Raw genomic sequence first — 136,800 nt, forward strand, 5'->3', positions numbered from 1 at the left:
ATGAGATACTATATGTGCACTATATGTGCACTATATGTGCATGGGAGTGCCATTCAAAATTTAAGGTAGTCAAGTACAAAATACATGTGAATGAAATAATTTTGAAACCCAACATTTCATATTCCTGATATGTGCCTGCTGAACCAGGTACTTGTATGAAAAAAAACTGGAACGGAGAATCAAAGCACAAGTGTTCACTACTCACTGATGCTGGTCAAAGACTGTATGAAGTGAAGTGTATTAGCCCAAGAGCACAGCGCTGTAAAGATGTAGTAAAACAATATCCACCTCCCAAGGAGGTATATCTTTATTGATCCAAAATGAGCCTTAAATAGGATAACGAGTGATGCAGTCTATGCCAGGATTGTGCGGTGGACCGTCCGCTCCTTAGTGTTCCTGAGCCAGGAAGGAAGGCTGTACTGCGGTGTATGACTGAGCCGACCAGGGATCGCGGCGCTCCGGATGTGACTTCACCGCGACCTGGATGAGTTTGACATGACAAAGCACATGTGCGTGAAACGCGTTGTCACGGTTACCAGCCCAGCTTGCGTCTCAAGCCTAGGATTTAGCTTCTGCCCTCATCCAGGTCACGATGACATCACATCCGGAGCACCGCGATCCCCGGCCGACTCAGTCATACACTGCAGTACAGCCTTCCTTCCTGGCACAGGAACACTAAGGAATGGATGGTCCACCACACAGACTGCATCACTCGTTATCCTATTTAAAGCTCATTTTGGATCAATAAAGATATACCTCCTTGGGAGTTGGATATTGTTTTACTACATTTTCACAGCGCTGTTCTCTTGGACTTGTATGAAAAAGTATCCTGTTATCTTTGTATCAATTCCCATGTGTGAAATCCCTGGCATTTCTGCCAGTCCCTTTGCTTTCCTATTTTTTTTTATTAAAAAAAAACTGACCACTGGGCATAAGAGCACAGCATGGTCAGTGTTTTGGCTGTGCTGGGAACTCAGCCTACTCTCCTCCAATGATCAGACTTCTGCTAACATTTCCCCACCATAACAGCCATTCACTGGGAAGATAAGTGTATGCTGTTTCTCCTCCCTGATCTCCTTGTGCAGCTGAGAACAGAGGGAATTTGATCACTTAAAAAAAAAAAGGAAAGAAAAGGGTTTTTATAATTCTTTTTACCTCTATACACACGTGTTTTGCCTTTCATTTCTATTTTAAATTAAATGGGTTGTTTTACAAGGTGAGGGTTTACATATACTTTAATGCTTGCAATCCACAGTAAAATGCACATTACTGCAAAGCATACAGTAGATGTGAATTTTCCCTAAAACAAGCCCATGTGTCACGGATCCACACCGCACATGCACGCCGACGGGCGACTAGCTAACCAAGGCGTGCACGTCCGGCCGTGACTTGGGGGAAAAGAGGGAACGAGGGGGACTTACTTTGAGCATATAAGACTGGCCGTGATGACTTTCACAGCCCGCACTACCTCTGGCCACCACTGGAGGGAGACTCCACTCCAATCCAGCTGGCTGACGACACACAGGCAGATATGAATCTTATATACAATCTGGTGCACTCTAAGGGTTGGGGAGCAGTCTAGCAATTGGCACATCCTTCCAGGATTCCTCCAGCTATCCTACAAGCGAGAACCCCGGTGTTAATCACTCTTCCACTGTCCACACCCCCCCACACCAGACACACAACAAGCGGTAGCTTGCCAGCACCCAACAGTTTGTCCGCAGAACGGTCTGTTGGGCCACCACACACACATAGATCTCCGTCTGGCAGATCTGCTACTTTACAATCTGCATGCAATCTGCCAACACGCAGTGCAATTGCATACAGATTGGCAATGAACTTGACTGAGCATATATAGACACTGCAATACAACACAATCTCTCCGGAGATATGAGTCCGAGCTTAAGTACCCAGAAGTCACTTATTCATTTTATGATTTAATATCCCGAAAGTGGGCAGTGCATAAAATATCTACAAAGAAAAAAGATTTGCAGATAATACAGAAAATACAAAAAGAAACACAATTGGCTATTCACTATAAAATAAAATGCAATAAAAACAGAAATAAAACTTTTACCAAGAGTTATCCTGTGACTGGAGCAAGTCAGAGAAAGTCCGCGATTTGCCAGTCAACTAGAACTGGCTCTGTACGAATCACCCCGTGCATATTTCAGGGTCCTCAATTTATTGAAATATGGACGTAGGCTGGACATTAGCCCTTGGCCAATCAACCCTGGGGGTTGTTCCTGTACCTGCCCACACGACGTTCTAGGTTCTGAAGTGCCCCAAGTCGATTGGACGAGGAACGATTTGAATCACCAAGTCAGGGACAGAATTTCCGACACCAGCGCATCAGTCTGATCGCGACAGTATCAATCGCTGTTCAGCTGTCGCAATTAGGTGCCTGTTATGATCCGCCAGGTGTTGCCTCAGGCTGCCAACTGACAGACCTACCCAGAGCGTGGGGTCTAAGCCCGGGCTGTGCTTTCACCAGGGCCCCTGATGGTGGGGATGGACTTGAAACAGTCACGGGCCAGGTCACGAGCTCTGAGCAGGCCCACCAGTGGCTGAGGAGACCTCCGGGGATGTGTGCAGGTACCGGAGAGCCAGATGTGAAGCGGATGGCGGCCCCAGCAGGGTAGTAACGGATCGTGGTCCCGTGGGGGTAAGCGGGGTACATAATCGGCGGGCAAAGAGTAGTCGGGTCACACGCAGGGTCAGCAGGGTAAGTCAGTCCGTAGAATGGTCAGGGCAATCCGGGTCAATCACAGGAGCAGGCAGCGTAGTCAGGGCAATCCGGGTCAATCTCAGGGGCAGGCAGCGTAGTCAGGGTCAAACAGGGTCACTAGACGGGTGCAGGAACTCGGAATCACAGATAGACCTTGCGGCAATTACTGACAGTGCAGGACATCTTTAAATAGTGCGCCCTGCACTGTCATTGGCTGCCCAGGACGTGCCCCCGGGCTGTCATTGGCCGCCCGAGGCGCGCCCGCGGCTTCCACTGCGCATGCGCGGCGTCCTGTCATCCACGGCTCGCCGGGACCTGGTGCCTGTGTCCCGGCGTGAGCCGTCGCCAGCGCGCATGCGCCGGCTGACAGGACGCCGCGATCCCTGACATTGCCCCCCCCCTATGGGCACCCTCCGGAACCCCACTGATCTCTCCTCCGCGGGTGGCCACAAAAAAATTCCCGGATGAGCCTGGGGGCGTGAACATTCTGGATGGGTTCCCAAGAGTTCTCCTCAGGGCCATAACCCTTCCATTTTATCAGGAACTGCGTCTGGCCCCCCCTCTTTCGGCAACTGAGGATAGTCTCCACTTCATATTCCTCCTGGTCACCTATGGCAACTGCCTCGGGAGGTCTGGATTCACGGTCCGGGAAGGGATCCGGTCTGGATGGCTTCAGGAAAGACACATGGAACACAGGATGTATCTTGAAGGTTCGCGGAAGTTCGAGTTCGTAGGCCACCTTGTTAACTACTCGTTTTACTGGAAATGGGCCGATGTACTTGGGTCCCAGCTTCCTTGAAGGACACAGCATCTTCAAGTTGGTCGTTGCCAGCCAGACCTGATCCCCTGGTTGAAGCAATAACTCTCCTCTTCTTTTCCTGTCGAACGCCCTTTTACTGTCCTCTTGGGCTTTAGCGATGGCTTCCTGAATCGTTTTGTTATTGACAGAAAAGAAGTTCAAGATGTCTTGAGACGCCGGTACCGGATTTTCAGGCATCAGGTCAGGGAGGAATGTGGGATGATACCCGTAATTGGAAAAGAACGGGGATTGACCCGTAGCTGAGTGATTCGAGTTGTTGTACGAGAATTCTGCGGAAGGCAACAACGTCAGTCAGTCATCCTGAAGGTAGGATGTGTAGCATCGTAAGTACTGTTCCAGCGTTTGGTTGGTCCTCTCGGTTTGGCCGTTGGTCTGTGGATGGTAGGCGGAGGAAAGCGACAGCTTGATTCCCAGCGCTTTACACAAGGCATTCCAGAACCTGGAGGTGAATTGGACTCCCCGATCCGACACTATATCTTCGGGAACCCCATGAAGCCTCACTACTTCCTTAATGAAGATCCGTGCCATTTCTGGTGCTGATGGGGTCTTCTCCAGGGGTACAAAATGTGCCATCTTTGAGAAGCGGTCGACGATCACCATTATTGCTGTGTAGCCTTGGGATGGTGGGAGTTCGACCACAAAATCCATGGCTATCATCTGCCAGGCCCGTTTGGGTATAGGTAAAGGACGTAACAATCCCCATGCCCTGTTCCTGGAGGGCTTGTTCCTTTGACAGGTGGGACAGGTCTGGATGTAACGCTCGCAATCCTTGATCATATCCGGCCACCAGAACGAGCGCCGTAGTAGTTCCAGAGTTTTCGTAACCCCGAAGTGACCCGCCATTGGATGGTCGTGGCAGTGCCCTAGGACCAAGGTTCGCACTTCTTCTGGGACCATGATCCGGTCTTCCTTCCAAAACAGCCCACCATGGTTCTGGAGGGGCGACCCAGACGGAACTGGTAGTCCTACAGAAGCGTCGAGAAGTCGGGAGCGAAGCTCCGTTTGTAGAGCGAGGAAGCTTCCGGAAGGTAAGATGGTGTCAGGTACCACTGCGTCATCGGGGTCCTCAAACATGCGGGACAGAGCGTCTGGTTTTGTATTCTTAGTACCGGGTCAGTGCGTTATATGGAATGTAAATCGAGAAAAGAAAAGAGCCCATCTTGCCTGGCGAGGTCTCAGTCGTTTTGCCGTTCTTAAATATTCAAGGTTTTTGTGATCTGTGAATATTAGGATTGGGTGTGTGGCTCCTTCCAGTAAATACCTCCATTCTTCTAGAGCGGATTTAATGGCCAGGAGCTCCCGATCTCCAATGTCATAGTTACGTTCCGCCGGTGTCAACTTCCTGGAGAAGAACGCCACAGGGTGCAGTACTTCCTTGGTACCATTCCTTTGGGACAGCACCGCTCCTACCGCGTTTTCGGAGGTGTCCACTTCCAAAACATATGGGAGAGAAGAATCCGGATGGCAGAGAATGGGAGCAGAGGTGAACAATTTCTGAGCTTTTCGAATGCCGTTTGAGCTTCGGGAGTCCACCTAAAGCGGACCCCTTGTTTCGGCAGTTGCGTGATGGGGGAGACCAGACCAGAGAAGTTCCTAACAAACTTTCTATAAAAGTTAGAAAAGCCGATGAAACGCTGTACCCCCTTTTTGTCGGCGGGAATTGGCCAATCTAAGATCGCCGTGACTTTCTGGAGATCCATCGCGACCCCCTCGGAAGAGAGAACCAGTCCCAAGAACGTGATTTTGCGCTGTTCGAAACAGCACTTTTCTGCCTTAGCGTATAGCCCGTGTTGACGCAGCCGTTCTAATACCCGTGACACATGACCTCGATGAACCTCCAGTGAGGGGGAAAAAATTAGGATGTCATCCAAATAAACCACCACGAAAACATCGAGGAAATCACGAAAAACATCGTTGATAAAGTGCTGGAAGGTTGCCTGTGCGTTACAGAGCCCAAATGGCATCACCAAATACTCATAGTGGCCGAATCTCGTACGGAAAGCTGTCTTCCACTCATCCCCCTCCCTGATACGAACAAGGTTATAGGCCCCCCGCAGGTCTAATTTAGTAAATATCATTGCTGATCTCAATCTCTGGAGGAGCTCGGGGACTAGGGGTAAGGGATAACGATTCTTTACCGTTATTTTGTTCAGATCACGGTAATCTATGCAGGGCCGTAATGATTTGTCCTTCTTCTCTACGAAGAACAGCCCGGCCCCGGCTGGGGATGTGGATGGACGAATAAATCCCTTCCGAAGGTTTTCGTCAATATATTCCCTCAGTACTCCCGACTCCGTTTCAGACAAAGGAAAGATACGGTCGAACGAGATTTCAGACCCGGGTAGGAGGTCTATGGGGCAATCGTAGGAACGGTGCGGAGGAAGAATGTCAGCTCCTCGCTTACTGAAAATGTCTAAGAAGTCATGGTAGGCCGAAAGGAATAACCTGGGATAGATTGGTGTCGCCATCCAAGCACAGGAGGAACCGGGGAACCACGGATCCTGTGACGTGGCAGTGACTCAAACAGTAAGGTGACCGAAATTGAAAAGTTCCCTTTTCCCAGTCAATCTGGGGGTTATGGGCCCGCAGCCAAGGGAGCCCCAGAATGACTGGAAAAAGGGGAGATGCAATGGCATCCAAACGGAGGAACTCCTGGTGATGGTCTGCCATTGTGGTGAAAATGGGTGGTGTCTCCTGGTCCACCACCCCGGATTTTATACTGGACCCATCTGCCAAGAAGATGTTGAACCCCCTTTCTTTGGTCTGGAGAGGGATTTTTTGCCGGTGGGCAAAAGTCAGATCGATAAAACAACTACAGGCTCCAGAGTCAACGATTGCGGTCACCGACAATGTTCCTCCGGGGAGCTGTAAAGACACAGGTATGGCCAGGTAACTTGACTGATCATCCCTTCCTGCAGGTAAAGTAAAAGAAAAGGATGTGGACTTACTCATTTTTGCAGGACAGGAGCGCACCTGGTGACCAGCTTCCCCGCAGTACAGACATAGGTTCAGTGATCGTCTCCTCTGACGTTCCTCGACCGATAAGTGGGAACGGGCCAGTCCCAGTTGCATGGGTTCCGGGTTGTCCCGTTTCCGTGCTTCGCGGATGGTTCCCTGGGGCTGGAGCTGTGTCTCTCGATGGAATCCATGCCACCCTTTGACCCTGGCTGCTCCTTTCCAGCCGACGTTCCCTTAGTCTACGGTCAATTTGAATGGCCAACTCAATCAGTTTTTCCAGGGAGTCAGGTAGGCCTACTCGTGCTAGTTCGTCTTTGAGAGACTCAGATAGCCCGATGCGGAACTGGTGACATAAGGCCGCATCGTTCCATCTGGTGTCTCCCATGCAACGCCTAAAATCGGACGCGTATTCTTCGGCTGTCCGGCGGCCTTGCCGTAGAGAGTATAGGGTAGCCTCTGCGGAAGCAGCCCGCTGAGGGTCGTCATACAAAACAGCCATGGCCTGAAAGAACTCGGTCACGGAGTCAAGATGGGGGTCGTGCTTCTCCATCAGGCGGTGAGCCCAATCCTGGGGCTCATCCTGAAGGAGAGAGACTATAAACCCCACCTTGATGGTCTCGGTGGTGAACGTGCGGGGCTGCAAGTCGAAATACAGGGTGCAAGCATTCCGGAAGGCTCGGAAGCGGCTCCGGTCACCACGGAATCGCTCCGGCAGGGGAACACGGGGTTCAGGAGCTAGGGATGTGGCAACCGCTCCGCATGCCGGGGCAGCGGGAGGTTCTGCAGATGGAGGACTCTGAGCAGGGGGAGTCAGGGGGGCTAACGACTCCATGCGGTCCTCCAGTCGGGTGCAGCGACTGTGGAAATTCTGGAAAGCCTGGGTCAAAGTTGCCAGGTGCTGGCAAATATCCTCTAGGGACACCGGTCCACTTCCTGGCTCTGTCATGGCCGCAAGGTACTGTTATGATCCGCCAGGTGGTGCCTCAGGCTGCCAACTGACAGACCTACCCAGAGCGTGGGGTCTAAGCCCGGGCTGTGCTTTCACCAGGGCCCCTGATGGTGGGGATGGACTTGAAACAGTCCCGGGCCAGGTCACGAACTCTGAGCAGGCCCACCAGTGGCTGAGGAGACCTCCGGGGACGTATGCAGGTACCGGAGAGCCAGATGTGAAGCGGATGGCGGCCCCAGCAGGGTAGTAACGGATCGTGGTCCCGTGGGGGTAAGCGGGGTACATAATCGGCGGGCAAAGAGTAGTCGGGTCACACGCAGGGTCAGCAGGGTAAGTCAGTCCGTAGAATGGTCAGGGCAATCCGGGTCAATCACAGGAGCAGGCAGAGTAGTCAGGGCAATCCGGGTCAATCACAGGAGCAGGCAGCGTAGTCAGGGCAATCCGGGTCAATCACAGGGGCAGACAGCGTAGTCAGGGTCAAACAGGGTCACTAGACGGGTGCAGGAACTCGGAATCACAGATAGACCTTGCGGCAATTACTGACAGTGCAGGGCATCTTTAAATAGTGCGCCCTGCACTGTCATTGGCCGCCCAGGACGCGCCCCCGGGCTGTCATTGGCCGCTCGAGGCGCGCCCGCGGCTTCCACTGCGCATGCGCGGCGTCCTGTCATCCGCGGCTCGCCGGGACCTGGTGCCTGTGTCCCGGCGTGAGCCGTCGCCAGCGCGCATGCGCTGGCCGACAGGACGCCGCGATCCCTGACAGCGCCATATAACCGTTTTCTGCGTTTCTCTGGGATCCCACAGGGGCTACAAATACAGTTTTACATGCAGATGTAGCCTACAGTGTGTCCAATCAGAAGGAAGTATTTTCATCTCTCTGCAACTAATATTTTAGCTTTTATGAGAGATTAAATATTTTCCTTTGATCTGTGGGTATACGTCAGAGCTGGCAGACAGATCGGAGCCCTCTCCTGGTCTCCTGCTGCTTCCCGAAGCCGAAATGGCTGGAGCTCTTCTTTTAGACTTCAAGAAGGTGGAAAAGTCTGGCTTCATAGGTGACTTCATTATTGACATCTAGGTGTCACCTCCGGCCTGGAAGCTGCTCTGTCCTTTCAGATGCTAATTGAGGAACATATGTCTCTGACTGAATACTGAACACTTATCTTATTATATTGTAAAGTGCTGTGCAAACTGTTGGTGCTATATAAATCCTGTATAATAATCATAAAAATATTTAAAAATGCGGCGGCACAGTGGCTAAATGGTTAGCACTTCTGCCTGGCAGTACAAGGGTCGCTGGTTCGAATCCCAGCCACGACTCTACCTGCCTGGAGTTTGCATGTTCTCCCTGTGCCTGCGTGGGTTTCCTCCAAAGACATGCCGGTAGGTTCATTGGATCCTGTCTAAATTGCCCCTAGTATGTGTATGTATGAATGTAAGTTAGGGACCTTAGATTTTACGCCCCTTGAGGGTTAGGGACTGATGTTAATGTACAATATATATGTAAAGCGCTGTGTAAATTGACGGCGCTATATAAGTCCCTGCAAAAAAAAAAACAATATTTGTAATAACATGAGACAACCTCTACAATTACATATTTCTACAGATCACATCACAGTTATCCGAATCCTACATTTATGTTACACCATGCCATGTCAGTGTAGCTCTGAAGGTCTTACAAAATACTCGAAGACAGCCTTTCTCAACCTTTTCAACACAGAAGAACCCTTGTGATAACTTTCTGGTTTCAGGGAACCTCTGCTAAAAATGACTATATCTACAACTCATGATCCATTAGTGTGAAGGTCAGCTGGAAGAATACTCCTTACTCTGGAGGTCCGTGGGAAGAATTACCCTTACAGATAGCTAAAAAGAACAATGGTGTTCAGTGGGAACTTAGCGTAGAGTTAGAAGATGCTTACTGATCAAGATACCCTTTGCAACCTCTGTAAGAACCCTGGGGGTCCATGCAGCCCTGATTGAGGAACCCTGCTCTAGGAAGAAGATCATATTTTCCTGTGATTCTAAATATTCTTTTCATCCTGGATTACATACTGTACAGTATATACTTATATGTTAGCAACATGCCCACCTGTAGGCGGTACCCAGGCTGCCTTGCACATGGCCATCATGAGCAGCTGGGTAATTGCTTTACAAACAGGTTGCATGGAACGTCCAAAGTGGTTCAGCCCAAACTTACCCCTGGTTCACATATCTGCATTTCTGAGGGCCACGTTTTGCGCGGACACAAGAGCCCATTCGTTTGAATGGACTCCTGTGCCCCGGGACACGCAGGGAAGAAGTCCCTGCACTTCTTCTGAAAATGCAGCCCACTTGGTAACTTCGGTTCCCAGTATGGTTGTGATTTCCAGTGTGGGCGGCGTGCCATTAGAATTAATGGCACCCGCCTGTGGGTCCACATTCTTCTGTGTGGGTGGTGCGGCTGCATGAATGTTTGTGCGGATCCGCAGCGGCATCACCCGCACATATGTGAACCTAGCCTTAGATACTGTTCTGTGCACGGATGGTGGCCTGAAGCCAAAGCTTCCCATTATCCTAACCTCTGTACCATTAACCCCCTTTTACCTGGGAGTACTCAAACACGTGGTCTAATGCCTGGTACACACTATGGGCTTGTGATGTTAGTACAGTGGTCAGTGTACCCGGCCATTGGCTGCGAGCGCTGATTGGATGCCGATTGATTAACTGGCTACAGGAGGCACCAGGAGGAGGGAGAAGCTAGCAATGCCAGTGAGGGACTGCCAGAAGAGGAGGAAAATGAGTGGTAAAAGTAGCCTTTAACTACTTGCCAACCACCCACAGCACTTTTACTGCAGGCGGCCAGCATGTACAGGCAAAGCAACGTCAACAAAGCTCTTATGAATAAATGTGATTGATAACAGCTTTGTTTCTAGTACTAGTGAGCTGTGATTGGCCCACAGCTATCACATAGTACCTGGGCCAATCACAGCACCCTGTACCATGTGATTAGCTGTAGACAATCACAGATCACTAGTATTCTGAACTGTCATGAACGTAACTCATTCATGACAGTTCAAAGTATTGCTAGTGCAATGATCATCATTGTCCCAGCAATAAAAGTGTTAAGAAAAATCCCTGATCATCTCCCAGAATAGTACAATGTTACTATGGCAACATTGAACTACTCTAATGGAAGCATTTAAAAAAAAAAGTTAAACAATTAAAAATAATGTTATAAAAATGTTTAAATATTGAATAAAAATTTATTTTTAAAGTTGTTTTTCTTTAACATGCTGTCACCAATCAGTGTCCCTGATCACCACCACACCAGTAATATCATGAAGCTGTACTGTGCTGGTGACGGTATGTAAAAAAAAGAGTGAAAAGTAAACCATTTTTATTTAATTTCTTCATTTTCCAAAAAATTATGATAAAAAATATTACAACTTCAAAAAACATGCCATGTCTTTTACTAAATACCTCCGACTGTCTACTGTTTACCAAAAAGGGGTAATTTGGGGGATATTTGTACTGTCCTGGCATTTTAACCACTTGCCCATCGCAGATAGACAAATTACGGCTTCACTTCGGCCAGAACACGCCCTCCCGTGCGCCCCTGGGGGACGTGCACCTGGGAATCTCCGTGATCGCTGTGTCCGATGGACACAGCTGATCACGTGATGTGGTAAAAGGTCAATCACAGTGGACTTTTACCACGTGATCAGCCGTGTCCAATGACACAGCTGATCACCAGTAAATGCAGTTGCTGGTTATCAGCTGCACTTTCCTCACGCTATCACAGCATGAGGAAAGTACTGCCGATAAATGGCAATTGTCAGAGGATCGGCACCAATTATCAGGACACTAATGATCAGTGCCCTGATCATCAGTGCTCTGATGATCATTGCCCAAGAGTGCCACCCACCAGTGCCACCCATCTGTGCCGCCCACAAGTACCCAGCAGTGCCACCCACCTGTGCCAAGCAGTGCCGCCAGTGTCCAGCAGTGCCGCCAGTGCCACCCATCAGTGCCCATCATTGTTGCATATCAGTGCTGCCTATCAGTACCCATCAGTGCCGCCTATCAGTGCCCATTATTATTGCATATCAGTGCCAGCTCATCAGTGCCACCTATCAATGCCTGTCAGTGCTGCCTATCAGTGCCCATCAGTGCTGCCTATCGGTGCAGCTTCATCAACACACATCAATGAAGGACAAAAATTACCTGTTTGCATCATTTTATAATAGAAACAAAGAAAACTTTTTTTTTTTCAGAAATGTTGCTCTTTTTTTGTTTATAGTGCAAAAAACACTGGGTAAAGTGTTGCATGACCACGCAATTGTCACTCAAAGTGCGACAGTGCTGAAAGCTAAAAATTGGCCTGGGCAGGAAGGGGGTATAAATGCCTGGTAGGCAAGCGGTTAAGGGCCTCAAGAAATGAGACCAGTCATCAGTGCATCAGGATTGATCGATTTTCAAAAACATATATCCCATAATTTGTGGACACTAACTTTCTAACAGACTAAATAATATACATTCATTGTTTTTTTTTTTCTACCAAAGACCTGTACCAGAATATATTTTAGCCTAAATTTGGATGAAGTAAATTTTCAGTCTTTTTTTCAGTTATATAAGAAGAAATACAAACCACAGTGGTGATTAAATACCACCAAAGAAAGCTCTATTAGTATGAAAAAAATGATATAAATGTCATTTGTATACAGCGTTGCATGACTGTGCAATTGCCAGTTAAAGTAATGCAGTGCCAAATAGTAAAAAGTGGCCTGGTCAGGAAGGGGGGTACAATCTTCTGGAGCTGAAGTGGTTAATATCACTTTATGGGCTTATTTATGTGAGTTTTGGCATTTGACGTTCAGTGAAGAGGCATTGTGTCACCTCCTCACCACCTGCTTTAACCCCTTCATCACTGCACTAGCGTGCTGCAACCATGCCCATGTCACCTGGTTGCGGCACACCTGCAGTGGTCCAGGGGCGGACTGACCATTCGGGTACTCAGGCACTGCCCTGGGCCCGGGATCAGTAGGGGGCCCCATGAGATGTCCCTGGTACCTTTTATAGGCTTTTTGGGTGTGGTTTGAGTTTGGGCAAGGACACAGGGGCCCCATGATCCCCTATTGCCCGGGGGCCCCATGAGTTGTCAGTCCGCCCCTGCAGTGGTCCCATTCATTTGAACAGGTTTCATTCATGAAACAATGGGTATAATCTCAAGAAGTAAAGCATTGCAGCTTTTGCATGTGTACACTTCCAGCTTCTGCAGCCAAAGGGGGTAGAAGTTGGGGAGAGGGGTAAAAGTGCAGCTCAACCGCAAGGTTTTACTTCCCGCCGCAACTGCTCGTGTGAACGAACCTTAACACACAAATAATGATTTTACTTTAGTTATGTGATTGTTATTTGTAAATGTGTGTGCAGGGGACTGACAACTCATGGGGCCCCCGGGCAATAGGGGATCATTGGGCCCCCGGGCAATAGGGGATCATGGGGCCCCTGTGTCCTTGGCCAAACTCAAAAAAGCCTATGAAAAAGGTACCAATGGCATCTCATGGGGCCCCCTACTGACCCCGGGCCCTCGGGCAGTGCCCGAATTTCCAAATGGTCAGTCCGCCCCTGTGTGTGTGTAAGTCTCCTCCTCCTGGAGTTGTGAACTGTGTATGGGGGGAGTGGAGTGTCGGAGGACCCCCAGACACACACAGGCGGTAGAAGCGTGTCATCTGTAAATGGTCCGGTAGATGGCGCCCTCCTCCCGGAGAGGAGCAGTACTCATGGCGCCCCCGGAGTTAATGTGTGAGGAGAGGCAGTGGCGGGGCGTGGCTCAGTGAAGACTTTCTCCAGTCCCGGGCTCGGCTGTCTATCACTGTCCGGGATCCTGACCTCCTACACCGGCTGACATATAACCTGTTCCCCGGTCTGCAGGATCTGGAGCGGCCCTGTCCGGAGGTGAGCGGGCTGTGTGTGGGGCGGGGGAGGTGGGGTCTCTCTTCCATTGTGTGCTCCGACCAGGAAGTGGGAAGGTGGAGGAGTGAGGGGACAGGCAGGGTCACTGCTCCGGCTGGCCTCCTCGGCCCATATTACTACATGCTGGGGCTTACTATACCTGCACAGGAGGTCAATGTGTGTGTGACTGAATCTGCCCATACACCACACAATCTCATTGTACAGTCTCCTATTGGTTCACATCTGCACAAACGCACAGCAGTCCATGTAACATGATTTCCTATGGGACACGTTCTCATCTATGCGTTTTTTGGAAAGGCTCAGGGACTTTTTTAAACCCCCCAGTCACATCAAACCTGACTTAGAATTCGTGTGACTTACAGTGAAGTCACATGATTTCGAAGTTGGGTGACTTGCCGATTTCAGGTGCGATTTGCAAGACGCCTGACACATATGTCTGTGCAATCCCATGAAAAGTAGTGCCTGTACTACTGCAGAAATCGGTGTGTCTGGGACCACGTCAGAACCGCACCGATATGACCGCTGCAATTGCGGACAATGGGATGCGACTTGGCGTACGATCTGCAAGTCACAGGGCATGCCATATCACCCCTGATGTGATCACGTTGTGGTTTGGCTCAATAGACTTCAAGGGATCCACTGCAGAAAAGCATGTAGTGTGTTTTTAATGAGTTGATGCGTTTTGCCCAGCAACAAGTGGGGGGAAAAACGCAAAACATGACAAACGCATGTGCAGAAAGGGATCAAATGCAAAGTGCATAGGTGTGAACCAAGCCTTGGGCCTGATTTCCATCTGTGCAGTTTTTCTGTGTTGTGCTTAAGCCCAGGTTCACGCTTCTGCGGTGCAGCACATCACATGTGATTCACTCAGGGACCCCCTGCATTCCTGTGCAGATCACATGCGATTTGTGTGTGGTGCAATTTGAACCATACATTTTGTATGTCCTTGAATCACACCGCATCCACACCATAAAAGTGCAGGACCCTTTTTTATTCCGCACCAGAATCAGATCACATGGGTGTTCACACCCCATGCAGTCTGATTCTGCAAATCGCACTGCAGTTTGCGAATTGATTTCGGGGGTGTCTTTAACTTGAAATACACACAAGCAGTAGTTCGTATAAACGGGGTGCGATTAGAAGTGAAACCAGTGAAAATTCCGCATCAGTGTGAACCAGAGCTTCTGTGTTTTTCAGGGCTGCCATTAAACTCTATTAAGCTAGGTTCACACCTATGCAGTATGCGTTTGATCCATTTCTGCAGTGCGTTTTGCGTTTTTGCACATGCATTTTTTATAAGGTTTGCATTAGTTTTTCTTGTTTTTTTTTTTTTTTGCCAACTTGTTGCTGGGCAGATTAAAACTTTTAAGATTAAAACGCATCAAAAAGGCACTCCATGCATTTCTGTGTCTCCATGAAGTCTACTGAACAAAAATGCAATGTTTTGTGTTTAAAAATAGTCCCTGACCCTTTCCAAAAAACGCACCGGGTGAAAACGCATATGTGAACCTGTCCCATAGGAAATCATGTTAAATGGACTGCACTGCGTTTCTGCAACATGCACCACAAAACTCTTAGGTGTGAACCTAGACTTACCCCTGGTTCACATATGCTCATTTTATGCGGGTACAAGAGCCCATTAATTTGAATGGATTCCCATGCCCCAGGACACGCAGGGAAGAAGTCCCTGCACTTCTTCTGAAACCGCAGCCCGCGTGGGAACCTCGGTTCCAAGTACGGTTGCGATTTCCAGGGCGTGTGGCGTGCCATTTGAATTAATGGCTCCCACCCGCGGGTCCGCATTCCTCTGTGTGGGTGGTGCGGCTGCACGAATTTTTGTGCAGATCCACAGCGGCACCACCCATACAGATCTGAACCTAGCCTTAGACTGTGTGTTTTTGTGAAAGTGATGTGCTTTAAAAAATTTGCATTCTAGTAGTGGTTAATGGAAGCGCACAAAACTACACTCACACCTTTGCAACATAGTTTTTTTTTTTTTTTGGTGTGGGGACTCCACCCCACCCCCCACAGATAAACATTGTAGGATGGGATGGTGTGAACAAGGCCTTCAGCTAGGTTCACACCTCTGCAGTTTGTGTTACATCCATTTCTGCAGTGCTTTTTGCTGTGCATGTTACGTTTTTGCATGTGTTTTTGACGCGTTTTGAGTTTGTTTTTTTTTCCCAACTTGTTGCCGGACAGATTAAAATGCATCAAACACGCACTACATGTAGTTCTGCAGCTTCTCCATTGAAGTCTATTGAACCAAAAACGTAACCTTTTCTGTTTAAAAAAAGTCCCTGACCCTTTCCTAAAAACACACCAGGCGAAAACGCGGAGATGTGAATGTGTACTATAGGAAATCATGTTAAATGGACCTGCAAAACGCTTAGGTGTGAACCTAGACTTAAAGTGGTATGACCAGGCAAAATAAAACCTGTGCAGTACATCTCTGCCATACATACACATTCCACATGTTGTATTCCTATAGGAGCCATACATGCTGATCTGCCGGAAATGCATTTAAAGGTGTTCACCTTTTCCAAACGTCATAAATGCACCACCAGTAATAAAAAAAAAAAAAAGATGCATGTGTTACATGTGTGCATTGAGGCCTGCAAAGCACTTCAGCTGCAATCAGTACATTGTGAGCACAGTGTACAGGCTCTTGCATTGCCTCTGCCTGGCCCCAGGTCTGTATGGAGGTATAGAGCTTATGTTATGGGCCTGGAAGAAGTAATGAATGGACTACAAGTGTGGTGACATCACCTCCCTCATGCTGGCTTGTTCTTCAGATGGAATCTAGTATCTTCATTAAATGGATCCTCCTGCATGGATGATGGGTGTTCAAACGCTGTGAAAACTGGCTGTTTTATGTTATTATTTTTTCTGCCACTAAATGCCCCTCAGGGGTAGCCTATGTGTCCATGCACACACAGGCATTTAAAGTAAGTAAAAATCCTTGCTGCCAGGGCATTCGGAAACAGCAGTGAGTTTTCAGATATAACACGTGATGTGTCTAAACGTGTGTAAAGCATCTAAATGTTTAGTGCTTGAGTGTTCATTTCAGTGGCCAGAATAAATTATTATTCTGGCCAATGAAAAGAATTGGTGCCCAAGCGCTTGATGCGCCTAAACATGTTTCAATAAAGAGACTTTAGGCGTGTTTTTTTGACGCTACTTTTTTTGTAAGGGAAAAATATTCAGGAGAGCTGGGCAAACACCCAGTGTGCTTGAGGCCCAATCTTAACAGCAGAATGCGGCACTATAGAAGCACCCCACCATTCAGCTAAAAGGGGAGGGGGGGTTAGATTTGGGGGATGTTGTATTCACCCATGTTTTCTGTATACCCTGAGTATGGCTATAACCTGAAACATGGAGTAAACCTAAAACATGGAGTAAACCTTTAACCCATACGTCCTGTTGGCACGGCATTTTTGCGAACTGAGTGGTGTCAGCCCTCCCAGTTGTCTTTTGCTCAATCCCTTTCACTCTCGGATCTCTACATAACGGCTTATCATTCTGTAATCTAAGGTAAGTACTAGGGGAGCGGTTTGAGAGAACACAGGAAGTGATCATAGGACACGGCTTCCTGAAGGGTTCATCAGTTGTTTAGTACTTATTGAACAGATATAAGTAAATGCCTCCAGTGGTATAGATAACAAATCAAAAGGAGCAAACAAGTAAAGTTCATTGTTGACGTTTACATACCCTTTAATACTTCTACCACCTTATTAAAACCTTCCTGGCATCCCTTTACTGGGGTCTGTAGGCCCATGAGCCAGGAAGGATCATCAATTGTGTGACTTCCATAGTTGGCTGTCACAGTGGTCATGTGACTAGGAGCCGTTTCCCAATTGTTAGCGGGTACCAAGAGCTGTCATTGACAGCGAAGCCTCTGTGCTGGGAGCGTGCTCATGGCACAGAAACCTCAGCTGCCTATTGATGCATATGTGTGGCATGTGGGCTCAAAAGCCCACCCTTTTGTCACCGCACATGTATTAAATGGGAAGCAAGAGTTTCAGGTAGTACTGCAGGTTTGAATTGCTGGTCATGTTCAAATGTGTACACTTCCAGTCCTATCTGGTTGAGGGAATGGAGCCACAGCCCATTGTCTGCTGCCATGATGTTCCGGGAAGGTGATGCACCGCAGAGGGCATGGACTGCCACACGTGTAAGCGAGCCTAATGGATTTGTGGGATGGCTGTAATAGAGAATGTGCTAAATGTGATCTGTATTTGCTCAGAGCGTAGGATATGGTCAATATGGGGACGGGCATGCCAGGAATGTCATGACTGGGGACTGTCACTAGGATGCCTTCCCTTAGGGAGCTCTTCTACAACAGGGCAGGTATACCAGCAAAATGTGCAGCCCGAGGTCAAGGAAATGTGACACCACAATGGTATGCTGAAGGTTCCAGGCTGCTGTCACCCAGAAGACAGACTGGTTGTGTGTGTTGTGATATACATGGTTTTGTCTTATTTCTTGTATTGAAGTGTGCAGGGAAGCAGGTCTAGGTTCTCCACTAGATCCAGAAGTATCGGGTTGTTAATTGGGTGTTCTGGTATCATGGCAGTTCTATAGCCCGCTGCAACCAGCATTATCCTTCATCTTTTGTGACCTGACAAAGTGTATGAGTGGCTGCAGTGGTCAACATGAAGGCTGAAAGGAATGGGGGGCTCCTTCTAATGACCGTGTAGGGCCATACACCATCTAGATCAGCATATTTCTGAGGTGGGAGCAGCCAGGTTTGTGATCAGCTGCTGACTAAAGCTTGTACTAATCAATGACAGGCTGACACTGCATAGCTGGGCAGTTGTAATCGCACAAGGATCGAATACATTCTGCTAGGGACGGATGAGATTTGTGTCCAGAGGCGATCATCTGCTCCTAACCATAGGTGATCACTTGTGTGATTTCATGTGACCTTGTGTAGCCTGTCTGAGCCATACAAAGCAAGCATGCTGGAGCTGACGGGAGAGATCTGTGTTTACATACAATAAAACAATCAGTAAGTGTAGCGCTCTGTGACAACAAACTAAAATTCTCAACACAGGGTACTAATGTGACAAATGGTGAAACAAACCGTGAAAACTTCTCAATAAAGGTAAATAATAAATATATATAGTTTGGCCCAGTATCAGTCTCTTCCAGGAGGGTGAACAAGTGTTGTGTTTTCATGGGCCCCTCCTCTATGAAGCAAAGGGAGCTGATAATACTGATTAAGAGCCATTTAAGGAAAAGGGGAATCGAGCTTGTCCTTGGTCTGGAAGACTTATGCTGTTTCTGCTAAATTTTCTGGAGGATACGCTTTAACCCAGGAGGATCCGGGCGTGATCCAAAAGGCCCTTAGGCCCTTTTAGGGGTCACAGTAAGGCAGTGAGGAGCCAATCTAGCTGTGTGTGGAGTCATCACCAGAGCCTACAACGCACAAGGTTCACCTGCATGTTTATAATTTATTGCTGTGGACACTGGTGGCACGTATTGATATATATATATTTTATTTCTGAGTGAGGTATTCATTCATTGAATTCACTTTTTATTGAACTTATTATGGTTTTAGTGGTTCATATATTGGTATTGATTTGAGCGTGTTGACACGGGGCACCACTTTGTCACTGTTTATGTAGGTTATATCTCCCAGTATTGGGGGCTCAATTTCATTTTTCAGTGTGTGTATGTATGTATATGTGTGCGTGTATGTGTATATGTATATATATATGTGTGTGTGTGTATATATATATATATATATATATATATATATATATATATATATATATATATATATATATATATATATATAGTTTTATTGTACTGCTGAGAGAGATTTATTATTTACCTTTTATTGAGACTTTTCACTGTTTGTTTCACCATTTGTCACATTAGTACCCTGTGTTGAGAATTTTTGTTTGTTGTCACAGAGCGCTACACTTACTGACTGTTTTATTTTATGCTTTTCCACTTTAGGTAATAAGGTGCAGGTGTAGCAGCCTATTTTAGTTTATTAGACTTGAGCGCAGGAGGCTTTTCCCTTTGTGTTTTTACATACAGACCTCACGCCCGTCGGTGATACTTGGCCGGGACCCAGTGATTGACAGCTGAAGCCACCAATGGCAGCACGGGTAGGGCATGCCCACGCCCTCTACCCTAAAATGCAAAATTGTGTGTATGTATATGTGTGTGTGTGTATGTATGTGTGTGTGATTTGTAGGCAGGCGTTTGGGGGGCGTTAACGCTCAAATGTTTATGAAAATTCTACACAGTGCTGTTTATACTGAAGCGTTAGCATCACGGCAAAATTGACGCCTCATGTTGAGTCAGGAGGAGTTGAAGTCTTTCAACGCCTCCCATTCAAGTCTATGGTGAGGCTCCTCAAACACCTGGCAGGCGTTTGCAGGGTGTTAATACCATTAACTTCATTATAGGCATTTGTGGTGCAGTTTTAACGTTTGGAAAACGCCTCAAAAACGTGCAGAGTGTATTTGGGGGGAGGCGTTAGACAGGCGGTTGGGCAGAGTTTTTAATGCTCCTCAAATGCCTGTCAAACTGTATAGGGGCGTTTGGGAAGAGTTAGAAATGAGTCAAGTGTGAACGAGCCCTTATTCAGTGAAGGCCTGCTGCAGTGCTGGCGTCACTTCAATGGGTTGCTTTTGGCATCAGTCTCATCTGCGAGACACAATGGGGTTGATTTCCTTAAACTGCCAATCAGCTTCAAACTTCAGCTTGTTCAATTAAGTGTTGACAAAAAAAAAAAATCTGGGCGCTGATTGGTTTCTATGGAGAGCTGCACCAGATTTTGCACTCTGCTGTTTTAGTAAATCAACTCCAAAGTATAAATTTGAAAGCTCTGCAACTGTAGCAGTGTGTACTAACGTGGCCAATGGTCATATACACATGCACCTGGCGGGTGGTGAAAACATACAACCACCTATTTCACTGCCCCTATGTTGCCTGTGTGAACAACACCTAAATGTCATTCCGTTTTATATTTACATCTGTTAAGTCACGTGTACAAGAACTGTAGACTAACTTGTGTTGGGCTGTGAAAAGTAATGACTTTTTTTTTCCTTCTGCCTTTTGAGTATGCGTCCTGGGTTTACACTACTGTGACCTGAAAGTCGCATGACTTACAGTGCGACTTTGTCAGGCAACTTGAGAGACTCTGAAGCGACTTTCAGGGAATGCCTGGGTAATCTTCCTGTAATGTTGGATCCAAATCAAAGCAATATAGATGAGGATCCGACTTGGAGGCAACTTCCATTAAAGTTAGGATTTGGTCATGTCTTTGCCAGATTGCACAATGTAGAATGAAAGTCTGGAAGCTGACACATTTAAGGTGTGTTCACACCAGAGGCCACTAGTGTGCGCTGTGAAGAAAGCAGTGCCAATGTGTATTAAAGCTGAGTTCCAGCTGGAAGAAAAAAAAAAGCAGCTTCAAAAACTGTAGCTGCTGACTTTTAAAATGCAGCCACTTACCTGTCCCTCAGTCCACGATGTCCTCACCATGGCTGGTTTCACCGGCCGTCTTCTCTCCCTGGCACCGGCATCTTTAGTGTGGGCACCCGGCTGTGACAGCTTGCGGCTTCACAGCCAGGTGCCCACTGCGCATGCGCTGTGATTTGTGAATGGCCCCGTAGTCTTCTGGGACCTGTCACGTGTCCCTGAAGACTACGAAGGGGGGAGGACAACTTCCGCTTGTACTCGCCTAGGTGATCGCAGTGAAAGTGGGAGCGGGTACCTGTCAAATTCGGGTACCCGCTCCCCAAAGGTGCCAATCCTTAATGGGGAGCGGGGGACAAAGCATTAAAGCAGAACTTCCCCTTTTGGGTGGAACTCCGCTTCAATGATTCATAGCACTGTTTACGTTTTTAACTTTATTGAAACATCTGTGACATCATTCATCTTTATCCACCACAGCACTTTGCTGTCGCAGTAGAGTATGTCCCTTTTTTTTTTTTTTTTTCTCTCTTTTGAGTGTGTTGTATGAACTGAAGACCTAGATCTCAAGGCAGATTGCCTTGTCTGTGTGGTTCGTGGCCCATCACCGCTGCGATCTGGATACAGGGGAATGTGTTCCGCTGCAGCAGACTGTACAAGTTTGTGTCTCTGTGTGTGTGTCTCTCTCATCCTGGCGATTGTACAAGGAAGAGGGAGAGGCCCTCTGCTAGCCACCCCTGGATTAATGGCCATGTTCTTCCCTTCCTTTCTTTTGGGAAAGTTTGGGTTCCTGGAGAGGTGCATGTGTGTGCTGCGGCTATAGTGTTCGACACACGGCCTAACTTGGCAGCCATCCAGGAAGGAAATGGGTGAAATTGGCCTTTATCCTCCTCTTGTGACCTTGCAGATGGAGTAGCGAGCCCTGTGGCAAAAGGCAGAAGACAAACATGACAGGAAGGTCCTGCAGGCAGTGGTCCCACCCTAAGGTAGGCCTGTGAATACTTGATTATCCTCAGGTGTGCCATCCTGGAAGGTGAGAGGAGAAATACAACTGTCATTTATCCATAACAGTATATCTATGAACCTTCCAGGGTGGCAGGCCTACTTCCCACCCTATTAAGGGGGGGAGAAAACTCCTAAAAGTAGTATCTGGTGAGTACCTATGTAGAATTATTCCCCTTGTGGACCAGTTTCGGGACTTGCTTTATTACAAACTGGGTCAAGGGGACAGGTGGGGACTTTTAACAGTTGTCAATTGACTGTGTTTCCTGTAGGGGGGAGCTTCTCATCCCTCACATGTGCCGTCCTGGAAGGTTCAGAGAAATAGTTATCGATAAGTAACGCTTGTATTTACATCCTCCGCTCAGAAATTCCTGTAGCTTTAGCCCTGAAGACAGTTTTTGTTGGCGGAATAGAGACAAGCGTGTGATTGTTCATTGTGGATGGTGCACCTGCATGGAGTGTATGTAAATAAGGCTTGCCGGCCAAATATCTCCACACACAGCAGTTTACCAACATGAAGCTGACACCAGCACATCATCCAGCTGCCCCGTGGCAGTGTCTCATAGCCCACAACACTGGAGCTTTGTTGATTTTAGTTGTCCTCATCGCTGGCACTCTACATCCTGAGTTGTACATGACTTCAGAGCAAAGTCCAGGCACAGTCTAGTGTTTCCTCTATGGAGGGTGTGGCTGGTATAAAGCAGCAAATTATGCAGGAAAGGCATTTCCAAGTTTCATACATTAACGTCACACTAGACTCTGTTTCTATACAAGTGTGCATTCTTAATGCAAACAAGACCTCTCATTGCTGTTAGCCTCTTTCAGCCTCTTCCAAATACACTTTTTTTTTTTTTTTTTTTTTTTAGCTGTTTTGATCTGACATTTTGTTACAGAAGCCTTTCTAAATTAACCTTCAGCCCCAGTTCACATCGGGTGCGGCTTTGAAGTCACACTACTTAAGTGTGATTTCAATGCCAGTGATCAGTGCGTTTTTATACACATGTCAATGGGAGTTGTACATGAAATCACACAAAAATAGTGCAGGAACCTTGTTCAAAGTCAGTGCGATTTGTCATGTGACTTTAATCTGTCAGATTGCATGACAAGTCACACCCAGTGTGAACAGGGGCTCAGTTCTCAGGGAAACCCCTACTAAAACCAAATCACCATGGATCAGTAGGAAACATGGCATGCTCATTGGTGGTCAGTGGGAAGAATTTATTTGGTGTCATGTCACTGGTTCTGCCAAGAGCCATGGACATAAGAACTATGCAGGCAACATCAGATGGGAGGCTATCGGCGACAACTCAAGGAACCATAGGGTTCCATGATACCCTTGTTGAGATGGCTGTGTTAGACAATTGCTATGTTTCTTCTCCTTGGTTCCACTGTATATAGGAATGTAGCCCTGTCTTACTCCCAAGATAGACTATGGCCTGTGGGATTTGTATTGTACATGACTACATCTTACGTGTACTGCTCATTCCAAACTAATGAAAGTGAGAGGGGAAAGGAGAGGTTCTGGAGTTGATGTTCTTGGTCTGATGTAGTATATTTATTATTGACAATTAGGCCAGTAAATTATTACTCTTGTGTTTACAGTAATTCTATTAATATTGGTACTTTGATTCAGCATACTAACCACCATCTCCAGAGTTATATAAATAACAAGTTCTGCTTTATCATTATTAAGATAAGCAATACCACAATATAATGGTGACTGTGGTGGTGTTAGTGTGGGCAACGAAAAAATGGCCACCATGATATTAATTACATCTCCTATAGGCTATATTGCTATGGCGGTGCTTGGTGTAAGTGTCTATATATAAATTGAAACCTCGTTTCTCCTTAATAAATACACCAATTGTTAGCTATTTCCAACCCCAATTTAGCCTAGTAGTTTGCCCAGCTGCCAAATTGTTATATTAGGTAAGCTGTAGGCTGTTGTCACAGCAGTGATGCGGTTGATCCGCCGGACTCCGGTAAAATGGCACCCGCGCATGCGCGGAGATCTATATATAGCGGTGGACTTCGGAGGCGAGCTATCCCTTTTGACAATGTGCTGGTGCACGAAACGCGTCAAGGAATGAGCTCGCTGCGCTGACGTCACACGCTGCCAGGTCCATGTGCTAGGCTGGCAGCCATATTTGAATTACATTGAAATCTTTCGGAAGTACTTTCAGATATATTTTTCAGCATGAATGCCTGATCGTTTTAGCATCTATACACACTCATGCTTATGCTGGCTTTCACTTGCATGCTGGATTGAGCCTGTTCTATGTTTTGACAACTATTGAACTATATGCTGCTTCCATTTGCTATAATAATGTTATGTGGTTTTGACAGCTATTGAACCATATGCTGTTTTCAATTGGCTATAACAATAATAATAAAAAATACTACACCATATTAGCCCTTTTTTTTTTTTTTTTGGTGGCTTATTCCTGGAGCTGCTTTAAGGTGGAGATCCAGCGTTAAGTTGCTGTGGAGTTTACACCAAGGAGCTGTCCTTTTTGCTGTGATGGTCCCACGGAGAGGTCTGAAGTCCTGTTAAGGGTGTAGTGAGTACTTGAGAAGTACCATATCCCCATCGGTTCCTAGATGACCACTAGTGCCCTACAGATAGACCTTTATATGCACAACTTGGTTGTGTGTCCGGTGAGTGCAAGCACACCTCTTTTTCCTTACAAGGAGTCACGAGCACCGTATTTATCTGAATTTGTGAAGGAGCTACTAATTATCCGCACACACTGGATGATACAAGCACATATCTAAGGAAGAACCTATGTGGACTATTATACGTTTATATTGTGCGTTTGTCACTGGTTTTCGTCCATATAGGACGACGCACTATTTAAACTTTGTTGCGCTCCTTGGTAGTTTTGTCTCACTTTATATTGCTATTTGATATTATTTTAGCGCTGCAATTGTGATATAGTTACTTTTAAGGATTTAGGTTTTTTCTTTTTGCAAGCTGCTTTACTATATTGGTTTATTCATTTATACATTTTAAATAGCGCTTGCTTAAATATTACTATATATACACATACAGCATATGTATATAGGAGCTGGACTTGGTATGCATAAATCAGTCATTTAGGTGATTGACACTATCAGCCAAGCCATTGATTTATCCATTCTCCTGATTTTGACCTCATCTATCAAGGACTGAAATATTTGATTCCCCTGATCTGTCCTAGGAGAACTCATAAGTTTGCTAAATTTTATTTGGATATATACTACTTTGAGCAGCACAGTGGCTAAACGGTTAGCACTTCTACCTGGCAGCACTAGGGTCGTTGATTTAAATCCCAACCATGGCACCACCTGTCTGGAGTTTGCATGTTCTCAGTGTGGCTTTTTTTTTTTTAATACTCTAAATTAAAATATTTGTGCTCCTGTTTTTTACATGTGTTTATCATACAGCACAAATATACTGTATTGGCTTATAAAAGCAATAGCGATGAAGGGTGCTAGGCTGCAGAAACCTCCTGTGTCCTAGCAATGGAGGAAGCTAGGAGGCTGAGGCCCCCCGCGTCCTAGCAATGGAGGAAGCTAGGCGGCTGAGGCCCCCCGCGTCCTAGCAATGGAGGAAGCTAGGCGGCTGAGGCCCCCCGCGTCCTAGCAATGGAGGAAGCTAGGCGGCTGAGGCCCCCCGCGTCCTAGCAATGGAGGAAGCTAGGCGGCTGAGGCCCCCCGCGTCCTAGCAATGGAGGAAGCTAGGCGGCTGAGGCCCCCCGCGTCCTAGCAATGGAGGAAGCTAGGCGGCTGAGGCCCCCCGCGTCCTAGCAATGGAGGAAGCTAGGCGGCTGAGGCCCCCCGCGTCCTAGCAATGGAGGAAGCTAGGCGGCTGAGGCCCCCCCCCGCGTCCTAGCAATGGAGGAAGCTAGGCGGCTGAGGCCCCCCCCCGCATCCTAGCAATGGAAGAAGCTAGGCGGCTGAGGCCCCCCCCCCCCCGCATCCTAGCAATGGAGGAAGCCAGGCGGCTGAGGCCCCCCCTGCGTCCTAGCAATGGAAGACACTAGGCAGCAGGAACAGAAGATTCCTACCTCCTAGCAACGGAAGACACTAGGCAGCAGGAACAGAAGATTCCTACCTCCTAGCAACAGAGGATGCTAGGTTGCTTCTTGGGGAAGAAATGTATCATGCTAGGTAGCAGTGGCCACCTGTGTCCTTGTAATGGAGGATGCTAGGAGGTTTCCTGGAGAAGCTGACTGCAGTGGAGCTATTTATGCTGTAACACTGTATGCATATAAACCATGCTCAAACTTTTAGCAGGATCTTGGTGTCAGCTTCTGCCAGACAAGATCCTGTATATTAGTTGTGCTGTATTTTCATATGGCAGTGTGCATATCCCCCTATGATGAGTGGTGGGCACAGACCCCAAATAACGCTGAGGATTAGCTGGTTTTTAGATAATTATGTTATACTTGAAGATCGTAATTGCTTTACTTCTAGAAACCCTGTGAGGGTTTTGTGTTTATAACCTAATACCTTTTTAATATTCTTGAACCAGAAAATGTAACATCTGCATGACAGGGAGACTATTTGGGAGACACACGAAAATAAATGCTGTTCTATTTTTAAAAATGTCTAAGTGTATAACAAAACACAATATTCCAGCACTCGGGAAGCTATCATATTTAATCTACTACTATGGACGGGTCATTTAAAGCCATTTACTGATTGCGCTTACCCAGAATCCTCTTGGCATTTCTTTGCAGTGCATTTTTATGTGAGCGCTTACTGCAGCTAGAATTCCTAGACCTAATTAATTGCTGAGGACAGGACTGGAATAAATGCTGTCTATACAGCTGTAACCCTTTGAAGGCCTAGAGTTAGCATATAACAGGAGAGCTGTTGGTTGAAGCATAGTGCTGGGATAGAACACAGTTTACAGGAACCTGCAGTATATTTACACATGCTACTGTGACAATGATTTATTGTTTAAAAGGTGTATTTACAGTCAGGTCCATAAATATTGGGACATCGACACAATTCTAACATTTTTGGCTCTATACACCACCACAATGGATTTGAAATGAAAGGAACAAGATGTGCTTTAACTGCAGACTGTCAGCTTTAATTTGAGGGTATTTACATCCAAATCAGGTGAACGATGTAGGAATTACAACAGTTTGCATATGTGCATCCCACTTGTTAAGGGGCCAAAAGTAATGGGACAGAATAATATTCATAAATCAAACTTTCACTTTTTAATACTTGGTTGCAATTCCTTTGCAGTCAATTACAGCCTGAAGTGTGGAACGCATAGACATCACCAGACGCTGGGTTTCACCCCTGGTGATGCTCTGCCAGGCCTCTACTGCAACTGTCTTCAGTTCCTGCTTGTTCTTGGGGCATTTTCCCTTCAGTTATGTCTTCAGCAAGTGAAATGCATGCTCAATCGGATTCAGGTCAGGTGATTGACTTGGCCATTGCATAACATTCCACTTCTTTCCCATAAAAACCTCTTTGGTTGCTTTTGCAGTATGCTTTGGGTCATTGTCCATCTGCATTGTGAAGCGGCTTCCAATGAGTTGTGAAGCATTTGGCTGAATATGAGCAAATAATATTCCCGAAACACTTCAGAATTCATCCTGCTGCTTTTGTCAGCAGTCACATCATCAATAAATACAAGAGAAGCAGTTCCATTGGCAGCCATACATGCCCACGCCATGACACTACCACCACCATGCTTCACTGATGAGGTGGTATGCTTAGGATCATGAGCAGTTCCTTTCCTTCTCCATACTCTTCTCTTCCCATCACTCTGGTACAAGTTGATCTTGGTCTCATCTGTCCATAGGATGTTGTTCCAGAACTGTGAAGGCTTTTTTAGATGTCGGTTGGCAAACTCTAATCTGGCCTTCCTGTTTTTGAGGCTCACCAATGGTTTCCATCTTGTGGTGAACCCTCTGTATTCACTCTGGTGAAGTCTTCTCTTGATTGGTGACTTTGACACACATACACCTACCTCCTGGAGAGTGTTCTTGATCTGGCCAACTGTTGTGAAGGGTGTTTGCTTCACCAGGGAAAGAATTAGTCGGTCATCCACCACAGTTTTTTTCCGTGGTCTTCCGGATCTTTTGGTGTTCCTGAGCTCACCGGTGAGTTCCTTCTTTTTAAGGATGTTCCAAACAGTTGTTTTGGCCACGCCTAATGTTTTTGCTATCTCTCTGATGGGTTTGTTTTGTTTTTTCAGCCTAATGATGGCTTGCTTCACTGATAGTGACAGCTCTTTGGATCTCATCTTGAGAGTTGACGGCAACAGATTCCAAATGCAAATAGCACTCTTGAAATGAACTCTGGACCTTTTATCTGCTCATTGTAATTGGGATAATGAGGGAATGACTCACACCTGGCCATGGAACAGCTGAGAAGCCAAGTGTCCCATTACTTTTGGTCCCTTAACAAGTGGGAGGCACATATGCAAACTGTTGTAATTCCTACACCGTTCACCTGATTTGGATGTAAATACCCTCAAATTAAAGCTGACAGTCTGCAGTTAAAGCACATCTTGTTTGTTTCATTTCAAATCCATTGTGGTGGTGTATAGAGCCAAAAATGTTAGAATTGTGTCGACGTCCCATTATTTATGAGCCTGACTGTATATATTTTTAAAAAAAATAGCATGACTGTTTTATCCTTTAAAATTGCATGGAAATTAATTATGTGCAAATGGGGCAAATCGAATGTTTGCAGGCTGTAATATCTGCAGATCAAATATTATTCATTGAAAAATAAACAGAGAATGAAGAAACTACTGCATTATGGTCAGTAGAAGGTGCAGAGTATCATGGGAAATAAGTGTGCTCAGCTCCATCTAGTGGTGTAAGGTGATATTTTCCCCATTGACACTTTTTTCAATAAATAACATTTGGTCTGCAGAGAATATAGCCTGAGACTTTGATTTGACCCCATTCACACACAATGAATTTACATGCAGTTTCGATGAATTTTTTTAATATAAGCACCTTCTTAGCGGTTTTAGTTTTTTATTTTTGTTTTGTTTTTTAATGCCTTTGAATGTGTAGATTTTTTTACTTTGATCTCTAAAAATATACATAAAAATATATATTTGACCTATCGGTATCCTAAGCCAAGGCTCTTCCAGGAACAAATTATTGGAACCTAGGACCATCTGAGGGCAATGCTGTTATATGCATTAATTTCAAAATGAGTTGCAGTACTAGCTGGTTGCAGGGTTGTGTTTTTTTATTTTTTTTGCTCTAAGCATATCCATGGTAGATGTCTGGATCATGTAAGAAGCTCATATTGATGTTTGTAATGTTACTGGGGTAACTGATGATTGGGTATGTTAGAAAGTGTCACTATTTCTCCACCCATAAGAGTGCTCTTTATTTCTTCCCGCTATATTTATTGTAGCTTGTCCATTTTTGTGATGCGCAGAAATCTCATGTTTATGGTGGCAAGTGGTCAGCTTTACTTCTGTATTGGCTATTGAGGGGGCTGTCTATGCATGTTTATGGAGCCCTCTCCAGCTCTTGGGGCACGATTTGTCTGGCTGCCCTCCAATGTCCATGGCGACCATTGAGTTCCTGGGCAAGAATCTTTCTAGGTAGAAGAAAGGACATCTGATTCTGTTGAATGATGTTGGAGGTGCTCTGGGCAATACCCTTGTATGTTTTTATTATTTTACTTAAAAAAAAAAAACAAAAAAAACCCTTACGACCACTTGAAATCATCTCCTGGTGGTGGTCAATATACAATAGGCCAGGAGTGTGATTTGTCCATCCACGCTGTTTAGCATTGGTTTTCTTTGATCCTAGATTGTAAGCTTGAAAGAGCAGGACCCTCGATCCCCTCATGTTTTGCATTGTATTGGTATTGTTCTGTCACATGTTCTGTCCCCCTTTGTAATATACAGTGCTGAGCGAACTATTGGCGCTTTATAAATACTGTATAATAATAATGATTTAAACTGCAGACTGATAGTGTATGGTCGGCATTAGACAATTATGACATTTGGCCTGGGTTGACAGTTGAATGTTATTTTTCAGTAAACATCATCCCGCTGACACAGAATCTCACAGGAAATGGTTGGAGAATGGGAGTGAATCACCAACATGTGTGAATCATTGGCGTCAGCAAGATAATAGCTTTTTTTTTTTTTTTTTTTTTTCCTCCATGTTTATAATACTGTAGAGGCTACAAGGAGTTACAAAATATATTGCCAATTAGATGAAATCCAGACCATAATCAAAGAACTACTCCACCCACAAGTGATGGATTGGGATCACTTTATAACAATCTATACAGACAGGGCACATTTCTAAAAAAAAAAAAAAAATGCTGTGTGCACCTAATGGGCCTGTGTGGCAGATGAGATGAAAAATATGTAAAATAACAAAAATGTGTCCAAAAATTGGTTTACACAACTACTCGACCTTATGTCTCCAAATACATTACAAGTGTGTGCAGAAAAATAAGGGTCATTTTAGCTGGGAAGGAAGCGGGCCGCAAGGTTTGGCAACTCTGCAAATAAGTCAACACATTTACAGTAACTGATCCATGATCCAATATTATGTTACGATTAACAGAATGTGTTAGGAATAACCCCCGAGAAAGCAAGATGTGATATGACAGCAGCACAATTATCATTTCTTAATTTCATAATCTGTTTGGCTTTGCTTGTTTAATTTGACTGGAACGATGAACACACATCATATTGGTTTAACACAGAAAATACATTGCTGAATTCAATAGTAACATAAGCTCCTTTCATCTCTATTTTGGCAGTTATCTGTTAAACATTGTCCAAAACCGATTATGGTTTTAGATGGATGCCAGCAATTGAAACATCCACTGGGTGACTTAAACTGTTACTAAACCCACAATAGTAAAATCACTGTATATGCAGTAAAGTATGCTGTTATACTCTGTGGAACCTAAGGGGTTAATCCTCTGCATTTTGTAAAAAGGCTGTTTGGTCCTGTCTTCTCTGATCCTCTCCTTCCAGTGTCCCCCCTCTTATATCCTGATAAGACAGTGTTAAGTCACTCTGCATATGCTCAGTTTGGTGTGTATTGCTAAAGAAGGGGTTTTTTTTTTTTTTTGAGTGCATGTGATCAGCACAGGGCCAATCAGCACTGTCCAGACAGAGGTCAGGGGTTCTGCATCCTCCTAGAGCAGAATGAAAACTCCTCCAAGCTTTAACCAGTGCTCTGCTGAACATTGATAGAAGTAACAAGACTGCCCAAACTGCTGATGAGAAAAGGTATTTAGCAGTTTATATTTACTAAAATAATTGCACTTCCATGTTGTGTACTGTGGGAGACCAGATATAATGAATGCAGGGTCCTGGGTTTAGCAATACTTTAATTTCTTATAAGAGATCTTCCTCGTGGAGGTTTCTTATCTTCCTTTTGAATCCAAACTGATATTTAAATTTCGGTAGCTCATAGATGTCAGTGTTTTTTTTTTGTTTTTTAATTTAAAAAAAAAAAAATTTCAACCAATGGTTTGAGTCAGGAATGTTGATTTCTTAGCACCCGGAACATGCAGCAGGTTTTAGAGCCACCCTCATGTTGCTTTCCGCGGGCTGTCCCCATCAACTAGCTGGAACCTCCGGCAGCTGACCATAGAGGCGGCAGTGGCAGAAACCACTGCAGAGCATGCCAGGGACAGATCGCCAGCTCGCTGCTCCCCCAGCAGAGATCAGGCGGCTCCCCAACGTCCTACTCATCCCTGACCCCGGTGGAGCCTGCTGCTGGGCTCATAGTGATTGGGCAGGACTCAAGGGGGGTGTGGCTGGTCTCAGAGGTGATCACTCCTTGTTGCTGGAAGCACATGCTAATACTTTAATTGCTAGAAGATGGTGAGTGGACATGGTTAACCCTTTTATTGCTGGTAGATGAGATCCCAGTTGGAAGTGCATGATTAATCCTTTTGGATCTGTTGGAATTGTATGATTAACCATTTCATTGCTAGCATATCCCTGGTGGAAATATGCATTTCCATTTGGGATCGGCTAGTAGTGAAAGGGTTAATCATGTACTTCCAGCTGGGGTCTCTGCCAGCAATAAAAGGGTTAATCATTAAACTTTCATTGCTGGAAGATTCCTGGTGACTGTACACCCTTTTAATAAAGAAATTGTCAGTGCACAAATGTATGTTGTAACCAGTCCGTAAGTCCCAATAAAGTCTGTTGTGGGTAACCGCTATTTAGGTGGCAGCTGTCTGAGTAAGCCAGCTCTGTATGCATAACAAGGGAGGAGAGGTGCCTTCTCTAAGTACAGTATAAAAATATTTTAATAAGCCACAAATTGGTAAAACCCACAAAGGAAGTGTTAAAAAAAAAAAAAAAAAAGCCCAGCAGTGTGGCCGTGATCCTAGCCCTGCAGGAATCCGTCCGGTGGAGTTCTAGCCGCTGTGGATGGTTTATGGGATCCCACGCTGCTTTGGATGGTTAGAAGTACCAGGCACCATCGTCCAACCAGAACCAGAAGTACCTGTAACCAGCGTGAACCGCTAGCTGGGCGGATGTGACGTCACACAAGAAGAAAATCAAGAAGAGATATTTTAAGACATTTTCTAGAAAAGAATAAAAAACAAAAGTTTTTGGTTACCATAAAGCCTCCTCCGGTTTTAAAAGCACCTCTGCTTAATAAACAGCAACCCTTCATATTTTCCATCCTGAAAAAAAAAGTGTTATCAGGACAAGTAGATTGGGACCCGATTTGGTCCTTGGACAAGTAGTTTTTTAAAAAAAAATTCACACCCCTGGTTGAGTGAAAAATACAGACTAGATTCCTCATCCACACATTCAATATGGATAGCAGATGCTTTTTTTTGGCGAAACATACGTTGGAGCGTCATTACGTCACTTTTGTGTCCAGGAATAGCTAAGTGAAAGCAGGGCTTGAAGTGCAATGCGGCCATCTTAAAAACATATATACCTGAAACACTGGTGCTGGTTTACAAGCACCTGTACAAGTGAGTGGAATATTTTTGTCTGATTTTGATTCCTATTACAGTACTACAATTAGATAAGCTATTTACTTGTCTGATTCATTCATTGGCCGGCTGCATTCCTGTGGGAGGAATATCTAAAACCAACCTAAAGTATATTACTGGAAAACCTAATGGAATCCCTTATATCTGGCTATAATCCATGGAGATTTAGAGGGAGAAAAATGGAGAATCCAACAAGAAAGGGTGGTTCCCTATATAACCAAAGGCGCATTTGACCACCATAACTGAGGTCAAAGGATCTGGTGAGTGAGTCATCTACACTTCACGGTTATGAACACGTGGTGAAGATCAGTCACATTTTGTTTTTTATATATATTTTTTTTTTTTTTACCCCCTTTGGAATTTTCAAATACTCTATTTTGGGACAGTTACAAGAGTTATATTTGTTTTCGTATTATTTACTTTACATGTTCATTATTGGTTGAATTGCTATACGGAGGGGTTACAATATCTTTTTCGTGTAAGCACATTTAGCCTCCAACAGCCATATCACCCTAAATGCACCCGATCTTGTCTGATCTCGGATGCTAAGCAGGGTCAGACCTGGTTAGTACCTGAATGGGAGACCGCCTGGGAATACCAGGTGCTGTAGGCTAAAAGTTTTTTGCATGGCCCAAAATTGAGACCACCCTCAGGTGGTACTAATCTTTTATCAGTGTATTGTGTAGTAAGAGGTTCCTGTGTGAACTGGCCAATAGTGGCAATATTCTGTGATCTACTAACTGTAATTTTAGGCAGATTGAAGTTGTCGTCATAACTTTGTAATGTGGTATAGAATAATGATCTGTGTGATGGACCTGTCATGTGATGTCAGCATGGCTGGGTCAAAGCTGGACCTCTGTTGAAAGAAAAACTAAATTTCCACAAAGTGTTTTATCCTTACTGCAATGGCCCCTTTAAGGTGTGGGGCCCAGGCAGCCAGAGCATCAACATCACCACAGCTTGCCTCTCTTCCCCTGTCACTTGATTGACATCTCAATAAGGAGAGAGAAGAGTAACTTGAAACCAGGAACTTAAACCCCACCCACCAGACACAGGCGGGAGCAGAGCGGCAGAGGGGAGGACTGTGTATTCTGTGAGGGGAGGCATCAGGGTACCCACACAGCCACCAGGGAGATTAGGGCGATGGACAGCCTTCTACACCCAGGAAGATAGAGACTCACATCCAGGATGGCCAGCACAGGCTCCTCTATGCAGATGGACGCACCTGGCTAAGTGTACTGTGAGAGAAATGGCTGCAAGACTAGTGCACCCAGCGAGCTGCTGTAATCTGCAAGGGGCACTGTCTGTAGGTGACCACTTGAGAAGCCAAACTGTTCCACAAAGATGGTGCAGCCCATCTTTCATCTGTATCCATCCACCTGGATGAACCACCATTAGTGGATGGACTGCATCGTTGAGGACATCTGCCAGGCATTGAAGTGTTGAGTGGCCTTTTACCCACGTGTTTGAATTTTGCCTACAGTTGCTGGGACTTCATTTTTGCTGGCATAGGTGTTTTTTTTTTTGTCTTTTTTTTGTTTTTGAAGGAACACGCCATCTTTTCACAGCCTGTTAGGACACTTTGAGAATATACTTGGCTCTGTGGGTTACATATACCTTCACTTGAAGGTTTAGCAATCCGCTTTTACATTTGAACAGCCCCATCACCAGCAGACTTTGATAGCTTTGGCCAGTGGTTAAAAATGGTAAGGTCCTTTTGTAGTTAGCTTCATCCTCTTTACTCCATTTCCGGGATAGTGTTTGCACTGTTATTTAGAATTGCCTGCAGTGTCGCTGTCCACTCTGTGTGTTTTAGGCAAAGCCTTTCACTGGCAGTAAGAAGAGTGAACACCAGCCTTATTCCACGATTGTGTTTAGGTCAGGGGTCTCCAAACTGTGGTCCATGGACCGGATGTGGCACTTTGCTTGCTTTTATCTGTCCCTTGGGTCACTATTCCTTCCACTGATAAAAGGCACTATTCCTTTCAATGACACCAACAATGGGGTACTATTCCCCTCACTGACAACAGAGATAAAAAAATGAATTCTCCCACTGACTCCAATGATGGGGCGCTATTCCTCCCACGGACACCAATAATGTAGTTTTTTACTCCTACTGACCAATTATTCCCACCAATGCCAAGGCATTTTCTACTCCCACTGGCCATAGTTCAGCCCACCTTAATTGTGAAGGGCAGTAAACTGGTCCTTTGATTCAAACGTTTGCAGATTCCTGATTTAGGTGAATCAACCAAGATACCATGTTTTATATGTTCTTGTCCTTAACCGCTTGCCCTCCAGAGGATTTACCTCCCTTCTTGACCAGGGCATTTTTGCGATACAGCACTGCGTTACTTTAACTGACAACTGCATGGTCATGCAACTCTGCACCCAAATGAAATTTACATTCCATTTTTGTTCCCCACAAATAGAGCTTTCTTTCGGTGGTATTTGATCTCCTCAGCAGTTTTTTATTTTTTTTATTTTTTTTATTTTTTTTGCGCTATAAATAATAAAAGACCGATTTTGAGAAAAAAAACAATATTTTTTACTTTTTGCTATTAAACATGTCCAGTAAAAAAAAATATTTAAAATCAAATGTCGTCATTAATTTAGGCCAAAATGTATTCTGCTACATGTCTTTGCTAAAAAAAAAAAAAATCCCAATACGTGCAAATGAATTGGTTTACATGAAAGTTATAGCGTTTACAAATGGCGGTATATATACTGGAATTTTTTTCTCTCTCTCTCACTAGTAATGGTGGCGATCAGCGAATTATAGTGGGACTGTCAGGCATTCTGACACTGGGGGGAACTGACTTGGTGTCACTGACACCAATACAGTGAACAGTGCTAATAAAAAGCTCTGCCACTGTACTAATGGCACTGGGCATGAAGGGGTTAACATCTGGGGTGATCAAAGGGTTAACTGTGCTTTTTCCCTACTTGGGCTGTGTCTGTGTTTCACTGTAAGCAGACAGCCATGCAAAGCAGCGTGCAGGAGCTAACATGTGAGACATCTGTATTGTTTACATACAGGTCTTCCCACCCTCACCCCTCCCCTTTAGAGATACTCTATGATCACCAGGTTCCAGCGAGTAATTACCGGCCGAGACCTGATGATTGACAGCCGAGGCCGCGAATGGCAAAATCACGTGTGTGTGTGTATATATGTGTGTGTATCCATGTGTATATATGTATATAATGATGCGTACCTGTGCTGCCCTGTAGCAGTATTTCTGCTATAGGGCGGTGCGGAACTGGTTAAAGTGATTCTAAGGTTTAATTAAAAAAATAACAAACATATACTTACCTGCTCTGTGTATTGGTTTTGCACATAGCAGCCTGGATCCTCCTCTTCTCAGGCCCCCCACCGGTACCTCTGGCCCCTCCGTTCTGTTTTGTGCCCCCATAGCAAGCAGCTTGCCATGGGGTCACCTGAGCATGCTCACTCCTCAGCTGCTGCTCCATGTGGCCGTTTACACAATGAGCTGCAGCTCAGCCCTGCCCCCTCTCTCCTCATTGGCTACTGGCTGTGATTGACAGCAGTGAGAGCCAATGGCTCCTGCTGCTGTCTCAGCCAATGAGGATAGGGAGTCCTGGGATAGCAAAGACTCCAGTGCACATTGCTTGATCGAGAGTGGGCTTAGGTGAGTATTAGGTGGGGATGCTGCACAGAGAAGCTTGAGCCTTTACAATCACTATAAGTTCCACGTGTAAACTATGTATGTATGTATGTAGCTTGACTTTTTTGAGCAACTTATACATGAAGAAGAGCACTGCATTTATAAAACCATAGAGTTTATACATTGAAAGAAAACACCGGCATTAAATGCCTATATTGGGGTTTTCCACAGTTTTTGTTGTTAATATTTTTTCTATTTTTTAACCTGGAAAAATTAAAACAAATGTTACAAAATATTTGATTTATAAGTAAGTGTCTTCCCCATCCTTTGCTGAGGAAAGCTGAATTATATTACAACAAATTTATGCTCTGTGAATGTTTCTGCTCAGATGAAGAACAGCGAGGCATAGACAGGCCCATACCTGCACCTACTTTTTCTGTCATGGTGGGTATGTCAGCACAGTACAAAGACATTATTGTGTGTGGTTGTTTTTTTTTTTTTTCTTTCTTTTTTATAGCCTTCCACAATTTCTCATCTTCATCTTTTCCCATTTTTGGTTTCCAGCCAGCAGTGTCTTACACAACGTTTCCAGCTGCCCTCTACCTTCATTCTGGAAATCTGTGAGCTTTTTCTTTCTTTCCTTGCTTTCTTTATTTCTTTGTGGTAGGTTTGTTTTTTTTCTTTAATTCTCTTGTTCTTTCATGTTGGTGAACGCACCATTGTGTCTGTGTAAACCGGACTGTGTCATCTGAAGTTTATGCAGTTAAGCAGGTCATATGAGAACAAAGTCCTATCTTCATAAATAAGAAAGCACTTTTATGTGGAAGATTTGGTAATTTGGTATGGTTTCCCACACCTACCAATTTACCTTTGTCCCCCCCCCCCCCCCCCCCCAAATTTTCCTCCTTACCCCCACTTGCCTTGCCTGCTGGGTTGAGAACAAATAACGTACTCCTTCCACCCAGCAAATCTAGCATTTTGATCCATGAGCCATGATCCTGCAATGCACGTTGGGTACTATTCGGCTATCTTCCCCTGGAAAGGGAGGGGGGCAAAAATGAAAGGGGTTTTTTTTGTTTTTTTTCCCCCTCAGTCAGTCTTTGATGTCAACCTTTTTCAGTGTGGTTTACAACCATGTTGGCATTTTCATTAAGCTAATTGATATGGTAGACAAGACCAAATAGAATTTAATACAGTTCTGTACATTCTGTATTGCTGCTGCAGTATTCAAAGTATTTCCACCAAATAAACATATACTAATAACACCTCATAGCCACATGGTTTTTATAGAAACTGCAGCCAATCCACTATAGATTACTGATAATTAATATACTTATTTGTAGATACAGTATATGGCAAATGTTCAAGATAAGAATCAACAGGATAATAACATTGTAGAGAAACTGGTTGGATGGCAGATGTTGCAATGGATCGAGAGCAACATCAGCTTCTGGGCATGAATATATCCCTTAAAATGGTTAACGAAGAATTCTAGGTGTATATATACATTGATCCAACTTGGACCAGTGTAACTATGCATATTCCATACCTGGTTGATGTCCCTGGAAGCTGGAAAGCACAGTAGACACCTCTACTCTAGTGATCTCCACTTGCTTCCAGACTCATACTGAGCAATTGGCCTGGACACAGGAGGTTGGCCGCTTGGCACTGGCACCATTTAGAAAATGCTTTGCATTTTCAAAATGAATGTAGATTGTTCTGTGATTGGATGAGGTGGAGCACTGCCCCTCCTCAAGCTGTAACTGTGTATAAAATATCCATACCTGGAAATTTCCTTTAAAGAGAGAGTTCACCTTTACCAAAAAGCTGCCTATGCAGGTAAGGTGTGTCTAGATAAAAACAAACTGTGCAACTCTGCCTATAGTTGAAAAATGCTCTTACTATGGGTGTTGGCCATTTACATACCTCCTGAAGCCTGATTGGAAACCTCCCAAGGCGATGCCTACTCATTACTGCTCACCACCATCACAGGAGTGAGCTCTCAGATGCTGAGCTCAGAGCTACTACATCAAGGGGTAGAGAGAGCATGTGAGGGGCTTTGATTCAGAGAAAAAGCTTACTTCTGTGATGATGGAGGTGAGCAGTAAGGACTAGGCCTCCCTTAGCAACGTCTTGGGAGCATTGTAATATACCTATACCTACCCACAGACACTCTTTATTTGCATAGGCAGGCTTCTGGTAAAGGTGAACTAACACTTTAATAAACTTAACAGACCAAAAAGGAGCTTATGGTCTAGGAGTGTTGCGATGCCATTCATTGTGAATAGCACCCCGAAGCATTGTACAGTGTATAGCAAAGCACATGCACTATGCATTGTTTAAAAAAAAAAAAAACGAAAAAAAAAATTTCACATTTATTTATTCTTTGTGATACATTGCCAGCCCATTCATAATGAACAGGCTGCCTTAAAGCAACACGTTATGGCGTGCCAAAAGGCATGTTAGAATGTGTGCTAATGTTTACCAATCACTTCTGTACAACTGCCATGTTGGATTTTTACTGCTCAGTCAGTGCTGCCAGCTATACATGAGAGCTCTGATCAGTGTATTCTGATGGAGAAGTCTTACCTGCTGTCAGAATACAGTAGCTCAGCAGGCAGCATTTCCCCCATCCATATTTGGTGTGGTGCGTGTTGTGGGTTTTTCTTTTTTTTTTTTCTCTTTTTTCAACCAGCAGGTTGAACAAAAGACTCCTCTATGGGATGCTTAAAGTCAAACAATACTTCCCTGTGATCCCACTATGCACTGTCCTGGAGCTCCCCACCTGGCCGCTGACATTTTCAGATGGACTGATTCCGGGTCCCGATGCCAACCACTGTCACTGACAGGTGGGCATGAAGTCTATTGCCAAATTTATACAGTGAGCTGCACATACAGTATGTGGCTCACTGTACAGGTGAGGACAGGCAGGTAGGTAGCATTATTGCATAAGAGACAAAGCATGTCTCTTCTGCATTAAAAATCCTACCTGTCTGCCCATTTTTAATTTTTTTTACGTTAAGTTCTACTTTAAGATGTGTAAAAGAAGGTCGAATTGCAATAAAGAGAAGTTTTAATCTTATTATTCTTTGATATGGGAGAACTGTATTTTTTACAGAGACTTTTCTTGTATAGTAATCATTTCTTGTGTCTGTCAAGTAAAATACAGAGAGTATCTTTTTTTCGTACATTAGTCTACCACTGGGAGGGTCTGGTGCGGGAAGAGCTGATCCCTTTAAAATGTGAGCCAGAGGAATGTACAAATGTTTGTGTACAAATGAAGGTCAGCTCTAAAAATCTCTATCCAACATAGACCTGAAAATGCTCTCCATGTGACATGCAGCTGGGCTAACATCAAACAAGCCCACTCAGTTTTTCTATAATCTGAGATTAATATAATCCAATAGCAGTCAAATTTGGCAAGTTTGTCACAATGTTTGAGGGGGAAACTGCACAGATTAGAGGTTCCAGTCCTACTAACTATCTCCAGTATGGTTCCAATGGGCTAAAGAGAAAAAAATGCTTGGTGAACATAATGGACAGATTGTTGTGTTTTTGTTTTTTTTTTTCTCTCAGAAAGAAATGCTGACCACATAGGGTCACTTGCTTTGTACTGGCGTCATTCACAGATCTATGTATTGTTTTCAGTGAACTTAAGGCATTCTCTGATTGGAACGAGGTGGAGAGTGGTGACATCACTGACCCTCCTCTCCATCTCGTAATTTTTGTTTTTCAGGTTTAGATATGTGTTAAGATCGATGATCGGTGTATATGGTCATAAAGCTACGATGTGCTAAAGTACTATAGGGCCAGGTGCACCATATCCATCCATATGTTTCTATATTTTACAATAATTGGTTTTATGGAACACAGGATAAAAAGATTCCAACAAAAATTGTTGCATCAGTAAAAACACAAAATAAGGAACATGCACAACCCTAACCCACAAAAACAATTGAAACTTTACCCCAATATTTTTACATGTTACATAGGGGGAGGATATGCCCTCCAGGTCCTACTGCCAATGCTCACTGCTTGGCACACTCATTCCATTAAATGAAGGATGAACCCTGGATTTTCTGCAAATGCTGTACTTTGCCAGACAAGAACACATGAACATTGGTCTTACTATAGGTATTTTGGTAGACGACTGCCACTCAGGATGGGGGGAAACTTTTATTAAGGGCCCATTGGCAATATTGCATTGCAGTAATGCACACTACACTCATTGCAGATCCATTCACTTTAAAAGACATAATCGGCGCAAATACATTGCAACACATGGTAACGCTACTATGCTTGTCCTAGACAATTAGAAAAAAAAGGTACTTCGGTTTTTTAAGCGTTCTGGTTTCATTGGTAGCCCATTCAAATCAGTGGACTGCCTTAACAAAATGCATGCAAACACTACACACCAATATGTGAAGATGTGAAATTGTCCTTTAAGTTCTGCATATGTATTACATGGGTAAGACACATGGGGATATGATGGAAAGCGAATGTTTGTTTTTCTTTTTGTTGTCTAGTAAAGTTTGTAGTTTTTGTAAACTAAAAATGAACACTTAAAATGCTATGTGATAGTTTTGGGTGCAAGTGGAATTCTTTTAAATGCAAGGTTCCAGCATTTATTTAAAGATGAGGACACTGATGCATATTTCCAGTCACGTACTTTTCATTCTAAAAACAAGCCTGGCGTCTACTGCAGTAATATTTCTGTGCCTTGTCATGGCGTGTTGGGTGTCAGAATGTCGGGAGAGCAGACAGATGTAGTCAGGATTTTTCTGCAGGGCTGTCACACTTTTATTATAACCTGCTTTCAGGAAACTTTTTTTTTTTTTTTTTGTAACGTATCATCAAAGGAAGTAGGTGTGGACTGAAAAAAAAGGTATGTAGAAAGGTCTGGAGATATATAGCCCCGAGAGTCCGTCTAGAGTGTACTGTATATAACACTACAACTAGCTACACAGTCTGACCTCTTTTTTTAGATGAGCAAAATATACCACCAGAAATATGGAGCGAAGGCCTGCCTAAACACTGGATTTAACTCTGGTCAGGAAGGTTTTGTAGAGTTGGTGAGTTTTGCTTAGCCAACACCTAAGGGGTAAGTAAACTCGTGGTTAATCTTTAAGCCTTAGCCGGCTGCCACACACAGCTTAACCTCCTTGGCGGTATGATTCTTTCCGATTATTTTTTTTTTTGTGCTGAAAACGGTACCATTTTTTTGCATGGAAATATGTAGGTTTTTATTGTAGGCGGTAATTTTTAGGAATAACTCACTGAAATCTGTACGAACAAGAGTCTATTAAACATCCCGGGTAGGATAAAATTTGAAACACAAAATCATAAATTATAATTTAATAATCAAAAATAATATAAATTTAATTCAATAATATATAATCAAACCAAAAACACTTAAATTTGAAATACAGAGGCAAATTCGCACATCGCTGAGCAAAGTCGCAAAATCGTTTTCAGTGCCTGAAGACGAATTTCTCCACGAATCATCACTCAATTCTGCAAGTGGTTCTGATTTACGATCGCTGTTCTCTAGCTGTTCTAAAACCACTTTTGACGTAAAGGGACGCTTTTTGGACGCCATGGACTTTTCTAAGTTTCCAGGCAGAAAGAACATTCAAAATGCAGGCAGGGCACAGGACAAAGCAGTAGGGACAAAATATATGTGAAATGCATTGAAACAGCAATGACAGCAAAAATGAAATTTTTTAAAAATTTCAAATTTCCCGCCGGTTCCGGCGCCCGTACGTCCCGACGTCATAGGGACCGGAACACAGAAGCCAGATGCCGGCATCGGCCGGAGGAGATGGCCGGGGACGCTGCAGGGGACAGATCGCGGGAGCGAAGGACAAGGTAAGTGCTGCAGGGACGCCCTGAGCAACGCCGCATGGTAAGCCCGAGTGTAGCTCGGGGTTACCGTTCTTGGTATAGAAATTTTACCCCGAGCTACACTCGGGAATACCGCTAAGGAGGTTAAAGGAGCCGTAACTAGCTGCTAAAACCACCATTCCCATGTAAAATTGTAAGTGCGAATCTAGCATCGTAAAATGTATAGGACATGATCACAGAGGTATTGATTCAGTTCGCTGGAGATTTTGATCTCTCTTGCTCTCTCTCGTTCTCTCTTGCTCTCTCTCGTTCTCTCTTGCTCTCTCTCGTTCTCTCTCTTGCTCTCTCTCGTTCTCTCTTGCTCTCTCTTTTCTATGTGTGTCCCCATAGCAAATTGCTTGCTATGGGGGATCATGTGCATGCTCGCTCCCAAGCTGTGTGTCTATGGAGCTATGCTTCAGCGAAGAGGAAAAATCACTGACAACTGCTGTAAAGCCTGGCCGATGTCACTCCTAGGCTTAATAGGAGGCATCCTTTGTCTGCTGAGCCTCCTCTCCCCTGTAGCTGGTGCTGGTAACAGATCATGTGATCGAACCGGTACGCCCACAGAACAGTTAAGTATAGACATCTTTACTTTACAGAGTAGTTAGAACATGCTTAGATAGGGGGTGGGAGCATGTTTGGGTATAGTTAGTATTTGACTGGAATTCTACTTTAAGTTCTTATAGGTGCCAATATATTTTTATAAGCTTACTGAAGACATCATTCTGTTTGAAAGTATTCCGAATGGTATGTTCAGAACTAGTCTGATCATTGGGGGGAAAATAGGCTGATTTCCCAGCACAGCTAGAGAACTGACCATGATGTGCTGTCATGCTTAGTGTGGTCAGTGTTTAATAGAAAAGCAGAGGGACTGGCAGAAACACCAGGGATTTCACTCAAAGGAAGCAGTACAAAGAGAACAGGATACTTTTTCATACAAGTACATGGTACCACAGGCACATATCACAAAAATGAGGTGTTGAGGTCTCCATACTCCTTAAGGTTTGATATCATACTACCCTGTCATTGCTATATGGTTCTTTGTATTGGTCACTGTCTGCGCTGTGCCGTTTTTCAGGTTGAAAGCTTTAAAATGGACCATCTGTTAAGATTCAACCAGGTCCTCCTTTATTGTCTTTTGTCTTTTACTATAACCTGTTCCCTGTTTGCTTTTTGTGCCAGCATACTAGAACAAGCACAGCCAGTGTTGCTCTTTCAGGAATGTTCACACCCACTAGAAGCTCACAATGTTTCTTGGTTGCATTTAAATGTCAGGAATGGAAGGGAGGGGGACATAGATTGTGTGACAATATTTACCCTTTTAGTCAACTTCCCTCACTCACACAAAATGAAAGACTCTCTCTATCCGAGAGCATAAAAATATGCCCACTCGAGTCATACTCCCTCACTTCAGGTTATTTTAGTATTCTACAGTCTATACTGAAATCAGAAATAAAAGATGGCTGGCTTGTTAACATATGTTGGGCGCATTTTTACTTGGAAGGCATATAGTGCTAGTAACATAAGCAGTATAGTATGTAATGGTTTTGAATTTGTACTCTTATAAATATATTTCCAGTATCCTGGTAAGTGATTATTGAAAGGTATGCAGTCAACACCTGCTTGTTAGAAGTGACAAATTGTATGTCGCCCTGTGATGTGCTCTCTTATCTTCTCCAAAATTTACCAATAAGGTCTCATACACCCTGGGCATCTTTACAGCTGCTGTTTTGGGCGTCAGGCACTTTTTTTTTTTTTTTTTAAACAGCCAATAAACTCCCCAGCATGTTCTCCTACAGTGAATATAAAAAGTCTGCACTATGTCAGGTTTCTGTGATGTAAAAAAACGAGGCAAAGATCATTTCAGAACTGTTTCCACCTTTTTAATGTGACCTATAAACTGTACAACTTAATTGAAAAACAAATGGAAGTCTTTTGGGGGGGGGAGTAAACAAAAAACTAAAATGTGGTTGCATAAGTGTGCACACCCTCTTATAACTGGGGATGTAGCTGTGTTCAGAAATAAGCAATCACATTCAAAATCATGTTAAATAGGAGTCAATACACACCTACCATTATTTAAAGTGCCATGGTCCGCAGAGAGCTTCCAAAGCATCAGAGGGATCTCATTGTTAAGATAGCCAGCAGAAGGGTACAAAAGAATTTCCAAGGCATTAGATATACCATGGAACACAGTGAAGACAGTCATCAAGAAAATATGGCACAGCAGTGACATTACCAAGAACAGGACATCCATCCAAAATTGATGAAAAGACGGGAAGAAAACTGGTCTGGGAGTCTGCCAAGAGGCCTACAGCAACATGAAAGGAACTGCAGGAATATCTGTCGGGTGCTGGCTGTGTGGTACATGTGACAACAATCTCCCGTATACTTCATATGTCTGAGCTAAAGGGTAGTGTGGCAAGACAAAAAACATCCAAGCCCTGCTAAATTTTGCAAAAAACACATCTGATGTCTCCCAAAAGCATGTGGAAAAATGTGTTCTGGTCTGATGAAACCAAGGCTTCACTTTTTGGCCATAATTCCAAAAGCTATGTTTGGTGCAAAAACAACACTGCACATCACCAAAAGAACACCATACCCACAGTGAATTATGGTGGTGGCAGCATCATGCTCTGGGGCTTTTTCTCTTTAGCTGAAACTGGGGCCTTAGTCAAGGTAGAGGGAATTATGAACAGTTCCAAATACCAGTCAATATTGGCACATCCAAATCAACAAAGGAATGGCTTCACCAGAAGATTAAAGTTTTGGAAAAGCCTAGCCAGAGCTCAGACCTGAATCCTATCGAAAATCTGTGGGGTTATCTGAAGAGCTGTGCACAGGAGATGCCCTCGCAATCTGACGGATTTGGAGTGTTTTTGCAAGGAAGAGTGGGCAAAGATGTGCCATGCTGATACTCGTACCCAAAAAGACCGAGTGCTGTAATAAAATCAAAAAGTGCTTCAACAAAATATTAGTTTAAGGGTGTGCACACTTATGCAACCAGATTATTTTAGTTTTTTATTTTTACTTCCCTCCACCTAAAAGATTTCAGTTTGCTGATCAACTGAGTTGTACAGTTTATAGGTCACATTAAAGGTAGAAAAAGTTCTGAAATTATTTTTTTTCTCATTTTCTTACATCACAGAAACCTGACATTTTAACAGGGGTGTGTAGACTTTTTATATCCACTGTATGTGTCCATGCACACACAGGCTTTTATCAGAGGCGTTTTCAGGCTGGGATAAAAAACCGCATAACTACTGCGCTTTGAAGGGTTTTTCAGCTGTAAAAATGCTCTAATGCTGACGAACACTGCAGACCGTGACCACCTGGCATTTATGAGCGTTTTGAGCCTCAAGCTTTTGTGTGAGTATAGTTTTTGCTAAAAACGCTAATTCAAAAATGTGACAACTTGCGTTTTTAAAGCGACATTCTACAGCTAACTTTACTGGAATTTTTATACTATCCATGAGGCCACAAATGTGGTTTTGTAAGGTAGGTGAACATTAAAGTTGATGTTTGTCCATGGGGGCCCTTGTAACAGACATATGCATTGCAGTGTATTTTAGAAAATATTCTGTGTGCTGCTGTTTTGATTAGTTCTCACAGCATCTCCCATTCAGTTGAATGGAGAAACCTTGAAAACCGATGTGCATAAAATGCAAGATCACATTGCATGTAATACAAGTTCGATCACATCTAGTGTGGATAAGGTGCACAAAAGTTTGGATCTAGAGATCTATGGCTTTGAGGGGGTTCATACCAGTGGCATGAATATTTTTGCCTATGAAGTTGTACAGTCAATTAAATCCTAATTCCAGGTTTTAGTGAACTTTAAATAGCTGGTTTGGACCAAGCTGGAAAATGAGGGAGCCTTGAATGAATTCACAAAATACAAAGCCTCCTGTGAAAGGCTTTGCAGAAGAGGGAATGGGATGTCCCCATCCTGCTGCTGGAATGCAGCGCACTATACTATACGCAGCTGATGGTATATACGGTTTATACAGTGCACTGTTTTTGTTCTGAGAGCAGCTGATCAATGGAAATTTTCCCAACATGTCAAATCAATTGACTTCTGTTGAGCAGGGTAGCCCACACATTGATCGAAAAAGAGGTAAACAATTAATTTTGAACGTTGTTTGGCCAGCTTAACTGATGCAGTATTTAGCTTGCCTAAGCACAGTGCCTCATAATCCGTTGTCATTTTTAACTCTCATTTACCCTTCCTTTCATCCTTTTTGTTGGATGTAAATGCAGCTAATGTCCTTCAGTCTCTTTGAAGTCGCCCTCTGTCTAGATGTATGATCTTTAGTGATGACTGCATGACATTTCTCAAGGTGGACATCCCTGCATAATATATTTTGAAATGGCCACTTGTAGCCTTTGTTGGAAGCCCCTGTGACAAGTTGATAATGCAGGAGCACAATTGAGAGATAGGGGTAGTGTGTTGTCACCATATAACAGGAAGTGCTTTAGCAAGGACCATTATGGCAGGATCACCAGATGGTATTTCATTGAAAGCGGCAGATTTGGATATTTATGAAGACGACTGAAATTACTTTAACATGTAATTTTAAAGGGTTACTCCACTTTTGTTGAGAATAAAACCTTTCCCTCTGTGTGCTCATTGTACATTGCAGTACAAACCTTGTTGCAGAGTCCTACCTGTTTCTGCTGTGAAGGAAAAGCTCTGTTTGTCTTGTGCAGCACTTATTCAGAATGGGAGTGACTACAAGCAGCTGGTGCACTCATGGTTCTGATGAGAAGTTGCAGTGTCTGCATCTCTGTAGAAGGGATTAACCCTTGGGGATTATTTCACTAAAATGAACATTGTTGTAATAGATGCTAAACACCCTTAGTGTGGAGTTCTTCACCCAAGCAAAAAATGACTTTTCTGGGGGAGTTGTGTAGAACAGCTGTGTAAAGAAGCCCTCCAGGTTGTCATATCTCATTGATTTTACAATGCTGCAGATTGGAAAGAGTAATTTTTTAATGACCTTAACTTACAATATGGTATCAATGATATATACTTTATTATTACTATTATACTTTAATTGCTATATTTGTTTTCAAAAGTGGAATTACTCTTTTAATGCTTTTAGTGATTGTACATGTACTTTAATGGGCCAATGGGCCCAGTCAAATTGTGTATTTATGTATGAAAAGGTAATCGTTTTATGTTGTGAGAACCTTATCCCAGTCAGTCTATTTATCTCCCTCCCACACACCATCCTCCCTCTTTCCTGTTCTCAAGTATATCTTTTGTTTGTTTGTTGCTGTTAGTTGTAGGAAATATGATCAGCTTTTGATATCACTTGTGGGTGTGCTCCCACCAACTGGACATTTTGTTATCTATTTCCTCATGGGTTTTTTAGTTTATAACACAACCAATTGCAATACAAACCTGTAGAGCATATGTTAAATCGGCATCTGAAAGTTCTTGAAAAACGGAGGGTTTCAAATTGCTTTAATCGCTTACCGAGTATGCAGTTTCTTCACCTTTTAATCCTTGTCTATGTTCTAGTTAAGCTGGTGACATGATTGCTGCCCCAGGTTTCCTTTGTTCCTTTTTCTCTTTCAGCATCCTCTGGAGCCGTACAGGTTCTAGAGTTGTCTGTCCCTACATTGTGTGTATCAAGTAGAAGCACACATCCCCATAACTTAGGATGGCAAGGCGCTTCCCTGCTCCTCTCTGCTTCCTTATTTAAGCTAACAAACTGGCAGTCTTGGGACTTTACTGTCCACTGTTAACCCTTTCCTGTAAAGACTGGAAGTTCAAGGAAGCCGCACTGAGAGCAAGATCCAGCAACATTCAAAGTTACAAACTGCAAGTGCTGGCATCAGATTTTTTAACAAAAAGTTTACTGGAGAATGTTTGTTTAATTGCACTCTGTATTAAACTAAAGAAAACAGAAGGTTTAATACTACTTTAAGGATTGCCTTTAATCCCAGTTAAGGCTTTTTTTTCTATGCATAATGACAAGGAATATTGTCTTACAGCATTCAGTGATAAAATTCTTTTGGTAGCTTTGATGTTACTATTGTTCCTATTTGGTATCATCTGGCCACCTGTAGGAGCAGTACAGGCAATTTCTTTGCTATCTCCAAGACTGCCCACTGTGCAGTGAGTCGCATGAGGACAGCTGGAGCTGGTCAGAGGCAGCTGGTAAAGATCCAATTTCAAAGAACCCCACCCAACATTTGGATCGCATACTGACACCAGCACAATCGGTAAAGAGTACACAGGAGTGTTGGGGAGACCAGTCCTTTTCTGTACATGTAGCAGACATGGGTGTCCAGTCCCCTGTACAGGAAATGCAGAAAGATGCCTGAAAGATGGCTTTGGTAGAAGATATCAGACAAAGAAGAAAATATAATACATACATGCTGAAATCCATTTCCCCAGAGATGAGCTTTAACTACTTGCCAAGCAAAGATAGCTGAATGACAGCTATACTGCGGCCAGCCAGTTCTGGGAGGGCATCATATCCTGTCCTCCCAGAACGCACTCTCCTGCGCACCCCTGGCGATCTCCATGATAGCTGTGTCCTACGGACACAGCTGATCACGTGATGTGGAAAAAGGCCAATCACAGCGGCCTTTTACCACGTGATCAGCCGTGTCCAATGACACGCTGATCACCGGGAAATGCAATTGCTGGTTCTCGGCTGCACTTTCCTCACGCTGTCAGAGCATGAGGAAAGTACTGCCGAGAACCAGCAGTTAGAGCAGGGATCGGCACCGTTCATCAGGGCACTGATGATCAGTGCTCTGATGATCGGTGCCTAGCAGTGCCACCCACCAGTTCCACCCACCAGTGCCCAGCAGTGTGCCCATCAGTGCCACCAGTCAGTGCCCAGTGGTTGTGCCAGTCAGTGCCCAGAAGTTGCGTCAGTCAATGCCTAGCAGTGCCGCCTATCCGTGCCACCTCATTAGTGCTGCCTATCAGTGCTGCCTGTCTTGGAAATTCGCTTTAACGAATTTCTCCTTACCGTGAGTACTCGCAGTTGGATGCGCAGAAATCCCCCATAAAGCTGTGCGAATCTCGCTTACCACGACTGCAGCTAAATTACACGATTCCTGCCCATCCAAATACTTTGGTTCTGTTGAAATGTGGGTGATTGGAGCTCCGTTACCCTAGAATGATCACACGACACTCTAAGGCTGGTTGCAATCCACATAAGGGCTGATTTTAGACCCAGCTCTCTGTTTTATTAAAAATACACACATGCCCCCCACATGAATAAAGTCAATCCCCTCCCACCGAACAATGCAATGGGGAGTGCCTATACATAGGATGTACATTCCAATTGGAGCATAGCCTTTCCTATTATCTATCACTGGTCCTCCCCCATGAGTCTTCTGAGGTCAGCAGACTTCCTCCCCTTCCCCCCCCCTGAGCCATCTGAGGTCATATTTCCTGTCCTACTAGCTTCTATTGGTATGTAAATTCTCTGCACAAGCATCTCCTAAAAATATCAGTCTGTACCTGGATGGGCCCGATACGATCTTTATTAAAACACATCCATCCAAGATACAGTTCAGATTAGTAATGGGTTGTAAGATATGCATAAGCCTACACGCGGAGTTCGTACCGCTTGGCGCCTTGCGTTATGAAGCCCACGTGGTACTATGCTGCTGATATGTGGATACAGGCCCACGGTCTACTGACAGCAGCATTCGCATCGAATGCTGTGGTGGTATACACGCCGGTCTATAAGCGCAGATCTGCCATCTCATCCATTACCAAGCTGAGTACTGTAATACATACATTGTACATGCGCATGGCCCAATTGCAGCCTTCAGAGCTTTAATTAAGCCACACGAGAGACATATGAATAACACGAATATATGACACATTAAAAGTTCGACCAACAATACAAAATTTCCATGACATTCCCTCCTGTTTTATCATATTCTCCTCGTGTCCCTTCTTGATCTTCTTCAGCTTGATGGGTGTAGTCTCAAACTTCAAAGAGTTCCTGTAGTTGTCCCTGAGAATAAAGCTCCACGGGGTACCTGAAACAACAAGACCCGACGCAGACTCGACGCAAACAGGCTTGATTGAAGCGATGATCCTCAAGAGCGTTGGAACCTTCACTACAGGAAGGCTCTTGCAAAAACCACAAACAGACTTGTGGTATGAATAAAGCTTGTGATCCCACGGTGGTCTGGGGAGATCCAGCAATAGATTCTCAAATTGCCCCTGCAGACGGGGCCACACAAGGCTGGTCTCGACCCAGACGGTTTTCCAAATCGCAGACACAAACCATGATGAGGCCTGAAGCTTGCTTGAAGGTCTTGGAGAATGTGGTCTTCAGAGAGATAAATTAGAGGGAAGCCAGGACGTAATCTGTAGAGAAGGTGGATGGTTGGTGAGGTCTTCCTCCGATCAGTGGTTGGAGTGGGATCCCAGGAGCGGGCATGGAGATGTGGTCGTCTGCCCGAGCTTGGTTTACACGGTCGATGAGGCAACAGGGCCATCTCACCGCGGCATATAAAAGGCAGATGAAAAAGAGAAGCATCAGGATATACACTCCCACTTCCTTCAACCAAAATCCGATGGAGAACAGGAAATCTCCCAATCCTCCCAAACCCTTGAACGGATTCCAACCCTCACTAGCTATAGCTCTAGCTTTTCCCTGTAGTTCACTAACTTTGTCCATATGGGCCTGGACCTTGTCATCGGTGTCTTCTATCCAAGTACAACAATCCTCTCCGATGAACTCACAGAACCCCCCTTTGGCGGCTAAAAGATAATCAAGGGCCATCTTCTCCTGAAGCACTAAAATTCCCATCTGCCGTTGTTCTTGGGCAATTTCTCTGACAGCCTCTACGGTCTCGTTAAACATACTATCCACGATGACAGAAAAATTGTTCAGGCGCTTCATAAGTTCTATTCCCCATCCTGTCCATGAGGGGAACCAAGCCCATGCCTGGTCGCCCTCAGAGAACAGTTCCCTGCGAACTCTCCCTGCCATCCTTACCATCTTGTGGACCATCAACTCTTCATGATCCATCACTACATAGGATGCGGGGACTAGCTTTATGAGGGCACTTTCGCGTTCTGGGGGAATGTTCTATAGGCTGCCGAACCACACAGAAAATAGTATGGACCTGTCAGAGCAGAGCAGGAGGAGTTCCTCGTTCGGCCTCTGGCACTGAGCAACAGTTGCACAGACTGGGGGATTGCTCCCTCAGTCTGCACATCACATCCGTCCTTCCAACACACGTGGTCTGGTCGGTCAGTGTGGTTACTCAGAAGGGAAGTCTGGTTAGTCAGATTGACAGTTATACCTCCCTCGCAGGTGGTAGTCCCAACAAACTTGTTACCTGTGCCAAAGCTGATGTTAAAGCACACCTGAGGGCTGCCTAGCTGCCCAGTTACCCATAATGGACTGGTGAGGGCCCTACAAGAGCTAGAGCTAATATTGGTGCTGAAACTGATGTTACCTGCTAAAAATGTGTCATTAAGTTCTACCGACAAATGTCTACGTGGGGGCTGACCAGGGGTCCCTTGCTTTTTCATGCCGACGCGGATGTCATATAGGGCATGAACAGCGGCCATTGCGGACATGTGATGACTGGGTGGGGGCTTTGAGCATACCCAACAGTTGGTTTTGTTGGCGGTTCTGGCTAAACGCAGGTGCATTTTAAATAAAAGGTTGGGGTATCTGCCGTCTTTTCCTCCGTTCACACACATGTAAGACATACAAACAAAAAGAAAAAGGAAAATGACACCCCTCATTCTCTGGTGTAGCTGAAAAGCTTCTTGCAGTGGCTTGCGTGCACCCAGTTGTCTCGTCCCTCGAGTTTGAGTGAGGTAGGTGTCGTCAGCTGGACTTGGTATGGTCCGGTGAACCGTGGCTCGAGTCCGGTTCTTTGATGTTTCTTTAGGACGACCCAATCACCTGGCTCAATAGGAAGAACACCTGTTATTGTATTTGGATCGGGGAGCGATTCGCGAACCCGATGGTGTATCTTCTGCAGCTCCCGTTGCAGAGATTGCACATAACCTGTAAGCTGTGAATGCAAAGACGACAACTGTTGAGGAAAGTACAACCCTGTTTTGGGAGGTCCCCCAAACAACACCTCGTAGGGTGACAGCCCATGTGGTTGCCGAGGGGCATTCCGGATGGAATAGGGGGCAATGGGGAGACACTCAGGCCAAGGTTTTTGGGTATCGGAAGACGTTCAACCTTACCGCTACTCTCGGGGTGATATGGGGTGTGTTGCCGCTGACTCCAGTTCCACCAAAGAAATGCAGTCGTGTCCTTTGGAAGAGAGGTTAATAGTGGACAAAGAAGACATGTTAGCAGAAGAGGTGTTAGTATTGTTAGTCGTGTTGCAAAATTCAGCACTGTCATTGCTGTCCTCCCCCCCCCCCCCCCCCCTTCTCATCTTCCGACACAGGAAGAAGAGAAGCTGGGTTAAGAATAGTGCATCGTTTGATAGTGAGGTTAGTAGGGGTTAGGAGGGCTTTCCCCTGAGAGGGGTACCTTGCCTTGGATGTCCTGTTTTCGCAGGACCGTTCTTGCTGCACTGGTGTCGGTGAGGCAAGGGAGGGGATATTTTAATTCCTCTAGAAAAAGATGTATCTGGGCCGACACCGATTTGCCAACTTCCTATGAGGATTCATAGGAGTTACTTACCATGGTGGTCATAGGGGCGGAGGACTCATCAGGAATGAACTGCCACCGACCTTTAGGTAATTGGGGACAGCTCCTCCTCATGTGCCCCGTTTGGTGGCACTGGAAGCACCTGGGTGGGGGCCTATCCTTCCTGTGACCCAGATCCCTTGGTTTTTCGTGTGGGGTCTGGGACATAAGAACTTTGGCCTTGTCTTGTTTTCTTCTATCCATTTCCCTCTCTATTGCCGCAAGAGTGGAAAGGATAGCAGGGATAGACATCTCATTATATTCGGGTCGGGCCAGAACCAGCCTTTCCCGAATTTTAATATTGATGCCTTCCAAAAATTTGGCCCGCAACAGAATGTGCGTCGCGGTCACCTTTACCCCTTCAGTTGGAGCATCAGGTCCAACTTCCAGATCTGCATCCAGTGCCGTCTGCTTGAGACGGCGCCAGAAGCAGGCGCTTTCCTCATTAGGACCCTGGGTGAGCTTCATCATGTCCGTAGTAGAGGTAACACCATACATTTCTGGAAGCTTTGCCTTTAGCTGTGTACAGAACTCTTTGCCCCCTGAAGTCATCTCCTCATGCGTGGTTATAGAGCACCCTGCAATCACTGTACTGGCCACTTCCATGCCCACCTTTGCCCGTAGGATCTGTGCACAATCTGACCCGCTCATACCATAGCTGAACTGGTTTTGTCCAAACATTCGAGCAAATCCTCTCGGATTGACTCGCTAGTCCGGGAGCTCAGCCAGAATAGTGCGGATCTCTGCCGGGGTGAAGGGGACATGCCAAACTACCCGTTCCCCTAAAGTCCGTTCCCCCCGTGCATTGGGAGGACCTTCAAATTGCTGCACCCTGACTGGATAGGCCTCGGTCCGGGAAGAGTGCAAGGGCTGACCCAGCATCATCGGTGGGCTTAGATTAACCACCTCGCTTACTGCACCTTCAGGTTTGAGGTCCCTCAGATCAGGGTATAGCTGGGGGGCAGGGGTCTGATCAGTGGTTCGTAGCGCTTTGATGCAATCCGCCCTGTTTCTTAACCGGGTGTCTATTCCCCTTGATTCACAGATAGTCTGCAAATCGGTTGTTGAGTAGGCTTCATAGTTGGAAACAGAAGGAGCTGGGGTGAAGCAGGGAGAAGGGAGAGGTAGAGGCAGAGGCTGAGAGTGACGTCACTAACAGAAGAGACAGGTGCAGTTATACTTATCTCAGCCACTGTTGGTTGTTGGGGAACCCCAGCAGACCCTGATCCTGCCTGCCTTAGTAGAGTCAGCCCTGAAAGAGCTTCCTCCACCTCTGACACCGGATCCTCCTGTTTTATTCCCTCTGGAGGCCAGGTATACATCACCTGGTTCTTCCAGACAGACACCAGTTTATGTATACCCTGCTTCCCTAATTGGATTGACCTGTGAAGCCATAGCTGTGCGATCTCTAGTTCTGACGCCTGCATCCATGGTTCAAATTCAGAGATGAATTTTTCCCACCTCCATGCGTCAAATGTACCTTCCCGGGGAATTTCCCATCTGGTACCCTTCGACCATTTATTCCACCTTTTGAGGGGTTCTGTAGACTTCCCCCCCAAACTCACCTTCATCAGTTGTGCAGCTGTCCTTACCCTGAAGAGGGCTGGTTCCCCCTCTCTCTTCATGGACTGACTACTGCCCATCGTGACTAGTCACTGGTATATATCCCGCGTCCGGGTACCTGTTTACCCCCTGGAGCACTCGGTGGGATCCTACCGAGAGGCCTGATTCCACCACTTTCCCAGCACAGCGTAATTTATGTGATACTTATCGATCACCCGAAGCGCATCAAGTGGCGGTCAGACTGAGAGCACACCTCCCACTCCCACAGCGCAATTTATGTGATCCTGACCACCCGAAGTGTTTGTGGTAACCAGGACTTCCCTGGACCTCCCACTCATACAGCGTAATTTATGTGGCTCTCATCACCCACTGTGTTTGGCAGGCCACACCGCACAATGATGAAAGTGGCTTTTCTCTCCCTGCACACAGTAGCTAACACAAGTCAAAACAAAAAGAGGGGTTCTTGGATGTTACTTAGGGGTCACTGGTTGGGCAGAAACCTGCTAACTGACCTTTAGGAAATTTGTGTAAAGAAAAAAACTTTCCTAATGCACACAGAGAAAAAAAAAAAACCCTTTTCAACCTGAAAAACTGTTAAAAAGGACAAAGTGGATCCTTATGAAAAACACGGGACGTTTAACAGTAAAACAATTACACAGAGGTAAACCGAAAAACTGCGCCAAAAGTAACCTTGTTGCTGACGCAAAAATCACTCATACCAGCACCGCTAAACGATCTGCGCTACACACGCAATCTTCGCTGCAACCACCTAAAACCGTTTACACAAAAAGTCTGCTGGACGTGAAACACGCGACACAGCAGCTTAAAACAAACCCGCTTTACAATAAGGAACTACTTTTAACAGGAAAAACACAAGAAAAACATAATCACTATACAAGAAATCTATGTGCAAAAACCCAGACTTCACTGCGCTCACTAAATGTGGAACACGTGAAGGGAAAACTCGCTTAACACACTTTAAATTGGCTGGTAATACGCAAATTTAAAGCTAAAAGAAAACAAATGAAACTGTAAAAAATTTGGATTAAAAACACAATATGGGTCAAATGCATATAGAAAACTGCATACACATTGCATAGAGATTACTGCACATATGGTAGTCAACAAAATGGCCACCAACAGGGAAAGCACATGGTAGCCAACAAAATGGCCACCAACAGGGAAAGCACATGGTCATTACTAGAATGACCCCCCACAGGGAAGCACATGGTAACACTAGAATGGCCCCCCCACAGGGAAGCACACGGCAGACTCTAGCCTCAAAATTGCCTCTAACCTCTTACATAAAACAGACTTTTAGACAGAACATACACTGGACAATTACACAACAATATGAAGCACACATACAACACAATTTGGGCACAATCACAGAATGGACATAAAACACCAACATATCACACTAACATGCACATGTAACAGAAAGGACCCCCTGCTGCATGCTTGCTGGGAGCAGTAGTACCACAAAACATTGCACAGACTACATACACACAGAGATCTTACAACAGTTAACAATTAACCTAAACCTTTCAGCACTGTAATAATTACCTCACGTGGAGGGGGGTAAAGCAATTACCACAGTACCTACAGCCCACAAATACTTACCTAACACTATGCAACAACTTTTACCCGCTAAAACATATACCCGTTTAATTTTTGGTTGGAAGATTTTTAAACTTGACCAAATCCAGCCAACCAAACCCACCCCTCTGCTGCTCTCAGCAGAGACAAACCCTTGTCTTTCACCCACAAATCAAGAGTTTAGGACAAAAAACGAGGTCCTTGTTAAGCGGTATTTCTTGTTAGCTAACAGAGAGCGAAATCAGCCACACGAACACGCAAAAAGCGATCCTCTTAATGGCAGAGAGACCTGAAATGTGCCGGCATACTTTTTGCTAGTTCATGATAGTTCATTCCCCCCTCGTTCTTGGTTAGCTACGCAAGAATACGCGTTAGTATCCACCAGGCTCGCCAAACTGTCTTGGAAATTCGCTTTAACGAATTTCTCCTTACCGTGAGTACTCGCAGTTGGATGCGCAGAAATCCCCCATAAAGCTGTGCGAATCTCGCTTACCACGACTGCAGCTAAATTACACGATTCCTGCCCATCCAAATACTTTGGTTCTGTTGAAATGTGGGTGATTGGAGCTCCGTTACCCTAGAATGATCACACGACACTCTAAGGCTGGTTGCAATCCACATAAGGGCTGATTTTAGACCCAGCTCTCTGTTTTATTAAAAATACACACATGCCCCCCACATGAATAAAGTCAATCCCCTCCCACCGAACAATGCAATGGGGAGTGCCTATACATAGGATGTACATTCCAATTGGAGCATAGCCTTTCCTATTATCTATCACTGGTCCTCCCCCATGAGTCTTCTGAGGTCAGCAGACTTCCTCCCTTTCCCCCCCCCTGAGCCATCTGAGGTCATATTTCCTGTCCTACTAGCTTCTATTGGTATGTAAATTCTCTGCACAAGCATCTCCTAAAAATATCAGTCTGTACCTGGATGGGCCCGATACGATCTTTATTAAAACACATCCATCCAAGATACAGTTCAGATTAGTAATGGGTTGTAAGATATGCATAAGCCTACACGCGGAGTTCGTACCGCTTGGCGCCTTGCGTTATGAAGCCCACGTGGTACTATGCTGCTGATATGTGGATACAGGCCCACGGTCTACTGACAGCAGCATTCGCATCGAATGCTGTGGTGGTATACACGCCGGTCTATAAGCGCAGATCTGCCATCTCATCCATTACCAAGCTGAGTACTGTAATACATACATTGTACATGCGCATGGCCCAATTGCAGCCTTCAGAGCTTTAATTAAGCCACACGAGAGACATATGAATAACACGAATATATGACACATTTAAAGTTCGACCAACAATACAAAATTTCCATGACATGCCTATTAGTGCCCATCAGTTCTGCCTCATCAATGCACATCAGTGGAGAAAAATTACCTGTTTGAAAAATTTTATAATAGAAACAAAGAAACTTTTTTTTTTTTTAATTTTTTGCAATTTTTTTGTTTATAGCGCAAAAAGTAAAACACCCAGTGACGTTTAAATACCACCAAAAGAAAGCTCTATTTGTGAGAAAAGAACGCTAAAAATTTCATTTGGGTGCAATCTTGCATGACCGCGCAATTGTCAATCAAAGTGCGACAGCGTTGAAAGCTGAAAATTGGCCTGGTAAAGAAGGGGGTATAAGTGCCTTGTAGGCGAGTGGTTAAGATACAACACTAATGTTATAGCACATACCCATATAGGTATACTGTATTCAGTGTGAATCACGATGATGGCACACTCCAATTGTAACTGGGCTCATTAAATCAAAGCACATTAACAAAAACGTACTGTGTGTTTGACATAAAATGTAGGTACATGTTTAAATAATTTGCAGAGCTCATGCGATGCTCATACATGTACCTAAATGTCATTGTTCCATTTTGTTATAAAAAAAAACAATCCGCAGCCTTTGGAACCTCAGGGGAGGTCCAGAGTTTTTAAAGATTTCTGATCAAAATAATCACTGTGTATCATAATGGTAATGGAAAGATTTAGACATTTGATAAAGGCTCTGATATGGTTTAATTCTGATTTATCCTGAAGTGTGGGCACCACATTATGTGTGTAAAATTGGATAAAGAAAGCCTATGTTATGTTGATACCAGGGACAGCCTTTAAAGTGCCATAACCCAGGAAACCTTTTTAAAAGACCAAATATGGAAGGCTGCCAAAGATTGCTAAAAAAGAGAAATATGAAAGTGAGCGCTCTCTCAGCAGCTGCCAATACACTCAAAGGTAATCACAGTTAAACCCTCATAATACACAAATAAATATAGGAGTGCGGCGCTAATGAATAAATGTCTCAGATTAACTAAAACACAATATGATGTATAAGCAAAAAAATATAATATCCAAATAAATGTCCAAATAATAGAATAAAATGAACGCAGGATCTTGCATAAAAGATGAAAAAGATGAAAAACCAGGATCCAACGGTAAAAATGCGCACTCACCGGACGCGCTATGGAAAAGCGCATATGTAGTATAACCTTTAGGAAACCTTCATCATCTGGAGACGGTGGGTAGCCATCCAGGGACAAATGATCTCTATATAATGGACAATTTCCAATCCAGGAATCCCTTTAGAAGTTGTAAGTAAGGAACTCCCTCCGGTGGTGAAGATAGGTAATTCCTAAAAAATGTTAGCTCCAAATGGGAGCCAAAAAATCTCTCATAGTGTAGTAAGTAAAATGTATTTATTCAAAAATAAGTATCATAAAAGCAAGGCAGAAACACTGTGACAGTCAAACATGAAAAAACTGAAGTGTAACTGACCACAAGTAAAATGGCCGCCGGGCCTCCTCGTGGCTCCAGGCGGCTAGATATCACGCTCTGCTGGCTCCTCCTAAGGCCTTTCGTGCTCCAGCACATCATCAGAGAGGAGGCCAACTCTCCAGATGATGAAGGTTTCCTAAAGGTTATACTACATATGCGCTTTTCCATAGCGCGTCCGGTGAGTGCGCATTTTTACCGTTGGATCCTGGTTTTTCATCTTTTTCATCTTTTATGCAAGATCCTGCGTTCATTTTATTCTATTATTTGGACATTTATTTGGATATTATATTTTTTTGCTTATACATCATATTGTGTTTTAGTTAATCTGAGACATTTATTCATTAGCGCCGCACTCCTATATTTATTTGTGCCAAAGATTGCTGCTTGGCTGCCATGCTGTTACTTTGGCTTCAATACTTTTGAGCCATGGACCTGGAAGAAGTACTTATGGTGAATGAGGATTTCAGATTTCTCTGAAACGTAGACTTCATGCACACTGGAAATTTTTAACGCTAGTTTATGGGTGTCTGGCATTTTTTTTCCGCCCTAAACTCCCTGCATGTTAGCCTGTGTGTCCATGCGCACACAGGTGTTTAGAAGCAGAAAAAAACACACAGCTAGCACATCCAGGAGCAGTAATGTTTTGGCAGAAAAAAACACTTGACAGGTGTAAATGCACAGTACGTTAAGTGTTTGAACATTAATTCATTTCAATGGCCAGAATAAATTATTCTGGCCAATGAAATTAACTTCCAAGCACTTGATGTGCCTAAATGTGTTAGATGGGCTTACAGGCGTCATGCATTTTTTTTTTCTTCGTTTTCTGCCCGGACACTGCTGCCAGAAAGAAGGCGTCTAGGAGAGATTGCAAATTATTCAGTGTACATAAGCCCCTTTTATGCAGGGAGGTGCTTCTAGAAGCATTGAAGCCTGTCACAGCCAGGTAACTGCTATTTTCAGAACATCAGCACAATTGATCTTCTTGACATAACTTGACTGATCTGTAATAGACTCTGTGGAGCCAAAATATAAAGCCAGAGTTTTTATATTCCATACAGGGACACATTTAGAGACAATTCTAATATGTCCGACTGATGTCTGAAACCCAAACCTTTTTACTCATAACTTCAGATTCTGCTAGGTATTTCTTCAGCACTGACTGTATATGAAAAAGTGAATGACACCGTAAGTTGCATGATGTCCCTGGTAAGTGGCCTGTAGTTGTCAATGCTGATTGCTGGACATCCAGAGTAAACAGTGTTTTACTTTTATTGGTGTGCTTTATTGCTCTTTCATGTTCCTAGAGTATTCTGGGGTCAAGTTCCACTTTGTCATTGCATTGAGTGATAACTCTTCTTTACCACCCCAGACAGCATCTGATTGGATTAGATGCTGCATTTCGACTGGTTGAGGAATAAATGGGACGAGGTACTGTCAGCCCTTTAGTTTATGGGTTTTGCAACCAGAATTACACTGTAATGGGGATGAATAATTCACATGTGAGCATGCATGTGTTCAAAGGCCCCCGTTTTATAGTATCTCCAAATGGCATACTGCTTTACAAATGTGGCTCATTAACACAAGATCTAGCTTGGTGTTTGGGTGCCCTCTTAGAGTACATAGGAGAGGATGAGTGCTGTGAGTCACTTAAGGAGAATGAATGACTCAGTATGACAAATCATTCCTTCCAAGTTATAGGAACTGTTCTACAGGAAGAGTCCAATGCAGCAGTCCAATAATTACATATAGTAACATGTCTCTGCAAAGTCTGATTGTATCCAGACTAATGTTACATTGTAATACAAACTATTCCAGGAGTGGCTATGCTGACTATTTGTCTGCAATTGTTGGTGCTCCAGGTGCTGTTCTAGACATCAAATTTCATAATATTCACTACTGATTACTTTTCAGTATCGCCAGTTTTACTCTGCATCATACTTCATCTGTGTGGTTCTCGGAAATGTATACCCTTATTACCATCATTTTGTTTATTTTATCACTATGATCATGTTCATCATGTGACTGTAATCTGTTTTATTTCCCTCCTAAAATTTACAGAAACACCACATGTTGTTGTTGAATAAATACATCCAAACCTTTGTGCCAATATCATGAACTACCACTAGTTCTTCAGGGTTTCTGCTTTCAGAAAACATAAAATGTTTTGGGTTTTATGCAGTCTTGTGTGTGTGTGTGTGTGTGTGTGTGTGTGTGTGTGTGTGTGTGTCTGTGTGTGTCTGTCAGGGTGGATTTGATTTAAATCACTAGTCAGGCTTGATTTAAATCATAGTTTTCTACATAAAGACTAATTATTGCTGGTATAACTTTAATATGCAAGTAGATGAAGATTTTTAGAATAACAACTTTTCATATTAGTTTTTTCTCCCCAGTTTAATAGGTTAATCATTCATATTTGGACAACTTTTCTGTTGTACTTAGGAAGGAGAAAAATAATCATTACCTTAATAATAACAATTTAAATAGATTTATTCAACTGAAACAAGAACATTACAGCATATGTTGTTTGCTTAAACAAACATCCATGTTTTAACTAATTTGGCTAAACAAAATATATATATTTTAAGAAACTTAGACTGTCAGCCCCTTCCTCCTCACACTTAGTTTCACTTTCTTCTTGTGCAGATCTATTCCACTCCAAACAATCAGAAAAATATTGTTTCTATTCAATGAACTTCTTGAAACTTAGCACTGAAGGGGTTGATTCTGTATTCATAGGTTTGTAGAAGTTGGGATTAACGTCTTTTTCTTAACTCTGTTCATGTTATAACATTTTTGCTGTGAAGAAGAGGCATGTGATCTCCGCTGAGTCAAATTCAGTTTTGAGAACTGCAAAAGTAAACCAAGCATCTGTGATAATATCTTGTAGGCAGAGAAACTGCCCAATAATCTTACATGACATTGTGAATGGATTAATGGCATTTACTTACCCCAAAAATTAAACATATACAGCCTTATTCTACATAATTAAAAAATTAATCTTTATTTCATGATGGAATAATCTTTGGATGGTAATATATTTTCCTCAAAAAGCATTTTATTTAAAAAGAAATCGATTTTAAATCAAAAAAATCATTTTTTTTTTTTTTTATCATTGATTTTTATCCACCCTGATATGTGTATATGTGTGTGTGTATATGTATATATATATGTGTGTGTGTGTGTGTGTGTATATATATATATATATATATATATATATATATATATATGTGTGTGTGTGTGTGTGTGTGTGTGTGTGTGTGTGTGTGTGTGTGTGTGTGTGTGTGTGTATGTATATATATATATATAAATAAAAAATGTATGTGTGTGTGTGTATATATTTAAAAAAAAAATTTTTATCTCAAGAAAAAACCGTCTCTGGCAGTGAAAGCGTTAAACATACTGAACTTCTGTTGCAGAATGCCATCATTTTATGAAAACATACTATTTTCTGCACATCTGCCTCTCTTGAGGCATTGGTGACATAGCCAGTCCCCCTCCAGCTGCCTCCTAGGAGGGTTACAGTGTATATGAAAAGTCTACACACCCCTGTTATAATGTCAGGTTTCTGTGATGTGAAAAAAATGAGACTAAGATAAATGATTTCATAACTGTTTCCACCTTTAATGTGACCTATAAGCTGTACAACTCAATTGAAAAACAAACTGAAATCTTCTAGGAGGGGAATTAAACATAAAAAAATAAAATAATGTGGTTGCATAAGTGTGCACACCCTCTTAAAGTAGGAGTCAGTACACACCTGCCATCATTTAAAGTGCCTCTGATTAACCCCAAATAAAGTTCAGCTGTTCTAGTAGGTCTTTCCTGACATTTTCTTAGTCACATCCTACAGCAAAAGTCATGGTCCACAGAGAGCTTCCAAAGCATCAGAGAGGATCTCATTGTTAAAAGGTGTCAGTCTGGAGAAGGGTACAAAAGGCATTACATATACTATGGAACACAGTGTAGACAGTCATCATCAAGTGGAGAAAATATGGCACAACAGTGACATTACCAAGAACAGGACATCCCTCCAAAATTGATGAAAAGACGAGAAGAAAACTGGTCTGGGAGGCTGCCAAGAGGCCTACAGCAACATTAAAGGAGCTGCAGGAATATCTGGCAAGTACTGGCTGTGCGGTACATGTGACAACAATCTCCCGTATTCTTCACATATCTGGGCTATGGGCTAGAGTGGCAAGAAAGAAGCCTTTTCTTCCAAACATCCAAGCCTGGCTAAATTTTGCAAAAACACACCTGAAGTCTTCCAAAAGCATGTGGGAATATGTGTTATGGCCTGATGAAACCAAGGTTGGACTTTTTGGTCATAATTCCAAAAGATATGTTTAGCACAAAAAGAACACTGCACGTCACCAAGAGAACACCATACCCACAGTGAAGTACGGTGGTGGCAGCATCATGCTTTGGGGCTGTTTTTCTTCAGCTGGAACTGGGGCCTTAGTCAAGGTAGAGGGAATTATGAACAGTTCCAAATACCAGTCAATATTGGCACAAAACCCTCAGGCTTCTACTAGAAAGCTGAACATGAAAAGGAACTTCATCTTTCAGCATGACAACGACCCAAAGCATACATCCAAATCAACAAAGGAATGGCCTCACCAGAAGAAGATGAAAGTTTTGGAATGGCCCAGACTTGAATCTAATCGAAAATCTGTGTTGTGATCTGAAGAGGGCTGTGCACAAGAGATGCCCTCGCAGTCTGACAGATTTGCAGTGTTTTTGCAAGGAAGATTGCCAAGTCAAGATGTGCCATGCTGATAGACTCCTATCCAAAAAGACTGAGTGCTGGAATAAAATCAAAAGGTGCTTCAACAAAGTATTAGTTTAAGGGTGTGCACACTTATGCAACCGTATTATTTTCGTTTTTTATTTTTACTTCCCTCCACCTAAAAGATTTCAGTTTGTTGTTCAACTGAGTTGTACAGTTTATAGGTCACATTAAAGGTAGAAAAAGTTCTGAAATTATTTCTTTGTCTCATTCTTTTATATCACAGACACCTGACATTTTAACGGGTGTGTAGGCTTTTTATATCCACTGTATATCACCAGGGAGCTCTCATATCTGATCTTCAAGATCTTGGGAGGCAAAAATAAATAATTGGGCTCTCTGTAGGATTTGATTTCATAAAACCTTGCAATATCTTGGATTTAGAATAATCTTCATTTTTCAGATGTCACTGGTGGGCAGGCCCAGATAAAAAGGAAGAAAAGACCACCAGAGCAATGGATTTCACAACTTGAACATGTTGTGTATATTCATTCAATTGGTGTTGGTGTTGAAAAGAGGGGGGGGGGGGGTTCTGCTTTAAGCTAATATCACCATGTCTCATTTGTCCAAGAAGATGGGCATCACAAGCTTGCCTGCTTTATAGGGGTATTGGTAGAATAAAAGCCATTCCAGCTGTTGAGTTTGGAGGAACCAGCTATTGCTTTGTGTTGCGTTTTAGATGATTGCAGGTGTACTTTAACTTTTAGGTGAATGTAGTGTCATTCTGCAGATATGTGCTCCATACAGTGTCACTTTCCTGTAGATAATAATGTATCTGTCTTGTGTTTACAGAATCACCACCATGGGAGAATACAACGAGAAGAAAGAGACTTGTGGAACAATATGTCTGAAGTACCTCCTCTTCACCTTCAACTTCTTTTTCTGGGTAAGTCATTATGAGACTTTTTTTTAACTAGATTCACCTAACTAGATAATACATTATGTCCCAGAATTGCCATATAAGTGATCCGGAAGCAGCTTCCTGTCATTATATAGTCATGTAGACTGACTGCACACTGGGCTGATGATACCTCTGCATCCAGTCTAGCACACGAGTATTGTACAGAGGTCATTGTTGGTAAAATAAGATTGCATAATTGTGATTTAATGTATGTGGAGTCTTAGTCGATTACTTGTGGTGTGTTTTTTTTTTTTTTTAAAGAAAATGTGGGAAACCAGAAGGTCGAGGGTTGTGCATTCTGTTCCTGTTGTAGACAGTGTAGTTCAGTATTTATGGTTGAAGTACCTTTTTATAAAGGTTTTACTGCAATTGTACTATATTTTAAAAATGTGGTTTATAATATGACCTCTGGCCCTAATAATATGAACAAAAAAAAAAAGGTAGGCAGACTTTCCTTATCAAGTTTGTGGAAAGTCTGTCTGTCTAAAAGTATTTTAGAGGGAGGTTTTCTGAGAGTACTGCTTAGGAGGTCATTGCTGTCTTTGTCTTCTGCAAGACACTCAGGCTTGGTTTACACCTACAGTTCATTAAGTGAATGTTGCCGCCCTGTATCTGTATGTAATGCACACAGTTGAGTGCGCAGTGGTACAGGCTTTGAGTGTTAAAATAGGTGTTCATGAAGTGACATATTGTCTCTAAGTTGCTTGTTAACTGCCATCTAAAAGCAATCCACCGCCTTGATGTGCACCACAGATCACTTTTCAGAGGAGCAACAAGCTACCACAAATGTGAACAAGCCCAAAAAAAAAAGGCCAAATCAATCCTTGCTTGTCTTTACGGTGGGCTCCTAAAGAGCTCCATTGTGTTCTAGGCTCAGTTTGTACATTGAAACCTGCCCCTTGTCACTTAACTGTCAAATGCAAACATTTCAGTGGGCTTTATAGGCGTTGACGTGTAACCGTTACGCCCTGTACACATGGAGCAATGACGTGTGCCCAGTGTAATGCTGTCTTTTCCCAGCATGGGGATGGACAGGTGTTGCGCACATCCCTTTGCTGGCTTCCCATTGTTGTCTGTTGGGACATGTGTCTACGGTTCCCTGAATGCACGCAGGGTGAGTTCGCTTACCCACACAGGGATGCACCCAACACCTCTCCATTCCCATGATGGGAAAAGACGCCCCATGTGAACAGGGCCTTAAACATTCCTTGTTGTAAATGGCTTTTAATACAAAGACTGTAATACTAGTGTTGACTTTTTTTTTTTTTTCCTTTTTTGCAGCAAAATTGGAATATAACCTACATTATATTTGATACATGTTCCCATTCACATATTTGCTGTTTACATTTAACGTTTCTGAAAAATTAAAAACTGAAGTTTTTTTTTTTTCCTTTTTGCTATGTAATGTTAAGACAGAGGTTGGTGATTTAATGTTGAAAAATCCTGACTGTTCTGTGCTGGCAGATCTCATTATCAGTTGTAAACTAGATTTGAGCACTGTCTTAGCAGAGCGCTAAAGATTTGAAAGCTGGGCTACTGCATTCTACCGAGGGGAAACTCTGTGTATCCCTAGTCTTTGTCTGGGAACAGGCTCCCTTTGAAACTGTTCTGAGTATCTTGCAGTCTGCTCACAGGCCTGCTGCAAAGAAAAAAATGAAAGATATTAAATATTTTTTTAAAAACATATAGATTACCTATTCTGTGTGAAGAGGAACACAATTTTATAGAGGGTTTTTCTCTGATTTGACTGCAAACAGAAATGCATGTTAATCTCCACTTGGGCATCAGCTTTCTGCTTTTCTGATTGTGTAAGTATTGAATATATTAAAATGACAGCATTGTGCAATGCAGCTCTTCTGTGTATGACAATCGCATACTTATTCTAGTCCTATGGTAAATAGCATTTTTTTATGATTGAATACCTGGAGTAAATGGTATTTATATATATATGCCTCTTACGTTTTAATATATCTGGCATAATACTGTTGACCAATTTTTTACACCATTATTTGTTTTCAAAACAGCCTGTGATTGTCTGTTTTAAACGTAACTGAGTATTTAAAACCAAGCTGTGTACATATGGGGTAAAACAAGTCCTAACTAATAAAAATAGCAGTTTTGTTATTGGTGAGATCTGATCTAAGGGGATGGGGCAGATGCAAGTACACAAGTACTACACTTGGCTCATCCCAATGCCCAGCTCTGTAGGTTCTCAGGTAAGTGACCATAGGTTTAATATCCAGAACCCAGATTCCTCTCTTGTTCATGTTTCCCCTTGTTCTGCTTCTGTTTACAGCTGGCTGGGCTGGCTGTAATGGCTGTAGGGGTTTGGACGCTGGTCCAGAAAAGTGACTACATCAGTCTGCTACCCTCAAGCACCTACGCTGCCACAGCTTACATCCTGGTTGTTGCAGGCGGCATTGTGATGGTTACTGGTATTCTTGGCTGCTGTGCAACCTTTAAGGAGAGGAAGAGCCTGCTGAAAGTTGTAAGTTTTCTTGTGTGTGTGTATTAAACCACATCTTTTAAAAATGTGCTGTATTTATTAGATTTGTTATTGATTGTATCTTAAGTTCTAATCCAATCAACCATTTTGCTACAGTTTTATGATGTTTTAGATAACCTGTATTTAATTCTGAAACTGAATCCCCAGACAACGTTTTGGACAGGGTAGGAGAAAGGCCAGAACCGGTGTAAGGTTTAATAGTTATGTGTGGGCCTGCCAGGGAAATTTCTCGTTGCCTCCATTCCAGGTAGCAGTGATGTGACAGACTGGAAGTGGGTGAAAAATCTTTACTGAGCAATGAAAATTGACAAAGGTTCTATGTTTTTCTCCCTCTACTTAAAAGAAAAAAAAAAAGTTTTTTTTTTTTTTTTTTTTTTTTTTTATTGCTGTCATGTCCCTGGCAGAGATATTTACCCTCACTCCCTACCCACTTAAACTGGATATGAGGGGGAACATCAATTTTGGAGCTGTAGTTACTATAGAAGGTTTGTATGAATCTGTTCAATGTGAAATATTTTATACGTCACTCCAGGTGAGATCAGGCTCCAATCATATTTCAGGTGCTGGCTTGGCATGTCTCCACCAAAGCAATCGTTCCAGCAACAGGAATGCTGCACACGGAGATGCAAAATAACATTAAAGCACTGTGCCTACCACAAAACATGTTTGTATAGAACATGTTCCTGCTGGTTATTTTAATAAAGGAAGAATTTTATTTTCCTTCTTGGTGTGCGGCCTTCCTGTTGCTGGTGCAATTGATAAGGTTTGTGTCTGTGGTCATCCTAGAAAATGTCATTATGGTTCCCATATTTTGAACCAGTGTGCTCTGTGGGAAATGTTCAAATGCTGAGTGTTCCCTGTGGGTAGTTTAGCCTCAGCTGTATCTACAGACACCAAGGACCATCAGGAGAAGTGATGTAGACACAACTGTGGAGACAAGCATTGTTTGAACATTGAGTTTGTATGCAAGCTGAGAAGGCAGTTAGTATTGTTTACTAAGTTTAGAAGTATTTGTATTGTAAGAGTCTATCACAGTTGTCAGAAAAGTGTAGTCAGGCATTAAATTTGACCTTTCACTATAATTTAAAGGCAAGCTTAATAAAGTCCTCTCCCCAAAACTAACTGTTCTTGGTGGTGTCTAGGGGAGGGTAACATCATCCTTCTGGTAAAATCCCAGGGAATGTGGAGTCTTCCAGATCTTGCAAAAAAGGCACTGTCCCTCTTTGCTGCATTTTGTTCCTGTGAGTTTTTCAGGTATTTTCCACCATCTCTCAGGAAAGAGCATATTTTTCCCCTATAGTACAGAAACTAGGGGTAAGGCAAGTATACATGTGAATTTAGCTAAAAGATACTATTTGGGATGGGGAATGGACACTGAAATAATAACCAGAACTTGCATGTTAATGCTCTGTTTGATTAAAACCTCAGTTGGGTTTTTATTTTTTTTCTTTCTTTATGGGGGAGGTTTACCCTCAGATTTCAGGGCATTTCCTGCCTCAGTGCCCACCCTAACTGGAACAGGAAATGACAGGAAAACTATCCAATGGAGACACAAACAGCAAAAATAAAAACATTTTGATAAAACAGTGGGGATGGTTTGGAACCTTTTGTCTGGTTTTCATTGATACCCATTTACTGACTGAGAGATTTCCCATTACTTCCTTCACAGCATGCTGCATTGGAAACTATAGTTTAGGACCACATCATAATGTTTGCACTTACAGTGATATTTTGTGCATTTGCCTGCACCTTGAGTTCCTCTTTAAAGTCTAGTTTTATGTAATTTAAAAAAAAAAAAAAAAATCAGCACAATGGTACAGTAGTATAAGTGTCCCTTGTGTTTGGTGCCGAAGTCGTCGTCCTTTTCACATCCCCGCGTCTGTAATCTTCTGGTGCTGTTTCTCCTGTGTAGGCCCTTGTTGCCCTTTCCTCCTCTATTCATAGAAGCTGTACTATAGCCTTCGTGAATGAAAATATGAATTGAGGATGTGCCGATGAATTGAAAGGTCCACCACCTCCATTTATAGAGCATTAGCCAGTCATTGAGGCTTCAGCACAGCTTCTCTGAATGGAGGGGGGTAGAAAGGGCTGGCAAAGTTGACATTTTTGACAAGTGCCTGTGACACGTCCTGTGCTTGTATTCACCTCCACAGCACCTGAAGCTGGGTTATGGAGTGGGGGCAGAGGGAGTGGGGGCAGAGGACTTCACATTTCAAACAGGACAGGCAGCACCAGCAATAAGAGACACTTTTCACTGAAGGAAAGTGCTGTCTCTTGTGCTTTTTTTCCAAAGGAAAGTTTTTGCCTGTTTTAATGGAACAATATTTTCACAGATCTAGATCACTGTGTCATAGCAACGTACATTGTGATCTAGAAAGCTGGTGTTTACATAGGTGTACATCTAAGAGAGTGTGTTTGTATTAGTCTCTCTTGGGCAGTTCCCTGTAATGCTGGTGTAATGTCAGGAATGTGAGTTGGGATCTCTCCTCCCTAAGGAGAACCATTTATCTTTAGGAAAGATTTCTTGTTACAGCTTATCACAGTGCCATCTGCTGGTGACATCTAAAATTGTGGTTTTACATTCCGTACACTGCTCAGAGTTCTCTTTGTGTTGCAGCAAGAACAGGTTCTTCTGGTTATCTTCACCAAGTGGTACATTACATAGTGTCCATTCAGCAACAATGGGTGGGGTTGGTGATGTCCAATGCATAAGGATTAACATAGGAGCTTGGAATAACACCCTCAAAATTACATCACTTAAGGGGATACCTATGAATTTCAATTTGAAACACTCCATTGAGAGTGCGGACAATTTTTCCCCAATAACATATCAATATTGGGCAGTTCCATAGCATCATGGTCCCTCGTGCAAACAGGATTTTGTCTTTTAGTATTGTTACATAGTCTTTTAATAGGAATTTGTTAGGAATTGTATATGTGAGACGTTTGCTCATACATAACCGTCATATATGATTTGAACTTTCTTCTGCCCTCAGTATTTCATCCTGCTGATGTGCATATTCATCCTGGAGATCTTGGCAGGAATCCTGGCCTATATATACTACCAACAGGTAGGTGGATGGGTTTTGGATGCAAATAAAACCATTTCAGCCTCTTACTGAATACTGATGGATCACTAATATTGCAGGGATGTAATTTCCTTTACAACACCCTAAGTAACATCCAGTTTGTAAACAGGATGAACAAAGATGCTCCCAGGTATAGCCCCATTGGATTTGATAATGTATAGGCTGTTGTAATTATCCTTTCAAGATGAGCTTTGCCTGTTGCGTTATTCACCTCGATTATCATGTAGGAAGATTTATCTGCTGTATTTTTCACTGGCCCACTGTTGGAGGGGAACATCTACTGCTCTGTGTCTGTGGGATTCTGCATGTGCCTTTACTGAATAATAATACCACAATCTTGTTGTACTTTGTTTATTGGACAACTGGTAACACTGGAAAATTTCTGTTTAGTACTTTTTTGTTTTTTGTTAATGGCTGATTCTTTCATATTGTGATACATTTGGTACTGCATTCTGTATTATGCATGCCTTAAACATTAATAAATAATATTTCTGATTTAAAAAAAGATGCACCCAGAGAGCAACGTAAAAAGATCTCTAAATCCAGGAATAAAAATATAGTTTGGCTTATCAGTCCTTGTAACTTTCCATGCACTGAACTGATATCTCAAACAATGTTATCAGCTTTCACAGCTGTCTTCTGTAAACTACATCCCCTAATGTAATGGTGAAGAGGAGGTGTTTGTAGTCCTAATCAGGAGAGTAGCCTAGGGTGACATTGCTCCTACACAGATATGCAGGCCATAGACTGGTCGTTAATCGGCCGAATGTTCGTCCACGCGAAAAATCAGCCGATAATCACATAGTTAGTGGGGCCAGCCCGTCAGCCGTTTTTCGCAGATCTCCTCTTTTATTTTTATCAGTCATGCTACAAAATCCACGAAAAATGGCCATTTTTTGTGGACATTGGTGGCAGCATCGGCAATGGGGCTGACCGATTTTTCGTTTATCAGCCGACAAACAGCCCGTCTATGGCCTGCCATGCAGTTCAAGGAAGTGCGTGTTGTCAACCTAGGACATGGAGCAAGCTAATGCAATCACCACATCCAAGGACTGGTAAGTTTGTGATATATTTGTTTGTTTTTGGGTTTAGCTATTCTTTAAATCAAATTGTATTAACTGAGGATACACCTTATTTTTCTGGGCAGAATCCCTACAGTACGTGATGAGAATGTGTTCTGCAAAATCTGTTGTACACTGACTTATTTTGAATTCCTCATAATCAGTTCAATACAACGTTGAAATAGATACTGTATGTTTGTTTTACCTGCTTGAAGGATTTTGTAATTCTCTGCAGCCAAGTTTGATTCTTCTGCCAGCCAGCACAGCTACATCCTTGACCTCCACCACAGCTGCAGCATAACATGGTCAGGAGCACATCCAAGCAAATACCTGTCCTCGTGTACTTATGAGCTGTAAACGGGGAAAAAAAACCTTTTTAAAACATTAAATGTAAAATGTACTCCGAACATGGAGCTTGACATTGCTCTTGAAAAAGCTCGTTGCCTGGCTATCATGGTGATATATGGCTTCAATACTTTCTGAAGCACAGACCCTCTTTCATGATTAATCTAGATCAGTGACTGACAGCCAGGCCACTAAAATTCTTTTGAGAGACAGCAGTGGCAATCACTGCATTTCTATTAGTACAGGTTTCCATTCTGACTTTTTAAAAACAATTTCCAGTTTTTCTTAATTTTACATGTAAAATTTAAAAGGAAAAAAATATATGCAGTGTCAATTTACCAGCTTGCTGATGCAGTGATCTCCCTGCAGGGGCCCAACACTCACCCAAAACCCCCCAACGCGGGGTCACAGGCAGAGCACTAATTCAGCAAACGTTGTGCTTCTTGCTCGTTTGAGAGCTCTAGCACTGACTTGGCATGAAGCAATGCAGTGCTAATTTAAATAAATGGCAGTGCATCAAACCAAATGCATGTAATGTGTTTTTTGTGAATCATGCGTTACAGCAGTGACATGGTGAAAACAGGCCCTCCATTAAGGAACTGTGTGCAATTATTTTTTCTTTTCCATGAAGTAGTGCAAAATGTTAAGGGTTATTTTGAACCCCATATAGTCCTACAGTAAACTGTGCCCATATTATGTATCTGGCTATTCTGTATGCTTTAGCAGTCCTTGCAATCTTCCTTCATTAATTGGAGGTTTCATTCCTGGCTCCAGACATCCCTAGGGCAGTGAGAGTCTAATTTTAGTTTCATTTGATTAAGTAAGAGGGCACATGTGACTGCATGCTCCTGCATGGTAAATCAGTAATTACTTGGAGCTTGATGTGCTCCACTGACTTCAGACTGCACTCCACCCATACCTGCCAGGAATTAGGAGGTGGTTGTCCTGTTAGAAATGCTTACTCAATTTGACTCTTGAATGTCATATTGATCTTTCTGTTTAAATTGGCTAAATGCATTCCAGGTTCATGTAGATACATAGTTAGTCTGGCTGAGAAAAGACAAAAGTGCACCCAGTTTAAACCATTATAAAAAAAAAAAAAAAAGTTATCCTATACCCACAGTTACCCCATAAAAACAAATGATGTGCAAAGTTACTGTTTGTTTTGTTGAAGAGCAGCCCCAGCCCAAGTAGAAAAGCCTGTTCCTTGCCAGCATGCTGCAGATAAGGACCCTTACTCTTTATGGAAGCAGTGGTCTTTCTGCAGAGATCAGATGCGACCACTGCTGAGTCACAGCAAGATTTCTCTAAGCAGCAGCTTTCCTGATTGTGACTGAGCAGAGGGTGTGTTGGATGCACAGAGCTAGGGGTCCTTATTTACAGGATGCTGGCAGGACACAGGCTTGGCATTGGCTGCTTTCTAAACAAAACTAACTTTAGGACATTGCAAACCTTTTACAAAACAATCACTCCCAGCACTCATCAGTTCTCCACAATTTGATGAAACTCGAAAAGCAACAAGTCCATGAGTGTCTGGAATGCTTGGTGGATGCAGCCCTCCTCAGATGGGGGAATCCATTGCAAAAAGGGCAAACAGGGAGAGCGCAAGCACCTAGTGCATCACTAATGCTTTATTTGGGAACATAAAACATGCAAACAGATGGGTACTTACAAAGGTACAACGTATGGGAGTGTTTAGGGCCACAAGACACCATACAGTGCAGGATAAGCGTACTCCAATGACACCCCGCTAGGCTGGTGAGCTGACACATTTTGGGGGTGCACCCCCTTCTTCAGACCTATCCTTTTGTTTTAATGTACTTGGAATGTACTAATCTGATCTGGATTGCCAGTTAAAAATGGATTGAACTAGAAGTCCTATGCAAGTGTTATCATGAGAAATTGTGAAGCGCTAGTATTGGTGAGATGGGGTTCATCTCATTATATTTCCTTATAAATTTAATATAAAAGCAAGGCACGCCTGTCAGATTGTTTTATGTGGTTTGACTACTCCTATAGGCTACAGCATATTTGTAAAGTAAACCTGGCATCCCCATTACCCAATAAAACTAACATCAGCTGGTAGAGAGCCCTGGAAGCCTCAAAACAAGGGGTGCTCCAATATGCTAAAACTATTCAGGACACAAGGTGAGCCATGACCCTCTACCAGTTGCCACTTTCTCTTGGTTCCCCCAAACAAACAGAAGCCTCATTCACCATTATGAAAGTTTAGGAGGCCAGCCGGAGTTCCCTATTAGCGTAAGGTTATGAGGATCCCAAGGTGTCTGACAGCTGGCTAAAGAGATGTACCGACACCTGTAGGTGCCTGCTATACAGAATGTTAGGGTGTGTTCTTATTTGGCAGTTGTAACCGGATTACTTTCCACATGTAAATGCAGAGCAGTGTTACTGTGTTTGTACAACTGGATACCAATATATTGATTACTGCCTGTTCTTTGGTAATATACCAAGAACAGAAACTGTAAAGATGGTAAAAGGAATTTCATTCTTGATTGCTTTTTATACTTATGCCTGTAAAAAAAAAAAAAACGGTTTCTGCAGCTTTTAAAAAATCTATATTTGGAGCCCATGGCAGCGGATTTTATAAAATACAGACTTCTCTAGATTGCTGTGCAACTAATTACTAAAATGTGATCTGATCTTCATTAGTCATAATAAAGACAATATTATCTAAAAACAAAATACACGGTTTATATTGGTGTATCATTATTGAACTGATAGTTGAAACAATCAAGTTACTTCATGGAAAGTGTATGTGATCCTCTATGATCGCAACACCATGTGACAGCAGGAGCTAGATATTCCATAGATTTGGGCTACTTTAGTTGAGGTTTCAGTACTGCTTCTCTTTTGCTCTTTCTTCCCTGTTTTTTTGTACAATAGAATTTGGTTAATATGCATTGTGGCATGATCCAGTTATTTTGGGGACTTCTAAAAGCTCATAAAACTGTAATGTGTTGCAAAAGGAATTCTAAAGACTTCAGCCATAGCTTAGAGAATGTAGTAATAATGCTGCTACTATCCTTATGAGGGAAATCCTACAGTGATTAGTATAAGGGCATACCATTCAGCCTTCAGACAAAACGCGGAGAACCTTTTAGATGGGAAAAAAAATTAAAATCTTAATGGCTATGAAACATGGTGGTGGGGGGGAATATGGTAGGTGCTGCTTTTTCTGTCTCGTGTTGGATAGAAGACAGGAGTAAAGCTGGCCGTAGATGGATCGAAATTCGGCTAGTTCAGCAGTTCAACTTCTCATGAACGGGCTTACTGGAATATTTCTGTTCGTTCAGCGCTGCATAGTCGATCAGGGTATTCTGACAGTGGAGGAGTCCCTGCTGTCAGACTACAATAACACAGAAGGGAAGATTCCTCCATCCACCTCGCTTGTGTTCCATTTTTTTGATCAGCCTTCTGGTTGGTCATAAAAAAATGATTCACATACACCCAGCTTAACTCTCCCAACACAGTGGATAAAACAAAATCAATTCCACATTTAGAAAGACCAAGTTAATCCTTATTTCAGACCCATTCAAATGCATGTAACTGATTTGGCGCTGCGAAAGCAAGCAAGAAACCTTAAAATATACCCAATCCAGAGCTGTTTTGTGTGCATGATTGTACAAGAACAGCTTCATGTATGCCCGCATCTGATCTGCATCTACAGATAGCATTTTAGCAGATTTAATGTCAGTGGAGGCCCCTAGTTGCTAATTAGAAGGAAACTTTCACAAATGTTTATTCTTATATGTACTAATGTACTAGTAATGAGATATATAGAGAGAGATATTATTTAGCACAGTCTTGTTTATAAGCGTATTGTTTGAATTAAATCTTTCCAGATGTGATGGAGAACTGAGCTGCAGAACCGCCCCTCCTGAAGGAAGGCAATTGATCGGGCAAGGCTTTCTAATAATTACTTTTCCCTCCAAGAATTCTCAGCCAAGCGCTTTTGCTGGTACTTGAGACATTTATTGTCTTTGGGTGCTTTCAGAAGCCATGTGAGCAAAAAGCCATATTATGCAAAAAAAAGCCTGTAATGCCTGTAGCAGCCAGTAAGAATCCAGCCATCACTTTGTAAGCACAGGTTGAAATAAACGTGCCATGGACTTCTAGATAGTGGGAATGAGGAAAATAAGGACAAGTATGTTTCCATTTACCTATTTAGTTGTGAGAAGCAGCTCTGTTTGACTTGAAGTCTCAATTTACTGGCGTTTAGCTCTGAGTAAGGGAATAGTTGCCACATCACCTGCCAAATCTTTTCCCGAGATCCTTTCTCCTTCCCTTCCAACCTTGCATGCCGTGTGTGTATGTATACCTTTAAATACTTGTGCTTAACTCTTGCTGTGTCCCTGTCTTTCCTTCATGCCGCAGTGCGCTCCGTTCTGCTCACAGGTAACAAATCTTCCTTCCTGATTGGCTGCATCTCAGGCTCTGCTTCTGGAAGCATCCCCCAAATATTATGCATGTCTTCTTAAAGCTCTAGCAATAAAGGTAGCAGATGGTGGCCACATTAACCCCAAAATAATGTTTTGGGGGTTTTTTTCCACTTTACCCTGTCTGTTTGGGGTATTTTTAGTATGAAGGTTTGAGCTTTAGATATGTATTGATGTACCAATATTATATTAAATGAGTAAGCAATGATCTTGACAAAAAATAGTTTTGGCTTGGTCTTTGGACACTATCAGTGAACTCCAAGGCTAAGTTCACACTTGCATCTAAACTGCCATGTCTCTGAAGAGCAACTGCGTTCCGATTGCTCTTCAGAGGTGATTAACAGTAAATTCCACACGCGGTTGTGGGACCTTTGCAGTGTATCCCCATTTGCTTGAATGGGTCATGTTTGGGAGCGGTACCGCCTGCCGAGTTTAAAACGCTAAAAATGCAGCTCAACTGTGCGTTGTTAACACCCCCCTTCCCCCTCCTCCTTTCCAACTGCAAGTCTAAACAATCCATTTAAGTGAAAACAAGAGGTTCTAAGGAATTCTGGGTGTTGTGACAAGAGAGGCTGCTAAAAGCGGAGGGTTTCTAGATGAGACTGAGCCAAGTCTGTTTGTCTCGGCAGCTCAATGATGAACTGAAGCAAAGCTTAAAGGAAACCATGACTCAGAAGTACAAGCAGCCAGGAGAGGAAAAAGTGACGAATGCTGTGGACAAACTACAACAAGAGGTAGGGCCAGATTTCCTCTTCTGGTGCATTTACTGTTGACTTGGGCATTACATTGCAATAACTAGATTAGTAATTGGGTTTTAAAGAGAGAAAACTCTTGTTTGTGTATGTCTCATGCCAGCGTTATGTTTCTTTTCATATAGTTTAAATGTTGTGGAAGTAATAATTCCCAGGACTGGAAGGAGAGTATTTGGATTAAGTCTCCAGAGGCTGAGAGGCGCTTAGTTCCAGACAGCTGCTGCAAAACTGTCACTCCTAACTGTGGGATTCGAGACCATCCTTCAAATATCTACAAAGTGGAGGTAAGACATAGTCATACATTTTTTTTTTTTTTTTTTTTTCTTTCGAGTAGTCCTACCAGGATGATGCCTACAGCTAGAGGCATCATCCTGGTATCATCTTTTTCAGCTGGCAGTTGGCTTTCATGTAAAAACAATCCTAGTAGCTGATTAGCTGCTGGATCGCTTTTGCAAGCAGCAGGAAGGGAAATTCCAACAAACACCACATATCACCTCCCCCCTTTCCCCCTCCCCCCTTTCCCCCCTTTCCCCCTCCCCCCTTCTCCCCCCTTTCCCCCTCCCCCCTTCTCCCCCCTCCCCCCTTCTCCCCCCTTTCCCCCTCCCCCCTTCTCCCCCCTTTCCCCCTCCCCCCTTCTCCCCCCTTTCCCCCTCCCCCCCTTTCCCCCCTTTCCCCCTCCCCCTTCTCCCCCCTTTCCCCCTCCCCCTTCTCCCCCCTTTCCCCCTCCCCCTTCTCCCCCCTTTCCCCCTCCCCCTTCTCCCCCCTTTCCCCCTCCCCCTTCTCCCCCCTTCTCCCCTCCCCCCTTCTCCCCCCTTCTCCCCCCTTTCCCCCTTCTCCCCCCTTTCCCCCTTCTCCCCTCCCCCCTTCTCCCCCCTTTCCCCCTTCTCCCCCCTTTCCCCCTCCTCCCCCCTTCCCCCTTCTCCCCCCCTTTCCCCCTCCCCCTTCTCCCCCCCTTTCCCCCTCCCCCTTCTCCCCCCCCTTTTCCCCCTCCCCCTTCTCCCCCCCCTTTTCCCCCTCCCCCTTTTCCCCCTCCCCCCTTTCCCCCTCCCCCCTTTCCCCCTCCCCCCTTTCTCCCCCTCCCCCCTTTCTCCCCCTCCCCCCTTCTCCCCCCCTTCCACCTCTCCTTTCCACGCTACTCACCCCCCCTTCCCCCCTCCTCCCTTCCCCCCCAGTCGCTGTGAAGCCCACCCCCTTGGTTTTTTCTCTCTGAACACAGGAGAGAGATTAATTGTATCGCCCTCGCTGCAGTCTTCTAGGTCTTGTGATGAGTGACTGCCCTGCTGCATAGTAGCCATTCACAGAACACCTTGCATTGTTCTCAATAAATGCAAAGCATTTTCTGATTGGATGAGGTGGTGATCCTGATGCTGCTGCTCATGCTTTTTGCCTCATCCAATCACAGATAATTAAAAGTGAGGCAGTCACACTGTGCTCTGTATTAGAACCTTGTACACCATATGCTACTTATAAAGATTCACTATACATTCACCCCCAAATTCTCATATTAATTATACATTTGCCATAATATGAATGGGGTAAATGTGTGATGAATGTCAGTGTATTTAGAATACATGTTTTTTTTTAAATGCTAATTTTATTTATTTTATTCAAGGGTGGCTGCATCACCAAACTGGAATCCTTCATCCGATCTCACCTGCTTATTATTGGTGCAGTGGGCTTAGGTATTGCCTCTGTACAGGTAAGTTTAGCAGAAATAACGCTAGAATTGACAACTCCTATCATTTTTAAAGTACTTATCCTGCCGTAATAGACATAGACTTTCAGTCAAGGTCGGATGTTCACACTTCGTTTTTTTCAGATCAGTGAACAGACCCCCTGCTGAAATGGAGCAGAGCTAAATGGATGTCACTTATTCTTTTTTCTTGTGTTTTGTCCCCCCCTTAAAGTTTTATCTGCTCCCTTATTATCATGCTCCCACTAGTGCCTACATTGATTTCTGGCCCTGGAGGTTGTACCACTATTTCTGTAAGTACCACCCCTGGAGACAGATAGGCCTGTCGTGTGAGAGTACCTTTTATTCAGATAACATTTGCTGTCACTCAGTGAGAGCAGGCAGACTCTTTTATGTAATGTCTCTTCTGCAATAAAATATGCCTACCTGCCTGCTCGCAACGTTCTCCAGAATGTAAACTGAGCTACACGTGCTGCTAGGCTTCTAGTGCCAGCCTGATCCCTGTGTGCCAAAGATGACTGGCTTCTGCGTATGCACAGGATTAGCATCATTCTTTGCTGGCCAATGAAGACGGCCAAAAAGTGGTACACATAGGAAGATGCTGGCACTGGCGAGGAATGTGAATCATTGGAGGAAAGGCAAGTTTTATCTCCCTTTTAGTTCCGCTTTAAGGCACTTCATGAAAAAGTGGGGTGTTACCAGATCAGACCAGTTTCTTACATTTGTTTCAAACCCACTTGGAAAAAATATCATTTTGTTTAGGACAAGGTTACTGTGGATAACTTCATTTTTTGTTCACATTGTCACATCAAATTTTGGATTCTTCCTACTTTTGTAACAATATTTTCTTTCTTTAGCTATTTGGAATGATCTTCACCTGCTGTTTGTACAAGAGTTTAAAGTCCGAGCCGTACTAAGATGGTTTTGGACTCTGTTGCACTTCATCTACTCACAAAACATCATCTGCTGCCTTAATAAGCTCCCTGGAACCTAGAATGAGTTCAAGACATGTTCTGAACATGACATAATCTGCTTTCTACATGTAAAAAGATTGGAGCTTCTCCGTGTCATCACAGCATGACATCATTCTTTTACTTTGCTTTCATCCGTGTCTTTGTGCCAAGCAATGAAGTACATCCACTGTGCTCCAGGATGCTCATGTGTTACCAGCTTCTTGGTCTTGACTAAATGTGTTGATCTTGTGTATGAAGAACAGCCAATGGGGCACTCCTTTAATTCCTCCAAGTAATGCAATTAGAACTTTTTTACTGTGTTCAGAATGTTCTGACATCCCTTACGTTTTATTCCTGCAAACAGTTTTGCTTTTAAACCAAATGGCTCTGCGAAGGAGAACCTGTGTACATGGATTTTGGCATTATTCAGACATGTATAACTTATGAAGCATGCAGTACTAATGATTTATATATATTGGTGCCATTTATAGCAAGTGTAAAAATGATGTAACTTCATGCTGATTTAGTCACTTACCATGGAAAATATGTGCCTTTTTATTGAAGGGAAAAATATCAAGCAGCCAAATGACATGTCATTCCTGACGGTTTGATTATTTGCCACAGTAACCATTTGCCTTTTTTTTTTTTTTTTTTTTTTTTTTTTTTTTAAATATAGAAGTCAAAAGCTTATCATGGAAAACAACCAGATTAATGTGTGATCTTTGGTTGTTCATCACCTTAAAGTGTCTGTCAAGGGGAAAACGCATTCAGAGCATGTTTGAAATACATGCACATTTCCACGGTTTTATATCCCTTTAAATATGTGCAAGTACAGAAAAATAACTGTTGATGTGCGACAAATGTAGTGTGCCCTTACCTTCCTCCTTGACATGACAACACAGCTCTGTAGTCCTAAGACCGTGGTGTCAGCCTTGCCTACTTAATTTCTGATGAATTACAAAGAAAACAGACCCCTCCTCCTCATCTCCATAACCCTTCCTTCTGTACAGGCAGAGAGCGCAAGAAGTTATCCGTTCAGAGTTTTCAGCAAAATCAACACTTATTAAACGGATATAACAACACACTTTACATGGCATATTTAGCAGAACAAAGGGAAAGGAAATGGGAGTAGTGCATTGCATTGGTTTTGAATACACTGTAATCAATTTGTATTCTTTTCATGAAGGTAACTAGCATTTTATTTACTTGGATAGAGTAAAAAAGCTTCAGCAACACTAAGGGGTCTGTGTGTATAAAAAAAAAAAAATGCTGTATGAATGTGTCAATTATTTGCACCTGTGCAATGAATCTTCACTGCAATTTGCTTCTTTTTATTTCTTATTTCCTAGGATTGTCACTTCATCTCGTGGCAATAAGTTGGTGTTTTTCCTGAAATACCTCAATCTGAAAATATACCACATCATTTCCACTAGATATGGCGCTTATGATCCTAAGAAATATATTACTCAAATTATGGTGGAGATTTGTTGAATGATTTACATATGTGCACAGCAGATTTTTATTATACGCAGATTTCTAATTGTCTAAGAGTACCCAATGGGCATTCTGTCACTGTTTTATTATTTATAACTTTTATTGTGTATGTATTTTATTTTAGCAATGAAGATGACTGGCTAAATGTTTTCAAATTTACATTTCTGCAGCATAATGAGGATTACAGATTAGGAAGCCTGCTGTTTGCAGCAGCATTTCATTTCCCTTTAAGTGGTTAGACAACCTAAACATTGTTTCTATCTATCTATCTTATCTATTCAGTCATATCCGACCCTTGGCGATTTGCATGGACCGTCACTCGCAAGCGACTTCTTCCATGAATTCTCTTAGCAATTAATTTACAGGTTAGGTTGCCAGGTCTTTCCCCAACCCCTACCATGCAGGAGATCCCGCATGGCCAGGGATGAAACTAGGACAATTTAGACAGGAGCCGATTAACCTACCAGCATGTCTTTGTAGTGTGGGAGGAAACCGGAGTACTGGGAGGAAACGGGAGTACCCGGAGGAAACCCACACGAACACAGGGAGAACATGCAAACTCCATGCAGGAGGTGCCATGGTTAGGAATCGAACCCATGACCCATTTACTGCAAGGCAGAAGTGCAAACCACTAAGCTACTGTACCGCCCAAACACTTTATCTTTATGCATTCCTTGCATTAAGGTAACAAATGTTTAGGCATCAGTATCGCCCCCTCACCCCCCTTTTACTTAGCTGAGCCCTCATTTGATCCAGTACTGTGCCCATCTGCAGCTCTTCTCTTCCCTCATTTCCTGGTCTCGCTGGATTTGTGAATGCAGCAGGCACTATTGGCTGCTGCTATCAGTCAATGCCAGTGACAAGGGAGTAGGTGTGGGGCTGAGTCCCACTGTCTGTATGTATAGATGCAGGCAGCGGGGCTTGGGAGCGAGCCTGCATGAGTTCCCCCATAGGAAGCGGCTTTCTATGGGGCACTCACTGGAGCGGAGGAGAACCGATGGGACTGAAGAAAAGGAGGTTGCAAGTATAAATCTGTTTAAAACTAAAAGTTATTGTAAATTCATTTTTTTAAACTAAAATATTTGCAGTTCTTATATGCCTCATGACTCTGATATAAAATTGCTGCACATGTTTTTAACCTTTTTAATTTTTTTTTTTGCATAATCCAATTTATGGCTATGAATGTTTTAATTGCTGCATAGCATTCATTTAAATGTTGAAAGCATGGATTATAGGCGTAGTTGCTAATCTTGCTGAGTGATGGTGAAGGGGTCCTGTCCCAGAGCACCATTGTTGGTTCCCAGTGAACTGACATGCTTATTCTTCCATAATTATTGGTTCAACACAGTAAATTATGGAGCTCAGAAGACATGCTGCATCTTTTTGATGTCTTCTGTTTCTGGGAAACAAATCGTATAAAGATATTGAAATTACAATGTACATTTTTTTGTTTGTTTTGTTTTTTTTTTAAATGAAGTCTGAATGTCACTGAAAAGAAGCCATTTTGTGGCAAGGGGAACTGATATCTTTGCCAGGTAATTAAGTTAATTTGCCTATACACACTGTACGCTTTCATCTAACATTGATTTTGGCAAGAGGAGGACAAAGTCTTTAGCACTGCTGTGCTAACAGAGTATCATTAGGATAGGCCTGTCATTGTTTGTGTGTTTTTTTTTTTTTTTGGTTTTTTTTTTTTGCTATTCCAGTTTAAATCAAATGGTATTTAACCATCTGCAAAGCACTCCAGTGACATCTGTACTCCAGTGGGCTTATTTAATGAGACAAAAAGCAGTGTGGTGCACTCACATTGAAAACAGCCTTTTATTGTTAGGTCTGTGAATGGCTTTGTTAATGTTTGAATTCATCGTCTTATCTAATTTTCTCTTTAGTTTCTGCTTCCTCCAAAAGATATTTAAATATTGTGGCCCCTAGGCTAGGACATATTTCAAGGATTGACCTGGCAAATCGCTTAGTTTCAGAGGATCCTGCCAGCAATCAATCTTATGTTCATAATTTCTGTTAGGAAAATTATGTTCAGGGGGCTTCATGCCCCGTCAATGGTAAAATATTAGCTTCTGTTTGAGATTTGTAACCCCTCTCCCTGCTACTTAATTTTTCTTGGCTTTATTTATATATTCATTGGGGCCTACAGGACATTGCCAGTGTTGACAAGTATGCCCTACAGGTAGGTGATGGGAAATATTGCCTATTATAGAGAGCTGTGGAGTATTGATTGTGTCTTATACAGCGTTTGTTTAAGGAGACATGTACCTGTTACAGGAGCATCATAAGGTCACCATTTGCAACCCCCCTTCATGTTTCTGTTATTACTGTTTGCTTTTAAAGTGCTTTTACAGGCACCATCCAATAAGTGCACCTTATTTCATTTCATCATGTTCAGCAGTTAAACAAGGGACAGCTTGTCTTCATCCTGCGACATGCACCACCAGAGAACATTTTATAGGGAGTTCACATAAGAAACATTGGAACACTATATAAGATACACATTTAAAGGCCTTTACATGAAAGATTCTGGTATGTAATGGTCGGTGCATACACATTTGTAGTGCCAGTCATGTTTGATATTCTGTAGTATTAATGATTTCCAGTCATTTATATACTGTTTTATTGACTTATTAAAGTGACACCATGTACTGTTTTTCTGTGTGTATATTATAAATGAGTTTCATGTGTATATTACAAATTGGCTTCTTGTATGGAAGTGTCTAAGAACTACTATATCCATGTTACCCATCATAACTAGTCTAATTCTCACTTTCATGTTTATAGTGTAGGTTAGAAAAGGAGAGAATGGTTGTCAGAGGCACAGACCCCATGGGGAAGATTTACTAAAACTGGTGCACTCAGAAGCTGATTGGTTACTATGCACAGCTGCACCAGATTCTGAGTGCACCAGTTTTAGTAAATCTACCCCACATCGCTAAGACATATTGTATATTTGTTTGCGTTATATATATATATATATATTTTTTTTTAATTATTGCCTACAAAACTACTGAAATATATGAAACAAAAACTACTGAACCCAGCGGGTTTGTTTCTAGATCACAATTAACTGTCAATGTTTTATTTGGACTGTGTCTTCATAATGTATTGTGTATTTTATAAATTACTTGTTTTATCTGAATCATGACCATCACCCTATTTTTTGGTATTTTGCAGCTTACACGTAGTTATAGACACGCAGATTATAGCTGTATACATACACTATACACACAGCCTATGCAGCTTTCTGATCTAAAGACATCCACACATAGGGAGATTGGAACATGGTTTCATCAGTTCAGTCATATTATCTCAACGTCTAACTTTCAGTGGATTGTTGGTCAAGGGGCTCAAAAGTCTTGTGTTAAAATGGTATGAAGAATACTTTCTCAGCTGAGTTAAGGACATAAATATCAACGCTTGAAATCTAGGCATATGTAAATCTGACAACTCCTGGAAAAGAAAAATCAAACTTGCCTCTACGGCCTTCTTGTTAATTCTTTGGACCAAGTTTATATGATTGTGCCTGTGTTGTGGTGGTGGTACTTGTGGCTGAATCTCAAAGTGTGGCCAGCTTCCTTACTGTGGTTTAGGGAATTCAGGAAATGCACTACCCTTCAAATGCCCTATGTGCACTAATCCAGTTGGCACAGTTTGCTGCACTTACTATTTATGGGAGGTTAGTAGGAGTCCGAACTGTCTACTATGTGCCTAATTTTACTGCCCATGTGGATCCAGGCCTTAATGTGATGGGTGGTCTCACAGAGCAATAGTGAGTCTCAGGAGGCAAGAGAGGTCAGGTCAAGCTTGACTTTTTTTTTTTTTTTTTTTTTACTTTTTGCAAACAATTTAAGCTGCTTGTATCTCTGGATCTGGTGATCAATTCAGCAGCTGGTTTTATTAAAAGTAGCTTTTGACAAGGTTTATTTTTTAAGCTTTGCATATCTTTGTCCTGGTTTATGTTGCCCAAGTTGAGAATGGTTTAGTTTAAAAAGCAACCACAGGCAACATGCAATTTTAACAGTGCTGTTGCTTTGTGCACTAAACCAATGATTGGAATGCACCTTCAAATGTACTACTATATCAGATTCCAACGTCTTGCGGTTTCTGTGCAGCTAGGTGATATTCCTGATTTTTCAGGACATCTTTGTTTTATAGCCAGGTCAATACTGTGGACTTTAATTTAGGAGAACACTGCCTTTGGTTGATATATTCAGAATGTTTCAATGGTACTCAGTTTTCATTGTTTTCTTCTTGGCAAAAAATGTGACTGAACAGATGACACCCATGTGAATGAACCGTTAGTGGTCAGTGTGGACCTAAATTGAGAAGCACTTCTGAATAAAAATGTTGTGAACTGAAAGATTGAAATCCTGTTAATTTACATGGGCTTGATATAGTGGATCCATCAGCCACATAACTACTAGTTTATTTTTACTCTGCAACCAAGTAATCCTAAAGCAACCTTTTGCTACCTATTAATTTTTCTTATATCAGAATTTTTCAATACAGAAATATCTGATTTGCAGAAAATTTCTCAAGAATTCTGAAAGAAATGATTTATGGATTGAATGATTGTTTTCAGATTGGATAAATCTGCAATATTTAGGAACACCAGTTTACCTGTTTCCTTGATTGCTTCCATGTGTTGCACCCAAATATAAAAAAAAAAAACTTTGAAGGTCCTTTTTTTTTTGTTTAAACATTTCACTAGTTCCTAATTTAAATTCTATTCTGAATTGATTGAGCCAGAGCACAAACAAGCTGGCGATGTTAAAGGGTTTGCTTAAAGCCATAATCTGTCATGAACTAATTTTACAATCGAACCTGACCCAACTTCACACACAAGAACCAAATCTTTTAGGAATATGTGACCCTGCATAGACTTTTTAAATGAAGTCAAATGGCAGACCCTTCACCATCAGCTACTCCAGCAAGCTGAAAAAACTCTGTAGTCAAAAGTTAGATGATTAGGAACATTCTTCTGATCTCGGACAATGATTTCTTGTGAAGGGGTTTCTTAAATAAATGGTGAATTGCAATCAAAAGCGAAGTAGATGAAGAGCACCTTCTACTTATTGCAGTGGCTCATGTTGGAGGGTCTGAGACCAGCTTGATGCTCATGTACATGCAATGCATAGTCATGGTGCATTGTACTGCTCATACCTTGTGTTCAATATCTCAAAGAATATGTCCAACATGAAAATTCCCCAAAAAATTATTTGAGAATCTTAGGCTAAAACGACAGAAAAAAAAATTCTAAATTTGGTCAATTTTCTAATTACAAGTTACATTGGTAACTACAACAAACCATAAATCAGATCATGAATCAAAAATCAAAATCAGGAAAAAAGACGCAAACTACCATTGTATTACATAGCAACCAGTGACCCCTTTTCTTTTCTGTGCCTCCTCTTAGTTAAACCCAACATTTGAGATACACAAAATTCATAATAGAAAACACAATTTGTTATTTTACACAAAACATATATGCAATTTATTTAATTTTGTAGCAGGTTTAATGTGCAGTCTATAGTCACTGAAATGCAGCATTACTTAGCAAAGGTGTAATTACTGTATCAACCTATGCTTGAGTTATTGAATATATGAAGCTTTTGACACATCAGTATAATATTTGCATGGAGGTTGTATCTCTGTTTTGAATAACTACTGATTTTTAAAAAAAAATAAAAATCAAACACCTACAGAGTTGTATTTGTTTGTTCATTAATTTGTTTTTAGCATAAAACCCAACCATGTGCAATGAAGAAAAAAACAGGTTGTGACTGAAATTGGCACATCCCTTAATCACGAGGCTAAGGGAATTTATTGTTTAATTTTCAGTTCGAGGAACGGAGTGAGTGGGATGAATGAGTTGTGATCTCTACTATCCACTTATCCACTCATGCCATCACTTTTTTTTTTTTTTTTTTAGATAAGGTATTTTTTTGTAAAATTAATTTTCTTTGCTTTTACCTCACCGAGTCACCAAGATATGGGAAAATTCACTTTAATCAGATTGTGGGGTTTTTAATGTAGTTTGATGTTTGCATTGATGACTTTTCCTTTTCTCTACATATACAGCCACTGTTCTTTTATCTCTTGCTTCCTTCCAAACGTGTATGAAAACCAAGAAAAGCAATCTTAGGGGTTCATTTACTAAATTAGAAAAAGTTAGCAGTTTCTATATTATGATCACTAGTGATCATAATAAAAAAATTACTTTCATCTATTGATGATCTTTGATTACTCTGCATTGGATTTAAAATACCGTCCTTTTTTGCAGTGTATTCTAGTTAACTTACTTTTTCTAATATGCTAATCGGTTTATAATCTACACCCCAATATAGGGTGAGTCAGAGAGACCCTTTTGATGGGTGGTTACACCCTATATGATGGCATTTTCTCCTTTTTGTTTCTGTTCATTTACTAGAGCTTGAGAGTGCAAAATCAGGCTCACTTCTGTATAGAAACGAATCTGCTTCCAGATTTTATTGCCAAAGCTTAATTGAACAAGCTGAGGTTAGTAGCTGATTGGTTTCTATGGAGAAGTGATCCTGATTTTGCACTCTCCAGCTTTAGTAAATAAACCCCATAGTGTAGTATTTCAAAACAGATAAAAAACAAAATTGCTCCCATTAAAAAAAAAAAAAAAAAAAAAGGACAATCCTTTAAAAGTTCAACCAACAGTGCGCCCAATCTTCCTATTCCAACCACTGACATGCTACACCCACATGCACCAGAATTTCACCAGATGGAGCAATCCATAGATCTCATAAGGGTCATATATGGCATATCATGGCAATCTCCCTTGGTCCCTGAACTCACTCTCCCTGGGAACCTCATATATTTCCAAAAGATGTTATAAAAGAAGCAGACCCATAGTGTAGTATAATCACAACAAACCACTTTTTTTAAAATTATGCTTGGATAAAAAAGTACAAACAGTACTCAGTAAAATCAAAGATTGCAGAATCCCAACTTCTGGTTCCGGTCCGATATGTTGACATCACTTCCTTGACAGGTTTTGCCATATAGATTTTATAATGTGCCATCAGGCAGGCAGCTCCTGTTTATATACTGTTTTTTCCCTTTGTGTACCATGCTTACTATTAACTTTACACTACTGTAATACTCGCTGCTACTATGAAGCCTACCTGCCATAAAGTCTTTGCCTTCCAGAAAAACATTTGGTGCTCAGTGTTACTGCAGTCCAGCTGAGAAGGCTACTTGTTTTGGCAAAGTGGTAATGTACAAAGGCTATGATACATCGGGTTTGAAATTCACAGCCCCGCCAAATGAATGTAGAATTTCACGATACAGTCCTTGTAACCATAATGTATTGCCTGGCCTTTGAAATTCGGTCAGCTGGCTTAGAAGTCCCAAAAAGAGGTCTTTTGGATAAGCCAGACCCTCACTGTGTGAGATCAATGCAGCCTTAGGCTTGGTTCACACTGTGGCGACCCCCAAAGTCGTGCAAATTTGCATTGCGGCTTGCTTGCATCAACTTCAATGAAAATGTCATGCAACCTTGATGTTTTGCAACTATGACTTACAAAAATGTGAAAAGTAGTGCAGGAACTTTTTTTTGTCACTGCAACCTGAGTTGCAGCAATTAAGACAACACCCATTGAAATGAATGTTTTGACTTGTCATGTGACTTTGTGTGGCAAGTCGCAGCAATGTGAACCAGAGCTTATTGATCGTGTTTTATCTGTGATGACAAAAAACAAAGCTAGTACTACTGACAGATTGCATAGGGAGATCTGTAGCCAGGTCTCTTGTCCACCCTCCTCCTGTCAGGCATTCAGGTTTTAACTACAACACAGGACTGTGCATGTGGACTTTCCTCTCTCTTCTAACAGCAATGGACCAATAAGCAGTAAGGGGAGAACCAGATGTTTCTGGAAAAAGGATTCTCCTCAGAGTGTGACAGAGAGGGATGTGACAGGACCATTTAAGAGCCTGTGTCAACGGAAGCCCTCTGCCATGTAAGGGACTACCAGAGGCTACAGATTGTGACCAGATTTAGTGAATGGATGAAGCTCCCTACCAGAGTCACCATGGACAAGCCAGTGAGAGGATACCCAATCGAAGGGATCACTGTTGCTGTATTGCTGGGTCTGCTGAGAGGACTTTGTAGCCACTGCTTGTTACCACCATTACAGACTGAACATTAGGAACTGCCTATCAGCTACCTCACAATCCTGCAGTTCTTATTGACCGCCTTAACACGTGCCAACGGGCCCCAACCTGTAGCTTGGCTTAACCATTACTGCCCTGAGGCTTTTTTTTTTTTTTTTGGTTAGAGGTACCTCTGAAAGACGCTGAATTGCAGACAATCCTTTAGAATACGCTCTAACCTATTGTAGTGTTATTTATATTACACTTAACGTTTACTGTTAATTGCTGATTTACTAATTTCACCATCCTGATTCTAGTTGGGAGTATAAAATCAGAATTTTTGCCAATTTAACATATATATTACTTTGTCTAGCAGAATGTGTTCTAATCAGCTGGGTGTGCATTTATGTTCAATTTACCATTTATTCCAATCCATGTCAATAGATTAAAAGCATTTACCATTAAACAGATGTGTGTTTATTTGCTGGTAGTAACCCACAGCCAGGTTAAAGGGTTTTTCCATTTGTATATTTATCCGTACTTGCATATTTATATTTATACGTACTCCTCCAGTGAATCCGCCTGCTCAGCAGGTAATCTGTCCACTGATCTCCACTGAGCAGGCAGTTGACAGGTCTGTCTCTGCTCTGCATAAGTGGGACACAGCCTGCTTTCCTTTTTGGGTGGTTGGATGTAAACTGACCATGTATCGTTTTCTGGCTGTCACCCCAGGCTCTAGATCAGCCTTTTTCAAGCAGGGGCGCCTTGGCAAAATGCCTAAAAATTGCCCAAAAACTATACAAGTCAGCATGTGGATCAAGCTTGTCTTTTATTTACGCAAAGCCACAGGTTTTCATTGTGCACCATTACGACCTTCTAGCCACCAGAATGCTGACAAACAATGACATCATCAGTTGATGAGCAGGATGTCGGTTGCCTGCACAACATCCTTGTTTGATCCTCCCCTGCCCTTCTGCGCCAACTTTCTAGCCACCCATGACACAAAAAACAATGTCATCAGTTGATCAGGATGACATCAGGCACCTGCACAGCATCCTTGCTTGCCCCTCTCTGTCAGGGCTGGGGTCACATTTGCTGAGTGAGAGAGAAACTGATGGAGAAGAGAAACAATGGAATACTAGTCAGTACCAGTGTGCAAAAGTGCATTTGCTTTGGAAGAAGAACTCACCTCTGACATTGGGTGTCCCACATGTGCAGATGTTGCTGGATTCTGCAAAACTATTGGTTTAGTTTTTTTACATTTTGTAATGGGTGCCCCAAGATTGTGCAGAACTTCAAAAGGTGCCTTGAGCTTCTGCAGGATCCTAAAGGGTGCCTTGGCTGAAAAAAGGTTGAGAAACCCTGCTCTAGACAGATCTGTTGGAATGCAGACGGGGGTAAATCATTCACACCAGAACATGATGTTAGAAACCTGCATTCTGTGTGCGTTTCCCACATCACATTGAAAACATACTGGGTGTGTGATCTGCCACATGTCAATATCCTAATGTATGCAGTTTCCTGCACCAGATCGCATAATACTGCAATATCATGCAATCCGGTACATTACATTGTTGAAAAGGAGTGCATAGACATACTTTTGGTGCAGACAGCCGTGGTCACCGGCAACCTGTCATTGCAATGTGTAGCCTGAGTGGCCAGCTCAAGACTATAAGACTCAAAGCATTTTGCAACCTACATGACATTTAGTAAGGGTTTACTTTACTTAAAGGGCTGGTTTACACCTGAACTGCACAGGCCCACATTCCTGTGCAATTCCTACATCTGTGGTTCAAAATGGGCTGAAAATTGAACCACAGATGTAGGAATTGCACAGGAATGCGGGCCTGTGCGCTTCAGGTGTAAACCAGCCCTTTAAGTAAAGTAAACCCTTTCTAAATGTCATGTAGGTTGCAAAATGCTTTGAGTCTTATAGACTTGAGCTGGCCACTCAGGCTACACATTGCAATGACAGGTTGCCGGTGACCACAGCTGTCTGTAACAGTGGAATATGTCTGTGCAATGTGGATCAGCAAAGCCATTTGTGGTTTCCTATCAGTAGATCATGTGACAGGATGATTTTTGATTGTGGGAGATAGATACCGAGCATTTTAACTCTGTAACATAGAGTGCGCAAACATGGAACTTTATAGCTGTAGCATCATCATCCTTTTTTTTTTTTTCTTCTCCCATGAAAGCTAGTAAAAGACTTTCCAAGTGACATTAACATGCTACAGCTTATATGAGATTTTAGTGGTTGGGTTTACATCTCCATAACGTATGCATGAATTCTGTGAAGTGCAGTGTTGGGGGGTACATTCTTTTTTGTGCCCATAGGATCTGTACTTGCAGCCAAAAATACTTTTAAGGATCAGGATCTGTGCACTGCAACTGATTGAGTGCTAAGTTCTACAGCTTCAGCCCTTAAAACAAATATGTAAAGCTCTGGACACCCTCACCCCCGATTCACCACACCCACCTGCTATATCCCCAAATAACCAATCATTTAGCAACATTAGAGCTTAGGAATGGTTTGGTAGAAATTGGGACAGTACATGAGTGTGACCAGGTAGTAGAGGCTGAGATATGGAAATGAAAACTGTGCCACTTTAGAAAAAAATGATCAGTAGTGGAGCAATTCGAGGGTTTATTATAAAAAAAGGGTGTCCAAGTTGTGGCCCGCAATGGCTCTGAATGCAGATCATCACAAAATTGTACACTTTTTCTTAATGTTGATTTTTTTTTTTTTTTTTAAATGGTTTGTAAAAATTAGTTTACACTTGGCAAACACACGTGGCCAAAGAAAAGTCTGACAGTGTCTCTTCTCTGGACCTTTTAAAGTTTTATCTTCCCAAAGAAAGATATCCCACTCTTCACAATCATGCCTTCTTCATGTCATTCGTTTTCAGCAGCACCTATATTTGTGAGCCACTATTTTGAACCAAATGAAGGGCAAACTTAGAACTAAAATACCTGAGTACTTTGAGAATTGCTTCTACATTCATTCAACAAAATATTGATTTGTTAGTGTATCCAAAACAGTACATATCACACTAGTTTTATGCTGCCCTCTTTCACTTTTATAATAAAAAAAATTACAAAAAAAGTTGTATTACTCAGATACATTATCTAGATCAGTGATCATCAACTTATGAACTGCCCAATTTTTTCTGCTCATCATCTGTCCTCAGGCCCCTTTCACCCGAGGCGAACGCAACCTGAGATCCACTTGCTCAGCAGTGGATCTGTCTGCTGATCTGCTGAACAGGGTCTGTGTCCACACCACCTATGCAGAGCAGTCATGGACACAGCCTGCTCTCCTCCATGGGCGGTCAGATGTAAATGGACTGGCTGTCTGTTAACACCTGACTGCCCTCCAATCTGAACAGATGGAGGGGAATGGATCCTCCTTCCGTTTGTTTTTACCACATTGGAGGTAGCTGGGTATAAACGGACACAAGTCTGTTTACATCCAGCTACCCATAGAGGAGAATGGAGGGTTGGGTTCATCTGAAAAATGGACAGACCGGCCCAACTGGACCACCCCTGTGAAAGGGAACTTCTTGTTGGTGTATTTTATGTGTAGCACGAGACAATTCCTCTTCTTCCAGTGTGGCCAGGAAAGTCAAAAGGTTGGATAACCCTGGTATAAACGAAAGCACATCCTCCCAATGAAAGAAAAACATGAAAAGCAGTGTAATGGTAGTTTTGTTGTATCCAGGCAGAATAGCCAGCACTGGGAAGACACAAACAAGGCAGTTGTGTGTTCTACAATGAAACTTCCAGTGTAAGGTATTGGATATACTTGCGTTGAGAAGAGACAGGACAAAACATAAGCTGCTGGAGTAATCCTTAAAGTAGAATTTCAATCTAAACCTAACTAGTCTTAAAAATCCACCCTCCCCCTCCCAACACCTACAATTGTGTTCAAAATAATAGCAGTCAGACATCACTAACCTGATCAATCACTGTTTTTGGTAGAAATTATATTTCTACATGGCAAATAATTTACTAGCAGGTGTAGTAGAGTAATAGAAATCCAACAGACCCAACAGTCATGACATGCATGCTGCTGATTCTGTGTAATTGAATCACTAATTGAAAGGGGCATGTTCAAAATAATAGCAGTGTGGAGTTCTATTAGTGAGGTCATTCAGTCTGTGAACAAACAGGTGGCCCTTATTTAAGCCCTTGACGCCGACCTCACATAACTGGGCTTTTTTCCGTGGGGCTGCATATTTGTGTACCTGTCTTTGTGCTGGTAGTGCGCCGCTCGGCACGCTCCCAGAACAACGACCACAGTGTCACTGAGAACCCCGGGTCCCGTTCTAACGATCGGGACCTGGGACTCCCGATTCTTGGTCACATGATCGCTGTGATAGCCTCTGGCTGTCACAGTGATCAGTCACTGTACAGCCCGGCCCCTTTGCTTTTTTTCTCTCTATGAATGGAGAAGAGAGATACATTGTATTTCTCTAACTCCTGGCATAGAGAGAAAAAAAAATGTTTAAAAAAAAAAGATGATAAATATTAAAAAAGAAAAGAAAAATACCTAGATCAAGGTTTGATCTAGTTCAGTGCCAGGGTTAGTGTTTGGGACAAGGTCAGGGTCAAAGGTCAGGATTAAAAAAAAAAGACAAAAACAAAATGCACACTATTGTTTCTGGGCTGTATTACAGGTACAAACAACAAACATGCACATATATGGTATTGCTGAAAATATCAAGGTATAATCCACCTGGATGTACAAAGTAGTTGTGATGATATGTACGGTTTTACTAACACATGTCTACATTGCAGAATTGTGCTAGGCATTTAGATTTGTTTTACCCTTAGGCATGAAGGGGTTAAGGATGAAGGCAGCAAATGTTGTACATGCTGGTTACAGTGCATTTCTCTGTGAAAATCTGCATAAAATGGCTTGTTCCAGACATTGTTCAGAAGAACAGCGTACTTTGATTAAAATGGTGATTGGAGAGAGGAAAACATATAAAGAAGTGCAGAAAATGATAGGCTGCTCAGCTAAAATGATCTCAATGCTTTAAAATGGCTACCAAAACCTGAAAGACGTGGAAGAAAATGGGAAACTATCATTAGAAATGGATAGAAGAATGGCCAAAATGGCAAGGAAACAATCAGCTCCAGGAAGATCAAAGAAGGTGTAAAGTTACCTGTGAGTACTGTTACAATTAGAAGACGCCTATGTGAAGCCAAGCTATCTGCAAGAAGCCCCCGCAAAGTCCCACTGTTGAAAAAAAGACGTGCTGAAGAGGTTACAATTTGCCAAAGAGCACATTGACTGCCCTAAAGATATGGTGTAACATTTTGTGGACTGATGAAAGCAAGAGTGTTCTCTTTAGGTCTAGGGGCTGCTTACAGTTTGTCAAACAATCCCCAAAAACTGATTTCAAGCCACAGTACACTGTGAAGACAGTGAAGCATGGTGGTGCAAGCATCATGATATGGGGATGTTTCTCATACTACGGTGTTGGGCCTATTTATCCCAAACCAGGGATCATGGATCAGTTTGAAGACATCAAAATATTGAAGAGGTCATGCTGCCTTATGCCGAAGAGGAAATGCCGCTGACATGGATGTTTCAACAAGACAACGACCCCAAACACACCAGTAAACGTGCAACATCTTGGTTCCAGACCAACAAGGTTAATGTTATAGAGTGGCCAGCCTGATCCCTGAACCTTAACACCTCCCGTCTGGCTGTTGTATATAAACGCCCGGACTGTGGCAGTGCAGGAGCGGGTGGCCATTTATAAATGGCCTCCCCGCCCCCTGCTTGTGCGCGCTCCCTGGAAGCGCGCAGCACTGCGATCCAGTGCCTACAGTGTCCTCCGGGCACAGTGGAACACTGATCGTTGTACGGGACCTCTGTGCAAGGTCCCGCTCATGTGATCACTGATTGGCCAATCAGTGATCACATGAAGAGTAGTAAGCAAGATGTCACTTCTGACATCATTGCTTACTACGTGTGAAATCTGTGAATGATTACAGAGGTCACATGGTACAAGGCTATTCACAACAGCCTTGTACCATGTGGCAAGCTGTGACCAATCACAGCTCACACAGTATTTCTCAATGGCTGAATTGAGAAATACTGGGTGTAAAAGCAATCAGTGTAAAAAAAAAAAGATCTTCATCATCCCCCACAAAGAGTCACCATGGTGACGCTGTACTGCTAAGATGACAGTATGTAAAAAAAAAACCCGTAAATAATAATAGAAAAAATAAAATAAAAATGTAAAACATTTTTTAAAAAAATTATAATTTTTGGTTATAAACTAATTTGGGTTATTTTTTTTTTTTACTAAAAGGATAACTGAATACATTTGGCCAAGATTTATGAAGAAAGATTATTTATTTGCAAAATTTTATAAGAAAAACACTTTTTTCAAAATTGTTGGACTTTTTCATTTATATAGCAAAAAATAAATAAAAATCCCAGTGGTGAATAAATACCACCAAAATAAAGCTTTATCTGTCTCAAAAAAAGCTAAAAAAATTCATGAGTACAGTGTTGCATGACAGCACAATTGTCATTCAAAGTGTGACAGCGCTGAAAGCTGAAAATTGGCCTGGTCAGGAAGGGGGTGAAAGTGTCTGGACCTGAAGTGGTTAATTCAATATAATAATTGTGGGGTGACATCAAAAATGTTGTTTCTGAGGTAAAACCAAGAAATGCACAGGAATTGTGGAATGTAGTCCAATCATCCTGGGCTGGAATACCTGTTCACAGGTGCCAGAAATTGGTTGACTTCATGCAACACAGATGTACAGCAGTTCTCAGAAACAGTGCTTATACAACTATATATTAAGTGATTCAAAGGAAAGCAAAATCTTCAAACATTTTTCAGTTTATATAGTGAATGTTTGTAAAGAAAAATGCAGACACTGCTATTTTTTTGGACAGTCTAATATTCCTATTTCTTCACTTTCTGTAAAGTAATAACAGTTTGAAACATTTTTCTTAATGTGTTGATTTGGAATAGACTGTGTAGTGTTCCCAATGCATTTGCATGTATGGAAATAAAAGATAATATAAGGATTTTGAGCTTTGTTCACTTTTTTTTAACACAACTGTATGTTGACTAACCTGTGTAAGGCTAGGTTCACACATATGCAGGTTGCGTTTGACCCGTTTCTGCATTGCGTTTTGCGTTGCGTTTTTGCCATGGTTTTGATGCATTTTGAGGTGTCTGTTTTTTTTCAGTTTTCTTAATTTTCTTGCTGCTAGGCTACCCGTGCTGTCATTGGCGGTTACAGCTGTCAATCACAGGACCGAATCTCGGACGGTCCCTGCTGAACCAGCCAAAATTTGATCCATCTATGGCTGGCTTTAGTCCTCCTGCAAGCAAAAGAAGAGATAGATGTGGCTGGACATACAACAATGTAGAAATGGAGCGCTCAAACAATTCCACTAAAAGCTGAGTTAAAAGTTAGAAATGTTAGGATAGATATTATAAAGAGAGAGATCAAAAAGAGCTAAAAAAAAAAAAAAAAAAAAGGAAAGCGGCTCACCTCCTTCTCTTCTTCCCTGCAGCCTCAGCTAGAAATGGAGTGCTCAAACAATTCTGCTGGCTTCAGTCGTAATCCATTTCAAGGGTTTTGGCGAGATTAGTGGAGTACGAGGTGTAGGGTTCATCAGCATTAGCAGCTTTATTCTTTTTAGAAAAAAAAAAGTATTTTGAGGCTACCATTTCTGCCAGCCAAGTCATTTTAAACTGATATAAAAAGATTGGGATGCTGCTGCTGAATGTGATTCTTCATCCAAAAATACTGTATGCTGCCAAAGTACACTATAACTGAGAATGTCATTTAAAACCATGTTGGTTCCAAAACACAACATACAGCTTTAATACATCCCTCAAACCTATTATTGGAAAGGTTGTGTATTTTCCTTGTCATTCTCAAAGTTGTATTAAACCCAAAAACAAGCATTTATTATATTGCAGCTTACCAATGCTTAGATCTGATAGCTGCATTAGTTTTCTTTTTTAGGCTTTCTTTCTTCTATTTTCATCTGGTAATCTGGCCAGTAAGTCTGTTGTTTTTTAACCACTTGCCCTCCAGAGGATTTACCTCCCTTCCTAACCAGGCCATTTTTTTCAATATAGCGCTGCGTTACTTTAACTGATAATTGTGTGGTCATGCAACACTGTACCCAAATGAAATTTATATCCTATTTCCCCCACAAATAGAGCTTTCTTTTGGTATTTGATCACCTCTGTGTCTTTTATTTTTTGTGCTATAAAAAAAAAAAAGAGACTGCTGGGGGGAATCAAGCTCTATTGCAGTTACAGGCAAACTATTTACCACTGACAGGAGTGCTTACAATGATCAGCTTTTATTTATTTATGGAAAACCTTTATAATAAATGTTTGCAGTTGGCTTTAATATTGGTTTAAGGCCTCGTTCACACAGGGCGATTACATCTGTGCCCCATGCAGGGGGTGCAGGGCGATTACATCTGTGCCTTATGCAGGGGGTGCAGGGCGATTGCATCTGTGCCCCATGCAGGGGGTGCAGGGCGATTACATCTGTGCCCCATGCAGGGGGTGCAGGGTGATTACATCTGTGCCCCATGCAGGGGGTGCAGGGCGATTACATCTGTGCCCCATGCAGGGGGTGCACAGATGTTGCATGCATCCCTATGATGGCAGTCCCATTCATGTCAGTTGGGATACAGTGGCAGCACGGACACAGCTGCTATGTCCAAATATGACATTTGTGTGGGCATTTCCCTATCTCACCCTGAGTATGCTCAGGGCCGTGCACCCACACCCACGTGGATGGCATATTGGAACACAGCGCCTGTGTCCATGCAACCACTGTGTCCCAATCAACATGAATTTGAGTGTAAGCACAGGGAGGCATGAAACACCTGTACATCCCTATTATTATTACTATTATTATTATTATACAGGATTTATATAGCGCCAAGTTTGCTCAGAGCTTTACTATATAAAGGGAGACAATACAGCAACAATACAGTTCAATACAAGAGGGTTAGGAGGGCCTGATCCTTGGAGCTTACAATCTAGGAATGCTGCTAAAGCACAGCCCTGCACAGGGCACAGATGTAATTGCCCTGTGTAAATGAAGCCTAAAGCAGAACTTCAGGCAAAAGTAACAACATACATAGAAATAGCCTATTAAATGATAAAATAACAAAACCAGCCTTTGTTGCACTATTTCATCTTTAATCCAGAGATTTCCTCTTGCAGTACTTTTTTCTGCCACTAGATGTCATTAGTGTGATGACCAGCATCATTCTGCCCACTTCCTCTGAGTTCAGCGCATCCTGGACCTGCATAGTGAGGAGCTCATCTCTCTGTAGCTCTGCTCTTTGTATCATTATGATTGGTTCCTTGTCCTGCTTCTTCTTGACTCACATTCCAACCCTGATGTATGGGGACTGCAAGATACTGATACTGGATCAAACTCAAGTACTTACATTGCCTGCATTAAAATACACTGATGTATTAATGTATACATGTTTTCATGTATAGGAGTAGTAGATTTAAGTATTCTATAACATCACTGCCTACTTATTTACTTATACTGAAAAAATAACTAGAAACAGCATTTTTAGTTTATTTTAAATTGTTTGCTCTAGTTTAAAGTAACTCTAATATAAAATGATTGATTACAAGTGTTTAAAACATGTACAGTCTAATGCTGCTCAAAATGGTGAAATTTTGGGGTCTTGCTTACCAGGGCAATTTTTTAAATTTTTCACATATACTAAAACTTACATTTTTTGCAAGAAAATTAATTGGAACCCCCATAGCTTTGGGCAGTCACAGGTACTCTTTATGGAGACAACAGTGGTCTACTAGATCCCTGATTTCTTTCTTGCCATTCAAAAAATCTGATCAAACACAGATTATGTATGATGAGATGCTTCATTAGCAGGGAATGACAGCACTGAAACTAGGAGTAACAAAATCCTCATTGCTTCCAGCTTCATTCATCATTAGAAGAGTTCAGAGATGTTCCTCCATCTCCCTGTGGGCAGCTGACCGTAATGCTTACAATGGTCCTGAGCTCCCTGGTAGAACAGAAAAGCCTGGGAATAGCAGAGGGCAGCAGCGCGGGCATTCTAAACACTGTAAATCTGATTGGGCGGCTGTAAAGCTACTCTAATCCCTTTTACTGGAAAGCCGATTGCTGGCAGCTGCAGCCATGAGCCTGGTTTGGCCACTTGCTGCTCAGACTGTATATGTGTATACTGGACAACAAGCGGTTAGCATATTTTAAGTGATAGGACCTTTGTTATGTTATCATAGTGTGAGAAAAAAGCTTTGTAAATAAAATCTAATATATATATATATATATATATATATATATAGTTGTGTTCAAAATAATAGCAGTGTGTTTAAAAAAGTGATTAAAGCTCAAAATCCTTCTAATAGCTTTTATTTCCATACACACAAATGGATTGGGAACACTACACATTCTATTCCAAATCAAAACATGAAGAAAAATAGATCAAATTTGTGTTGTTCCTCTAAAAAAATTTAAGAAAAGTGAATATTAGACTGTTCAAAAAAATTGCAGTGTTTGTATTCTTCTTTATAAACTCAAACATTCACTATATAAACTGAAAAATGTTTGAAGATTTTGCTTTCCTTTGAATCAATTAATATTTAGTTGTATAAGCACTGTTTCTGAGAACTGCTGTACATCTGTGTTGCATGGAGTCAACCAACCTCTGGCACCTGTGAACAGGTATTCCAGCCCAGGATGGTTGGACTACATTCCACAGTTCTTCTCTATTTCTTGGTTTTGCCTCAGAAACTGCATTTTTGATGTCACCCCACAAGTTTTCTATTGGATTAAGATCCGGGGATTGGGCTGGCCACTCCATAACGTCAATCTTGTTGGTCTGGAACCAAGATGTTGCATGTTTACTGGTGTGTTTGGGGTCGTTGTCTTGTTGGAACACCCATTTCAAGGGCATTTCCTCTTCAGCATAAGGCAGCATGACCTCTTCAATTATTCTGATGTATTCAAACTGATCCATGATCCCCGGTATGCGATAAATAGGCCCAACACCGTAGTATGAGAAACATCCCCATATCATGATGCTTGTGCAGCCATGCTTCACTGTCTTCACAGTGTACTGTGGCTTGAATTCAGTGTTTGGGGGTCGTCTGACAAACTGTCTCCGGCCACTAGACCCAAAAAGAACAATCTTACTTTCATCAGTCCACAAAATGTTGCGTCATTTCTCTTTAGGCCAGTCAATGTGCTCTTTGGCAAATTGTAACCTCTTCAGCACGTCTTTTTTTCAACAGTGGTACTTTACAGGGGCTTCTTGCAGATAGCTTGGCTTCACATAGGCGTCTTCTAATTGTAACAGTACTCACAGGTAACTTTAGACCTTCTTTGATCTTCCTGGAGCTGATTGTTGGCTGAGTCCTTGCCATTTTGGCTATTCTTCTATCCATTCGAATGGTAGTTTTTCGCTTTCTTTCAGGTTTTGGTTGCCATTTTAAAGCATTTGCGATCATTTTAGCTGAGCAGCCTATCATTTTCTGCACTTCTTTATATGTTTTCCCCTCTCCAATCAACTTTTTAATCAAGATACGCTGTTCTTCTGAACAATGTCTGGAACAACCCATTTTCCTCAGAATTTCAGAGAGAAATGCACTGTAACCAGCATGTACAACATTTGCTGCCTTCCTTCCTTAAATAAGGGCAATAATTGCCACCCGTTTTTCAAAGAATGAATGACCTCACTAATAGAACTCCACACTGCTATTATTTTGAACATGCCCCTTTCAATTAGTGATTCAATTACACAGAATCAGCAGCATGCATGTCATGACTGTTGGGTCTGTTGGACTTCTATTACTCTACTACACCTGCTAGTATATTATTTGCCATGTAGAAATATAATTTCTACCAAAAACAGTGATTGATCAGGTTAGTGATGTCTGACTGCTATTATTTTGAACACAACTATATATATATATATATATATATATATATATACAGTTGTGCTCAAACGTTTGCATACCGTGGCAGAATTTGTGAAATTTTGACATGTCAAAAAATACTCTTTTATTGAAGGATGATGATCATATGAAGCCATTTATTATCAAATAGTTGTTTGGCTCCTTTTTAAATCATAATAATAACAGAAATCACCCAAATGGCTGATCAAAAGTTTATATACCCTGGAATGTTTGGCCTTGGTACAGACACACAAGGTGACACGGGTTAAAATGCCAATTAGAGGTTAATGTCCCACATCTGTGACTTTTTAAATTGCAATTAGTGTCAGTGTATAAATAGTCAATGAGTTTGTTAGCTCTTACGTGGAAGCACTGACTAGGCTAGATACTGAGCCATGGGAAGCAGAAAAGAACTGTCAGAAGTCCTGCGTAACAAGGTAATGGAACTTTATAAAGATCTTTATAAAAAGATGTCCAAAGCCTTGAATATGCCAATCAGTACTGTTAAATCACCTATTAAGAAGTGGAAAGTTCTGGGATCTCTTGATACCACACCAAGGTCAGGTAGACCAAGAAAGATTGCAGCCATAACTGACAGAAGAATTGTTCGGGATACAAAGGGAAACCCATAGGTAACTACAAGAAAATACAGGCTGCTCTGGAAAAAGATGGTGTGGTTGTTTTAAAGGAGCACAATATGATGACACTTGAACAAATTTAAATTTATTAGAAGATGTAGACACAAGAACTATATGAAGCCAAACTCTAGCTCTCACTTTAATCAGTTACAGCAAACATTTTTTTTTCTTTTTGGATAAAGGTTTTATGTGAATAAAGAAAAGCTGACCATTTTAACCACCCCTGCCGGCATTTAAATGGTTTGTAACATCCCTGTAAACTGATACATTCTTCTGGAGAGCTTGAGCTTTTAAAAAACAACAGACTTGCTGGCTGGATTACCATATGAAAGAAGAAAGAAAGCCTAAAAAAGAAAACTAATGTAGCGATCACATCTAAGAATTGGTAATCTGCAATATAATAAATGTTTGCTTTTAGGTTTAATACGGCTTTAAATGCACTGGAACCCAAGTGGTTAGCAAATGATCTGGGAGAGCTCCTGATGTGTTTAAGTAGCTCATTGCTGGTATTGTACATTACAAAATGTGTAGAAAACAGACGGTAACTTTCTATAATTGCACCGTGCAATTTAAATACCTGGAATATTCCGTGCCAACTTCAACATGTTAGTGCACATTTATAGCTTCTAAGAAAAAATGGTCAGAACATCATTTTCTGACTCATGCAGATCAGCGTGTCTGGGATTTGTCTCAGGAGTTAATCATTCTTTGTTAATATGCAGTGAGAGATTTTTTTCCACTGACATGAAATGAGCAAGTGAATAATAAACAGCACTGCCTGGCAGCAATGGATTTTTTACCATGACATCATTCCAGCACCAGCCATCTCTCATATTGTAATGTAATATTTGCATTGGCTCTAGGACAGACACTTAGCTATGTATAGGAGAGCTTTACTAATAGGCACCACAGTCGTATCTTCCACAATCTATAACTCACAAACGGGAGTACCTATTGTGCATATCATTCGGCTATTTTAGGGTCCAGAAAAATTTGTCCTGACAACAGAAAGTTCTGGGGCTCTGCATGCTTTGGAGAAGTGGCCATCATAACCCCCCACTCATTTCTTGGGATAATCATTCTGTGGCCCAGAAAATGACAGGTAGATGCCTTAAAGTGGTATTGAACAAAAATGTAATATGTCACAGCTCATCAATCCTTACATGCAATGGCTGCATTAGTTTTCCTAATCAGGCTTTTTTTCCTTTTTTGCATCTTAGGGTGTCTACACTCTGGATGAAGGAGCAACAGAGACACCTTTGGACAGCAGCATTGCCAGAGTGGGGGGATGGTAGTGTTAGATATACTAGCAGATTTAGATGGACTTGACTAACAAATTAAAGCCAAACTCCAGCTAATACTTTATAAGCATTTATAGCAATAGTTTTTTTTGAGGGATAAAAATTTTGTATAGATTAATAAAATCCAACCATTGTAAACACACCTTTCTGTGTTAAATGGTTTATCTCAATCCCCTAACTGCTACTTTGTCTGGACAGCTTAGTCTGTTAAAGGAAGCTGGAAAATAACAGACTTACTGGCTGGATCACCAAGTGAATATAAAGGAAAAAGCCTAAAGAAGAAAACTAATGTAGCCACACAGGGGCAGACTGACCATTTGGAAACTCGGGCACTGCCTTAGGGCCTGGGGTTAGTAGGAGGCCCCATGAGATGCCCCTGGTACCTTTTTCATATACTTTTTTGAGTTTGGGCAAGGACACAGCAGCCCCATGATCCCCTATTGTCTGGGGGCCCCATGAGTTGTCAGTCCGCCCCTGTAGCCACCACATCAAAACATAGGGGTGCAATTTAATAAATCTTTGTTTTTGGATTAATACCACTTTTAGCAAGACTTCAGTAAAGGCTTCTGGTTGTCCATACACTAAACACGATGACAAAGTAAAAGTGTGTACAGATGGAGAAACTGGATTGTGGTGTTAAAAGGAAGGCAACTATGTGTAGATGAGGAAAAGATACAAGTTCACTTTACATCCCAAAACGTTTCAGTATTATCCTAGTTATCCTATTTATTAAAGGACAATTCAGCCAGCTTGATCATGGTCAAGTGTAGTGCTAAACAGAATGTCCATAGCTTTAGTACATGGGCCTGTGTGGGCTTCTTCCAACACTTCAAAGACATGCTGTTAGGTTATTTGGCTTCTGCCTAAAGCTGGTCATACAGTGGGCTGAACAAAAACAACTAGGGGCTCTTTCACACTTGTGGTGCCCTCTGAAGAGCAATCCACATTTGAATTGCTTTTTAGAGGACATATGATGGGTGGTGAGGAGGAGTTCTATTGCCTCCTCACCGCACTACATTGCTTGCGGTTACAGTGCGGCCCCATTGAACTCAAGGGCAAGTTTGACAGATGGCGGCGTACGTCAAACTCTGCAGCCTGAGTTAAAAATGCTGCAACTGTAAGCAAAGTATCGGGCCTTGGCATGTGTACAGCTACACTCTGGATAAGTGTATGGCCAGTTTCAATTGGCCTTGGTGTGTGTGTATGCGTGTGAGATATGGACCTTAGATTCTCTTTAACCATTTGCCCTCCAGAGGATTTACCCCCCTTCCTGACCGGGCCATTTTTTTGTGATACGGTGCTGCGTGACCAGTAAAAAAAATTTAAAAATCAAATTTCGTCATAAATTTAGACCAAAATGTATTCTGCTACATGACTTTGCTAAACAAAATCCCAATACATGTAAATTAATTGGCTTACGTGAAAGTTATAGCATTTACAAATGGCGGTATATATACTAGCATTTTTTTGTGTTATACTAGTAATGGTGGCGATCAGCAACTTATAGCGGGACTGCGGCGGACATTCTGACACTGGGTGGGAACTAACTGTCACTTACATACCCAGTGACACTAATATGGCAATCAGTGCTAATAAAAAGCACTGGCACTGTACTAATGGCACTGGGCAGGAAGGGGTTAACATGTGGGGCGATCAAAGGGTTAACTGTGTGCTGTGTGTGTTTTACTGTGTAAGCACATTGCTTTGTATGGCTCTGCAGAGCCATACGAAACAGTGTGCAGGAGATCACGGGAGAGATCTGTATTGTTTACATACAGACCTCTCCCCTATCAGTGATACTCAGCAATCGCTGGGTGCCAGCGGGGAATCAGCGGCCTGGACCTGGTGATCGACAGCTGAGGCGGCCAACGGAGGTGTGAGTAGGGTGCCTGACCTAGAAATGCAAAATCATGTATATATACGTGATTTTTTTCAGCCATGCCACCTTGCAGCAGTATTTCTGCTATAGAGTGGCGGGCAAGCAGATAATGGCAGGAACTGATGTGAATGTACAATGAATAAAAGTGCTACATAAATACCTGGAATACATAAATAAAAGAATATCTGCTTATCCTGTGGCTTGAATGTTAGGACCTTGTTTTGCCAACTCTCCTAGAAAACTTTCCTCCTGGTAGCAGCGTTTTTGCAAAGTGTGAAACATGTTCAGGTGTGTTTAGTGTCATCAAGCACTAGGGCGTTATTCTATTGCATTGGCCACAATAATAATTTATGCTGGTCGGTGAAATGAATTAACGCTGAAACACCAAACACACCTAGCGCTTAGACGCATTTAGGCTCATTTACAGGAGTCAAGCGTTTTTTTCTGCCAAAATGCAGCTGCTCCTGGACACAATCTGACAGTGGGTTTTTCTGCACCTAAACTCCTCTAAAATCCTATGTGTGCATGGACATATAGGCTAACATGCTGGGGGATTCAGAGGAAAAAAAAAATGCCAGACACCCCTAGGAGCAACTGAAAAATGTCCAGTGTGTATGAGGCCTAAAGCTGAACTCTGGACACAAAAAAAAAAAAAGAATTCAAATATATTCTTCAATAGCCACAAAGATTATAAATCCACTTTGCAAACAACCAATGTCTTTACAAACCCAGATATTACCTTATAAAAGTATAATCATCACCGTTGTCCTGCACATAGCTTGTGCAGAGCTGTGGGAGGAAGCAAGCAGGCTCCACCCAATAAAGGGTACCTGCAGAAAACTACACGAGGGGGCAGAGACAAGACCAGTCACCCTGCACAAGGAGAGAGAACAGAAGTGACTGGTCTTTGTTACAGGAAGCTCCTGCACAGAGGTAGAGTTTCACACTGGATTACTGCACAGATCAGGAAGAAATACACAAAGTACACCCAGATTGAAGTAAGAATACACGCGACTTTTGTGTTTAGACAATATTTACTTATTCTGGAGTTCAGCTTGAACAATCTTTCTAATTCCTGTGCAATTAATACCTCTGTGATCCCCAAAAGCACACAAGCACACCAGATAATAATGAGCTCTTTTACAAGCAGATCAAACAGCGCTCACAGATATTCCTCCACATCAGTCCAGGCCCGTCCTTAGTAGTCCCAGCAGTGGCTCAGCACCAAGTTATCCCGAGGGGCACATCAGAAAAGAAAGAATCCCATAGCAGACAATAATTTGTATTGAAAACTTGATACAACTCAAAAAGACTTGCATTACCGGGTGCTATAACAGTGTCTGTAATTAGAACATACACTCCTCTGATCCTACGAGAGAGAATGTGTGAGCTCATGGTGTCATGTCATTCTCTGCCCACTAAAATGATGGCCTTTTATTGGTGATAAACAGTTTTCTTGAGATATTAATGATTCATACTAGACACGTTATAGTCATGTATCTGTTTACGCACCATGACTGATGCTTTCTGTATTGGTATATATAGGTTTTCGCATTTAAATTTACTTGTTTAATGTTTGGTAAGAAGAATTCACATTCGTATTCATTTGTGTATCAGAACTGACTGATTAGTTAGATAAGTAAAAGTGACATGAAAGCTATTTTTTCCCCTCCTCCTCGAGCAGTGCCCCCAGGGAAAGCCACTCACCCTGGGGGCACCTCTTCTTGCTTGTCCCTGAGCTACTGCTCTATGCGTCAATAAGACTACGTTCACACTAGCTTTGTCAGCAGGAGTCAGACAGGCTTTTGGGAAGCGTTTCTAACGCTTCTGAAATGCCTATGAAAATTCTACACATGGCAGCACACAGTGCTGTTCACACTAAAGCGTTTGCGTTGCGTCATGGCAAAACTGACTCCTCATGTCAAGTCAGGAGGAGTTGAAGCCTCCCATTCAAGTCTATGGTACCGCTCCTCAAACACCTGGCAGGCGTTTGCGGAGCGGTTGCGATGCGGTTGCGAGCCGTTAATACCATTTAACTTCATTATAGGTGTTTGTCGTGCAGTTTTAAGGCTTGGCAAACACCTATCAAATGCCTCAAAACCGCACATAGGGCATTTGGGGAGCATTTGAGGAGCGTATAGGGGCGTTTGGCAAGAGTTAGAAATAAAGTCAAGTGTGAATGAGCCCTAAGACATGACTCGGCCCTACCCCCCGCTCTATCCTCATTGACTCACTGGCTGTGATTGACAGCAGCGGGAGCCAAAGGAGGAAGAGTCCCCAGACAGCAGAGGCTGTTGAGAACATCACTGGATCGGAGGAGGCACAGGTAAGGATTTTGGGGGGCTAGGGGGGCTGCTGTGCACAAAAGGTTTTTTACCTTCATGCATAGAATGCATGAAGGTTAAAAACTTTCAGCCTTTAGAACCACTTTAAAGTGACACTAAACTCTGGTTCGCAAAATGTATTCTATTCAAGTATATATAAATTAAAGAAGAACTCCAGGACAGGCAAAAAATCACCCATTAGTACACCCCCTTACAAAAAACACCAAACAGTTAATACAACTTTGAAAAATCCTTACTATTTAGAAGAAAGGTCTAATTGAATTTTCATGACCTCATCTCTGTAATTCAAAAGATATCAACTGCTCTGCCAAGGAGGAGGTGTAACACCAGGAATTACATCATATCCTTTCTCTCTCTGCAGTAAAAGGAAACTACAGTTCTCATCAACCACAGGGAATTGTAGTGAATGTGGGCAGGTACACTAGGCCTGTACATGTTGAATGTGTCTGAGAGTGTCGGTCTGCCCACCACTGCAATTACATCACTGCTTCCTGGAGAAAGAACTACAGAAGGGATGTGCCAAGACCAGTGCCGGGAAGAATAGGAGGCATAACAGTCACCATTCTTACAAACTGGAAACCAGAGAGAATTAATGAAATTAATTGAAATAAATAGGGTATTTCAGTGAACCAGAAGATAGATGACATATTCAGTGAAGGTAGAAAATCAACAAGGACATGTACAGAAGTTTTTGCCTGGAGTTCTGCTTTAACATTAAAAGTACCTTCTATTGCTCTCAACCTTCTTCTAATCTCCAATTTTTTTGTTTTTGTTGATGTGCTCTGACTTTCTGTTAGTGCGTGGCTACATTTGTTCTTCATGGTTCCATTGTATGTAGGAATGTAGCCACCCTCTCCTGCTTGTACCCGAGATAGACTAGGGAATGTGGACTATAGGATTTGCAGTATGTATAGAGCAGTGCACATGACTGCAACTAATGTGCACTGCTTAGTTCAAACAAATGGAAATGGGGGACAAAGGAGATGTCTGTGGGGCTCACAGAGGACATTACACAGCAACAATTTCAAGCCTTATATTTCAATTGTACCTACAAATAAGCTGATAATAAGGCTGATAATAAGACTAACCTGTATGGACTGCGAATATCTTCCAAACTTGCACTGTTTAGAACACAGGTGTCAAACACAAGCCCCGAGGGCCAAATCTGTACCTCCAGGCCATTTCTTGTGGCCCTCAGACCTTTCCTGCAGCTATGGCACTCCCTCGTCTCCACCTTGTCTCAGCAGTCAACAGAAGAGAGGAGGACAGATCTCCTCCACCAGATCCTGCTCTTTTCCAGGCAGCCACAGAGAGGCTCATTTCTGCAACTCCTCCACCCTTGGTCTCAGCAATTGGCAGCAGAGAGGAGGACAGAACTCCTCCTACAGATCCTGTATGTCTCTGCGCAGCTGCAGCACCCCCTTGTCTCCACCTCCCCTGCAGACTTCAGCAGCTGACTCCAGCCCTCGCTTGGTCCTCCTCTAGATCATGTACTTTCTGCTTCCCAGCTCAGCCTCTAGCTTCTACCTGGCAGCGGCACAAGGTAAGGGGGGAGGGTGGGGTGCTGTGGACATCTAGTCTTAGAGATACAAATGGCCTTTTGAGGGCAACCATAATGCTGATACGGCCCGCGATGAAAATGAGTTTGACACCCCTGGTTTAGAAGATATTCATAACAGCTGCAGCCAGTGACGTTACACAGTAGCTCTGCTGTTAGGGCACACTGAGGATGTCGTCAATGCAGAGAGTGCTATGCCATGTTCATGACTCCTGTTCGGAGTGATTTCTTTGCTGCCTGGCAAATCAAATGGCTGGAGAGCACAAAGCCAAAAGGAAGGCAAGGTGAAGATGGAAGTGTGACCAGGTGAAGATAGAAGTGCTGGCAGCAGTGGCATCATGCCGCTGGATGGCTGCATTTAAAAAGTAAGTATATATAAATTAAAGAAGAACTCCAGGACAGGCAAAAATCACCCATTAGTACACCCCCCTACACAAAACACTAAACAGTTAATACAACTTTGAAAAATCCTTACTATTTAGAAGAAAGGTCTAATTGAATTTTCATGACCTCATCTCTGTAATTCAAAATATATCAACTGCTCTGCCAAGGAGGAGGTGTAACAGCAGGAATTACATCATATCCTTTCTCTCTCTGCAGTAAAAGGAAACTACAGTTCCCATCAACCACAGGGAATTGTAGTGAATGTAGGCAGGTACACTAGGCCTGTACATGTTGAATGTGTCTGAGAGTGTCGGTCTGCCCACCACTGCAATTACATCACTGCTTCCTGGAGAAAGAACTACAGAAGGGATGTGCCAAGACCAGTGCCGGGAAGAATAGGAGGCATAACAGTCACCATTCTTACAAACTGGAAACCAAAGAGAATTAATGAAATTAATTGAAAATAAATAGGGTATTTCAGTAAACCAGAAGATAGATGACATATTCAGTGAAGGTAGAAAATCAACAAGGACATGTTTTTGCCCGGAGTTTTGCTTTAATATTAAAAGTACCTTCTATTGCTCTCAACCTTCTTCTAATCTCCAATTTTTTGTTTTTGTTGATGTGCTCTGACTTTCTGTTAGTGCGTGGCTACATTTGTTCTTCATGGTTCCATTGTATGTAGGAATGTAGCCACCCTCTTCTGCTTGTACCCGAGATAGACTAGGGAATGTGGACTATAGGATTTGCAGTATGTATAGAGCAGTGCACATGACTGCAACTAATGTGCACTGCTTAGTTCAAACAAATGGAAATGGGGGACAAAGGAGATGTCTGTGGGGCTCACAGAGGACATTACACAGCAACAATTTCAAGCCTTATATTTCAATTGTACCTACAAATAAGCTGATAATAAGACTAACCTGTATGGACTGCGAATATCTTCCAAACTTGCACTGTTTAGAACACAGGTGTCAAACACAAGCCCCGAGGGCCAAATCTGTACCTCCAGGCCATTTCTTGTGGCCCTCAGACCTTTCCTGCAGCTGTGGCACTACCTCGTCTCCACCTTGTCTCAGCAGTCAACAGAAGAGAGGAGGACAGATCTCCTCCACCAGATCCTGCTCTTTTCCAGGCAGCCACAGAGAGGCTCATTTCTGCAACCCCCCCACCCTTGGTCTCAGCAATTGGCAGCAGAGAGGAGGACAGAACTCCTCCTACAGATCCTGCATGTCTCTGCGCAGCTGCAGCACCCCCTTGTCTCCACCTCCCCTGCAGACTTCAGCAGCTGACTCCAGCCCTCGCTTGGTCCTCCTCTAGATCATGTACTTTCTGCTTCCCAGCTCAGCCTCTAGCTTCTACCTGGCAGCGGCACAAGGTAAGGGGGGAGGGTGGGGTGCTGTGGACATCTAGTCTTACAGATACAAATGGTCCTTTGAGGGCAACCATAATGCTGATATGGCCCGCGATGAAAATGAGTTTGACACCCCTGGTTTAGAAGATATTCATAACAGCTGCAGCCAGTGACGTTACACAGTAGCTCTGCTGTTAGGGCACACTGAGGATGTCGTCAATGCAGAGAGTGCTATGCCATGTTCATGACTCCTGTTCAGAGTGATTTCTTTGCTGCCTGGCAAATCAAATGGCTGGAGAGCGCAAAGCCAAAAGGAAGGCAAGGTGAAGATGGAAGTGTGACCAGGTGAAGATAGAAGTGCTGGCATGCTGCTGGATGGCTGCATTTAAAAAGTAAGTTTGTGGGGATTCAAATGTTACTTTGGATTCCACGTTGGATAGGCGCTGTGCACGGGGGGCGGCCCCTTCTCATGATTTGGTGCTGGAGGAACGTATGCGCTCTCTTTTGCGGACAGCGGGGCTAGCGGACGTCTGGAGGGAGCTTCACCCGACTGAACGCGACTTTACATTTTATTCCAGTCCTCATGATAGTTTTTGTAGAATTGATCATATATTTATGCCGGTTCAGCAGCTTCCCTTGGTCAGGCGGATAACTATTCCCTCCTCACCTTGGTCGGATCACGATCCCTTGGTACTTCTCCTTGCCCTCTCTGGGTCAGAACGGCGCCCTTTTCATTGGCGCATCAACGATTCTTTATTGACCACTCAGGCTACCTGCCAACAAATAGAATTTTTCTTACGTACATACTTCGCGGAAAACTCGGGATCGGTCTCCTCGGCAGTGCCCCTATGGGAGGCGCATAAGGCCACGGTGCGGGGTCATGTTATACAGCTGGTGGCGGTCCGGAAGCGGGAGCGCCGACTTTTGGAGCTTCATTCTCTCCTGGCTTCTGCGGATGCGCGCTGGAAGTCGTCTCCATCCGCAGCCCATAAACGCGCTCGGGACGCTCTGGCGACCGAATTAGACTTACTTGCCTCTTCGGAGGCGGAACGGGCTCTGCGTTGGACCAAACACAAATTTTATTCCTGTGCTAATAAACCGGGCCCGATGCTGGCTAGGAAGCTCAATTCCGTGGGGAAACCCCATAAACCAATTCGACTGCGACTTCCCACAGGTGGATGTACTTCTAATCCTCGGCAGATTGTTTCCCGATTTTCGGACTTCCTTTCGCGCCTTTACACTGCGCCTGATCCCTTCCCTGTGGCTCAGGCAGAGGCATTTTTTCAAGATCTTCGTCTTCCGGGATTATCCGGGGCAGCACAGGTGGCCCTCAATGCCTGTGTTACCGTACCGGAAGTGCTCCAAGCCATCAAATCTTTGAGGTCCAGGTCCTGATGGCTACTCCGGTCTCTATTATAAGAAATTCTCGGTCCTGTTGGCGCCCTTCTTGGCTGACTATTTCAATGAGTTACGACAGGGCTCCTTGCCCTCCCCGGACGCACTTAGAGCACATATAGCCATGATTCCTAAGACGAACGAGGATGTACAGGAACCGAAAGCCTTTCGGCCCATTTCTCTTCTTAATGAAGACCTGAAGATATTGGGCAAGATTCTTAGCTCTCGCATCAATAACTATTTGCGTAGCCTGGTCCACAGGGACCAAGTGGGGTTTATCCCTGGGAGGCAGGCGGGTGATAATGTTCGTAAGGTGGTCCATCTTATATATCTTCTGCAACAGCGGAAAATCCCGGGATTCTTACTGTCCTTAGACATATATAAAGCCTTTGACTCTCTATCCTGGGAATATCTGCGGTTTGTGCTGTCTCGTTGGGGTTTCGGGGATTCTATCCTTTCTTGGATTCAAGCCTTGTATTCGTCTCCTTCGGCCTCCTTCGGCCTCCGTTAAATATGCTGGGTATTTCTCGAACCCTTTCCTATTGGGCGAGGGACGAGACAGGGCTGCCCTTTGTCCCCGGCGCTTTTTATACTGGCGCTTGAGCCGCTGGCTTTAGCGCTCCGGACCGATTGCAATATATCGGGGGTTTCATACGCGGGACAGGAGTTTAAGCTGAATCTTTTTGCAGACGATGCCCTCTTGACTCTTACTAAGCCTCTGACGACGCTTCCTAATCTGCAACAGGTTCTTGAGCGCTTCTCTTTGATTTCGGGTCTCCGTATTAACTTGGATAAGACTGTCGCTCTTAATATTACTTTGGATTCCGATTTGGTTTCACGCCTTCAATCCTACTTCCCTTATAAATGGGCTTCCTCCTCTCTTGAATATTTGGGCATCCGCTTGACCCCCACCTATGACTCCCTCTTTGCTGCGAATTATTACCCATTGCTTAGTTCTTTATCTTCTCTTCTGCATTCCTGGCAATTTCCGCACCTGTCTTGGATAGGGCGGGTTCATTCGGTGAAAATGACCGTCCTGCCGAAATTGTTATATTATTTTCGTACTCTCCCGGTGCGGGTTCCCCCTCATTTCCTTCGGTTGCTTCAGGCGAAGCTTATGCGTTTCATCTGGGCCAATAAGCACCCCAGAGTATCTAGAAATACGCTCTTTGCTCATAGACTTCAGGGTGGCCTTGGGGTGCCCAATGTAACTAAGTATTACCAGGCGAGCCAGATTGCCCCGCTGTCTATGTTGCACGCTTCCTCTGACGTCCCTTTCTGGGTCTTGCTGGAGCTACCTAACTGTGCCCCTATCCAACCGTCGGCGCTTCTATGGCTTCCCCCTGCCCTGCGCCCTATATCGCTGAGCCCGATGTTGCTCCATGGCTTACGAATCTGGGACTCGGTACGTTATTCCAGTGGCCTGATGTCTCCCTTTCTGCCTTTGCTTCCAATTGTTAACAACCCTCTTTTCCCACCGGGTTTAGATTACCCAAGGGCGTTCTCTTGGTGGGTGGCTCATGGGTTTTCGCAGGTACGACACTTTTTGGTTTCTCGGTCCTTCCCTACCTGGGATCTTCTTCGGGAGTCCCGGGATGTTCCCCCGGCGGAATTTTTTTGATACCTTCAATTGCGGCACTGGCTACTCTCGCTGCGGGGCACTTCTTCTTTTCCATACCAGAAATCGGCCTTTGAACAGCTTTGTCAGCAGCGCCCGGGTGCCCCGGGCCTTATCTCCCTTCTTTATGCAGCCTTGAACAGACGCCCGTCGCATACTTCTCTTTCATATGTTGTTCAGTGGGAGCGTGACCTGGGGGTGGATGTGGATCCGGAGGACTGGAATAGGGCCTGGTCACTCATAGCTAAATGCTCATTCAATACCACCACGCTGGAGGCAGCCTATAAGGTATTGTTTCGTTGGTATTGGGTTCCGGCTCGTTTGGCCCAGGCTAATCCCGCTTGTAGTGATCGATGTTTCCGGGGTTGTGGCCATCGTGGCGATGTCTTGCATATCTGGTGGTCATGCCCGAGACTGGTCCGTTTTTGGTCTCGTGTATTTGGCCTCCTTTTCACGTTGTTTCATCTATCCATACGCCGGGATGCTCGGTATGCCTTGCTTCATTGCCCCATACTGGGTCTCTTTGCTCATCAGCAGAAGCTGGCGTCCTATTTGTTTCTGTCGGCCACCAGAACAATTGCTCAGGCCTGGAAGAGTCCGTTTGTCCCTTTTCAGGGGGTGCGGGATCGTATGACCAATATGATGCTTAATGAGCAGATGTCGAGCATATGCAACGACTCCCAATGTAAATTCTCGAAAATATGGGAACCATGGTTGCAATATGCCTTTCCCACGCTTCCTTTGGCTAGTATGGGGATGTACTGACGTTAGGCACTGGCGTTTGATGGTGGCGCTCCTGGATCTCTGCCCCCTCTTCTCTTTTTTTTCTTTTTCTCTCCTCTTATTTCTCTTCTCTTTCTTTCTTTCCATTTCTGTTAGTTTTTTTGGGTGATAGTTGACAGTTGCCTTTAATTGCAGTTAGAATTTCATTACCGTCATTGTAACCTATGTGCCATTGATAGCCCCTGCGTGGGCGTACCTTCTGCCTTGTTGAAGTTAGAGCACTGTTTTTCTTTTATTATTATGTTTTTTATCTTATCGGTGCAATTGATAGCCCCTGTGGGGGCATGTTTTGTCGCCTCTGTTTTATACTGCTTAAAACTAATAAAAACTATTGAAATACAAAAAGTAAGTTTGTCATAATGTTCTAGTATGTGGTGCATTATGGCATGAGCCTGCAAGGAGACCAACACACATTTTATAGTTTAGTGCTGCTTTAAGTAGTCAATATGTATGGATTATTTTTGGGAGAATGAGAATATTGTTTATTATCACTTTATTGGTTAATGGATTTACTGCAAAATTTACTTTTTATTTTACACTTACATATTTTTGTCCTACGTCACAATAGTGATAATTTTGAGTAGCAGCTGTTGTGGATTCTGTAGGTATAGCAAGTGTTGCTTTATAATAGACAAAGACTTCTGGCTACAAGTATGCTCCATAGATTTTTTTAGCAGAACTCTGAAGTCTAAAATCACAATTCCACTTTTGGTTTAAGGAATTTGTTTCCCTTTAATGTTATCTTGTTCATCAAACAAAGTGTTTGGATAAAAGCTATATGGAGACAGAATTAAATCAGGTTTGCGTAGACAGGAATTAGTAGCAAAGTTTCACTTTATTATTTTCATAAAAATCTGAAAGAGAACCCATATACATTGCTTCCACTTCTATGAATTCCTGAATTATACAATACAGGCCAAATGCATGCCAAAACATAGTGAGATTATTTTGCCCCATTCCCTCCATGCATTGTGCTGTGCAGGGGTGGACTGACAACTCATGGGGCCCCGAGGCAATAGGGGACCATGGGGCTCCTGTGTCCTTGCCCACACTCAAACCACACCCAAAAAAACTGATGAAAAAGGTACCAGAGGCATCTCATGGGGCCCCCTTCTGACCCCGGGCCCTTGGGCAGTGCCCGAGTTCCCAAATGGTCAGTCCGCCCCTGGTGCTGTGCTGTGCGCTCTTAGAAGCATTTTCAGCCTCCATATGATTAGACTGAAATACTTGTATATACATTTTACACACGTTTAACCTGCTTTTCCCAAAGGGCATGGCCATCACAGTGGCAGAACAGAAAGCACTTGAAAACTCAAAAGTGTGAAATTTCCCATAAAATGTGAAAAGTACAATATATGTGTTGCAGAAAAATAGAAAAAATGCATTTGCATCTGCATTGGCAATTCTAAAAAAATGGATTTGGAAGCATGCAGTGTGAACTAGCACATTATGTTTGATGTTCACATAATAAACTTTAAATTTATAGAACCCAGTTGTTGGGGGTTGGGAGTTACTTATTAGCAGATAAGAAATCTCAGTTTTTTTTCTTTAAAACAGAACTCCATTAAATAAAATAATCATTAAAAATAATAGCTTTATTCAGGACAAAACACAGTAGGAAAAGCAGCCTTTGCTGCAATACTTATTTCTAATCTACTGTACAGTTACCCCCCCACAGTACTTCATTTTCACCACAAGATGCCCTCAGTCTTCTAGATTAAATGACAGCCAGCATTATTCAACCCAGTTCCTTAAGGGATAAGTTCACCTTTGGGAACATGTTACATGTTCCACCTGTTTTTAGGGTGGAACTGCAGTCGTGCCCAACTCTAGAGGTTACTGCACATTATTACCACTCACTGATTTGTTTCTAGAGGTTACTGCACATTAATACCGCTCACTGATTGGTTTCTAGAGGTTACTGCACATTATTAACGCTCACTAATTAGTTTCTAGAGGTTACTGCACATTATTACCGCTCACTGATTGGTTCCTAGAGGTTACAGCACATCATTACTGCTCACTGATTGATAACCTCTGCATCCCAAACCTCCCCCAACCTCTCCACTCCAACCCCCCCACCCCACCTTAACTCTACATGCCTCTGCTCATCTATGCACCCACCTTCCTTATCTCTGTACATCCTCTCCTTGCTCACCTGTGCATCCCAAACTGTAATTCTTCTCTGCCTACCTCTGCACACCCCACCCGCACCACTTTGCTTACCTTTGTAGAACAGGCTGATGGTAGGCTCAGTGACCACAGTTGCAGGCAAGACTTTCAAACATGCCTCTGTTTACCTCCCCAGTGGGCAGCATTCAGCAGAGGTGATGGTGGATGGAACCTCGGGGGGGCATGATATACATATGAATGCCACCGCTGTTTACATGTTACATGTTGCCAGTGTCATATGACTGCTGCCGCCGTTATTTGCATATCATTGCCAGTTATTTAAATGTTAATGCTGACATGGTCTGGGTCATCTGTACACTGCAATAGGGCAGAGCTGGGCAGCCATAAGTGGCAGCACTTCACACTGAGATATCGGGAGACAGAGCAGGTGGAAGACTTTAAGGGACAAGGATATGTAAACTGGGAAAATTGGCAAATAGGGGGCAGGTGTTTTGAGCCTCACAATAATGACTGGGCCCAGGGCAGCTGCCCCTTCTTAAAGTTGGCCCTGCTAACAGGTCTGCAGGAGACCTGCATGGCATCAGTGATCTACTGATCACTGGTGAAATGCTTTACAGGCTCCATTGGATAAAAATAATAAATGCACATTTTTCTTTATCTGCTGAAAAATGTGCACTTATTATTTTTATATAAGGTGAACTTATCTTTTAACACCTTAACAAACCACGTTGTGACTGGGCATCATATGACATCCTGTCAAAACAAGCCACTCACATGGCTGCAGAGCTGCTCAGTGGTGTAATCTGTCACCGGCTGTGTCCAGGGGACACAGCCGATGAAATATCACTACACTGGCTGTTGCCAGTGTCATGTGACCGCTGTGACCAATCACAGCAGATCACATGTCAATTGTATCCTTCCTGTCATGCCATCCATTGTATTCAATTATGTTGTTAGCTGTTACTGCTCAGAGGCATGATTAAGACAGGGCCAATCACAGCCCACCTGTATCATGTGATCAGCTTTGCCCAATCACAGCTAATCACAACAAAAGACTGAATTAATCAGTTTTATGCAGTTACAATGATTGCAAATATCAATGACATACATTGGTATTAGCAATCATAATGTGTTAAAGAAAAAAAAATCCTGATCACTTGCCCAAAGTAGTTCAATGTTACTATGGTCACATTGTATTGCTTTGGTCACAGTGTGCTGAAAAATAAAATAGTAAAAATAAGAAACATTGGAATAAAAAATAAAAAAAATAATAGAAACATTTGAAAAAAAAATACAAATTCAATTGGTATTATTATTTTCACCAAAGAAATGTAGCAGAATACATTTTGACCTAAATTTATGAAGAAATGTTATTTATTTGCAAAATTTTATAACAGAAACGAAGAAAAGTGCATTTCTTTTTCAAAAGTTTTAGGTGTTTTTTGTTTTATTTAGCAAGAAATAAAAAACTCAGTGGTGATTAAATACCAACAAAAGAAAGCTCTATTTGTGTGAAAAAATGATAAAAATGTCATATTGGTACAGTGTTGCATAACCGCACAATTGTCATTCAAAGTGCGACAGCGCTGAAAGCTGAAAATTGGTCTGGGCAGGAAGGGGGTATAAGTGCCCAATATTGAAGTGGTTAAACCCCATGCTGTCATGTGCCTGCCCCCAGCCTGTGATTGGACAGTGAGGGCCTGAATGCATGGCCAGCGGAGTGACATTTCAATACAGTTCTGTTTACTGCAGTGTTGTGATGAGGTGGTTTGAGAAAGAAAATCATGCATACAGTACTCTTTTCAGTGTACACCACAGCTGACAAGTGGCACAGTTAGAATCAAGGCATTTTCTCATGTTATCTGGTGTGAATGGGTTCTGGAGGAGATGAGCTCATCTTTTGGTGACTCTCCTTTCTCCTGCTATGAGCATGTGCCTTGTCAGTACATGAACTCATTTGCTCCTTCATCCTCTCCCACTTTCTACAGAGACTGCTAGAGGCTAATATGTCTGTATATTTCCATTCAGTCGTATCCAAATATTGCCATTTCTATGGGCCAGCTGTCTGGACACCATGTCTGTTACCCTTGAGAGCCCTTTTCAATTAAATTTATTTTGCAATGTTTTCTAAGAGGTAAGTCACCAGGTCTTTCCTAAACCCTCCTCCATTTATCATAGGTGATACCACATGAGCAAAGTAAGTTTGTACACATATTATGCTAAACTAGACGGGAGCCAATTCACCTGTCAGCATGTCTTTGAAAGAGGGAGGAAACCACAGTATCCAGAGGAAACCCACATGAACAGCATGCATACTCCATGCAGGTATTGTCTTGAGGTTCAAACCTAGGCCTCAGTGCTTCAAGGCATAAGTGCTAACTAGTAAGCCTCTGTGCAGTCCCAATAGGCTATTACCATATAAAAGTCAGGTACTTATATCGCTTGCATTTATTAAAGTTTTATTGATTACAGAACTGCAATAATTTTGGTCCTTTATTTGCCTAGAGTTCAGATTCGGACTGTGCATTTAGCTGTTTACCAGGAATCTAAATTTCTATTAGAGAAGTCCATTTTATGTGAAAAAAAATAATAAAATCTTAGTAGGCGACCCCAGGTTGGCAAGGTTGGTAGTGTATATGAGAGGGGGCCCCACACCGCTGATACACATGTACCACCCTCCTAGAATAGGTTGCTAGAGAGGTTCAGATAAATTTAGTTCTTTGGGTCCTCTGTAATCAGTGGAGCAGTGTGTGATTATTTTTCGCTGCTCTAGGTCTCACTGGCTGCAGGCTCAACTGCTTCCCCAGCCTTCAAGTGGATTGTAGAATGTAGTGAGTTGGAAGAGGCAGACCCTGAGTCTGAATATTCATGAAATCTCAGTCAATTCTCATGGAAGAGGATGCCCAGTAGGTGGTTGAGGAGTGCATAAATAGTTTGGGGTCAGGAGCAATGGGTTTCTTGTCCTTGATGAGAAGACCCAGCCTGAAGGGCTACTGCCCCTCTGGACATAGTAGCTGAAGTCTGTAGGAGTTCACTGAGGTCTACCCTGTACCCCAACCAAGTTCAAAGAGCATTAAATCCTAAAAAGCCATTCCCTGCCTGGTTATTGAATTGTGAGACTGTCTGTGCTGCCTTTACACCCACAAGGGAAGAGAACCTGGGACAAATCTAGGGGGCCTGTTAGGAGTTTGCACTACACACAGAATCTGTAAAGCCTTTAGCAGGGATTCAGTCATTGGAAACATCCTTTCAACAAATAAATGTGCATTCGTATAACCTAGCATTTTGCTGGCAATGAATACATTGCAATTGCTTTATTATTTCTAGTTTGCTTGTTATCTCAACAATGCTTTGTGTCTATGATTTTATAGAGGATTAGTGAGAATTCCTGACATTATTTAGTACTTTTCAGAGCGGTCCCAGCTGTTCACTATAGGGATTCTGCCCATTCCTAAACTGCTTCACTGGGTTTATGCCCTATGTGTCCACAAGAGGGAACTAATGCTCTGCGTCTCATAAAGCAGAGCTGCTTTCCATGTCCTCTGCAGTATCTCTCATCTGTACTTCTTGAAGTTCTGATTTTAATGAGGCTACAAAGCTATACGATGCTGAACTCATCTGTAGAACATATTCCAGATTTACGTCCATATGACCCTATGAATCTGTGTATTAGTCTTCACTGTCTGCTAACATTTTCAGCCTAACATGTTTGCAGAAGCTGTTTTTGATGAAAAAAGCAAGTTGGAGTTTTTGATGCCCTTTATTTGCTAACTTAAGCTATTAAAGATACAAACTTTAAGGATGCCTTAGATCCCTTCTTCAGTCTTTATACAATTTTATGGAGCCTACAGAACGGATCTGAAGCATCCGGAAAGCTTGCCTCTAATAGCTTAAGTTGATTAATAAAGTTTATCACTTCAACTCCAAATGTTCTGCATTAATCGATGGCTAACGCAGTATAATCATCTGCTACTGCTATGATGAGAAAAGGAAACTGACTGCTTCATGGTTTTATCGCCAAGTTGCTCTATTTTACATGACCAGCAGAAAGTAATTATAGCAGGAGTGCCTGAAGTGAGGCTCAGAGGCATAACCAAGTCTTCACAGGCTTCAAAAGAGGGTGCCTGACAACTCTTTCTGACAACTGCAAAGCACCTCCAATATAGACGTCCAACAATATGCACTATCTCCTAGATTGTAAGCTCCGAGGAGCAGGGCCCTCCTATCTCTCTTGTATTGAACTGTATTGTTGCTGTATTGTCTCCCGTTATATTGTAAAGCGCTGAGCAAACTGTTGGCGCTATATAAATCCTGTATAATAATAATAGTAATAATAAGATAAAAAAAAATACCAGCAGCACTTCAAACTTAGCTCCTCTTGCTGTATTTATTGATTGTTGGCAAAGTGACTGCATAAAACAGTGTCTCCATCTGAAAACCAATTATCCTTGAGGCATTTCACCAGTCCTAGGGACTGGATTGGGAACTTCCCTATATATTTTCATATCTTTGATGGAGTGGAGACGGGCTATAGTAGCAAGCACCCAGATTTCCTTTTTTATGGTGAGTGGGTAGCCCAGGCAGTCAGGCTGATGAGGAGGCGAAAATGCCTCAAAACAAGTTCTGGCTACACATGCTAAAGTTCTGACGTTGGGCGAAGAAGGATCCCTGATCGTGGTTTCCCTTCCTGGCTCTGTGCACCTTGGTGACCACTGAAGGAGTGTCTCCTGTGATTTCCCTGGCCAGTGGCCAAGTCCGGGCTGTCAATCTCTCACTGTGTGTTCCTCGGCTCTATGCTTTTCCGCCCACATCACGTTTTGTTTGCGTGTGCATTTCTACACTGTTAATAAATTCCATTGATTTTACAGTCTACACTATGAGTGTTTGAGCCTGGTTTATCTTTTTTTAGTTTATTCTCAAAGGTAGACTAACCAGGTTCAAGACCTCAACCTGGTCTGGACATGCATTAGTTGGGCAGAGTGAGCCCACATAGTCAGTCCACACAATCTCCATTCTTGGCCACAGGAATGAGTTGTTGGTAAGTGTGGAGCAGAGGTCGTGGACCCTCTTTCTGGCTGCCAGGGCTTCAGCTGGGAGATGTTTACCGTTCCAGGGCTCGGTCTGGGGGAGGGACTGACTGCCCCGACTCCCTGGAGCTGTGAAGACACATGAGGTGCTGGCAGAGGCCAGTTGCATTCTGCCCTGTTTCCAGCGCTTCAGCTGGGAAGTCTTTACCATTCTGAGGTTCGGTCTGCTGCTGGAGAGAGGGGTCAACTGCCTGAACTCCCTGAAGCTGTGAAGACATGGTAGGTGCTAGACCAAGGTCAGCGGCTAGCGCTTCAGCTGGGGACTCCACATCCTTTACTCTTGCTGACTATTGGGGAGGGAGGATGACCACCTCCACTCCCAGACTGTGGATCTGCCACTGAGGAGGGAGGATGACCACCTCCTCTCCCACACTGTGTATCTCTTGCTGAGGAGTGAGAATGGCTTCCTCCTCTCCTGGGTACTTGAACTGCTGCTGAGCGAGGTGCTCCATCTCCTGCTGGGGTAACATTTCTCTGGTACTGTCTCCCAGGTTCACAGATCCTCTCTGGAGAGGGAAGAATGTTTCCTACGCTCTGGTGGACTGTTGGGGAAGGAGGATGGCCTCTTCCTCTCTCAGACTGTGGATCTGCCACTGAAGGGGGGGTGGGGTGTTCATCTCTTTTACTGGACTGTGGAACTGCCGCTGAAAGAAGAAACACTGGCTACTTCTCCCTGAGGTTCCCATGTCGCTGTAGGTGTTGGGCAGAGGTAGTAGACTTCTGCTGGGATTGTGTATGGGCAGAGACTGGCGGTACTCTGTCCCTCAGCTGGGGTATGTTCCACTGTATTGGCCTGCTGCTGGGGAGAAGAGCTCCGGAAGTGCTGTTGGTGCTGGGCAGAGGTCTGTGGTGCACTGCCCTGATGCCAGTTCTTCCGCTGGGAAGTAAAATGAAAATTTGGTGGCCTTGCCAAAATTCTCCAGGGCCACCGATTGTTGTAGGCAGAGGTCAGCAGTGCTCTGCCTTGATGCCAGCTCTTCTGCTGGAGGCTCAGGAGGTTGTTCCTCCTCAGCAGAAAAGTCTATTAAATCCCCTATCTCTGTAGCTGGTGGTGGGGGATAAAAGTTAATTATTTCCTCTCCCTGGAACCCTGGAGCCGCTGAAGGTGCTGGGCAGAGGTTGGCAATGCTCTGCCCCGATGCCAGCGCTTCTTCTGGGAACCCCACATCCTCCACTCCAGCTGGCAATTGGGGTGGGAGGACAGCTTCCTCTTCTCCCTGCTGCTCTGGAATTGCTAAAAACCCAGGGCACAGGCTGGTGGCACTGTGCCAGCACTTCAGCAGGTGATTTATAATCCATAACATCTGCAGTATGGGTGCTGGGGCATACTGTTGAGCTTTGTCAAACAGTATTTTATATGCTTGTTCCAGCTCCCACTCTTGTGTGACTATAAAATCCAAGTCACTGCTCAATCTGAGCTCCCTGGGAAATTCCAACTACCTGAAATCTCGGAGGTTCTCCCATCTCCACTCTGCTGCACTACCAAACTGTGGATCCTTCTGAAGCACCTTAAATATCTATTTTGGGCTGCCAAAAGTCATAGCCTTCTATGGGATTCCTGTTCTCCAGCCATGGACACACTTGGGTGGCATACCATTGCAGCCTTTCCAGCTCTGTCAGCCATTCCTCCTGAGGGTGCTCTCCTAGGAACAGTATACACTTGAACTCTGCTTCCATGGCGATTGGCTCCCAAAACACTTCACCGATATCACCCGACACTAGGTCTCAGTGGTGGCTTGGAACTGCTCCGCTGGGAAGAAGCAGATCCCACTGCTGACATCAAATTTGACAGACTGCCTGGCACTCCGCCTGGTTGCTTCCATCAGAGAACTGCTTCCTGTTCCTGGCCACTGGACAGGGTGGATAAAAATCAATGATTTTTTTTTTAAAAATCAAAAAAATCGGATTTTTTTTATTTAAATCGGATTTTTTTGAATAAAATGCTTTTTGAGGAAAATATATTACCATCCAAAGGTTATTCCATCATGAAATAAAGATTTGTTTTTTAATTATGTAGAATAAGGCTGTATATGTTTAATTTTTTTGGTAAATAAATCCTAGATTGTAAGCTCGTAAGAGTAGGGCCGTCTTACCCCTCGTACGCTGTCTGTCTTTGTTGTACTGTGCCATGTATTGTCCCCCCCTATTGTACAGCGCTGAGCAAACCCTTTGGCGCTATATAAACTCGTAGTAATAATAATAATAATTAATCCATTCACAATGTCATGCTCTTCCAGAGGTTTTTGTAAGATTATTGGGCAGTTTCTCTGCCTACAAGATATTATCACAGATGATTGGTTTACTTTGCAGTTATCAAAACTGAATTTGACTCAGCGGAGATCACATGCCTCTTCTTCACAGCAAAAATGTTATAACATGAACAGAGTTAAGAAAAAGACGTTAATCCTAACTTCTACAAACCTATGAATACAGAATCAACCCCTTCAGTGCTAAGTTTCAAGAAGTTCAGTGAATAGAATAGAAACAATATTTTTCTGATTGTTTGGAGTGGAATAGATCTGCACAAGAAGAAAGTGAAACTAAGTGTGAGGAGGAAGGGGCTGACAGTCTAAGTTTCTTAAAATATATATATTTTGTTTAGCCAAATTAGTTAATAAACATGGATGTTTGTTTAAGCAAATAACATATGCTGTAATGTTATTGTTTCAGTTGAATAATTCTATTTAAATTGTTATTATTAAGGCAATGATTATTTTTCTCCTTCCTAAGTACAACAGAAAAGTTGTCCAAATATGAATGATTAACCTATTAAACTGGGGATAAAAAAAACTAATATGAAAAGTTGTTATTCTAAAAATCTTCATCTACTTGCATATTAAAGTTATACCAGCAAGAGTTAGTCTATGTAGAAAACTATGATTTAAATCAAGCCTTACTGACTAGTGATTTAAATCAGTTTGATTTAAATCAAATCCACCCTGCCACTGGAACACAGAAAGGAAGGTATTATAGCTGGAAATTGCACCCAAGAACTAGACAACACTAGCTTAGGTGCAAACAGGAACTCCTTTATGAAACAGAATTACAGGTTTTTATACACTTCAAAAATAGGGGCAGTCCCCACCTGAAAAATAAAAACAAATATTACACATTGAAACAAACATCCCGCACAGATTAGGTAAAAAGGTAAAGTTGATAGCAGACTAATCCCATCATGTAGGAACCTGCAGGAGGATTAGCCAACAGACAGAAACAACAGCTGACTCAAATCAATTAACAATGGAAGAAAGACACAACAGTATTAACATAACACCTTAATAAACAAATTACAGCAGGAGACTTCAGCTTCAGGTTGTTTTGAGCTGATTATATTAACATCTGCTCTAGGAGGCTAGGAGTGGGTTGAAGCAGTCAATGCTGGTTTTGGGCACTGAGGCCCCAAATCTGTATCTTGGTCCTCCAGTTGTCAGAGTCTGTGTGTTTAGGGGAGATATTGAATCTGAAGTAAAACTAATCCAAAAGGTCCCCCAGGCACACACCTCCCAAAGAATAGAGCCCCCTCAAACGCCATGGCCCATAGTCAGTAAGCAAGAGGCTAGCTTGCAGTCCCTCCAAAAGACCCTGTCCTGGTTGGGTCTGGCACAGTCCCAGATTGTCCTTGTATGATAAGAGGAACAAGTCCTACATGGTGCTATGGTTTTGGATAAACTCTGGCCATTATGTTACATCACTTCTAGACAACATATAAACCCAATCCATGACTGACTACCCCTGCCTTGCAAGAATACAAAAGGTTCATTCAATTTACCTGAAAAAGAGTTATGTGTAATCCACTGCAGTAAGAATCCAAACAGCACCTCACAAGGGAACTAGGAGTGTACTTCCTGAAGCCTGGACAATGTAACATACTCATTCTCTCTGCTTCCTGTGTTAACAATTATATTCACATTTCCAATGTGGTTCATGGCTGTAAGACGCTTCTTAGTACTGAAATTGTTTTCATGTCAGGCACAGTGACCAAGAGTTGCCGGTAACAGTTTAGTCAGTGTGGTGAGAGTGCAGCGAGTGGGCTTTTAGCACATAACTCTGGAGTTATATGGATGGGTGAGGTGGCTGGGTGTTACTGGAACTGTGGAACTAAACTATATCTGAGCACCACAGACTGGAAACACTATTAAATTAATTTTTAATATTTAAAGCAACCTCACCCATCCATCCATGTTTCCATGCTTTATTTTGTTGAGAAATCACTTTGAAAAATACACCCCTAGCATTTCAAGTCATGGTCATCCTGAGTAAGGGCAGATGTGTCATGAAGTGTTTGCTTCCTGAAATCCATCTGCCCTTAGCTCTGGCATACAGGCAGGAAAGTGTGTTTAGCTGAAGAAAGCCCTTCCTCCTGAAAGAAAAAAAATGCCCATGAAGACTCTTAGGACATATGTCTAGGGCAAAAACCAGAAAGCAACTGAAGAAGTGTAAAAAAAAAAAGTTTAAAACAAGTACCTTCCTACCTTTTTTTTACTAATGCTAGCAGCATAAGGATTAAAACTGGTTGATTGGGAGAGTTTAGTTCCACTTTAAGGCTCACTCCTCCTGTTGTTGTGCGTATGCATTATGCCAGTAGGATAAAGTTAATGTGAGCTGTTAACAGGGGCGGACTGACCATTTGGAAATTCGGGCACTGCCTGAGGGCCCGGGGTCAGTAGGGGGCCCCATGAGATGCCCCTGGTACCTTTTCCATAGGCTTTTTTGAGTTTGGGCAAGGACACAGGGGCCCCATGAGTTGTCAGTTCGCCCCTGGCTGTTAAATAAATGATTTTTGGCACCCATAACAGAGCAAATTTGCACTTTATTCTAAAAAAATGAGGGATCAATCCTCTCTCTACTGTATAGACTTGAATGGAAGCAGGAGATTAATTATCAATTGCTCATTTAGGGGATTACTGGATGATTTTACCTATTCAAGTATACGCTTTGGGGTTAAACTCATAAAACTAGTCTACTAACAATCACCCAAAAATCTCCTGCAGTAGCACAAAAGAGTGATTTTTGCACTGCGAGATGTTACTCAGCCTCTGTGATTAAAATCACACAAGTAGCCCTAGCCTTAGATAGCAAGAAGCCTGCAGTGGGTATGTTTGGGATTAGTTGTCTTGACTGAGTTCTAAAATGACCAGAATACCAAAGAAATGGCAAATGATGAACTGGTGCAATACAGGAAAGCAGAGATTAAAAATCTAATCATACTTGTCTATTTTGCTGTTGTAGAACACACACGTTTTGATGAAAGAAAATGTATTTTAAGAAGAAATATAATTCTTTCCCATTTGACTTGTTCATGGCTATGCACCTCTACTGCACACTTGTGCATGCCTTATCACTCAAGTTTTTTTAGCTTTGAGGTGTGCTGTGTTAAGCAGTCTTCTAATGGGTTGACCTGCAGCATTTTCAGCAAGGCGAAGTAAGGGGTCTATATGTAGTATAGTAAACATTTGCTGTGTGGATTTCCTAACCATTTGCATGGGTGCCACAAATGTTTGCTGCATTGTTTGTAATCTAATTATCTCCTATGAACACTAGTCCCATCTACTGGTCATAGTGCACTATTTTTTTTTATTGAAGTATTTAAAAAAAACAATATTCATGGTGCCCATGTGAATAGTTAGGACATCTGCAGAGCAAATACTTTTTTACATAGACACCTAAGTGTGATTTTTTTTTTTGCACCACAGTGCAGATGCATTGGCAGCTACAGCATGTGTGTGTTTTTAAATAATTAGTACTGCAACTCATATAGTACAGTGTCATTTTACTGCAGCGCACATACGTGGATCCAGCCTTAAAGTCGAATTCCAGCTTACACCTGAGTAGCCTTTAAACTGTCCCCTCCCCACTCCTAACACCTATACTAACTAACCTGTGTAAAAAAATGTATATACCTACCCATGTTCAGGCAGTTCCAGTCCAGTAACGTGATCTGGCTCCCCTGCAGCCAGGCTGGCTTAGACTGGGGAGCAGGATCACATGACCATTGAAGCCTATGGGTGATGTCACTGCTCCAGGGTTTACTTGCTGTTGTGGCAGCTTGCTCTCTCCATTACCCTGCAGCTGCCATTGGCTGATACAGGGAAGATCATGTGACTGCACTGGAGCAACCTGAAAATAGGCAGCACTAATGGGCGACGCTGCTGGGTTGCACTGATAATCAGGGCAGTGATAATCAGTGCCCTGATTATTAGTGCAGATCTCCCTTGCCCCATTTGCCAATTATCGGCAGTACTTTCCTCACGTTGTGACAGTATGAGGAAATAACCGGCAACTGTATTTAGATTGTGATCTGCTGTGTCATTGGACACAGCTGATCACATGGTAAAAGACCGCTGTGATTGGCTTTTTATGTCATCATGTGATCAGCTGTGACTGTAGGACACAGTGATCACCGACAGCGCCAAGTGCGCGCCGCTGGGGGTGCTTTCTGGGAGGAAGTCCATGGACGGTTAATGCATGACCGAGCAATTACCAGTTAAAATAGCACAGTGCTGAATAGAAAAAAATGGCCTGGTCATGAAGGGGGTAAAATCTTCCAGAGCTTAAGTGGTTAAAGAGCATTGGATAAAATAATACCGCTACTGTACTGTGCTAAAAAAAAATCACAAACTATTGAACAGTAAAAGGTAATGCAATTTAGAGCCCTGAACATGAAATAGTTACTTCCATATACCCTCTTACTACCTGCTCTCCTTAGAATCAATATCTCAAACTCATATTGAACTCACTGAAACATGGACTGTGATTATTTAACAGCTGTTCTCCCTTGTGGCTTTGACAAATGAACTAAATTATGATTTCCTCGATTTTATAAGGCGATTGACGCCTGTTTTTTTGCAGTGTTTTGTAATTCTGTTAACCACAAAGGAGTTATATATAGATCTGAATTGCTTCCCTATGTTTATCCTGGTCATTCACAATCTGTTAGCAGTTTCTGCAGCCTCATTTGCCGAATGTAACTGCATGACAATGAAAATATACAACATGAAAGGGGAAAATTATCCACGAGTTATTAAAACCTCCCATTGCAGTAAGACAGTGATTCCTATGGCACCTCCCTAGAAGACTGGAGTCTAATGTTCAGTCAGATTCTATCTCTTCCAGCATAATATTAGTTTGGCAACACATAACATGCTCAGTTCTGTTCATATCAAATATTATTGCTGTTTTTTGCATGGGTTTTTAGTATACAGTGCTTTGAAAAAGTATTCCTACCCCTTGAAATGTTCCCCCTTTTGTCATGTTAAAGCCAAAAACATAAATGTACTTTATTGGGATTTTATGTGATAGACCAACACAAAATGGCACATAATTGTGAAATGGAAGGAAAATGATAAATGGTTTTCAAAAATTTTTTACAAATAAACTGAAATGTGTGTCATGCATTTGTATTCAGCCTCCCCGAGTCAATACTTTGTAGAACCATCTTTCTCTGCAATTACAGCTGCAAGTCTTTTTGGGGATGTCTCTACCAGGTTTGCACATCTAGAGAGGGACATTTCTGCCCATTCTTCTTTGCAAAATAGCTTAAGCTCTGTCAGATTGGATGGAGAGGGTCTGTGAACAGCAATTTTCAAGTCTTGCCACAGATTCTCAATTGGATTTAGGTCTGGACTTTGATTGGGCCATTCTAACACATGAATATGCTTTGATCTAAACCATTCCATTGCAGCTCTGGTAGTATGTTTCGGGTCGTTGTCCTGCTGGAAGGTGAACCTCTGCCCCAGTCTCAAGTCTATTGCAGACTCTAACAGGTTTTCTTCTAAGATTGCCCTGTACTTGGCTCCATCCAGCTTCCAATCAACTCTGACCAGCTTCCCTGTCCCTGCTGAAGAAAAGCATCCTCACAACATGATGCTGCCATCGCCATGTTTCACGGTGGGGATGGTGTTTTTAGGGTGATGTGCAGCGTTAGTTTTCCGCCATACATAGCATTTTGCTTTAAGGCCAGAGTTACATTTTGACCTCGTCTGACCAGAGCACCTTCTTCCCCGTGTGTGCTGTGTCCTTCACATGGCTTCTTGTAAATGGGATTTCTTATGGTTTTTTTCAACAATGGCTTTCTTCTTGCCACTCTTCCATAAAAAACAGATTTGTGGAGTGCACAACTAATAGTTGTCCTATGGACAGATTCTCACACCTGAGCTGTGGATCTCTGCAGCTCCTCCAGAGTTACCATGGCCCTCTTGCCTGATTTTCTAATTAATGCTCTCCTTGCCCAGTCTGTCAGTTTAGGTGGACAGCCATGTCTTGGTAGGTTTGCAGCTGTGCCATATTCTTTCTACTGTATTTTCAGATGATGGACTGAACAATGCTCTGTGAGATATTCAAAGCTTGGGATATTTAACAACTGAACTCTGCTTTAAACTTCTCCACAACTTTATCCCTGACCAGACTGGTGTGTTCTTTGGTCTTCATGATGCTGTTTGTTCAGTAATGTTCTCTAATACAGAACAGCTGTATTTATACTAAGATTAAATTACACACAGGTGGACTCTATCTACTAATTAGGTGACTTATGAAGGCAATTGTTTCCACTAGATTTTTTTTAGGGGTATCAGAGTAAAGGGGGCTGAATAAAAATACACGCCACACTTTTCATATATTTATTTGTAAAAAATTTTGAAAACCATTATTTTCCTTCCACTTCACAATTATATGCCACTTTGTGTTGGTCTATCACATAAAATCCCAATAAAATACATTTACGTTTTTGGTTGTAACATGACAAAATGGGTAAATGTTCAAGGGGTATGAATACTTTTTCAAGGCACTGTATTTGTATAATATCATAACACACAGAAATGCAAGTGAACATGTTAAAACGCACCTCTCATACATAACAATAGGCAAAAGGAAACATGCCTTTAGAAAACTTATAAAACATGCTAATTCACACATAAAAACATGGAAAAGAAAAAGATTTAAAAGCAGTAGTTAAAAAAATCTTCTTTTATTCTGCTTCACTGTAAAGCTAAATTCCAAGACAAATTTTCTATTGTGTATATTTTAAATCTATTCTGTCCTCTCTTGGCAGCCCTTTAACTGGGTCTCGAGGTGGGACAGACTCCCCAATTGCATGATCGGCTGTCACAGTGATCACAGGATGAGTAGTCTACACTATTGGCTCTCGATTATACACAAAGAATGGGAGCTGTACTGGGAATGCTAAACTTTTTAGTCATCTACAACTGTTCTTCATTGAGGCTCTACTTTAGTAGGTGGTCCTGGGGCTTTCTATGCTATGTGACTCTCAAACCAGGATGCATGTCTTTTAACAGGTAAATCAGTTCCCTTATATGTGTATTTAAATGTTTGCCTGAAAACCATCTCAAATAAAAACACACTTTCACAAAATCTTTTTGGGTCTTCATACATAATAGCTGTGCTCTGAAAACCTAATCTGTCTTCATTCATGACGTGAGAAGATTAAACACACATTTTTCAGCTCTGTACAGCACAATCCTCTGAACACCTCATTAAATAACAATTTGATGCATTATCTTATCTAACATATTACAAAACTGGGGGAACCCTTTTCAAACCTTGGAATCGAAAAGAATTAAGCAATTAATCCTGGTGTTTTACACAGTTTAATGCTATAAGTACATTCCATCAGCCCTTTAAAAAAAAATCCTCCAATGTTTATCCAAGCTCATAAACCCCACATTAAAAGAAAGCTACCCTTTATACATTTGGCTTAAAAATAAATGTAAATAAGACTCACTGCAGTAACTGAACTGTGTATAGCAATGGTGTCATCTGGTTAGATATAGCAGTCTCAATTGCTGCTCCTGACAATGCCTAGCCATGAAAGGGCTAAACACTGAAGCTGATTTATTAAAAGAGATGAGAATCTTCACTCAAAAAATTGTGAAAATATTCACTTCAATTGTCCAATCATGAAAAAAGCATCTGCAAATGACAGAGTATTCAAAGTGAACAGGAAATTGATTTTCACAATATTGGATAACTGAAGTGAATATTCATATCATTATTTGATTGAAGATTCTTAAAGTGATATTAAAGGAAATAAAAAAAATAACAAACATGTCATACTTACCTGCTTTGTCCAGTGCTATTGCACAGAATAATCCCGATCCTCTTCACGGGTCCTTTGCCGGCGCTCTTGTCCCATCCATCCTGCCCTCACAGCAAGTAGCTTGCTATAGGGGCACCCAATAGACTTGCTCCTGAGCCACTGCTTTGCATGTCCATTCACACACAGAGCCGCACTTAGGCCCCACCCCCTCTCTTCTCATTGGCTCACTGGCTTTGATTGAGAACAGTGGAAGCCAATGGCTGTCTCAGCCGAGTAAGAAGAGTCCCCAGGCAACTGTAGCTCTTGTACACATCCCTGGATAGTGATGGGGCCCAGGCAAGTATTAGGGGAGGGCTGCTGCATACAAAAGGTTTTTTACCTTCATGCATAGAACAAAGGTAAGGTAAAAAACATTGAGCCTTTACAACTACTTTAACTCCTTTAGTAGATGATCAGCCTGATATGTAATGCCATGGGAGACTCATGGGAATACTCAAAATTTGAGCACTTATGAGGTGCTATCTGCGCTTCAATCCCACCCAACAATTGGAACAACATGGAAGGTATATCGGAAATTCTTTAATGGGTTTGCCCCATACCCTTCACCTCTCTTGTTGATTTTCATCAACCTGTCTTTTGAACCAGGTGTAGAAGATTCCCATTATAGGGAACTGTTTCAAGCTGGGACGTTTAACACGTCACTCTACTGAATGCATCAATCTGTACAATACATGGATGCACTCTTCAGTTGCAGACCCTGGATTTTCAGCATAGGGCACAGCTCTCACACTATCTGTCCTCCCTCCCCCCCCCGGCAAAGGCATTTACTTGTGATCTCATGCTTTTTGAGGGGGAATGCACTATCGCCACACCTCTTTGACACACAATTTCACATATGTATGCTTTGATTATGCGCCTCCTGGTCACTTAAACTGCCATTCATAACTAAATGGGAAAGAGATCTTCAACTCACCTTCAAGCTGGATTATATTGATAGAATCTTGTACTTCATGCAAATGGTTTCTATAAGCATCATCAGGATACTATAAGATCTTAACAAGATGGTACCTTACCTCAGATGGGGTGCGCAACCTTTACCCCCACTCAACAGACCTCTGCTGGAGATGTGGTGAGGCTGTTGGATACCTCCTTCATATTTTTTGTTCCTGTGCCAAGCTCCAAGAGTTTTGGTCCGAGGTCCGTCGGATCACTCAAAAATTTACTGACTACCAAATACCCATGGACTTGGCCTGGCTCCTTCTACATGGTTGGCCAAGGTTGAAGAGATTAATAGAATAGAGGACCTCATCTCAACTGGTGAAGCATCTCATAATTAAGTTCTTAAAAAAGTGGTTTTCCTGGCATGAATTTACTTTCTCCACAGAATACAAGTCTATCCTGGAGGGCTCAGGTGCTGGGTCGTCCTCTGAGACGATGGTAGGGTCCTGAGTGGACAGAGGCATCCTATCCCTCCCCTAACACCCATCCCCCCTCTTCCTTTTTTCCCCCAATTTTCTTTGCCGCTGGTCGGCTTCTGCTTTTCACTATTTTCCTCCTTTGTCACTTCTTTTTCCCGCCATAGTGTTGTTACTCCAAAAAGTTTAAAGCTAGCCCCTACCTTATGAGTTCATGGTATGACCACTCTGTTGATATGATGCAGAATATCCAATTTTACCCGATGGAAAATGTCGGTACAATTTTCCACACTGGACTATGTATACTGTTGTATGAGGATATGTACAGTAGATGTAATTCTGTTAATGTGACATATGGCTTGTGTTAGGCTCTGTACTGTAAGGTATGGACCTCGCTTATTGTTAAATGAAAAAAAAAAAATAAACAATTTTAAAAGACCCTGACAGACAGGGTTTTTATAACAGATGAAACCCTAGGGGTTACTTCTGTCATAAATACTTCTCAGCAGGCTGTTAGCAGTAATATATTCTTAGTTGTGCTCTGTGCCATGATAAAGTGACGCATGTGTGCATGCACGTGACTGACATCATTGCTGCCCAGCGATTCAAGCAATCGGAACACAGCAAACCCAGAACATTGGGCACAGATAAAATCACTAGGAACCAGCTGGATGACAGTGTGGGCCTGGAGGCTTTCGTTTAAAGGTAGATCTGCCATAATGTGCTAATATATAGTGCAAACTACACAATATGGCATAAACCAGCTGGGGACCCTTTTATTAATAGAAAAGCAAAGTTTAACATTGCTTTTAGAACCATGCAAATGCAAAAGACGACTGTCAGAAACTGGGAACAACATGCTGTGGGAGATGGTTAAAGACTATAGGTGCTTAGAAACGGTTGAAAAACTAAGCAAAGCAGTCTGAATTTGAAGACATGCTACAGGAGGACTGTTTGACGGCTCCACACTCTACTTTCTTTAGATTTAAATTAAATTACTGTTGCACTAACTTCTTACCTGCATTACTAGCACTTGCGTTATGGAGACAGTGGAATATCAATGGACTTCAGAGGGAGAAAAGCAGAGAGCTGTAGAACTTTGTGCACAGCAGGTGGACCCAAGATCATGGTTTGAGCATTCACTGCTGAACTGTTAAAAGTCTAAGCTGTTCAGCAAACACAGCATGATGCCAGATAGTTGCAGGAACATCATCATGACTCTGCCTCCTTGGCACATCTAATAAATGCCCAGAAGCAGAGCAGTCTCTTGGAAAAGGCAAAATCTTTTTTTTTTTCAGATTATAATGATGTAGCAGGGTGGCATTATTAACAGGTGATGGAACATGGGGGTCACACAATCAGTGGTAATAATTGTGTAAGTGCTGTAACGTAGTCATCATTTAATCAGATTCCCTTCCTTCAGATCCAATTGCGTAAAAAGACCATGTGGGAAAACAGGCCAGTCCATGCATATGCTGCCTATCCACAAACCAGATTTAAAACTTCCTTTACTATAATTGATCAAGCATGCATGAGTACCTTTTAAAAAAAATGGTTAAAGAGATTACACTTTAAGTATCATTTGGTTATATTATGAATCTAAAACATGGGCAGTAGTTGTTACATCCAAAGTACAGTAAGTTCTTACCAAGAGAAGAGTTTTTCAGAACCAGCACCAGGGAGATATTTATATATTTTTTTTCTCCTAGTCCAGCTACCTCGTGCCGCCCCAAACACACGCTGCTCCAAAACGAATTTACCAACACTTACAATATTACAACAAGAGCAATATCATGACCTTATTTACAGAAGTTGAATCAAAACCAAATTAGTAGAAATACAATCAGTAACATGTCGAGGACAACATAAATACTGCACTATCACAACCAGAAACTTCAGCGGAAATAGAACATGTACCTTACGGAGGGCCCGTTCACACCAGAACCCATATTCTGTGCGCATTTTCTGCATCACATTCAAAGCAAACTGAAGTTGCGATCCACAGGGAGTGTAAACGTTAACACCTCCCCAAACGCAGATTGCACAGTACAGAGGTTCCATGCGTTGAAGTTGCTTTGAGTTTCCAAAGGTAGTGCATGCACTGATGTGGTGCAGTGTGATTTGAGCTCATTCAAAATGAATGGCCTCAAATCGCACCACGCTAAACTGCATTGGAATCAATTTCCCAGGATGAACTAGCCTTAAAACAGCACAAACATGTCCGCAGACACAGAAGTTACTGTATTGACACAGCTAGAAACCTCTGCAGAGCCACAATCCGTTTCATACTGACAGAAGCAGAGACATGTCTGAGGAGACACAATCAGTACTGTACTGACTTCACTGCCAAAGCAACACCCTGTTGCCAGGATTGTCTCTTAATCACTTCAATACCGAGCACTTTTACCCCCTTCCTGCACAGGCCAATTTTCAACGCTCTCACACTTTGAATGACAATTGCGTGGTCATGCAACTCTGTACCCAAACTAAATTTTTATCATTTTGTTCACACAGCTAGAGCTTTCTTTTGGTGGTATTTAATCACCACGGGGATTTTTATTAACAAAAAAAAGACTGAAAATTGTGAAAAAAAAAAAAACACGTTTCTTTGTTTCTGTTATAAAAGTTTGCAAATAAATAATTGTTCTTCATAAATTTAGGCCAAGATGTATTTTGCTACATGTCTTTGGTGTAAATAACCCAAATCAGGGTTATTTAGTTTGTAGGAAAGTTATAGAGTTCACAAACTATTGGATAGATCTGAAAATTGATCAATCCTGAAGTACTGACAGCCAATCTAATTTCTTGAAGCCCAAAAATGTCAGAACAGTACAGATATCCCAAAATGACCCCTTTTTTGAAAAGTAGACAGTCCGATGTATTTCATAAGAGGCATGGGGAGTTTTTTGAAGTTGTAATTGTCATAATTTTTTAGAAAATTAAAAAAATTATTTTCACAATTTTTTTTTACTGTCACTGACTGGTGACAGTACAAAAAAAACAAAAAACATTGATAATTGTTTTTCAATTTTTTTAATACTTTTTTTTTTCTTTAAGATGTGTTTTGCATATTTCACTATGACCAAAGTAGTACAATGTTACTATGGTAACATTATACTACTTTAGGGAAGTGATCAGTATTTTTTTTTATACAATTTGATTACTTATAGCAGTAGGGGGCCCCATGAGATGCCCCTGGTACCTTTTTCATAGGCTTTTTTGAGTTTCGACAAAGGACACAGGGGCCACATGATGCCCTATTGCCCGGGGGCCCCATGAGTTGTCAGGAGAAAGAACAAAAAGAGGGCGCACAGGCCTAGTGCATTACCATAAAAAATGTTTAATAAAAAATAAAGGTGTTGTACTCACAAACGACAATATAGTCAAGGCACATCATAAAAGGACAGCTGGATCAACACCGCGCTGAGTAACAGTCCGCAATAGGGAGTTTAGACATCCAAAAGGCTGACGCGTTTCGAGGACTTGCCTCTTCCTCAGAGCCAACTGACCAAATGTCTCATTTGGTCAGTTGGCTCTGAGGAAGAGGCAAGTCCTCGAAACGCGTCAGCCTTTTGGATGTCTAAACTCCCTATTGCGGACTGTTACTCAGCGCGGTGTTGATCCAGCTGTTCTTTTATGATGTGCCTTGACTATATTGTCGTTTGTGAGTACAACACCTACTTTATTTTTTATTAAACATTTTTTATGGTAATGCACTAGGCCTGTGCGCCCTCTTTTTGTTCTTTCCCCATTCAGTATATTTGGATTCCCCC

General features: G+C 42.6%; 1 protein-coding gene and 1 pseudogene across 3 annotated transcripts; both read left to right on the plus strand.

Moving 5' to 3' along the window:
* The first annotated feature begins 13,253 nt into the window (after positions 1 to 13,253).
* On the plus strand, positions 13,254 to 80,080 carry CD151 (CD151 molecule (Raph blood group)). Of its 3 annotated transcripts, none has more exons than XM_089653556.1 (9): positions 13,254 to 13,392; positions 64,520 to 64,613; positions 66,925 to 67,116; positions 70,131 to 70,205; positions 76,025 to 76,045; positions 76,716 to 76,820; positions 76,964 to 77,122; positions 78,451 to 78,537; positions 79,389 to 80,080. In XM_089653556.1, the coding sequence occupies exons 2-9, from the start codon at positions 64,530 to 64,532 to the stop codon at positions 79,446 to 79,448; spliced, it is 783 nt and encodes a 260-aa protein (XP_089509682.1). In that variant the 5' UTR covers positions 13,254 to 13,392; positions 64,520 to 64,529; the 3' UTR covers positions 79,449 to 80,080. The 3 variants fall into 3 exon arrangements, with proteins under 3 accessions (XP_089509682.1, XP_089509684.1, XP_089509683.1); XM_089653557.1 differs by lacking the exon at positions 13,254 to 13,392 and adding an exon at positions 24,323 to 24,507; XM_089653558.1 differs by lacking the exon at positions 76,025 to 76,045.
* Positions 33,324 to 33,442, plus strand: LOC149445637 (5S ribosomal RNA; annotated as a pseudogene).
* Positions 80,081 to 136,800: the final 56,720 nt, after the last annotated feature.

The sequence above is a fragment of the Staurois parvus genome, unplaced genomic scaffold (genome assembly GCF_062004578.1).
Source record: "Staurois parvus isolate SC_StPar_1 unplaced genomic scaffold, SC_StPar_1.0 ptg000715l, whole genome shotgun sequence".
Classification (NCBI taxonomy): Eukaryota; Metazoa; Chordata; class Amphibia; order Anura; family Ranidae; genus Staurois; species Staurois parvus.

Excerpts from the sequence above, each read along its gene's own strand:
- CD151 (XM_089653556.1), top strand. The coding sequence starts at position 64,530 with ATGGGAGAATACAACGAGAAGAAAGAGACTTGTGGAACAATATGTCTG. Across the intron at positions 77,123-78,450 it reads CAAATATCTACAAAGTGGAG|GGTGGCTGCATCACCAAACT; the intron begins GTAAGACATAGT and ends ATTTTATTCAAG. Across the intron at positions 78,538-79,388 it reads TAGGTATTGCCTCTGTACAG|CTATTTGGAATGATCTTCAC; the intron begins GTAAGTTTAGCA and ends TTCTTTCTTTAG.